The following is a 144179-nucleotide window of genomic DNA, read 5'->3' on the forward strand; positions in this document are numbered from 1 at the left end:
TAAAATCTAGAGGGCCAGAATATGGGATGTAACCTCTGAAAGGACTCTCATTGTTATGAGGTATAGTGCTCATTTCCCAAGGGTCTGTCCTGATTCCCTACCCTGAAGAGAAATGACCTGAGGGGTAGGAGAGCCCCTTCCCCCAGAAGGCAGACAAAGATTAAAGCAGGAAAAGGCCAGCTTTGTTCTGAACCATCTTCTCACGTTCATTAAACTTTTTAAGTAAACAGCAATTCAATCTTATTTTACATTTAAAAATAAATTTTTGTTTTTCTTTAAAATAATTAGCAGGAAAGTTTATTTCTATGAATATGTCTCCCATTTAAGGGAAAGAATACACCTTTTACATAACAACCGTTAAATGAAAATCCTTTGAAATTGTTATTTACTCTAGAATTGATGAGTCCCCATTTAGTATGTAAATGATGTTAAATATATGTGCAATTCCCTAATTTTGGGAAGATACTTTCGCAAATTTTTATTTTTATTTTTTGGAAGCATAACACATCAAAGTGATACCATTGGCTGGAAATAGTTGCTGGAGGGAAAAACTGACATAAAGCAAATGGCATGTTATCAGCACTGCAGAACAGCACAATTAGCAACAACATTTTATTCTACTCAACACAGTTGCAATGCTTGGTGTATCTAAAAACAAACCTAGAGGGTATTATGCTAAGTGAGATAAGTCAGACTGAGAAAGGCAAATACCATACGATTCCACTCATAAGTGGAATCTTAAAAAAGAAACAACAACAAAACACTGAACAAACAAATGAATAAACAAAAAGCAGAATCAGACCTAAAAATACAGAGAACAAATGGATGGTTGCCAGAGGGGAGGGGGGGATGAGGTTGGGCCAAATGGGTGAAGGGGAGAGGGAGATACAGGCTTCCAGTTTTGTAATGCATAAGTCATGAAAATAAAAGACACAGCCTAAGGAATACAGTCAATGAAAGTGTAATAGCGACTTAACGGACAGATGGTAGATTCACTGGAGGTGACCATTAGCATAAGGTATAAACTCATCATTGGGGCGCCTGGGTGGCTCAGTGGGTTAAGGCCTCTGCCTTCTGCTTGGGTCATGGTCCCGGGGTCCTGGGATCGAGCCCTGCGTCGGGCTCTCTGCTCTGCGGGGAGCCTGCTTCCTCCTCTCTCTCTGCCGGCGTGCCTCTCTGCCTTGTTGTGATTTCTCTCTGTCAAATTAAAAAAAAAAAAAAATCACTAAGTTGTACACCTGAAACTAATATAACATTGTGTTATACCATTGTGTTAACCATACTCAAATGAAAAAAATGTAAAGGGAATTTAGAACAAGAAAAATATTTTCCCCTATTAGTATAATAAGTCACAAAGCTAAAGGGATTTGTTTTAAGTAGGACTTACAAGTAGTAGGAGCAATTTTGATAAGGGAGGATAAAGATGAAATTCATAATACAAGTTGTTGATATGTTTATACCTTCATTAATGTAATCCATAAATCCATCTAAAACAGTTTTTATTCTTTTTTAAAATTTTTATTTAAATTCCAGTTAGTAAACATATAGTGTAATACTAGTTTCAGGTGTACAATATAGTGAGTCAATACTTCCCTACAATACCTGGTACTCATCACAGCAAGTGCCCTCCTTAATCCCCACCCCGTTTTACCCAACCCCTCGCCCAACTAAAACAGTTTTTAAAAATCATCCTCCAATTTAAATAATCTCTCCCCAAATCCCCCCAGTGACTTTAATGGCTGGCTTTTCTTGAAACTCGAGGACATTTTTTTCAAGAGTTCTCCAACTTGCTAAGAGTAAGAGGGCAATCTGTGATTTAAGGAATTAAAAGTTTGCCAAGTTCTTTCCACGGATAACGAGCTGAATGAGACAGGATAGCGCAGTGCCCAATCTTCAATGCCAGTGGGAACAGTAATTTGGTCCTCACCACCCCATTCAGATGGAGAGCCTCCAGCTGTGGGTGGTTCTGCATTGTTTGAATTCCTCCTGGAGACTCAGGGTTGAGAGCCACTGTTCTGGGAGCCACCGCTGACAGAAGAGGCTTTTGTCGCATGCTAGATTTTACACCTGGCCCTAGCGAGGATAAAATCATAGAGACTAAAGGCAGGCAGAGGTGATTCCAGGGACTGCCAGTTGGTTCCCCATAAGTTCACCTGGACTGTTCATCTCTTTCCTTTATGCTCTCTCCTTTGTGGCTCCAGTGAAGTAACTAGAAACTTGAAGGGACAAAGCTGAGTTGCAGATGAATGCAGAAGGGTGAAGTAACTTCCTGAGAGCTTTGGGCATTACTCCTTTAGCCTGATCAATTTAAAACACAGGCAGATTTAAGCTGTTGGAGTGGAAGGGTGTCATCAAGCAATGCCCTGTTGGTACTTTGTTGCCAGATGACCTCATGTAAATTTCTAGAATTATTCTTAAATAGATTATTTAAATAATCTATTTAAATAGATTATTTAAATAATCTATTTAAATAGATTATTTAAATAATCTATTTAAATAGATTAATAGATTACCTACTGAAAATAGGGCTGAGGATTTTGTTCCCAGACCTTTCTGTCCCATATACAAATCTGGGTTTGAAGCAGTCTGAGTGGGTACATATCTTGGGTACTTCTTGAAGTCTCCTGATACTACAGCTTGCTGTCTGAAAATCAGACCCTCTGATAAAAAGGTGGACACTGGGGAGCCTGGGTGGCTCAGTCGGTTAAGCCTCTGCCTTTAGCTAAGGTCATGATCCCAGAGTCCTGGGCTTGAGCCCCGCCTCAGGCTCCCAGCTCAGCTGGGGATCTGCTTCCTTCCCATTCCTTCACCCCTCCCCTTGCTTGTGCTCTCCCTCTCTCTCAAATAAATGAATAAAAATCTTGAAAAAAGAAAAAAGAAAGGTGGACAGTGTAGTGTTCGATTTTAAAAATTTTATAAAATCAAGGTGTTTCCATTTTCATGTGACTTTTTCTATTTCTTTTTTTTTTTTTTAATTATTTAGAAACTCCAATACTAATGGGCTACTTAAATTTAGGGAAATTATCTGTGCCCTGATTTCCTTACTTGTAAAATAGAAACTGTGATGGTACATATCTCATTGGGTGGCTGTTACGATTAGAGCATAAACTTAACATTTGGCACAATACCTAAAACACTGTAAAGGATCAATAAACACTCACCTGTCATTATTTTAAATACATGGCATTCCTGTAAACTAGTCTTCTGAAGCTACTTGTCATTCATAGAACAAAACAGTATCTATCCACGCAACCTTCTATTTATCAGTGACTTGTCCCCTTCCAAAGTCCTGAGTTGAGTCAGTGTTGTGGGGATGAAACATGTCCACGTTTATTAGGCAGCATCAAAAAGAGGAAAACTCTGAAATGGGAAGAACTAGAAATTGGGATGCTTATATATCCTGTTCAGTCCACATTCCGTTTTCTCAGAGCTGTCCTTCAGCGTATTTACTGGCAATGTTATTTAAGACTGTGATTCATTTGTACGCTATTAGATTGATGTGGAAGTTTCTGGGGACTAGATGCAATTAGGTTATTCAGTAAGACTGGTAGGCTCTATTGCTTTATCTTGAGTTGAATGGCTTCTTATGGACCAAATTAAAAATCACAGTTTTAGTTACTCCATTCACATCACAAAGAATCAGAAAAAGAGAACCTTTCCCTAATTCGAATTGGATGCACTGACATCACTGTCATTATTATGATTAAAGATTAAACACATCTTAACATATTTTCCTTCCCCCTCCCCTCCCACCTAATTTTATTCATTGGAAGGGGTTGGGAGAGTTACAATACCTGAAGCATTTGTGGGTATCAAACATCTTTACATCTTTATTAAAGATACTTTACCAAAGTGTCTTTAATCTGGCCTCTTCATGTAAATCTTACTTTAGCATAAGCATGAATAATGCAACTACACACAAGGTCACAAATGGGTGTCAGAACTCTTTGCAGTTTGTTGCCATTATATTAATTTGAGATTCCCAGCCTTGCCACCCAATTCTTACACGGGTTCTGATACATTTACAGGTTTGGAAACAACAGTCTAAAATAAATCAGCTAATAAGTCTAAGTGGCAATATTTGAAAATGTGTTTAATGATGTACTTTTTATAGCTATTCTTGGGTTTTGCTTTCCTGAGAATTTGAATGTATTTGAATACATACATATACATTCTTTATTATAAATGCTAGTGATATGAAGAATAATGGAAGCAAGTATAGAGATAGGAAATGGCTTTAAGCAATAGGAATGTGAAGAGTGTAATTCATGCAAATCATTTTTAATAATCCTAGTGATCCTTTCAAAATTTATTTCTATATATTTGGCAGTAGTTCTTTGTTCAAAACATACGTGGTTTATTATATGCATTTCTACTTAAAAATAAAATTTAGCAGATTATTTAGTTATAATTACTCACTATAAGGGCGAATAACTGATCAGGTCTGGTTAAATTATAAATTTTATTAAAAGGTCTTTAACACTAATTTTAGTTCAAAAGTTGATTCTTCATTGATAGAAGTGAAAAGAATGTTTCCAGCTTTTTTCTTCTTTGACCTATCATTTAATTTGGATTGAGATCAATCTTGCTATGCCTCTGTTGACAAACAGAATGGTGTTCTGGCCACATTAGAAATTTTATAGCCAGAGGTAGAAATTATACTTATGTAAAAAAAAAAAAATTGCTTTGTCAGACACAGGGATTATACAATTTACTTTCCTCCCTCGAAGTCATCACACACTAACTAGGGATACAAGAAGAAATAAAACGTGTATCAGGTGTCTTGGGGCTAAGAGCAAGATCCAGGTAGAGTTAGGGAGAGGAGATGGAGAAACTCAGCCCAAATACCTTACTCTATAGGTCCCAAAATGATTCTTCCCCTCTAGTAACTCTTCAACAGACCTTCAGCAGGCTCAGCCAGCACCCCCAAAGGCACCTGTCCCTCAAACCCAACTTACAGGGTAGCTAAATGCTCCAGTCAACTTCACCCTTTAGATCCATGGTTCTCAACCAGGGGCAGTAGTTCTGTTGTGAGATGCCCTGCATTATTGGATGCTTAGTAGCAGCTGTAACCTCTGTCCACTAGACACTCCTCCCAACCCCGAGTTGCGACAACCAAGCACATCTCCAGACACTGCCAAATGTTCTTCGGGGACAAAATCACCCTCCAGCGGAGAACCACTAGGTTAAAAGTGGCAAAATACAAGTTTAAAAAGTGGCTTGTCTCACAAATATCTATCCCCCCCGCCCTTGCAAATGCTGAAACTCTTTTTAATAAGATTGTATCTTTCTTTTCAGTCATAGATTACAAGGCTTAAGCCACAAGAACCAGTTTGAGGTCTCTTTGGTGGGAATATATTTCACCTAAAGTGCAACTAGTCAGTCAGTAATGGCTAAGGGTTAGTTTTCCAAACCTCAGAACTGCTGACAAAAGGTATGAGCTGGAGGCCCACCTAAAGTCGGCTACTTTTCAGAAAGAGGACTAAAGACAAACCTCCAAACTAAGATACTTTACCTGAAATCATTCATCCCTCTGTCAGCAATGCACCTGTCAGGGTCAATGCTAGGTAGTGTGAAATGTCCAGTGATTTCTTTCAATGCAAAGAATGGTCTAGGAGCTTGCCAGACGTTGAATACTCAAGAGGGAGAGTGCCTAATTAGCTAATCTCCCAGGTTGGAAGATTAGGCCTTGTTTACTTCTGTCCCCAACACCTGGTACACAACAGGCACTTAATATGTTATTTGCTAAATGAATAAACAAATGATGGAGAAGGCCCCTGAGCAGCTAGGAGGGCTTGGGATATGGGGCTTTGCTAGGGGATTGACGGAGGAGGGTTAGGAGGGAATGGCGTCAGAGGAAGACACACAGAACTTTGGAGGTGGAGGGAACTAAATCCCTAAGGAGAAAAGCCTAGACTTAGCTCTGCAGCAGAAGCAAGGCAGTTTAGGGAGAGCGTATATGAGCTTTGAGACAGATGTCCTGAGTTCAGATCCAACACTTACTTTCTTTAACATCTTAGGCATCCGTAAACCAGGGATAATGAGTGTGCCTCCCTCAAAGGGCTGTTGTGAGGATTCAATGAGGTAATACTTATAAGCCTTTCAGACCCGTGGCCAGACCAGGAGATGGGCTAGGTTGAGCCTTGAGTGTGGCAGGGTTATAGACTCGGATGACAAACTTGAAGAAAGCCATAAAAATCTGAACACTGTGGGGCACCCGGGTGGTGCAGTTGGTGAAGTGTCCGACTCTTGGTTTCGGCTAAGGTCGTGATCTCAGGGTCATGAGACAGAGCCCCGCATCCGACTCTGCGCTCAGCATCGAGTTTACTTAAGACTCTCTCTTCCTCTCTGTCTTCTCAGATAAATATACAAATCCTTAAAAAAAAAAAAAATCTGAACACTGTGGTGAAAGGGAAAGGGAGCCAACCGGGAATGAATAAAAAATTGACCAAGCATCTGTAAGTGTTCCACTGCTCAAATGTTGTCTTGGTCACTAATCAACACAGTCACTAATCAACACAGTCATTATATTTTCTTTGGTCTTCCTTGGTGACTTGGTAAAACAAAATGCAAGGAATGGGTGACTGAGTTCTCCTGATAATTAGGGTTGTTAGGAAAGCTGTATTAGAAGGTCAAGGAGAGATGGCGTATAGACTATAGGGGAGAATAAATTCAGAATGGTGAGTCTAGGCATTTAATTCAAAAGGAAAGAAGTGAGGCCAAAAATGGCCAATAAACTGGAAGAACTGGGTAGGTTTTGGTGACTGAAAGTTAAACGGCATCTCTGGTGGGAGAGGTCGAAGGGCAGGCTCTGGTGGACAGAGAGGTTTCCGGTGTTCAGAGGAGGAGCAGCTCCAGATGACACAAGGAAAACTTGACATGGATATGGGGCATGAGCAAATGGAAGCAAGTCCACCAATTCTTCCCTTGCTCAACTCAGACCACTCCGTTCCCAAGTGTATCTCATCAAAATGTTTTGCTGGCAAGGAATTCAATGATGGATCAACTGCTCTAGTATAATCCTCTAACATTCTTCTTAATATTTCAAAAGTCTGTAGGGCGAGTAAAGGTAGAGGGCAAGCTGCAAACAGAAATAAAACACACATTAAGAATATCAATAGATGTAGAATATTGATGATTATATATTTAAACTTTAAATATAAACATTACATGAACTGGCTAATATATGTTATTCCTTTCAAATCAACCAAAAATCTTTTTAAGGGATAGAGCCTTTCTCAGGTTACCTGGGATATCTGTCCAAGAAGTTTCTCAAAAAATGTTAAATTTTTCCCATTCTCACCTCAGTGACTTCTCTTTTTTTCATCCACTCTTAACATGCATGCCTGTATATACACACACACATACACACACACACACACACCAGACACTGTTCTAGATGTTGGGGCCACAGCAGTTAGTGAGATTAGGTCTGTGTTCATATGAGGCTTAAATTCTAAGGGGAGAGACAGTGACAAACAGGCGAACATACTCATAAACAATTTCAGATAGGGGCACCTGGGTGGCTCAGTGGGTTAAGCCTCTGCCTTCCGCTCAGGTCATGATCTCAGGGTCCTAGGATCAAGCCCCACATCAGGCTCTCTTCTCAGCGGGGAGCCTGCTTCCCCCTCTTTCTCTGCCTGCCTCTCTGCCTACTTGTGATACCTGTCTGTCAAATAAATAAATAAAATCTTTAAAAAAAATAATAATAATAATTTCAGATGAGAAGAGTGCTAAAAAAAGTGATGTGATCGAGTATTTTATATTGATTTGTATATTATATGAATTATATATATACATATATATATATAAAGTTATAGGTTGAGTATATATCCCCCTATCTCTTAAGAAATTGGGGTGTAAGGGACAAAAACAATTATCCAACTTGGAACTATGGGCAGAACAGAAAATCACTGATTTTCTGATTCTATTTTTCTGCCCAAGAAATCACATAAAATGTTTAATCATATGTGAATCATAAATATATAATAAACTTTTTAAAGGAAAGCATGTTTCAGGCAGCCTAGCCCTACCTCTTCACCCCAGAAGTCTTACAAAGCCAGATCCAGTTAAGAGTGCTATCGCCCAGCATTTTCTTCTCCAGACCTGACAAACCAAGTATCTGGATTAGGGGCCATTGGAGAACAAGTTCACAATCCTTGGTTTCTAACTCAAGCTCCATGCTGAATTACCAGTGTTCTTTCTTCAAGGAACTATAGCATAAGAATTCTGTTTAGGTGAACAGAGTAACACATTAGGCTACCCTCGAAAAAGAAAAATAGACCCAGTACCCTGCGTATGAAGAATTTAAGATTTTTTTGGCATTTGGTTCCAAAGCCACACCAAACAAGGGTGAGTGTAGATTTTGTTTCTAACCTAGGATCAGGTGAGAGGAAAACAGGGATCCAACGTGGGTGTTCATAAATGATTTTTTCCCTTGTATACAGCTGGGCAATAGAACCAGCATATGAGGACCCTGAGTTACAACCCGTACCCCACGCGCCATGGACGGATAGGGTGTTCCTTGGAGGCCCTGCCGGCAGACACCTTTAGTTTCAGTGAACTTCTGGAGAAATTCCAGAGCTAGCACATCTTACCTGTACTTTGATTCATCATTCTTTTTCAAGCAGATAAAAAGAAGCGAAAAGGCACATTTGTTATGCTTAAATTCTACACAAGGTGGCCAAATTAAAACTGAATGGGTAGATTTCATAAAGCCTCTTCATAAATGAAACACCGGTTGGTATTCACAAGAAAGCCAGTATTGGCCTGGCTGTAAGCCTGTGTTCTGGAAGAGGGATGTTCCCATCTCCTCCTGTTCCAGTTCAGCATGTCTTAGGCACAAATTGATAAGATGTCATAAAATACTGAAGAGAATTTCAATGACATCTGTAATGTTATCCTTGGGTTTGAAAGTGACTCCTCCAGGAACAGCCCATCCGATATAGATAATCAGTGGGTGCCTGGGGCAAAATTTGGAGAAACCAGTCTGTCACCAGATTCCTACTTCCTTTCAGTGCGCGTCTATCGCCCACAATGGGGAGTGGAGGGAGCTGCCTTCCCTCTCTGGGGGTGGGAAGGTTTTCTTTCAGCTTTTCAGAGAGTAATCAAGGAATGAGAGCTGAAGCACTGCTCTTGGACCTTTGGGGCCCACTGTATGAACACAAATGGTATGCGTCCTGAAGCTTTATCCTCTAGGGAGCCTACCCCTTTTCTTTTTTTTTTTTTTTTTTTTTTTTTTAAGATTTTATTTATTTATTTGACAGACACAGATCACAAGTAGGCAGAGAGGCAGGCAGAGAGAGAGAGGGAAGCAGGCTCCCTGCTGAGCAGAGAGCCCGATGCGGGACTCGATCCCAGGACCCCGAGATCATGACCTGAGCCGAAGGCAGCGGCTTAACCCACTGAGCCACCCAGGCGCCCCCCCCTTTTCTGTACCTGTCCTCAGCCTCCTCTAGAATGTAAAGCCTCATGCGTGACACAGAAATGCTATTTGCACACTTAATTTCTCACTGTATTTTAGTTAACAGCAGTATCCCTCAAACAAGCATGGCCTCCCTACACCACGCCTGTTACCTCCAAGACCCCAGGGCTGGGGTATCCTATCTTTTGCCGCTAACACCTTTACTGCCCCCACTTAAAACTGCCTCTCCTCAAGAGTGAAGGGCCTGGCTTGGCCCACCCAGTCTTATCAAACTTTTTGTCTGGAGTATTCAAGTATTTAAGCCCTCAAGGAACAGTAATGCGATGTTTTGGTGAAACTAACATCATAATAGAATGGAAAGAAAGGTGGCTCTTCGAATACATCTCCTGTAAAGTTTTATATGTTGTATTAAAACCAAACTTTGTCCCAGGATAATCAAATTATCCTCTTTTTAAAATGTTTTCTCAAAATTTGATAGCCGTAAGAATTCAATTAATTTAATTTTTTCAACTTTGTGTCTCTAAGTTGGGTAGAAGTAAAATCTTTCTGCATTAGATTGCTCCATAATATATTAAGCCTTGTGCTGGTCTGCCTGTGCAGAATAATTATTTGTCCTGGTTAGGGGCTCCTGGTGCATAATAATGAGATATTATTTGGTAATCTATTTTCCTGACTTGAGTATTAGAATTTCTTTTGGTGTTTTTGTTTAAGAGAATACAATGATATACCACTGAGAATAAGAAGATCATTTTAAATGTTAGGCAGTGCGAATCAGGACTACATCACTGTAAAGTTTCCACATCTGATTAGTTTGTCTTTCAAAGTAATATACATGAGCTAAATGGACATTTAAGACCATAGAGTAGGACTTATTTAAATGAATTTTGATTGCTTTCAAATGTATTTTGTTTTGCTTTAAAATGGAACTTCTGAAGTTACCAAAAAGAAAAATGAACTAAGTTTTTTTACTGTGAACTTCACCCAGAATGAAGAATAGTATTTAATTTTGGAAAGGTCTTCTTTAAAAGTCAGTATGTCAAATTACTGACTTCTTTCTCTGTCTAGAACTTCTATTTCAGGGCTGACTGGGTGGCTCAGTGGGTTAAGCGTCTGCCTTCAGCTCTGGTCATGATCCCTGGGTCCTGGGATTGAGCCCCGTTTCAGCCTCCTAACTCCGTGGAGAGCGGACTTCTTCCTCTCTCTCTGCCTGCTGCTCTACATACTTGTGCTCTCTCTCTATTTCTCTGTTAAATAAATAAAATCTTAAAAAAAAGAACTTCTATTTCAGCATTAAAACATACTCTGAGTCTCAAATTACCCTGAATTATATATGGAAGATAAAGAAGTAAATCTTTATCTTTTTAAAAAACCTAGCTGATATTATTTCTCATAATACTATTTGTATAATGTTTGGAAAATATTTGGAAAGGAATGTGAATTATAACAGCTCACATCTCTTTGCTTTCAATATAAATGTGTTCTTTACACCAAAAAATGTATAAATATCGACCACCAAAGCTTAAGCCTCTTCAATTACAAAACGGGGCTCTGGCCATCATGCTTTAAACACACACCCCAGTGCACATGCTCACTCTGTGCCCTCTACCAGGGATGCCATGAGGCAAGGTTCCCACATGTGTCTCCACTTAGAATAATCTGGAGATTTTAAAACATACCCCAGGCCATGTCCCAGACCAATTAAATCACATGCTTGGAACAAAGTTTTTGAAAGTCCCCATGTGATTCCAACGTGCTGCCAAGTTTGAGAACCACCACCTCAAACAACTTGTTCCTAGGCAAACTGTTCATCCTTCCCATCTCAGTTCATCCTTCTCATCCAGACAGAGGATGTCTGATGTCCTCTCTGCAGGTCCTAAGCCTTCCCACTATTCCTCCTGCTTGGCCCTATGCTGGCAAGCAGTAAAGTGTATTGTAACCGCTTACTCACACACCTGCTCCCTCAAACTACTATAAAATTCAGGAATATTTTTACCTTCGAATCCCAGAGTCTAATCCTGTACCTGGCATTTGGAAGTACTTAATAAACTCATGGAATGAATAACTTCTTCCTTAAAAAAAAATAAAGCAAAAATATAGAGTTATGTTAGTATTTACATGCTATGGAAAAAGTAGTAATTTAAGATGTGCTTAAGGCAATGTTTCACTGATGGGCAGTCTCATGTTTAGGAAAACATCTCATCATATCGATGAAAACAGAACTATATCTCAACATAAAAAAGAATCATAAAATATAACTTTACCTATGAATTTGTATTTATTACTATAATAAGTACAGGAAAATATTTCCAGTGATAAGAAATATCTAAAACAACCCATCCTCTCTCAGCTCCATTTCCATCTTGAGTGGATTACTTGTTTTCCAAAGCAATGCTTTTAGAGTTTTATGATGTTTCAGGGGGTTATAAAACGGTTTTTAAGAGTTTTAAAGTACTCGGTTTACAAAATGTATTATGTAAGAGTCCATATTTTTTTGTGGTACTCCCTATTAATATGACCATTGTGATTCAAACAATATTCACATAGTAAATTTTGCTACAATCTAATTCTAGACCATAAACCCAATCTTAAACATATGTTTTTTTTAAGTTGTTTAAAATATTTTGCTCCTTGAGTTACCTAATTATTTTATATTGTAGCAATGTTTCACAATCTAACAATATGTTGTTCTTGATCTGCTAGATGGAGAAAGCCTAAAAAGAAATCAGATTTAGGAACTGTTTTCCAAGATGCTAAAGTATTACTCATTTATCTTTATATATGAAATGCTGGACTATTTCATTAGACATCAAATTAATTTAAGACCTTACCAATTTGTGTTCACCGTGCACTCATTCTGAATGCATGTAAAAGATAAAAATGAGAGAAAAGTGTAATTCTCCACTTTTAAATGCCTACATTGTCATCAACTACCATAAGCCATTTTTAAATTTTTGTCTATTAATTAAATACAACTAATTTAGAAGGCAGTTGTTGAAATGTAGCTCTTCTTCTCTTTTCCATAACGAAGTCATGACTTTAAATTGTAAGTGCCATATCCTTAGACACTGCTGCTTTATCAGAAATAAACTCTGAATGTATTATCAATTGTGAAAAAAGACCACAGCTTCTAATACTCAGTTCCAGTGTCATGGTTCCCAAATTGTAAAAGCTGTGAATGAGGCAACTATTCCAAGTTAGCTTCAGCCCTAATGAACACAAAACTGAATTTCTTCGCCAAGTAAAAGGAGGCACACAAACAGGCACACTGTCAAGCAGTCACAGCCAGCCTAACATACTGATGTTTGGATTAAAAGAGCAGAGCCGTTAAGTTGGCTTCTGCAAGCATAAATCTGATTTTGGGTAATGTCCTTTCTCAGGTCCTCCTGTGTTTGTCTCCTCACCCATTTGTCATACCCGGAAAACATACACCCTATTCCTCCTTTAGTGAGGGGCTCTGTGGGGCCAGGGGTCACAGGGTCGGCAGTCAGCATAAGGCCTCGGAGGGCAGAAGCCCACCAGGTGGGAGTTCAGTGTGTCCAGGGCCTGGGGACCAGGGGAGGCTGGGTCCCCCCCAGTGTCTCCACTTCCCAGGAGCAGGTCCTAGAGGGCACAGGCTGACCAAAGAGTGGTAGCTCTTCCCCAGACCCAGCAACTAAAGGAGACAAATCTCAATCTCCTGATTCGATTCTTGGTGCCATAAAAACAACTTCCAGCGGCCCTTGGCATCTCCCGCCAAGCTCTCCAGCCACCTTCGGGGGCGGACAAAAAGAATTTCTGAGGGGTCACATTCGCTACAACCACAGCAAATAGAGGCTGTGTCTACCTTTACAACTGCAGAAACAAGAGTTAGCTGGGGAGGCTTGGCTTCCTGGCGGCGCCCCCTCCATCCAATATAAAAACCCACAAGGGCGCGGCGTCCCGAGTGGTGGGTGGGCCGGTGGGTGCAGGACAGGAGGACGGGGGAGAAGCTAGGAGTCACGAAGCCTCCTCCGCTGGGATCGCCTCCTCTTTGAGTGGCCTCCACTCCGTCGTTCCGAATTAGTAAGGCGATCCCCAGGCCAAACAGCCACCCCCGCCCAGCCTGACTGGGCTCGGAGAGAGCGTTCCAGGGGAGCGGAGGCCGATCGTCGGAGAGGGCCATTCGACCAGAAGGGGGAAGCTGACCGCGTCCCCTCCCGCCTCCGTCGCGTGGGGAAAGGCCTAGATCGCAGTGGTCCACGCACAGCGCCCTTCTGCCACTCTCCTCCTTTCTCAGGACGCGGGAGGTGTGGTGCCCTGCGCTCTCTCCCACCCCCGAATGGCTGCACCCCTCCGCGGGACGCTTGGTTGGGTCCGGGGCGGGGCCGGCAGGCGCTCCACGTGCGGCCGCAAGCTAGGCTCTCGGATCGCGCGGCTCCACGGCCACCCCCGCCACCTCGGGGCGGGCGTGTGGGCGGAGCCTCTGGGGGCGGGGCAGGAGGCGTGGGCGGGGGGCGGGGCGGACACGGAGCGCTAGTCTGGCTGCCTGGACAGAGGGGCTGAGACGAGCCGGGCTGGCGCGGTGCAAGCAGGAGGGGCTGGGGTGCTGACGAGAGTCCGACGCCGGGTGCTCCGGGCTTTCTGCGAGGTACGAGCGGGAACTCGGCGCCTGGGGGCCTCCCAGGGGTCCCCTAACCCGGCCACCGCGCCCCGGCTGCCCACTGTGCCCCCTGCCGGCCGGGCGGCGGCGGCGGCGGCTGGACGGGACTTTGGGAGGGTTTCTGAGAGTGGAGAGCCCCAGCCAAAGCGGTGTCCCCTTCTCTGCGTCTTTCTTCGCCTTCTTCTTGCTTCCTCGGCTCTGGGCGTCGGGAACCGGGCTGGAAGGTCGCCGCTCCACCGGCAAAGCTCGCCCACACCGGGGCGGGAGGACAGGGCCCCGGGGCAGCCGAGCCAGGCAGCCGGGGAGGCGCGGAGCTCCGGGGCCGCCTGTGCGGCGAGGGCGGGAGGCCGACCCGGGCTGCGGGCTGCGCCGCGGGCTCACGGTGCCGCGCTCGGTTCCCCGGTGGTCTCCGGCGCCCTGTTCTGGGGGCGCCTGTCGGTTGCGCCCCATCGGTCGCGCCTTTGACGGGGCGCCGGGGCCAGCCCCTAAACCCTGGATTCCTGGGTGCCGTGCCGCCTGTTGTGCGCGCGCCGGGGCCGGGCAACCGGGCTGCGGGCAGTGACCCGAGCGCGGCGTCTGCCCCACCGTCCCTGAAGTGTCTGGTCTGGGAGCCGGAGATTGAGCTGGGGCTCGGCGGCGCCAGAAGGGGGCCTCGGTGGGATGCGAGTGGGGGGCGCGGCCTGCAGAATTTGGGTTCCTGGAGGTGCTTGCGGCGTGAAGGCCGGGCCCCGGGCAGAGGAGACCACCATCCTGTGCTCGAGGAGGGCCAGGAACTGTCAGGTATGGACCGCTGGGGGCCACCCTTGTGAGATCCACAGGGCATTTAACAGCACCTCGAGTCCCGGGACAGCATAATCTAATAGGGAGGGCGTTTTCTTTAAGGGCACGAATAAATGGAAAGCTGTCAAAACAAGCGTAGTTTTAAAGTTGAATTGAAAGCTGGCAGATTTTCAGGCTGTGCAGTTGTGTAGTTAGTGTCCAAAGAAATATTAGCTCTTTTACATCCTTTTCGTTTTCATTTTTTGGCAAAATCTGTGTTGTCAGAATTTCCCTCTGGAGCTTTGCATTGCCCACAGCGGGGAAGGAAAACTTTCAGCAAGCGTTCTCAGGTTGCTTTTGACTTCAAGCCTGTGCTCTCTCAAGCTTTTTTTTTTTTTTTTTTTTTGAGTGTGCAGAAAAAGTATTTGATTCTGTCCCTTTTTCTCTGAAATCCCACAATGTTTGTTTATTGGTTTTATAAGCATCTATTTAAATTTAGCTTTTGCACGAAATACTCCCTGTTGCCACAGGGTGTAGTTTAGGGATTAGAAAATACTGTTGGAGAAAGCTGCTAGTGGCTTCATTTTCCAAGAATGTAAGTCATTTCCTTTCTGTGATTTCAGGGAGTTGATATTTCACAGCATCAAAACTTTGTGGGGAAAATTTTCCGTAATACATCTGTCATTAAAAAGGCTTTTGACTTTTGGATTTTTTTCTTCTTAGAGCAGCACATAAATTCTGGCTCAGCAATGTTAAAGGATAAGAAGTTTTTCAGAATTTACAGCATTAATGAGAGTATTGTAGAAAGTAATTTTAACAACCACCAAGACTTACAAACAGCTCACTCCATAGAGAGTGGGGGAGGGGAGAAGACTAGAGGAGAGAGACAGGAAAACAGATGCTTTTGCTGTTGTCCTTTGTAGTATAAAACTTGTAGCACTTAATCATTTTCCTTGGGTGTGGTTTTGAGAAATAAAAGTATTAAAAATGAAATTACTCCACAGTATGAGACAGCTGGCATTTAAATGCTCTTTCAGTATGTTTGTAAACATATTGGATTTATATTTCATATTAAAATGGACCTTCGGGATTATTAGAGGAGAAGGGTCCCCCAGAGGATATCTCCTATCAAGTAAGTTATCTGCAGAATGTCTTCTCCAGAAAACAGACTGACTGTAATATGAACTAATTTTCTCCCTTTTGAATTGTTTGTAAAAATACCCGAGATCTGACACTGATGGACCACAGTAATCAGCAATTCTTACAGAACTCAAAACATCTTAAGGGAAAGGAAATCTTTCTCTATTTCCATTCCCTTTTTTGGGAGGCAACCTGGGTAAGCTACCAGCTTCAAGTATGTAATTTGAACTTGCTGGTTTAAGATGCTCCTGGCTCTCCAGGAAAACAATAGGGGCTAGGATGGAGACACTGTGGTTGAAAGCAAAGAGTCCATGTGCTAGGTAATCATTTCTGGCATCCCGTCCTGTAAAAACTCATTCAGTTGGGCTAGCTGAATCCAGGGAAGTGGGGGTTGTAGAGCTTTTCTAGTTTCTGGACTTTGTTTCCACTTTTAACTACAGTTATAAAGCCTTTGGCTTTCAGAACTTATGACATAATAGACTTGTGTAGCCTTTTTGTGGCAGATGCTTGAAATGAAAGTTTTCAAACAGAATTGTTTTTGACTGAATTGTCAAGTTCAGAGTTTAGTGTAAATGAGTCCCGTCTCTCAGCTTTTTTGATAAAGGAATTCTTTGTAGTTTTCAGCTTGGATGCTGCACATTCTGATCTTGAGACTGAGGGTTTAAAAAAAAAATAAAACCTGCAAACAATTATTTTATTACATGAAAGCCAGTACTAAGAAAAGATTAATTCAGTCCAGATGTAAAAATGTATGTGAATTTTAGATTCAGATGATCTCAACAAGTTTTCCCTTTTGTTGATGAAACTGCCTGGATCCCAGATGGCATTCACAAATTATCCCTTAGGTGGTTTTCTGAGTTCAGAACTAGATTCCAGGGACCTTCTCTGAAGTCCTTTTAATACTGTTTTAAGTGTTCTAAAGGACAGAAAGTTTTCTGTTTTTATGCAGAGATGGGTTTTTCCTATTCCACATTAATACAAACCTTATAAATACCCTGGTTTGGTAAATGAAGTCTCTGTAGGAAAACCAGAAGTATTTAGTATTGTGTATTCTTATGGGCAAAGCATAGAATCTTTGGCTCTCATTTAGGAAATTCCAACGTTGTTTTAAAGAAAATAAAGAGTTTTGTGTGTTTGCAATCTTCAGTAGAATCCTGTTGTAACACAGTTTCTGGTTTTCTATAAAGCAGTTAGTCCTTATATGATGATTCTTCTACCCTGCTCCCTCACCATTAAGAAACAGCAAACACAACCTCTAAGAAAAATCTGTTGTTCCAGTACGGAAGTTATAAAGGGTGTGTGTTGCACACTTAAAATTATATACTTTTAAGGAGTTTTTGATTATATAATTACACATTTGGGAGTTTAATTACATTGTGATTGTATATTAAACAATTGAGTGTAGGCGGGGGAATAGAAAAGATACAATGATGGAATTTTATGAGTGGTGAAATTTTAGTTAAAATGTATCTCTCCTAGGGGCACCTGGGTGACTCAGTTGGTCACATCCTGGGGCTCCCTGCTCAGTGGGGAGTCTGCTTCTTTTTCCTCCCTCTCCACCTAACCCTGCTTTTGCTATCTCTGTCTCTCTCAGGTAGGTAAATAAAATCTTTTTTTAAAAATGTATCTTTCCTAAACCCAAACAGGAAAAAATAGTACTTGTTGACCTTTACAGTTAAACTTTGACATGGGGGATAGTAGAAAAGACTTTCAGAATTGCATGTTATCTGGAAAAAAAGGCTTTGCGGGCCTATAAATTTAAGTAGAAACAAGTCAAAGGAATAATTTGAGAAGAAGGAGGAAGTGGAGTACTGAGCATTGAGTTGCAAGGGAAATCTGAACTTGGGAGGATGAATATTTAAAACAAGGCTGAAGTAGGGAAAAATTTCTATTTAAAAGTGGAAATTACAAAGTAAGATCTTTTTAGCTGAGGAGGAAAAGGATTAGTATTAAGATCCCCAGCACAGTCTATAGACAACGTGACCTAGGTACTGTTGAGTGGTATTTAATTATCCCAAACATTTGTGAGCCCTAGAGTCTGCCTGCCATGCTGTGGGACCAGAGGGTTTCTACGGTAGTAATGGCCATAGTGTTCCTAAAATTTTGAGTGAAAATAAACTACCTATGCTTCCAGGTTATATGATATGATTTGGTGATGTAATTACCTCCGATGCACGTTTGTATAACATCACTTTTTATCTGTATGTAGTGCCACAGTCATGTAGTATACCATGCTGATCGAGAAGAGATTCTAGAACACTGGGAAGGGGAAAGAAATCACTCATCTGACAGGAAGAATTTTCTCAGGAGGAGAAAAATGGAGTGCTGCACCAAATTCACATGAACCAGTTATAGGCCAAAGAAGGCAGTGTTTACTGGAGCTTCCTTGGAGCTGCCTGAGAGCATAACGTTTTCTTGAATGTCTTTCCCCACCTGTGTGGACTTACCTAACAGTTTAACCTGTACGGGAAGAAAACTAAGTAGCGATTTGGGCATTATCCAGTGTATTTCATTAATGTGATAACTGGGATAATTCTGACCAAAAATAACTATTTAGAACCTTCAGCATTCCTAATTGATCATCCAGGAATATTTTTAGAGATTTTCTAATAACCCTGCCTTTATACATATTTATTATAAAGCATTGAGCAGTAATGTTTTTCAGGCATATGAACACAGAAAAGCAATTATTTTATACTAACTTATAGCCACAGTTTCCTATGAAGGAGGAAATAAAAATCCACACAAGTTCTAGATGAAGATTTTAGGAAATTAGGTAGTTCTTTATGTGGTTTACATTAAATGAGTAGCTATTTTTCTCCCCACAAGTAGCAACACTTGTACTGTCCAGTTTCAGTAGATGGTTTGGGGAGTGGTGTCCCTGAGGCTTTATTTCTTTGAACTTGTTACTGAATAATTACATACAACCAGAAAAATGCACAGATCAGAAATGTATACCATGAAGTGATTATATCCAGGCAGCCAGCATCCAAATCAGAAAAGCAGATCATTACCTCATTCCCCGCTCCCAACCTTCCCCCAACCAAGCCTCTCCTTATATTCGTAATCCCTGCCCCAGGGATAACCGCTATTCTGATGTTCATTGCCATAGGTTAGTTTTAACCTGTTCTCAGACTGCATTTAAGTGCAATCAAATGTAAGTTTTCTTTTGTGTCTTCTTCAGCTCAACATAGTGTCATGTCCAAATTGATGCAGATAGCAGTGCTTTTTTCTTTTATTTCTGTGGATGAATGTACCCAGTTTTTTTATCCATTCTGTTAGTGGACATTTGGGGAGTTTGGGGCTGGTATGTGGGGTATGACCTTTTGATTGCTCAAGAAAATTTGAGCACTTTGGAGTTGAAAGGAGAGTGTAGTCTTAAGATGAAAAGAGGAAAGTACTTCAGAAATGTGAGAGAAAAAAATGCAGCATTACAAAAACATGGAGGTCTCAACTCTGTCCACAGAATCCTAGTGTTTCAGGGACACAGGAATATACGAGCTGGATATTGCCAGATTTTAACTGAAGACTGAGAAGAGGGAGGAGACCTTAGGTGGCAGCTAGCCTTACCATTTTTTAGAAGTGGAGGGACTGAGGCCCAGTCTAGCCTACATTAGTGCCATCTAAGCACTAAAACCTAGCCCCCAACTCTGCAGCCCAAGCAGAGAGTCCACTGGCATAAGGATGGGGTGCCCTTTTCTGATTGACACCAGGGTCTCCTGTGGCTCTGTTGAGATAGACTCAGACCTGCCCAGAGTAAACAGAGGAATAGCACAGTGAGGCAGAATTTAACCTCCTCAAGGCTGTTCTACTTCTGCTCCCATACAGAAGTCTCTTGGAACATCTCTTTTTCCCTTTTTTCCTTCTCCCTGTGTTGTAGGCCTTTGCAGTGAGATGTTGGGTATTGAATGATGGGTGACATCTCAAGGTCCCTCCTGATTCAGTATTTCATAACAAGGATCCATAAATGATCTGGGCTGGACCCCAATTTCAAAGGACTGCTTTCTAAATATTTTCAGAATAGTTCACTCTTAAGAAGATAGTGTGAAAAATCCTTTTTTGTTTTTTGTTTGCTTCTTCCTGCCATTATATCCCCACCTTTTACACACTTTTCTCCTCCCCTGGAAACCCTTCCGCCTCCTTCAAGTTATCTTTTTGTAAACATCCCCGGAAACATCCTGTCTCTACCTACAACAACAGTGAAATTCAGTTGCTGAAGTCTACTGCAGTATCCAGGAAGCATTTACTGTAAAACATAGGATTATAAGAAACCTAATAGATAAAACAAAGTGCTTACAAAAGGAAACAAATGAGATATATACGCATCTTTCCTTTGTGTTTCCCTGAAGAGAAAAAGGGCATTCTTTTCTTTTTTAATTTGTGGTTTAAGAAAAGACTTAGAATTTTGACTTAGGCTCATTAGGAAGGTGAAAAACAGAGTAACAGAAGTTTTACAAATGGCTAGTATATACATTTTGCTCAGATGAGATACTGCTTAGAACAGCAAAAGCTTAGCATGTATGATCTTAGGAAATAAAAAATGTGCTTACCATAGGGTCACAACTCTGACAAGTTGCTTGCTGAAATTACTGCAGAAAGAGCAGTGTGTTTTGGAGGCAGCATGGAAGAGAAGCAGGAAAGTACAATGATAAGAGTGAGGTCTTTGAAATCAATCCTCTAGGATGGAGATCCAGGCTCCACTATCTTCCAGTGTGTAGGAAGTTCCTTACTTTTCTGAACCTCCTTTTCCTTATCTGTAAAACGAGGATAATGATAGTAACTATACCACCCTGTTGTTTTGATTATTAAATGAAATAGTATATATAAAGCAATGGCATGGTCTGACACACTAAATTGCCAAGTAATGTTAGCTCTTATTACTGAGGACAAAAGAAATGATGCTGTAGGATTTTTAGTTTTCTTGGAAGTGCCTGAACCTTTAATTTACAATCAACTTGAGATTTTATTATGTTTTGTTTTTGATGACATTCAGCAGGCAACAAAACCTACTATTTCTCAGTTACAGATATCGGGCAGTCTATGTTGCTGCACTAAGAGTAGCTGCTGGCCTGTTCATTGATCACTAATTGATTGATCCTTCCTAATTCTTGTCTAATTTCCAGTAGTCTCACTCAGTCTCTCAGCTTCTGCTTGCTAGATAATTATTTCTTTTTTTTTTTTAAGGATTTTGTTTATTTATTTGACAGATAGAGATCACAAGTAGGCAGAGAGGCAGGCAGAGAGATAGAGGAGGAAGCAGGCTCCCCGCTGAGCAGAGAGTCCGATGTGGGGCTCGATCCCAGGACTCTGGGATCATGACCTGAGCCGAAGGCAGAGGCTTTAACCCACTGAGCCACCCAGCGCCCCTAGATAATTATTTCTTTCCAGATGCCAAAAGATAAATCTGCAGATTAAAAAATATTCCCTTTATGATAATTAAGTTTGTGCAAAGTATTTTTAAATGTAAAGAGTACCAAATGGCTGATGTCTTTTGCTCTACACAGATTTTATGTACTTTTAGAGAAAACCATGATTATTGGTATAAAGCAATTGTTTATTTCTCTCATCCTCACCCCCCCACCATTGGCACCATTTATATAATGTGCGCTAGACCCCTTTATAATTTTCTCTCATGAGGCCCAAAGCTTACGGTTTTAAACCATTCATTCAATGGAAATTAATAGTCTGAAAGTTTGAAAGTTTCAAAAAGACCATTTAAGAAAAACAAACTTAAGCACATTAGAAAGACACATTTACATCTAAACAGCATAATTATAAGTCCAGTGAAAATAGGCCCAGACTCCACCAGAATAACCATGCTATATCATTCTACTGTGTTCATTAAAACAGGACATACTCTGTGTAACCCCATGCCATGTTACACATTGTGTAGTATCTTTTTTTTTTTTTTTTTTTTTGGTTGTGTAGTATCTTGAACTCAGCAGGCATTTTTTAAAAGCATTCAGTTTACTGGGCGCCTGGGTGGCTCAGTGGGTCATGATCTCAGGGTCCTGGGATCGAGTCCCGCATCGGGCTCTCTGCTCCGCGGGCAGCCTGCTCCCCCCCCCCCCCGCCGCCTCACTTTCTGCCTACTTGTGATCTCTGTCCGTCAAATAAATAAATAAAATCTTAAAAAAATAAATAAAGCATTCAGTTTACTAAGACCATCGAAAAATGGATTTTACACCTCTATGAGATATCCAGGACTGTGTTGAATACTTTGTGCGAGTCCTGCCATGTATGTGGAAAGGAATTAGATATTTCCAGATAGTTTTAGGGAGAATCACTAATGGCCAAAGGGAGGATGTCCCTTGCTTCCCTGGGGCTTCTGAATTTGTGTTGGGCCCTGAGGTCAGGCTGGGATCTTTGTCTTCTTCAGGCACAAAGGAGCTTTTCTGGGAGCAACAACAAACAATAAGGTTAGGATCTAGTAAAAGGCTCAAATATTAAGAGAAAACTATGAAATTAAAATTATTAAATGTGGGACGCCTGGGTGGCTCAGTGGGTTAAGCCGCTGCCTTCGGCTCAGGTCATGATCCTGGGGTCCTGGGATCGAGTCCCGCATCGGGCTCCTTGCGCAGCAGAGAGCCTGCTTCCTCCGCTCTGCCTGCCTCTCTGCCTGCTTGTATGTACTCTCTCTCTCTGACAAATAAAATCTTTTAAAAAAAAATTATTAAATGTTTATCTAACTTTATTCATTTAATATAATGTGTGCCTACTGTGTGCCAGGCACTGTTCTAGACCCTAGAGATATGTCAGTGAACAAAATAAAGACAAAAGCCCTACCTTTATGGAGCTTATATCCTATTAGAAGACAAACAATAAACACAACAAAGCAAATTTATAGTATTTTAGAAAGTACTAGCTGTAGTTGGAAAAAGAAAACTAGAACAGGGTAACGGATGTTGGTAGTGCTGGAGGTGGGTACTGGCGCCCTTGGCAATTTAAAATATTATGGTCAAGGTAGGACTCACTGTGAAGAAGACTTGAAGGAGGAAGTTGGCCATACAGAGATACTTGGGGTAAAGAACATTCCATCAGAAATTAACAAAGGCCTCAGGCAGAAGTGTGCTTGGTGTGTTACAGGAACAGTGAGGTCACAGAATAGTAGTAGATGAGGTCAGAGAGGTTTAGGTGACAATCCTATAGGGTCTGACTGGTGACCCATTTTAAGAACTTCAGCATTTACTGAGTGAAATGGGGAATCATTGGAGACCCTTGAGCAGGAGAGCAAGGAGATTTGATTTGCATTTTTTTTTAAAGATTTTATTTATTTATTTGACAGAGAGAGATCACAAGTAGGCAGAGAGGCAGACAGAGAGAGTGAGAGGGAAGCAGGCTCCCTGCTGAGCAGAGAGCCTGATGTGGGACTTGATCCTAGGACCCTGAGATCATGACCGGAGCCGAAGGCAGCAGCTTAAACCACTGAGCCACCCAGGCACCCCCCTGATTTGCATTGTAATAGAATCATTGGCTGCTATGTTGAGACAAAAATGGAGTGGGGTGGTCAAGGGCAGAAGCCAGGATACAAGTTAGCAGCTGCTGATAATGATCCAAACTGAGAAATGTCAATAGCAGGAGAGGAAGTGGTGAGAAATGACCAGAGTTTATTTTGTAGATCAAACCACTGAGATTGCCTGGCCAACTGTTAGAGGAGTTTGAGAGAGATTGGAATAAGGATAACCTCAAGATTTTTGCATAATTGTTGAGTTGCTATGAACCAGGATAGGGATCTGCTGGAGGAGACAACTATGAGCTGCTTTAAACATGTAATGTTTGACTTCCAAGTGGGGAGGCTGAGTAGGTTGTTGGATATAGGAATCTGGAGTTAAAGACATCCAGGCTGGAGATTCAAATTTGGAAGATGCCAACAGAATTTGGATGAGCTCCTTTAAGGAATGTTTGTAGACAGAGAAAGCAATCCATGGACCAAGCCTTGGGTTATACCAGTATTTACAGTTTGTTGAAGAGGAGAAGAAATCTCCTAAGAAATTATCTTACAACATAAGAATTCTGTACATATTTCCAACATAGTGGACCTAAGTGTCTGCATTCCCTAAGTAAGTGTTGTTATTAGAAGATGCTGCTATTTCTGTTGACTCACAAGGTGGGAAGAATGAACTGTGAGTTGTTTTTCTGTGATGAGGCACTTGGGCTGAGCCTGAGGTGTTTCAGTCTGCAGAGATTGAGTTGGTAAGAAGCAACCAGTAAAGGAGTAAAGGAGACTGAGGAGGAACAGCCAGAATGATAGGGGGGAAATTGGAAGAATATCCTTGAAGTCAAGTAAAGAAAGTGTCTGAAGGAAGAGAGAGTGAATCAGTGGTGTCATAGGTTGAGAGGTGTGAGAGGTCGAGTAAGGTGAGGACTGAGTTGCTCATTGGATTTAGCAAGAGAAGTCACTGGGACCTTGATCAGAGCTGTGTTGGTGGAGGGGTGGGGAAAAAACCCGATTGGAGTGGGTTCAAGAGGGAATAAAACACTTTTGGAAGAGAATTCTTATTTTCAGTTCAGGGATATTTCTTATAAATATCCAATATTGAATGTGAGTACTCTTTAATATGTCTGATAGACTGTAGGGTGGGACTTCAGAATACTAGAGGCCATGAAGGTCTTCAGCAGGTTCTGACAGGGATGGGGGGAACCTTTGAGCTTCCTTCGAGTTATTATTGTATTGGTAGAGCTCCTAGTGTTTAGACTGTAGTCAGTTTCTTTAGAAATAGAAAAAACAGTTCTAATGCAGTTTCTTTATTCTAAATTGCATCCCTTTGGTAAAAACTATATCCTGGAAGCACTGTCGCTTGTGTTGAGACTTTGTTTTGTTCTGTTTCTAGTAAAGACGTGTTCTTTACTTCAACTCGTTGATCCTTTCTATGAAAAGGCTACAACAGAGCCCCAGGGAGACCTGTGCTTCCAGTTGGCTTCTTTTTCAGCAATCGTGATAGGTTTCAGCTTGACCAGCCACATATCCTGGTGCCCCACGGACCTGGAAGCCTTCGTTCACGGAATGGATGGTTCGGGTTAGGGGTTCCCAAGAGCCAGAAAAAATTAAGTAATAGAAACATTGCTCGTTTAATGTTTCTTTTATACCTTGCTGGTATCTTCCGTTGTGGATATTATTTCAAAGCATGTGATTATGCAATTTTCATAGTTCTGTATTGTGTCTCATAATTATGCACCAAGAATTTTCTCTTCTGGGAATTACCTTTCAATTATAATGCTAACTTTCTGTAATACTATCATCAAAATGAATCTGCAAGTCTCTGATACTAATTATCTTTTCTTTCCCTGAGCTTATTAAAATGTTAACACATAGGCCTTTAATGCTTAAAATATTGGTTTTGCGTATTTAAAGGCTTACAGTGAATGGTAGAATTAAAACTTTGTTACATGTGTTTAAGTGTTGTTTGGTAATAAAAGAAAAGTATAGCGATAGTCTTTAGAAAGTTGCTAATTATGGGAAAATGCTGGAAAGAACAAGGGCTTTTATTTTGCAGTGGATTGTGGTGCATGTTTTTTGAGAAGTGGAGCTCCAGGGGCTGTATGTGTTTCCAGTGGGCTGTGGTATACACATAATGTCAGCATTCTCTTAGGTACTGCGCTGTCAACACTGCTTTATTAGTATCATTTTGAATGTTTTTTCAGCTGAAACTTATAAGTCACTCCACAGTTAGTTAAATGAGCGTAATTGGCTTGTAACAGAAATTCTGACACAAGGCCAACGTGAAATAATTTGGCAGCCCTAGGTGTTTTACATGGTAAATACTGGAGTGTGCAGAGGTATAAAACTAAGCAAATTTTGAAATAAATGTTAAGTCTTTTAAGTCAGTGACTACAGGATGAAGTCCAGAGCTCTTAAGCATGGAACTCAACCTGCCAAACCAGAGCCGTGCCCTGCGGCCTCCTGGGAAGACTGGATGCAGACATGTTTGGGTTTCTCACATAGTATTAGAACATTCTTTTACCAACATTTAAAAGCTGACATTTTTTTAATTAAAGAAGTTTTTTTGAACCCTGCGCCGCCTTTTGAAAAACCGGAAGCGTGGCAATGCTTCTTTGCGGGCAACATAACAGCGTCCCCTTTTATATGGGGTTTGTACCGTGCAGGCCACCGTTGACCCCAGAAGAGATCGTCTTGCCCCCAACACTGAGACCAAGTGGCTGTCGGCATTTTCATCATGCAGGCTTCCCTCCTTTCTTGCCTGCCGAGGTAGGCACATGAAATGACTGTCCTTATATTATAGACCCTTGGATTATTTTCCAGTGTCATCTCACAGATCCTTAAGTCTAAACAAACTGTGCTCCTCATTGTGCCCCGTTGTCTCCATTATCAGACTAATACTTAGTCTGGGTCCTCCTTGCTCTTCTGCTTGTACTGACCAGTGCTGCGGAACGTCTGTATCACTTCACTGGAACTTGGTACATCCTACTTTATGTAATCCCCTTTTTATCTGTAGTTTATAGCTCCCCAGAATGTACGTTTCTTAAGGGCAACAACCATATCTTATAATTTACTAGTCCTAGCAAATTTATTTTAGATGTACTAGGTTAGTTATTGTTTAGATTTATCTCCCAGTGGATGATAATATATGATTATGGTGATGCTTTAGAAGAATTAGAAAATACAAAAATTGGGACACGGGTGGCTTAGATGGTTAAGCACCTACCTTTGGCTCAGATCATGATCTCAGGGTCCCGCAGTCAAGCCCCATGTCGGGCTTCCTGCTTGGCTGGGATCCTGCTTCTCCCTCTCCTTCTACTGCTCCCCATGCTTGTGCTCTCTTACTCTTTCAAATAAATAAAATCTTAGAAAAAAAAAAACGGTGAAAGAAAAAAATACCAAAAATTTATATAAAATGTATTTCCTCAAATAGAGCTTTCTTAATTTACTATGCCATTTCTTTGTAGCAGGATTTGTGTAATTTATTTGAGTATTAATTCACTAAACACCTCTTTTATTACCAGTTCTGATTCTGTTATGTAGATGGATGAATTTTCCAAATAAGTGGATCATTATTACATAGCATTTTATTATTTTAGACATGCTTCCTTCTAAGGCTAATACTCTTTTAAATGTCTTATTTTTTCATTCTTTTGACAACTATGTACCTGTACAACTAGTATGCACCAGAAGGCCCTGGTGGTAGTGTGAGTTCAACAGGCATTGTGGTTCTTGCTCTCCCGAAGCTTTAACCTGTTGGCTGGAAAGGCAGATATGAAATAACAGAGTATCTAATTGTTCAATTTTGTTAAGTGTTTTTTTTAAAGAGTCTATTTATTTATTTGACAAAGAGAGAGAGATCACAAGTAGGCAGAGAGGCAGGCAGAGAGAGGGGAGGAAGCAGGCTCCCTGCTGAGCAGAGAGCCCAACACAGGGCTCTATCCCACGACCCTGAGACCATGACCTGAGCCGAAGGCAGAGGCCCAACCCACTGAGCCACCCAGGTATCCCAGTTTTGATAAGTACTACCAAGATGTAGGGTGTTCTGAGATCTTATAAGAGAGCACTCTGGTAAGGGTGGGGATAACTTTATAGTTTGTTTTGTTTGATGCCTAAGTTCAACTCGATTTAAATAAGTAAATGAGAGACAAAAAGGAAATTGGACTTTAAATTTCAGATATAGCTAACTTGGAAACCAACTTAAATTTTATGAAACCATAATTATTTTAAAGATGTTTGAAGTAAGAACTTTTCTTACAGCTTCCAAAAATAGGATATAAAAAAAACAACAACTGATTTTTCCCCCTCAGGTGGTTAGTGCCTTTATTTTCTATTTCCGAGCCCATGACAGAAAAATATTAATAGTTTATTGGTCTGATCTTGGAGTGATGTAATAGCAGTGTTATGAAAAACCTTAGCAGTAAAGTTAGTGGCATATGTGAGCCAAAAAATAGAGTGGAATTTTGTGTGGTGCATATATTTTATCACAGCAATCAGAAATGTCTTGGGCTTTTTTTTCCCAAAGAAAATAGAATTCTATACTTAACTAAACCCATCTAAATATAGTGGGAAAGTTAATTTTTTGCATAGTTTAGTGTCACCCTGAAACAAAGGTCAGCTGCTGTGGTGCCATTTCTGAAATTTCTGTTGAGAAACTCATGTTACTGGTAATTATAGAAGGAGATTCAGAAAATTAACATATTTAAGGAAGTTTTAGTTCAAATAAACCCAGGCTTTTCAAATGTGAGCTTAAGGAAATTTAAGGAAATCAAATCAGGGCATAATTTTTAAGAAATGTCAAATGTCATGTATAATTTAAAGTAAATGCCAGATAAATCTTTTTAATCCCAAATATGCATTAACTGAGCCCACCTTAATTTTAAGTTACCAAGAGAATGTTTAACTGATTATTTGTAATTTGCTAAATTACTTGCTTTTCCTGGTGCCTACAGAAATTAAAGAGATTGTCATGAATTTTAGTTGTAGAGTAAAAACCAACAGGGAAAGCTAATGAAAGTTACCTAACTTACAAAGTTTCCTTTAATAATTTTTTTTTTTTTTTTTTTTTTTTTTGGCTTATGTATTCTGGAACTAGACTTGTATTTCTGACCAATAAGTTTTCAGGGTACTTGTAAGCAGCATTTCATAGACACAGGATCTAAGTGAATGCATTTTAATTTATAAATTATTTTCAGTTGAGGAGACTGAAATAAATAATTGCCAAGGGGATGGGAAAGGCTTTGAAATGTGTTCAGGGGCCTGGTAGGCTGGTAGTGGTCAGTTGAATTCCATTTTCTAGAGATTGAATCCTAACCAGACCTAACCCTAACCCTAGGGTTAGGTCCTAACCAGACCTAATCCTAACCCTAACCAGTTGTGGTGGTGATTTGTGTTTGTGTTATCTTTTTCTTGATGTTATTGTCTGTGCTATGGATGTTAGTCATGTCTTTTCAGGTAGGCAATAAGATGTTTTGAGGACACACGAGATGCTATATTTACTCTCTTGAATTCTTCCATAGCTCCTGGAAAACTATTGGCTGTTGATGTAAGCCAGTATTATGGTTTTATTCTCTGTGATATGGATGATGTGAGAGAACTGTCATCTAGATTTAAACCTTCAGCAAGTCAGGGAAGCAAGCATTTGATCCATTTAAAAAAAAAAAAAGGTAACAGAATTGTGTTTATGCGTACCTCCTAAGTCTGACGTGTAAATGATATGTATGTGTAAATCGTACAATAGTGATACGTATTCATATTTCAGGTTGGCATTGGAAATACACATTTTGTTGCTTAAATACTCAAAAGACTATGAAAAATACAAACTTTGTTCCATAAACTTTCAAAAGACCATAAGTAAATATTGGGTATAAAAAACCATCAATAGGGGCACCTGGGTGGCTCAGTGGGTTAAAGCCTCTGCCTTCGGCTCAGGTCATGATCCCAGGGTCCTGGGATCGAGCTCCGCATCGGGCTCTCTGCTCGGCAGGGAGCCTGCTTCCTCCTCTCTCTCTCTGCCTGCCTCTCTGCCTGCTTGTGATCTCTGTCAAATAAATAAATAAAATCTTTAAAAAAAAAAAACCATCAATAGACTGCAGTGATAGAAATTATTTCTAATTTCTCAGTGCAAGAAGACGAGGTCTTTTTAGAAGTACCTGAGTTTGGTGTTTCTTCCCAGCCTGCATCAGAGCAGGTTTCTTGTTTCCTCATGCCATGAGTTTTCTCGAAGTGACAGTACAGTATGTATAGCGTTCCTCTGCTTTCCTGGGGCTGACCCGAGACACAAAGCTTAATCCATTGGAAATACCCATTTAACTGTTCCTGCAGTTTTTTTCTCCTTGGTTTGACAAGTGGTGTTGTCCACTCTTGTTCTGGTGATCAAGTTTTCTGTGAGGAAAGTAGTCTTAAAAAGTTTTCTGTGAGGAAGTAGTCTTAAAAATGACATGGGCCTCTGACCATTTGAGTTGTTGTGCTTGGCCCAGTGGTCTAGGAGTGAGAGGATAATGGCGGTTATTTTTAAGTATCTTTATGACTCTGAACCTTCCACAGGCCAGGAGCAGTTGACTCATAACACAAACTATAAACTCTGTTTATGAAAATCCATATAATATATTTCCAAGTCTGACATATGAATAAAATACAACATTCATAACAGTAATATGTAGTTAGATTTTATTATCATTGAAAAATATAAATTTAAGTTTTCAAAAACTGTAAAGATTGTGTTTTGATTACCCATAGACTATAGCTATACAATAGAACATTTTCTTCAAAGAAACAAATGAAGATGTCATTGATTTGCTTCCTATAGTAATTAAAAAATAATATATATATATATTTTAATGTTTGGTTATGGGAATAATTATGTAATTGTAAGAATAATTCCAAATGGTGTTCTTTCAATTCTCTGAGATGCCAAAATGTAAAATAAAATAATAGGTCTTTAGAATGGTATATGTAGCTTAATTAATGAGGTTTTTCTACCTAAATGCAGATAGAAATAAAGCCATATGGTATGACTGAGAGTTCTATCATTAGAGTTTGATATTATAATAGATGACTATTCAGAAGTTGAATTACATCTGATTTTGAGAAGTCCCAGATCTTAAAGTGTTGTTAGATAAGGGAAGATTCTACTAAGATAAAACACACATTTGTAAGTGCTTTGTAAACATGATACCGTGTCATCTCAGGGTCTTAGATAGTTGTCTGGATGGTCATGTGCTACCGATAGGTATTGACAAGAGAAAGAAGAGTGTAGAAAGTGCTACAGTGTTTACCCTGGGCTGCAGATCATGAGAAGGAGACTGTGACACTCTCAGATGAAGCACAGATGTTGTATGTGTGTGCATGGATATATTCTTGTAGGGTAAGGATGCAGAGTATTCATCAGAGTAAGAACCATGAGTCACATATGTTACCTCTTTCTTAAAAATTGGAGGTGAGCATGTATTTCCTTCAACTAGGTAGTCTGGCATTATCATAATTATATCATAAATATGTGACATTTTGTAGTTTTATTTATTTATTTTTTAAAGGTTTTATTTATTTATTTGACAGACAGAGATCACAAGTAGGCAGAGAGGCAGGCAGAGGGAGAGGAGGAAGCAGGCTTCCCGCTGAGCATAGAGCCTTATGTGGGGCTCGATCCCAGGACCCTGGGATCATGACCTGAGCTGAAGACAGAGGCTTTAACCCACTGAGCCACCCAGGTGCCCCAACATTTTGTCGTTTTAAAAGGGGTTTTTACCTTACTTTTGATTACTTTGATCTTCAGAGTAGTAGTCCCTTTATTTTACAGATGAAGAGGTTAAATAATTTGTATGATTTGACAGCTTTACCTGAGACAGTTTGTGACAAAACCAGCACATGGTACTGTTTCTAACTCTGTCGCCTGTGCTTTTTTTCCCTGTTACCAGTCACAGTCATCCTGCTGATAAAACATTTCTAGAGTATTTGCAAAAAAAGGTGTGACATTTTGATTTCTTTTCTTTTTTCAGTACCTTTTTAAGTCAATTTTAGTTTCTGCCAGATACTAAATCAAGTTGTGTTCCTTAAGTAGCTTACATTGATTTTGCCATAGAGAATTTTCGTGTCAGGCTGAACTAGATAGGGTAGTTTTTTCAAACATACTGCACTTCCTGCGATAATGCATTTAACATGGCACGGAATTCATGATCATTGGATTTTATTAGAAGACAGCAAGTTTACATAAAATTTCACACTATTAATCCTTTGTTCAGAGCAGCTGTTACCTTGAAAAAAATCTCTAGTAATTTGTAGGATTGGTTAGTAAAGGAAAATTAGAATAAAGATGTTTTGAAATGATTGCACGTTGTACACTTAAAGGTGAAACACTAAATACATTTTGCTTGATTTATCTTTAGAACATTGTAATCTTTAAGTGCTAATGTTTTATGGACACATACCACAGGCCTTTCTGTAAGAAGTTTAACTTACATGTGGACTTTGCAAATGAACCCAAATTTAGCATGAGAACATCTGCAGTTCTTTCTGTCATTCAGCTATCCATTTATATGCCAAGCATTTTGTTGGAAATTCAGTGATGCACAAGGCATGGACCTATCCTCTGGAAGTTAGAGACTGGATGATGAGGAGAGACAGACGAACAAGTGAACACTTATCCCAGGTGACAAATGAAATGCTACCTGTTTAAAACTCTGTTGTGCAGCTTTTGTTTAACAAGAAATTTCTTTTATCTCTCCAAAACTCTTACTAGGTGATACCATTGGTATACCTAAAAGGCCAACCTCTGTTTTTACTTAGTAAAACATTTAAAATTATACTCTTTTTCCAAATCACATGAAGCCTGTGTTTTAATTTTTAAGGTCTGGTTTAAACTTTCTGAAGCCATGGGTTTAACCAGGTTAGCTAATATTGTATGATATCACTTTTGTTTATACCCTGTGTCATGCAGCAGGGGTTTGAGGTAATGTGGTGTTACTTAACAAACATGGCACTTTAATGAACATGTAGATTCATGAAATTTTTAAAAATCAGCCTTTTTTATTATAGATTTTATTTTTTTATTCAACAGAGAGAGAGACGATAAGTATGCAGAGGATGACAGAGAGAGGGGGAAGCAGGCTCCCTGCTGCGCAGAGAGCCCAATGTGGGGCTTGATCTCAGGACCCTGAGATCATGACCTGGGCAGAAGGCAGAGGCTTAACCTCCTGAGCCACCCAGATGCCCCTAAAAATCAGCTTTTTTATGATATAAATTATGTACAGTAAAGATAAAGTTCACACATTTTAAGTAAATAATTTGGTGACTTTTGAGAAATGTATATAATCACATAACTAATGTCACAATCAAGATATAGAACATTTTGTCATGCCAAAAGTTTTCCACACATCCGTTTTTTTCCACCACTTCTTCCTTTTCCTCCTTTCTCCCTCACCCTCATTATCCACAACAATTGCTGGTTTTTAGTTTCATCTTTTATAGAATTTCATGTAAATTGAATCATCTGACTTGTAGATTTTGTGGCTTGCTTTTGTATCTGGCTTATGTCACTTAGCATAATAATGTGTTTTTTTAATTCATTTTGCTACATATATCTATAGTTCTTTTTTATTATTGGGTGGTATTCACTTGTCACAATTTGTTTATTCATTCACCTGTTAATTAATAGATATTTGGATTGTTTCTAGTAGGGAATGGAACTTCATTATGAATGAAGGTCCGTGTGTAATTTTTTTTTTAATCTGAGGCACACCAGTCAATGCATTTATATTTTTTAAATTTTTATTCAAGTATAGTTAACATACAGTGTTATATTAGTTTCAGGTGTACGATATAATGATACAACCGTTCTGTTTCTCAGTGCTCATCATGATAAGTGCACCCTTAATCCCCTTTATGTATTTCACCCACCCCCCACCCCCCACCTCCCCTCTGGCAACTACCACTTTGTTTTCTGTATTTAAAAGTCTGGTTCCTTTGTTTTGTTTCTTAAATTCCATATGAATGAAATTCTGTATGGGTGAAATCATACAGTTTTGTCTTCCTCCGTCTGACTTATTTCATTCAGCATTATTATCCTCTAGGTCTTTTTTTGTTAAAAAAGTTTTTTCCTTCACTAAATTACCTTAGCACCTTTACCAAAAATCATATGACTTTTTAGGATGCCTCTATTTCTGGACTCTATTCCATTGACCAAAATCTCTTTAGGCCAATATTATACTGCTTTGATTAATGTGTATATTCTTTATAGTAAATCTGAAAATCAGATTGTAAGCCTTCCAACTTTGACTATGAGTAGTAAGAGCAGACATACTTGTTTTATTCCCATCCTAGGGGAAAACCATTCAGTTTTTCGCTATTAAGTACATTTTAGCTATAGATTTCTCATAAACTGTCATTACTTCTACTCTTAGAGCATGTAATTTCCAAATTCTAGACAAATTAATGCAATTGGAAGATATTTTTGAAAGACTCTTTAGAGGGGATTTCAGGACTTGTCTCTTCATTATCGAGAACTATATCATAGGTTACCAGTATATAACTTACAACTTTCCAAGTCTTATCTGAAAAAGAATTTTCATCCAGCTTTCCCTGGAAAGCCCGTGATTAGTACTAACACCATGTTCTCTTAATTCACTTTTCCAAATGTGAGGGTCATGAAGGAAAATAGGCACTCCTCTGTTAATGAGTATTTTTTGAACACTTGAATAGTTATGCCCCTGGATCTGAGATGAAAAGATTTCAAGGCATCTGTTGGCATTATACAACATTTTCTTGGATATGATTAAGGGAGTAAGATGACAGTGATGCACCATTGGTATTGGGCAGTGATCCTGCCTTAAGGAATGGTTGACTTCGGAATAGGCTGTTTATCTGGTTTTTTCAGGGTCAGAGTCTATATAGGTTGACCTAAGGACTCATTTCCTTTTCAGGATGATGAGAGCCGTATAGAAAAAGCATGCAAGTGCTGAACAGACATAGGTTGGTTTCTGTTTTTTGTTTGTTTGCATTGTTTGTCTCTAAGTCCGAGGTTGAGTTATGGTTCCATTTTTCATGGAGGATTAACCCTGTCATTGTAGGGTAAAGTGTAATTCTGATTTCCTTCCTCCACACCCTTTAAAAACCAGACTTTTAAGTCTCTCTCAAAGTATTAGCGGATGATTGCTGTAAGAAGGAATGTTGTCTTTTGGCGGTGCACCAGAGGGATGCACATCACAGAGCCAGAAAAAAATGAGCAGGTAGGTCAAATGGAGACAACTTGACTGGGCTATTCAGTGACACACTGTTGGACTTTGAAAACTTTACACACCTGGGAGCCCAGAGGTTCACTGACAAATGGCTTTTACTTCTACTGTCTTCGGAATATATGGCTGTTAATTGAGTTGGCTTTGGTTTTTTTTAATCTTATTTCAAAACCCCAGTTTAGAAGAGTTCTAGAAACCAGGCCTGTGAGCTGTTATAGGGGAAATGGAATATTGCTATATAGGTAAATACTACTTGGAAATGAGATTTCACACTTGATGGAACTGGCATATTTATGGTAGTTATCTTCTAAAAGTAAGCTAAGGGAATTTATTGCTGGATGACAGGTAGAAGAGAGCAGCTTCTGACTGAAGATTACCTTGGGGGACCTAAGGGATGCAGTCTCTGCTCCCCAGTTCCCTACGGCCGCCTTCACAGTCTTGGATTTGTGTTTCTCCAGAATAACACAAATCACCTCAGTCTTCCTAGAGTAGATTGGCTAATGATTGGATGATGCTCCTGGGTAATGGGGTAGCCATAAGTAACAGGGAAGCCCTATATAAAATAAACATTCTTATCAGTTTTCTTAAGTAAGGGCTTTTAAAACTGTAAATCAGAATTTCAGCCTTTTTTTTTTAAATGATTAAAAAGAATCATTGTTTTCTCTGACTTTTGGAATCAATATTTTCAGATGTGTTTTTAAGATTATGTGACAGCTTTGTCTCTAACTTACTTACTCACTGCCAAACCCCCAATGGGGTGTTAAGAAGACCTTTTGTAACAGTACAAAGCCTTGTTAGAATGTCCAGAAGAATCTTTTACTTTGAAGTCTGTAGGTTGTGATTTTGATCTTTTTCAACTGTAAAGAGTACCTGGACCCGTGAGTTTTACTTCACACCATTCCGCACATACGGCAGGTGCATAGTATGTGTACATGCACGAGGGTGTGTCCTGCTGCAGATGCTACTTTCGGGTGTGTCGGGTTAACAAAATAATTGCAGCCCATAATTTATATGTAGAAGGGTAAAATTTGGATTCCTAACATCTCACACTCTTTTTCTGGCTTCATAAACTATTTTGCATATAATTCTACAGCTTTATTAGCATTTGCATACTTTCACTTTAGTAAATCATTTTATCATGTTTCTTAACTTTGTATAAAAAACGAAATTTTGAAGAGACTGAATTAAATTAAATTGTCCCCAACTCATGGGAGCTTTTGGACAGACTTCAGAGAACAAAAATCCTGAAAAGAAAAGCACCTAAGACTAACTGGTATTATCTTGGCCCGTAAGTGTCTCACAGCATCAGCTTCATTACCAATAAAATTATGGAGTTGGAGTAGATCATCTGTAAAATCAGATACAGTGGTGAAGTTTTCATTTGGTGGTTATTTTGTTGCATTATTTTCCCACTTAGTAGTAGATAGAATCCCAGAAATTAATACATATGCATACTACCAGATTATAAATACTCCTATAGGGATTCATTAACAACACTAGAATATCTAAGGCTTTTCCCTATTTCTGGGCCATGGAAACAATTATGTAGTAAGCACAATAATATTTTACAAAGATTATTTTAGTTTGCTGTTGTCTAAGTGTTTGTATAGGATCCTCAGTGGATGTATTTTATGTTAAAAATAGCAGGCTATTATAACAAGATTGCATACTTGTCCTACCTTATGTATCTTTTTCAAGTCTAATCACCAGTATGTATTCACAGCATTTTCAACAACACCTCTGATAAATTTTATTTTTTTAATTATGAAATACACAGAAAAGTGCCTATAATGTCTACTTTTTGTGTTTTCTATTTTTTAAAAAATAAAGATTTTATTTATTTGAGAGAGCTAGAGAGAGCATAAGTAGGCAGAGTAGCAGGCAGAGGGAGAGGGAGAAAAGCAGGCTCTCTGCTGAGCAGAGAGCCTGGTCTGACTCAATCCCAGGACCCTGGGATCACGACCTGAGCTGAAGGCAGATGCTTAACCGACTGAGCCACCCACGCACCCCAATATATGTACATTTTAAACAATAATAGTAATCAACATCATTGTATCCACTACAGTGTAGCTTTGTAGCTACATTGTAGCTCCCGTCCCTTTCTGAAGACATCCGCTATTCCCAGACTGTCCCATCCAGCGCCATTTTGAGGTTAATCATTACATTGCCTTTCTTTGTTGTCTTACCAATATATATTATGTAACTCTGAATGATTTATTGGTTAGTCACCTGTTTATTTTTTTTAAGATTTCATTTATTTATTTGTCAGAGATCACAAGTAGGCAGAGAGGCAGGCAGAGAGAGAGAGAGCGCGGAAACAGACTCCCTGCTGAGCAGGGAGCGGGATGCAGGGCTGGATCCCAGGACCGTGGGACCATGACCTGAGCCGAAGGCAGAGGCTTTAAACCACCGAGCCACCCAGGTGCCCCTAGTTACCTATTTTTGAACTTTGTATTCATAGGAAGGTATTGTATATATTCGTCTATAACTTTTTTTTTTTGCTAACTGTCTGAGATTCATAGCTGTTATCATCGTATGGCTGTGGATCATTAATGTTTACTGAATTGTTTCACATGCCATGTTTTATTTCTTCTACTATTAGTGGGCCTTTGCCTTTCCAGTTTTTACATTTATCTTGTTGTTGTTAATAATCTAGAAAATCCTTCTGCAGTGTTAAAATAAAGTTAGCAACTTCCCAAATGCTTTATTCAATCTTCCTTATAAGCATTATACTCTCTTAGGAAAAAAAAAATATTTCAGGGGAAAAAATAAGTAAAGTTAGTGTTAAAATTCCTATGTGATATAAGAATTTCTATATTACTACCACATAATGAGAATTATTACAAAATCATTATCTAGAAAGCTGCAGTTCCAATGTCAGAGGGAATTGTGTGCAAGTCCCATGAATGAAGGAATCAAAGATTTCATTGTGGAAATTAGAAGCAGATGCTTCTAAGTTGGAGGATTTTCCGTGAGAACAGCACTTTTTGTTGGCGATGTCATGCTAGAAATTCATCTTGGTTGAAAGGAATTTTTGTGCCTGGTTGCTAAACCTGATATGAATTCTGAATACAGATGGCTATGAAATACTAAAGTTTCTCTGGTTGAAAATTCATGAATTTTACCATTGCCTTTGTTCTTTTTGTTGGTTGCCTATCTAACATCTTCCCTCATCTCCCAGCTTCCCAAAGGTACTCAGATTTTTTTGTTTTGATATCCATGTAGTTCAGGGGAAGTTGATCCTGCCTCTAGCTCTAGAGGTGGGCCTCGGGTGACCTCAACTAGGCTTGTTCCTTGTCCCTGCCCTATGGTGGGGGTGCTGGTGACCTAAGACTTCCAATTCGGCCGAGTATCATTACTCTTGTTTACTTCCTCATTCTGGTTTATTTGATCACTCTGAGAGATGCAAGCCTTAAAACACAGTGGTTCCAAGTTAACAGGGAAAAGCTAGATTTTGCATGACATCTCAAACTACCACATCGAATTACCCACAAACCCTTTTAGCCTACTTGTAGTTTTCAAGTTACTTTGGTTTTTATAAATTTCCCTTATAGTATTTAACTAGTTTACTAATAGTTCACATTTCTGTAGTATCTACCATATGCCTTATGTCATCCTTTAAAGTAGATGCTGTTGTTATTTCCATTTTACAGACATAGAAGCAGAGATATAGAGAGGTGATAGGACTTGATCAAGGTCATATAGCTAGGAAATAGCTGACTAATAGTCAAACCAGATAGTTTGACTAACGGAGTTCAAGTTTGAGTTGGATAATTTTGGCACTTGTGATTTAATCCCTCCCAACCAATATATCTTTTTTTTTTTTAAAGATTTTATTTATTTATTTATTCAACAGGGAGAGAGAGAGAGAGAGCTCACAAGTAGGCAGAGAGGCAGGTGAGGGGGGTGGGGACCGGGCTCCCTGCTGAGCAGAGATCTGGATGCAGGGCTCTATTCCAGGACCTGAGATCATGACCTGAGCCGAAGGCAGAGGCTTAACCCTCTGAGCCACCCAGGTGCCCCCAATATATGTTTTTATATATTTGCTTTCACATAAGCTGGGAGATGAGGGGAGATGTTAGATAGGCATAAGCAGGGAGATGAGGGGAGATGTTAGATAGGCAACCAACAAAAAGAACAAAGCTGGCTTAGCTTGATACATAGGGAAACTTTCCTAGAAAGTGTATTTTTGTTGACAGTTTGGAGATTAGTATTTTTTCATGTTTGTATTCTACATTTAAAGACAAGGAACAATATGCACCTTTCCCTTGTAATTAACATGCAGAAAATATTTAAGAAGCTGTGACCAGTACTGACTCCCATTTCTGGAGTTGGGACAGGAGAGTGCTTCTTTAAAAATATAATTTTAATCTTTTTTTTTTTTTAAACAACTTACTTATTTATTTGTCAGAGAGACAGAGAGAGAGAGAGAACACAAGCAGAGGTAGTGGCAGGGCAGAGGGAGAAGCCAGCTCCCAGTGAGCAGGGAGCCTGATGCAGAACTCTATCCCGGGACCCCGGGATCATGACCTGAGCTGAAGGCAGACACTTGACTGACTAGGTGTCCTTGTAGTTTTAATCTTAATTGCTAGAGAATTTGCATGTTTGGTGATTTTATAAATAATTTACTCCTCACATCCTACTGTGTGCCTATTATAGACCCAGTACTACTGCAGACATTAGAGACATTAGATGCTGATGGATCCTGTCCTGGAGGAGATTCCAGTTCTCCGTGGGGAGACAGACTTGCCAACAGCTACAGGGGGTGATATGAGCACAAGGGAAATGACCCTCCATTGCCTACCTATGTGGAAGCATGCTTCCCAGACAAGTGTCTTGAATTTTGGGGGGAGGAGGAAGATATTTTGTTTTTATTCTTTTGAAGGTGGGTGGATAATATGCAAGGAAGGATATCTAGGCAGAGGGAACAACATAGTCAAGCACAGACATATGAGGGCAAGACTTGTTCAGAGGACTACGAGGAAAACAATTGTAGTAAATGTAAGATATGAGTCAGAATGGCCACACAGAGGCTGGATGGAAGCCGATGGTGAAAGATTCTGCCTTAGAGTTGAGGTGTTCTCCATGAAAGTGCTGTAGCATGAAAGAGTGTGTGAGCTGGGATGTGCGAGATGGGTGTGCAGTGTAGTGGGGTTACCCTGGCAGCATTGGGGGAGGGGTGGCAGACTTCAAGAGTGAGAGAAGACAGAACATCTAGAAATCCAGGTGAGAATACACTGAAGATGTATGGTGGAGGAGAAAGGCACTAGAAGGATAGACTAGACAGAAGGAAGGATTTTGTTTGTTTGTTTTTGTTTTTTTTTACTAAGATTTTTTTTTTTTAAGTGTATGGATAGCAACGAAATCCCAACCTTCTGACCACCGAGGTTCACTTTTGCTGTCCTTCTTCTCCCCCATCTTCCTCGGGCCTCATGTTTGAAAAGATTGTCTATTAAAATAAATTGTTTTCATTTTTTAAATCAGGCACGTAAAACTGTGTTATCAAAATAAGCACTTGAAAAGCAGTATTAAAATTGTTTACGTGAACACTCTCAGTTTTCCTTGAAATATTACCAAGGATAAATGTGCCAGGTTTTTTTTTTTTTTTTAAAGATTTTATTTATTTATTTGACAGATAGAGATCACAAGTAGGGAGAGAGGCAGGCAGAGAGAGGAGGAGGAAGCAGGCTCCCTGCCAAGCAGAGAGCCCGATGCGGGGCTCGATCCCAGGACGCTGGGATCATGACCTGAGTGAAAGGCAGAGGCTTGAACCCACTGAGCCACCCAGGCGCCCCACCAGGTTTTTTTTTTTAATACACCAGTTTTATCAGCGTATTTGAAATATTAAAAATAATTGTAAAGCTCTCATTACCTTTTTTTAAAAGTTAAAGTACGGTTGACACGAAGTGGTACATTAGTTTCAGGTGTACAGCATCGTGGTTTAACAAGGGTCTGTGTTATGTCATATGCTCACCACCAGTGTAGCTGTCATCTCTCACTATACAATGCTATTCCAGTGTCCTTGACTATTCCTTATGTTGTACCTTTTCATACCCGTGACCTCTTTATTCCATAACTAGCAGCCTGTCTGCCCCACTCTCTTCACCCATTTTGCCTAGCCCTTTCCTCTAGCAACCACCAATTCTTTGTATTTTTGGATCGCTTTCTGCTTTTCGTTTGTTTCTTAGATTCTACATACAAGTGAATTCATATGGTATTTGTCTTTCTCTGTCTGACTTCACTTAGTGTAATACCCTCTAGGTCCATCCATTTTGTTTGCAAATGGCAAGATCTCGTCCTTCTCTGTGGCTGAGTGACATCCCATTGTATGTATATGCACCACATCTTCTTTATCCATTCATCTTATTGATAGACACTTGGGTTGCTTCCATATCTTGGCCGTTGTAAATAATGTTGCAATAAGCATAGGGGTGCATATATCTTTCTGAATTAGTGTTTTTGTTTTCTTTGGGTAAATACCTAGTAGTGGAATTGGTGGGTCATATGGTAATTCTATTTTTAATTTTTTGAGGAACCTCCATACTGTTTTCCACAGTTGGCTGAACTAGTTTGCATTCCCACCAACAGCGCATGAGAATTCCTTTTTCTCCACTCCTTGCCAACACTTGTTATCTCTTGTCTTTCTGAGTTTACCTATTCTGGCAGGTGTAAGGTGATAGCTCACTATGGTTTTGATTTGTATTTCCCTGATAATTAGCACTGTATGTCTTCTTTGGGAAAATATCTATTCAGGCCCTCTGCCTATTTTTTTATTGGGTTATTTGGGTTTTTTTGGTGGTGAGTTGTGTAAATTCTTTGTATATGATATTAGCCCCTTACTGAATATATCATTTGCAAGTATCTTCTCCCATTCATTAGGTTGCCTGTCATTGCAAATGGCAAGATTTCATTCTTTCTATGGCTGAATTATACTCCATTGTATATTTATATCACATCTTCTTTATCCATTCATCTATCAGTGGACACTGGCGCTACTTCCATTTCTTGACTACTGTAAATAATGCTGCAATAAGCAGAGGGGTGCATGTATCCCTTTGGATTAGTGTTTTTGTATTTTGGGGGTAGATACCCAGTAGTGCTATTACTGCATCATTTAGTGTAGTTCTGTTTTTCACATTTTGAGGAACCTTCATGCTGTTTTCCAGAATGGCTGCACAAGTTTGCATTTTCACCAACAGTGCAAGAGGGCTTTCCCTTTCTCCACATCCTCACCAACACCTGTTGTTTCTTGTGTTGTTGATTATCTTATTGTAGTTTTAATTTATATTTACCAAAAAAATGATGTACTTTGGTTGAATTATTTCCTTTTTATACATTCCCTGGAAATCAGACTGTTGGGTCAAAGGGCACAAACATTTGTAGGACCAGCAACGTAATTTTATTCCTTAGAGTATGATAAGCGTTAGTTGGCACCAATTCAAATCCATTTTGATTGGAAGGTGCTTTGCCATTCCCAGCTCCAAGGTGTCTGTAGCAAATCTCATTAATAAATAGAGAAACAAAATAATCTATTAGCTACAAACAAGAGAAAAGCACTATTTCTTTTAGAATTCAAGAGATGATTGACAGAATAGATTGATTTAACCACCATATACTACCAAATAGCAGTTCTTCCCCTTACTTTCTATAACACAACATCAATAATGGTACTTGATAGTAAAGAGTAGCTAATTTAATACTCTTCACAACAGTTTGATTTCAGAGGTGAGAAAAATGGACACAAAGAAGTGGAGAGCCTTGCCCAAGGGCACCCAGTTTCCCAGGCTTTCAGCTTGGATCCAAACCCAGGCAGTCTGAATCCAGGCTCTTAAGCTGTACATTGTATTGTCTCTCACTATGTTCCCACTTTCCAAACTTAACATTTCTCTTGATTCAATAACTGCATTTCAAGTGTAGTTATTACTTGTATTATATGTAGGTGCTTGCATGCACATGTCATATATGTAAAATTTATAAATATACTCATAGATAAAATATGTATATTTGCGTACTACTTTACATATGCTAACAATATATTGCTGCTGCATTTCAAGTAACATACACAGCCACTTACAGTGTGTAGTGTAAAAATGCTAGAGTCAGGTTATAACATGTACTAGGTTGCATTCGGTAGTTAGCAGATTTTCTCCTTGCCACATTTGTAAAATGGACCCCAAATTAAAGATATTTTTACTAAAAAAAATAAAATAAATGCTTTTACTAAAGTTGCTCTGACTGTACTGTAAACTGATCCCTTCTCAAATTGCTATGTGTAGTACTCATCCAGAATAGTGGTGTCAGAACTGCAACTCAACCACCTAAACTTTTCAGTTACTCAGATTTTTTTTTTTTTTGGCCTTCCAGGTCTTCTTTGCTAATGATGAGAGTGTTATCCTTTGTCCAGGGAGAGGAGTAGCTCTCTCCACCCCAGCATTTGTATAACAAATTTCATGGAGGAATTCTGGCTTCACTTGGTTATACATTCACCCTTCAGACCAAGCACTGGGACTGGAGAATGGGGCACCCCATTTGGCCGGCTTTGGTCACATTTATACCCTAGGTTATCTCTTCACTCTTCCAAAGTAGAGAATACACTGATTGATAGCCCCACTGGAAACATGTGAGATTGGAGAGGGGCACTCCTGGTGGATAGCAGGTGCCAAACAGAATCACACAGATGTCTTCGACATTGCGTCTTTTGGTCAACCAGCATACATCGGAACCTATGCATTCATATACACTTTCTCTTTTTCAATACATAAAATTTCTTTTTTTTTTTTAATTTAATTTTATTTATTTATTTTTAAAGATTTTATTTATCTATTTGACAGAGATCACAAGCAGACAGAGAGACAGGCAGAGAAAGAGGAGGAAGCAGGCTCCCCGCTGAGCAGAGAGCCAGGACCTTGGGATCACGACCTGAGCTGAAGGCAGAGGCTTTAACCCACTGAGCCACCCAGGTGCCCCCAATACATAAAATTTCAAAGGAGTCACCACCTAGTATAATGTAACTGCCCCGTGTATAATCAACACTACACTTACCTTCCCCACCACAAAGTAGACCTCCCAAAGTTCAGCCCAGTTGTTGCATCTGGCTCTAAATTCCAGATCTCTAGGTGATATATATTTTTGTTGATCAGTTGTAGATGTGCCTTTTTATGACCTGGCAGTGCATGACTGTTGTTTCAATGAACCATCTACCCAGTAACCTGATACCTAATTCTTTATATTCATTATCTCAATTTCACCTTTTTAATAGTTCTAGAAGGCCCAAATTACATATTTTACAGGGGAAGAATCAAGCTCACAGATTAGGTTACTTGCCTGTGGCCATTGTAGAATCCGTATTAGGATTCAGGTTTGACCCTTTGGAGAGGTTAAGTCCATCTTTTTAATCAGTATTCTTTCCCTGTTGTCTCTAAACAGCTGAGGTTCAACTATATGAAAGGTGATGTTAAGCTTTTCACAGTCCTTCATTTATCTGGGAGAGCAATGGTTGGAACGTGGCAAAGAGCAACGAAGAGTGATGTTCTTTCTAGAGGGTTTGGCTCCAGGTAGTTGATAGATAGCAACTACTTTCCTTCTCAGATAAAACAGTAACTGGAAAAAAAAGGACATGAAATGAAAAGTGTTCAATTTACTTATCTTCAAATTAAGTGAGGAAAATATTTCTATAGTCCCAAAATGACTCTTACATGCAAATTACCCTCACTTAAGAAAAAAATAACTTCATAATGCAGAGTATACAAACTGAAACTCAGGGGGTGCCTGGGTGGCTCAGTGGGTTAAAGCCTCTGCCTTTCGCTCAGGTCATGATCCCAGAGTCCTGGGATCGAGCCCCGCATCGGGCTCTCTGCTTGGCAGGGAGCCTGCTTCCTCCTCTCTCTCTCTGCCTGCCTCTCTCCCTACTTGTGATCTCTATCTGTCAAATAAATAAATAAAATCTTTAAAAAAAAAAAAAAAACTGAAACTCAGGTATTACTGTTTCCATGTTTGTTTCTATATTTCCAGGTATAAAGTCAAAATGTAGGACTCTCAAGGAATAAGTACCTGATAATAATGGAAGTGTACTTATGTGACAAGTTTGGCAGTACACTCCATTAAAAATTTAAGTTTCAAGAAGGCTAAACATCAAAGCAGCCTCTGAAGCCAGAGGCTAGTAAGACATTCAAAAAGTTGAAAAAGTAAACTTCAAGATTCAAGCCAGGTTTCTGAGTTCTGACTCAGTTGCTGACCTTTAGTTGGACAGTATGTGTTTAGTAAATGTTGTACTATTACAGACATAACTCGAGACACTGCTAGTTGGTTTCAGATCACGGCAGAGAAATAAATATTGTAATAAAGCTAGTCAAATGAACTTTTTGCTTTCCCAGTGCATATAAAGGTAGTATTTGTACTGTACTGTCATCTTTTTTTTTTTAAAGCTTTTATTTATTTATTTGACAGACAGAGATCACAAGTAGGCAGAGAGGCAGGCAGAGAGAGAGAGGAAGGGAAGCAGGCTCCCCGCTGAGCAGAGAGCCCAATGCGGGGCTCAGTCCCAGGACCCTGAGATCATGACCTGAACCGAAGGCAGCGGCTTAATCCACTGAGCCACCCAGGCGCCCCTATACTGTCATCTTTTAAGTACACTATAGTATTATGTGTAAAAAAAAGTATGTACCTTAATTCAAAATACTATATTGCTAAAAAAAAATGCTAACCATCATCTCATTTTTTATCAGGTCATAATTCTTTCACTGGAAGGTCTTGCCTCTGCAGTGATGGCTGCTGACTGATCAGGGTGGTGGTTGCTGAAGGTTGGGGTGGCTGTGGCAATTTCTTAAAATAAGACAGTAATGAAGTTTCCCATATCAGTTGACTCTTCCTTTCATGAACAATTTCTCTGTCTCATGTGATGCTGTTTGATAGCATTTTACCTGCAGTAGAACTCACGTCAAAAGTGGCTTCAATACTCAAACCCTTCTGCTGCTTGTCAGCTAAACTTATGTTGTATTCTACATACTTTGTTGTCATTTCCACAGTCTTCAGAGCATCTTCATCAGTAGTGGGTTACATTTCAAGAAGTCACTTTCTTTGCTCATCTATAATAAAAGCAACTCCTCATTCATTCAGGTTTTATCTTGAGATTGTAGCAATTCAGTCCCGTCTTCAGGCTCCACTTTTAATTCTGGTTCTCACTGTTTCTACCACATCTACAGTTACTCCCTCCACTGAAGTCTTGAATCCCTCAAAGTCATCCATGAGGGTTGGAATCCATGATTTCCAAACTCCTGTTCATGTTTATATTTTGACCTTTTCCCATGAATCATGATGTTCTTAATGGCATCTAGAATGGTGACTGTAGGTTTTCAATTGATTTTGCCTAGATCCATCAGAGGAATGGCTACCCATGGCAGCTATAGCCTTATGGAAAGTATTTCTTAAATAATAAAACTAGAAAGTCGGGATGACTCCTTGATCCATTGGCTTCAGAAAGGATGTTGTATTAGCAGGCTTGAAAACAACATTAATCTCGCTGTATGTCTCCATCAGAGCTCTTGGGTGACCAGGTACATGAGCAATGAGCAGTAATATTTTGAAAAGAATCTTTTCTGAGTGGTAAGTCTCCACAGTGGACCTAAAATATCCAGTAAACCATGTTGTAAAGAGATGAGCTGTCGTCCAGGCTTTGTTGTGCCATTTACAGAGCACAGGCAGAGTAGAGCTAACATTATTCCTAAGGGCCCTGGGATTCTCAGATTGGTAAATGAGTGTTAGCTTCAACTTCAAGTCACTAGCTGCATTAGCCCCTAGCAAGGGAGTCAGCCTGTCCTTTGAAGCTTTGAAGCCAGGCATTGACTTCTTGTCTCTAGTTATGAATTTTTTAGATGGCATCTTCTGACAGAAGGCTGTTTCACATACATTGAAAATCTGTTGTTGAGTGTAGCACCCTCATTTATTATCAGAGCTACATCTTCTGGGTAACTTGCAGCTTCTACATCAGCACTTGAGGCTTCACCTTGCACTTGTATGTTATTGGGATGGCTTTTTTTTTTTTTTAAACTTCATGCTAGCTTCGTACATTTTCTGTAGCTTCCTCAACTCTTTCAGCCTTCCTTGTCTCTTGGCATCTGTTTGTTCACTGACATGGCACGTTCCTTCAAGAATTTTTCCTTTGCATTCACAGTTTGGCTAAATGGTGCAAGAGGCCTAGCTTTCAGCCTGTCTTGGCTTTTGCATTGCCTTCCTTACTAAGCTTAATCATTTCTAGCTTTTGATTTTAAGTAGAAGACATGCAACTCTTCCTTTAACATGAATGCTTAGAGACCATTGTAGAGTCTCTTATTCCAGTATCATTGTTTTGCAGAGAATAGGGAAGCAAGGGAGATAGGAAACGGGTGGTTGGCAGAGCAGTCAGAGCACCCACATTTATTTATTAAGTTCACTGTTTTATATGGGCACCCCACACAATTCCAATGGTAACATTAAAGATTACTGATCACACATCACCATTACAAATATAATAATGCAAAAGTTGAAATGTTGTGAGGATTACCAAATGAAACAGACACAAAGTTAGCAAATGCTGTTGGGAAAATGTTGCCAGCATGCTTTCTACAAACCTTAAATTTGTTTAAAAAAACAAAACATATAACCCCTCCTCCCCGCCAAACACATTATCTGTAAAATGCAATAAAACAAAGTTCAATAAAACAAGATATGCCTATATTAAAAAAAACAAAAACAAAACAGCTGATGGTGAAGAGTAATGACTTTAAGGAAACTTACTCTCAGTAGTTGGTTCTCAACAGTGGGTGATTTTGCCCCAAGGGGGCATTCAACAATATCCAAAGAAATTTTGGGTTGTCACAACTGGGAGGTGGGGGATTCTCCTGACATCTAGTGGGTAGAGGCCAGGAATGCTGCTGAACATCCCACAATGCCCCGGTTGTCCCACACTACAAAGGATATTTGACCCATAAGGTCAGTAATGCCAAGGTTAAGAAACCCTGCTGTAGGATCTTCCCTGTCCAAAGACATTGTGTAGTAAGTGAAACAACCCACACTTAGTGAGCAAGCCTGCTGTCAGAGATGAAAAGAAATCTGGGTTAGGGTTAAGAAGGATAACTACAAGCTACTGAACTGTTAGTGTAAAGATAGAGATTAGAAGTAACATACCAAGAGCATTTACACAAATGAATTATGCATGATGCAGAACTTCTAACCGAACATGAGTTAGCCCAGATTCAAGGGAAGGGGAAGTAGATCCCATCTCTTAATGGGAAGCATGGCAAAGAGTTTACAGTTTTCTTTAATATATCATAAGTGCTTAACAGTAGCACCTGGCACATACTAAGTATGTACGAAATGTTAGCTATAATTGGTGCTATTATTCTGCCTTTTCTGAAGAGTAGGTGAGCCTGGCATTTACTGTTCCCTTTTGGAACACTTCCCCTGGGATGGATGGACCAATGAAAGGAAGGAAGGAAGGAGAGAAGGAAATGATATCCCTCTCTTAATTCTGTTACCAGCTCAAATATCAACTTATAAAAGATGCTTCCCTGATTACCCTGTATGAAATAGCATCTACGCTACCACCTTATCTCCATCAACTCTCTCATCTACTGGGTTTATTCTTCACAGTACATATCACCACCTACATTTTATGTTTATTCTCTCTCTCCATCAGAGCAGGATATTTGTTTTGTTCAGTATTATATGCTCTGCGCCTATGACAACACTTAGAACATTGTAGGTGTTTAATGTGTATACATGGAATGAATGAATAAATCAATGAGGGAAAAAAACCAAGCCGTTTTACCAGTGGTATTTGTATATCACTTTTAGGAATACCAGACACTAAAAAGGCTATATACTATTTATCCCAAAATGATACAGACCACAGTACTCATATATTTCATGCTGTCAGATGTCTTCCCATGAGAGTCGCCCATCAGAATACACGTGCTCTTGGGAAGCAAAGACAGTATCATTATCTTAAATTTCTCGGCAAGAGGTATGTCCCTAACGAGATTCTGAGCTCAAAGGTGTAGGAGCACATCTTCTATTGCTATTGTGTTCTGCTTATTAGCAAATAAATATCATGGTACTGTGTGTATGACATCAGCTTCCTAAATGTATAATAATTAAATTAAAAGGGCTCTCTGTGATCCAGTTTTCCAAGGTAAAAAGTTTTCCAAGGTAAAAAAAAACAAAAAACACCTTGTTGACTGTTGAAATGTGGCTACTCACCATGCTTGCCTTATAGAAGTCATCATATCACAGTACCACCTGTTCATTGTTTTTTAGGGTGACAATCTCAGAATTGAGATTCCTCCTTTGCCTCCATTCAGAGTGAGATTGTATCATGTGTTGGAGATATCTGGCAACCTGGTTCTTTTTTGTTAGGATACTTTATTGTTTTAGAATACTTTTAGATATATAGGACTTGCAAAGAGCACAGGAGTTCATAGAAACCCACATGCACCCACTTTCGCCTATTGTTAACATCTTACATGAGGGTGCTACATTTGTCACAACAGATAACCAGTATTGATACATTATAATAAACTAAAGTTCCTACTTTTATGAACCAGTTTAAAGATTAATTCCTATAATTTCTATATAATATTCTTATATATATTCCATATAATACTGTATTATTATATATATTATATATAATTAATTCCTATATAATTCCTATAATTTCTAAAAAATGAAAACTGGTATTCAGTGTACACACATCAGGTGGTGGCTTCCTGATTCTTAAAAGAAACAAAGTAACTTTGAACCAATGGGGCTTATCAGGAAATAAGGGACTTATAAAAATGTGGGTTTAAAATTCAAGTGGGGGAATCTTATAGCTTAACATATTTTATTTGTAAGTTAGATATTAATAAAGATGACAGGAGGGGGTTTGATCATTATTAAAGCTGTTTTGTTGTTGCCTGAAAAATATAACACTACAACATGAAGTGTTCTTCATAAATATCTATCCTAAAAGCAATAATCCACCCTGAGATCCCTGGACAGAAAAGGGCTGCATGGAGTAGGAAATTTGCTCTCCTGGGGCTGAGTTGGGACTCAGCTGAGAACAGAACATAGGTAGCCAGTGGCTCCGAGGCTAATTTCTGCAATTCAAATTGGTATAAATTGAGTCTGATTCTTTTCCCCAGGACTGTCCAATGTATGATTAAATTTTATACTGGAGCATATTAGAGATATAGGCCTTTTACTGTTTCATTGGAACCTTTTAACCAGCTTTCATGCAGTCCTGGATGAAGTAAAAATTTCATCCTATCTCTCTTTTAGGACTTTTTAGTTTGATGTCCTCAAAGCAGAAAAGGCAGCCAAGGGGGCAGTACTGCTTCTTAAGGACTGCTTTTTATGAAATTTTCTTTAATAATCCCCCTCCAATCTTTTTTTTTTACTGCATTATTTGAATCATAAAATAAGTAAAAATTGTACTCAAATGAAATTTGAGAATTATCTTAATGAAGCTCTGGAAACATCTCAAACCTCAGAAAATATTTTTTCTTTAGTTTATTTTTTTAATTCTAGAAAGTAGGTCAAGAGAAATAATCCCCCTTCAGTTGGTTTAATTAGGGATAGAAAATTATAGGAGTAACTCAATTTGAGGTGTAGATTTAAATAAGAAGAATTACACTGGGATTAATATCATTTAAGATTTTGAATTTAAGATGCATTTAATGATAGCCTGTAATTTCTTCTTGAAAAGATTTTAATAGAGAGGAAACCTAAGTGTTAGAATAGATCAGTACGTAGGAAAAAATCTGCCATTTTAGGATGTGACAGGGGAATAGCTTTACAGCCATACTTCTCAAATGGTATGTTTAAGAATTTATTCTACAGGACCTTAATAGATAGGACTTAGAGGAGAGAGAAAGTATTCAGTGACCAAGTAAATTAAACAAATTTAAGAAATTGCCTGCAGGGGGCGCCTGGGTGGCTCAGTGGATTAAGCCGCTGCCTTCAGCTCAGGTCATGATCTCAGGGTCCTGGGATCGAGCCCCGCACCAGGCTCTCTGCTCCGCGGGGAGCCTGCTTCCTCCTCTCTCTCTGCCTGCCTCTCTGCCTACTTGTGATCTCTCTCTCTGTCAAATAAATAAATAAAATCTTAAAAAAAAAAAAAAAAGAAATTGCCTGCAGGGCTCCTCAGAGCCTTTAATATTGAGGATTTTTTTTTTAAGATTTTATTTTCTTTATTTGACAGAGAGAGATCACAAGTAGGCAGAGAGGCAGGCAGAGAGAGAGTAGGAAGCAGGCTCCCTGCGGAGCAGAGAACCCGACGCCGGGCTCGATCCCAGGACCCTGAGATCATGACCTGAGCCGAAGGCAGTGGCTTAATCCACTGAGCCACCCAGGCACCCCGGGTTTTTTTTTCCAGTTACAGTGATGATGTCTTTACATATGTTGCTTATTCCCCATTCTATACCTCATGATGTTTTCCCAGTGTATACTGTGAAGGTATTACAACCAACAATCTGCTCAGTACCTTCCTTCTGTTCATTCAAGTGTGGTTTTTATACCTATGTGTCAGAAATACCTGGGAGCTTTTTTAAAAGATTAAGATTCCTGAACCCTGACCTGGGAGATTCTAAGTGAGTAGAAATGTCCCTGTGCTCAGGATTCTGTATTCATTACACACACCCAGGTGATTCTGAGGCAATCAACCCAGTCTTACAATTGGTGTTTTGAAACTGTTGAACTAAAAGTGGATTGGACTTGGGGTGCACTTAATTCATGCTTGTAGAAACATGGGCTAACCATCCCATACTGGAGATAAACTGTAATGCTGAACTGCAGTGATCCTATAGGGTAAGGTCCTGGCTACAACTTAATGTGAAACAATTGCTATTGACCCTTTAAGAAAAGCAGAATACTTCTGGGGCGCCTGGGTGGCTCAGTGGGTTAAGGCCTCTGCCTTTGGCTCGGCTCATGATCCCAGTATCCTGGGATCGAGCCCAGCATCGGGCTCTCTGCTGGGCGGGGAGCCTGCTTCCTCCTCTCTCTCTGCCTGCTTCTCTGCCTACTTGTGATCTCCATCTGTCAAATAAATATTTTTTTAAAAAGGCAGAATACTTCTAAGGGGGCTTCTTGTCGCCTTTCTAATAAGGAAATACTATATATAAGATTACCATTTGTTTTTACTCAGTTTGAATAGCTACCTTGTGGATGATATTTTTATTCATACTTTAAAAATAAGTAATAGTTTATGTTTACTCCTAATGCCATATAAGATCATATTCTCTCCCATCTTCCTGCTGATAACAAGTGGACATTTAACCTTAAGCAAATAGACCAGATTATATCTCGTTTATGCTTTGATTTATGTGAGCTTTTCTGTTAAAACTGTGTGCTTATACTCTGGTTGGTAAAACAGTTCTTTATTCCTGGAAATTCTCTTCTCCTACAGCTGGAAAGAGACAATATAAATACTGTTGGAGAAAAATAATTCCTGTTGGCTTGAGGGGCAACTAGCCTTAACATATCTTGGTTGAATAGTGTTATATTAGCAATAATATCTGAAACAGTGTAGACACTCATTTAAAAGTAGAAATTATTCCCCATTGTTTTAAAATTATTCTCCAAAGTTTTGCAAGTGCAATAAGACATGAAACAAAGAAACGGTGTGAGTATTGAAGATTGGAGGTAAATCTTCATTACTTGCAAAAAAAAAAATTGTATACATTGAAACCTGAGAGAAGTTAAAAAATAATGTGTTTAATAAACTGATAAGATATCCACAGTTCTTTTGTATACAAACATGGCCGATATATACAGTTTTATTTCTACATGTTAGTTGGTTGGTGAAGTACATAGAGGTTTGTTTGTGTCGTCAGGTTAAAGGATCAGGAGAGAGAGCAATGCGGTAAAAACTCAGGGAGAAAAAAGTTTTAAGTAGGGCTTAACCTTGTTAAGGGAGAGAGATCAACTGAAGTGAATCCTAGAGATTCTGCTGATGGTCTGGAGATCCTGACTGCCTTTGGCAGAACCACATTGGCGAAGCAAAGGAGTAAAAGCCAGACCACAGTGGTTGTAGAAGGAATGTAATGTAAATGCCAAGACACTTAACTTGAGTTGGTAATGGAAAAAAAGAGCAAGATTGAGAATTTTGTTGTTGCGGCTATTTTGTCATTGTGTTTGTTTATTTCTGGAAGACTTCGTTTATCTCCCACGTGAGCTTGGAAGCTCCTCAAAGGCAGGTTCTCTGCCTCTGCGAGCCTTTGCAGCACATAATACTGCTTTGAATGTATGAGGCACTCACTGGCTTTATGTTTAATTCATGACTATGAATGAAAGTTTTAAAGCAGTTGATAGTGGGCAAAATACAGAACACATTTCAGGGAGTTCTCATTTATTAAGCCAGGCAACCCCAGCTCTGAGACGTGCTGTCCCAGTGCCAAGAGCAGTCGTGCGGCTGCTCATCTCCCTGGATCTCTCCTCGCCAGTCTCGCTGCCGTTATTTATGGCTGACTTTGGGGCTTTTCCTACAACTATGAAACCTACGCAGTGGAACATCACTCTGCTTCTCCTGCAGGGCGTGTGATGAGGAGCGGATTCTGGCTTTGGAGTGCTCGGAACCAGAGGAATTGCCGAGGACTCGGAGCCCAGCCCTGACCACTAGAGAGCCCACAACACAATGAACAAATTGAACTTCCATAACAACAGAGTCATGCAAGACCGCCGGAGTGTGTGTATTTTCCTCCCCAATGATGAATCTCTCAACATCATCATAAATGTAAGTAGATCCAACTTTAGAAATGTTTGAATATTCTGTTCCCAGCGGTGGCCACATTCAAGTTACTACCTGGTGAAGGACGAAAGCCTTACAGAATGAGACCGTGAGTAATGGAGCAGAACTGGGATGTTAAAGTTGTCTATACAAGGATAAACTGAATTAATGGCTTAAGAGCAGCTGCTTTCAATGTTCTTTCACCTGGGGGCAAAATTGCAGGATTTTGGTGACCGTATTATAGAAAAACTAGCACTTTACTATGTTACAACTTTTTACTGAAATACAGATTTTTATTAACATATAATGTGAGTTTGCTTTTTAAATGCTTTTGAGTTGACACACACATGAAATGGTAGTAATTGCTAGCTTCTTACTATGCGTCTTGATCATTAATAGTAGACTGAGTCTAGCCAATTTCAGGAAAGGCTATGCACTTGGGCACTAAGCTCTGGCTTTCAGTTTTTGAGTCAGAGTTAACTGTCTTAGTTAACCTGGACATTGAGGAATAGAGTTATAATCTACAGCAAAATAGAGTTATATCTACAGCAAAGTGTAGGGATCTTAAGTGTGCAGCTCAGAGAATTTTTACAAGTGTATATACATGTGTAATCATCATCCAGGTTGAGATATGCTCTATTTTCAGCACCCCAGAAAGATCTTTTGTGACTCCACTTGGACAATAATCTCTACCCAAAGGGTAGTAACTGTTTCCTCCTCTGTAATTTGTTTCTGAACTTCACGTGGCTGAAATTATGTGGTGTGTTCTTTTTTTGTATCTGACTCCTTTCAGTCAACATTTGGCCTGTGAAATTCATTTACACTATTGCACGTGACACTAATTCCTTTTCACTGTTGTGTAATATTCCATTGTGTGAATATGCCCAATTTGTTTATCCATTTATTGTTGATGAATATTAGGTTGTTGTAATTATTGGGCTATTATGAATAAAACTGTTACGAGCATTTTATATGTATACCCATATGTATACTTTTCTGGGGTTTATTCAAGAGTAGACTTGGGAATCTAAGTATGTCTGTGTTAAGCTTTGGCAGAGGCTGCCAAACAGGTTTATAATAATCAGAATCATGCCTAGCATTTTTCAACCCCTCTCCCTGTTATCGACTTTCATATTCTTCCTTTCACTGATTGTATTCGGATGGAATTAGGGAGAAACTTGCCTCAGTGCATGCCTTGAATTGGTTTTCTTTGCTATATGCTACTATATTTTTAACTCAATTGCTATATAAAAGAATATCTTTAAGTGTTATACTGAATATATATGACATTTAAGTAGCTTCATTAAAAAATTTAGACAGGAAAAGTTCTACTTATTGCCATAATTATTTTGGTTTTATTCTGACAATCACCATAGCTTCTCAGTTTTAGTTTCTTGATTTACTAATGTAACCTCATTTTTGCTCATAGGGATTGTCCGAGCATCCAACCTACCTGTTGGATGAATTTTATCATCTGTTGGACAGATTTCTTTTGATTAACCACATCGTTATTCAGAGTACCTGAAGTTGTTTTTGAGTATGTGATGTGATAGGTTATTATTCTTACATTTCGTTTTTAAAAATCTGATAAAACTCAGCAGCTTATCTTTTTCAGTTTGGCCATGGGCAAAATACATTAAAATGTAATTCTACTAATATAGGTGAATATGCTATTTCAGTTTTATATAGTTATTTTATAAAAAGATACCCACTGAATTTTTTTAAAAATTCAAAATGAAGGCATACAGGCTAAGCACATAAGAAACTTCTCTCAGTTCTGTTTATGTCTTTAAACATAATCCACTGGTTGCATTGTATATCCGTTGTGTTCGTGTAAACACTTATCTACACATATAGGATATAGAATGAAACTTTCCTGACCTCAGGTAAGTAAGTGGAAGGCAGATTAATCTGTCTTCATGAGGAATTTTATTCATGAGAAATTTATAATTTTCAAAGAAAATAATTTGTACTAAAATCTCAGCTGAGGAAGATAGTTAGGCATAACACTTCTGTTACAACTATACTATGTGATTGTGAGAATTGAGGGTTAGCACATAGCATCATTCCTGACACAACATAGTAGCTGCTATTATTACTTTAATTCCTCATCGGAGATTAATTTGATGTGTCTTCACTTCCCTTATTTTGCATAATTAGTGTAATATCCCCACAGGATGGTCAGGACGATGATCATGGATTGTATAGCCGTCTGTCATCATGATTGAGGAGGGTTTTAGAGTCACAGGGACCTCACTTGAAATCCCTACTCTTTGACATACTCTGTAGCCTTGGGCAAGTTAGTTGGTTTTTTGTTTGTTTGTTTGTTTGATTGTTTGTTTTGTCTTTTTTTTTTTTTTTTTTTTGCTTCTGTTTCCTCATCTATAAAGTAGAGATAATCTTCCTCTCCTCAGCAGGGTCATTGTGAGGATTTAAAGATATAACATGAATAAACCGCTAATTGTAGTGCCTGGCAGCTGGGAATTGCTCAGTAAGTGAGCACTTAATAGAGTAGCACTTGTTTTAATTTCTTTGAGCTGTTTGTTCATTTCATTAGGGAGCTCTGTTAATGAAGCTCAAATGGAAAATCTGGACTCCCTCTAGGCCTATAAGATTTTCTTATTCCAGGGCACGTAGACTCCCCTGCCATGTCCAGACTCCTCTCTAGCAAGCTGTTGAACAAAGGAGGGAGGAGGGACCGAGTTAAGTAGTGTGGAGGCCCCTCATTGCTAGAAAACCAATTCAGGGCTGCCAAAGGTCTGTCTTTTTCCACAGTGTTATCTTTGTATTCATACAACTGCAGTTGATATTTGTAGGGTTGTTGTCTAACAAATTAACTGTAGCAAAAACAGTTTTATTAATGGTTTCATTTTGTCCTCATTTCTAAATATTTTTTAAACAAAGATAGTTTATTCCTTGACATGTGTAGTTGATATGATAGAATGTTGTCTTTCTGCATGTGGGGTAAACTTTGTTTTGATTATTCTAGTTTCTCCATGAGTTTGAACTAGTAGGGGATGTTTTAAATGATTTTAATCATCAAGTAAATGTTAAATATGGAAACTTGGTAAATTTTGACAATAAAATTATGGTAAATGTACAAAAAATTTTTGAGTAATATAAACAGTGGCCAAGAGTTTATACCTGTTCACTAAGACTAAAGGAACAAGTCGTTATTTTGGGGAGGGGGGGATATATTTTAAACATGCTTGCTCAGTAACAGTGACATTTATTTATTTATTTATTTCAAATATATATTTATTTTAGAGAGAGCATGAGCAGGGGAAAGGGCAGAAGGAGAAGGAGAGAATCTCAGGCAGACTCCCCACTGAGTGTGGAGCCTAACACAGGGCTCGATCTCAGGACCCGGGATCATGATGTGAGCTGAAACCAAGAGTCAGACCCTAAACCAACTGAGCCAGCCAGGCTCCCAAGCCATTGACATTTAGAACCAAATGCTGCTTTTATTACCAAGTTACATATGGAGTGTATTTTTAGATAATACTTTAATTCTTAATAGCTCATACTCTATATAGCACTTTTTAAAGCTCCATTGCCCCTGAAGATTAAAGAACTTGAAAAATTTCACAATCAGCTAAAATGTAGCCTTAAAGACTCATAATATGCAAATACAAAATAACTCAAGCTTGTTTTCACAGCAGGTAAGACTTCAGAGCCACAGCCCTACTTAATTACAGTTTTAAACAAGAATACTACTTACTTGATAGTTGTTAGAGGTTTATCAGTAGGCTCCAAATACTTGATTTAAACTCAGCAGAGCAATAATAAGTATGTGGGATATATATATATATATATACACATATATACACACATATATATATGGAGGAAATGTACAGCATTATTTGAATAGCAGTTACACAGAGTTGCAGCATGGTTTGTTTGTGTATATAGTTTGTGGTTTGTAATTTTTCAGTTAACTTTTTATCATGTTTTATCCTACGAGCTTTGTTTATGACATTTAAAAATACAGTCAAAATTAAGGATTAAAGTTTCCTTGGATGGTATGACATTTTAAGTCTCAAATTTGTAGTATATTATCAAGAAGAAAAGCTTCCTTGTAAAGATACTTGTCTGACTCAGCTTTTGATAATCTGAGTAGCCTGTTTTGGATACCTTCTGAAATATTTATCGTGCACCATGGTTTTAGAATAAGGCCTTGTCCATGTGTCCTGAGATTTATGAGTCTTGTACAAGACAGTATTGTTACCTTACTACCATTTCGTAAACATTTGTATTGTGATAATCATTACTGAAACACAATACAGATGAAAGCAATTTCCATGAACCAACGGTTGTTTCACTAGTGTTGCTTGTAGTTTTAAGACGTATATTTAGGATGCATTAAATTGCCTGTTTGTGGGGGTGCCTGAGTGGCTTAGTCGGTTAAACATCTGATTCTTAGTTTCCACTCTGGTCATGATCTCAGGGTCATGGGATCAAGCCGGCATCAGACTCCCAAGTTCAGCGTGAAGTCTGCTGGAGATTCTTTCCCCCTGCCTCTCCCTCCCACTCGCTACTCCTCCCACTTGAAAGCTTGATCTCTCTCTCTCTCTAAAATAAAATCTTTAAAAAAAAATTTTAAAAATAAATTACCTGATTGTGGCTCAGCGATTAGGCTTGGTTTACTTGCTATCTCAAGTTGTGTTGTGTTGTTTTGTTTTGTTTTTTTCTCTACAGGTTAAAATTCTGTGTCACCAATTGCTGGTTCAGGTGTGTGACCTACTCAGGCTAAAGGACTGTCACCTGTTTGGACTCAGTGTCATACAAAGTAGGTCTTAGTCCCATCTCTGATAGAATTTAGCCAACTATCCCTGAGGACATGATGTTTTATAGCTGTAACTTAATTTAGGCACATTGTGATAAGATTGTGATTATCAAAATACCCATAAGCTGGTCATTATTTTTAGTCTAGTATTCATTTTTTAAATCTTAACTGATCTATTTCTTTTAAGATTTAGTATTTTAGGCCATGTATTATAGTTTGAACTTAAAAATGGGTTCCTTTGTAGGAATCTAGATTTTGTGTTTGTTCTTTTGTGTTTTAATGAACCAAACTTGGTTTTTGTTTCCTTGCACTCAGGGAGCAGCTGGAGCTAGTAGGCAATTTCTTGAGTGTTTTTATATTTTCTTTTATGATTTTTGACATTAAAGCATTTAGGCATAAGAAAAATAACTCTAGTCAAGTTCTCTTACTGTTGACTATATAGTATAACAAAGTGATCTACTAATTTGCTCCAGTTTTCTGTTTTTCCCTCTTCACACCTTCTCTTTTTTCCATTTAGACTATATGACATGGAGATAAGGGATCAGTTTCTTCTGTATATTTTCTGTGAAGGTTTTCTCCACATAAAGGGCTCAATACAAGCCTCTTCCCCCCACCCCCATAATATCTTGAGTTAAGTTACTAGGATTTACCTGCAACCATTCCTTATGAGCTTTTTTTTTGAATCACGTTTTTAAATTTCTCTAGTCTTATGTCAAAAGACATATCTTTTATATCTTTGTTCAGTTTTTCAAGAATACTTTTTTATGAAATGTATTTGATTATATTTTATACTTCTTTATGGATCATATTCTCCTGGAATTGGTTTAAATTTAAAGGTTTATGACATGTTGAGAAGCTGGTTAGTACCATAAAATGCTTAGATCTGCCATGTGGCAAAGTGTGTCATGATCAGCTGATAAACAAGGCCCTTCTCCACCAAAATGTGAACCATTTTCACTTGTCTTTTTAGAAGAGGCCAGAGAACCTGGAGCAGGGTGCACCTCAAGAACCAGTGAATCCACCATTTGCTCTTCAGCTTCTTCCTGTAATAGTTAAAGCGATAAAACCACAAATGGTTAGCCTCATCCTTCTATCAGTGCATCCTCCTAACAGTGTATCCCTCAGTCACTCTTTTGAGGAAGGGCCCAGGAGAAATAAGATGCCCTATAGATTCTAAAAAATTTTCCTTTTATTCTAAACTCAAAGTTGATTCTTTTTTTTTTTTAAAGATTTTATTTATTTATTTGACAGAGATGACAAGTAGGCAGAGAGGCAGGCAGAGAGAGAGAGAGGGGGAAGCAGGCTCCCTGCCGAGTAGAGAGCCCGATGCGGGGCTTGATCCCAGAACCCTGGGATCATGACCTGAGCTGGAGGCAGAGGCTTTAAACCACTGAGCCACCCAGGTGCCCCAAAGTTGATTCTTTTAATTGTACGACAACAGCCAGACTGTTGGTCTGTGTCGTTCAACAAGTCAGTCTAATAAAACCAGTTTACAGCTTCTGTAGATTTCAAAACGAGAGTCTTTAAGATACCTTTTCTGAAAGAGAGACTGTAGTGTGGTGAAAGAACATTGGAAAAGGAATCGGATGACCTGGTTCTAGTTCTGGTTCTACCGCTAGCTAGCTGTGTGGCCTTAGAAATATCACTTGACTTCTCTCGACTTCACTTTTCTCAATGTCAACTGGATATTACTGCTTCACCTGCTTTGTCAGATTTTGATATGTGCTCTTGAATTCTTAAAATATAAGGCCACGCTCAAACTGTCAGATGGTAGAGATGTGGTGGTAGTTTAAAAGTATGTGCTATTACACAGTGAACAGTCTCAGTTCTGTTTATTATATTGCTTCCTCAGATGGCAACTCAAGCCAAACTCAAATCCTATTTAATAGGAAGGTTGTCTGGTCTTGTTCATTTCATGTTAATTGGTGGCATATGAGAGATGGGAGATAATATTTAGTTGATCTGATAAGTAGATTTAAGTAGCACCCTTTTTTGTCCCTGGGACCTTTTCCCTATCCCTTTCATTCAAATTGATTGGATTAATATGTCATTTATAAACAGTAGCTCTACCCTTCCTATTGTCTTAGGGCTCTTTTTCAATCAACCCCCACCCCCACCCCCAGCATTCAGTCAGGAGTGACAGGCTTGTTATCCTGGGAGTAGTCAAAGAGACACACTACATTTTTATGCAGTGCTTTTCCATGAGTATATTCCCTTAGTGGTGGTTAGAGAAAAAGGAATAAACTTTAAAAAAAAAAAAAAGCTTAAAACTTTGGGGGCCTAGGTGGCTCAGTCAGTTAAGCTGCTGATTCTTAGTTTTGGCTCAGGTCATGATCTCATGGTTGTGGGATCAAGCTCAGCAGGGAGTCCGCTTCAGATTCTCTCTCCTCCCTTCCCCCTCTGCCCCTCTCCCTGCACACACGTCTGCTCTCTCTCTAAAATAAATAAATAAAACCTTTTTTTTTTTTTTAAGATTTTTTAATTTATTTATGACACAGAGAGAGATAGCGAGAGAGGGAACATAAGCACAGAGGAGCTGGAGAGGGAGAAGCAGACTCCCCTCTGAGCACAGAATCTGATATGGGGCTTGATCCCAGAACGCCAGGATCATGACCCTACCCAAAGGCAGACACGTAATGACTGTGCCACCCAGGTGCCCCAATAAATTAAATCTTTAAAAAAGAAGACTTAAAACTTTGTATGAGATAGGAATGCTGCAGGGTTTTGTTGTGAAATATCTCTTTTAAAAGATTTTCTTTGGGAAATCTGAAAATTTTAATATTTTTACCAGCTTGTCTTCAATGTTTAGATCATTTTTACATGGGTTTTCAACAACAGAGTTTCTGCTCATCTTGAGAACATCATCCCCTTGAGGAAACACTTTGGCATTCTTTTTTTGCATGAGATTCTTCTCATTCCACAGGATCAATCCCAAAGGCAGTGAGAGCAATGGCTTGCCATTTTATCAGGCTGTGTTATAATGGAGAACAGAGAAGCCATAGTCTTAAAGGCTGTTGTTCACAAATTGTGGGTCAGGCCCCCTCACTTGGAAATAGGTACTTATCCTCAGTGTCCCCTAATTTCTTAAATAGCAATTAGGATGGTGTTTCTGCCCTGTTTCATTATTCTGCATCTGTGATGATAATACTCTGTGAACTCAACAAAAGCATGTTTCTTTAAGAGCAAGGAAGCCCACAGGGCTGGAAGCTTGTGCATTAGGATGACCATAGAAACTAAGTAAAAACAGGAGGTGGAAGCTAATGTTTCTTCTAAATATTACAGATTTTTAATAGTATGTGTTCTGTATTGAAAATGCAAAATAATTCATTAAAAAGCTCATTAATATCTAGCCAACCTTTTGTCTTTAAGTATCTTGTTGAGTTTTTGTGGTACTGTGTGACTTCAGAACACATTTACAAATCTTGAGGCTTTTTTTAAAAAAAAAAAAACAACAAAACAAAACCTGTCTTTGTGTATATTCTTTTCTTTTAAATCTTTTCTTTGTCATCTTGTCTCCTTTTTTAATGTGCAGATAATGAACATGTCTATATGGAGTTGTCACAAAAGCTGTATAAGTATTGTCCAAAAGAATGGAAGAAAGAGGCCAGCAAGGTACGACAATACGAAGTCACTTGGGTGAGATTACATTTATAAGCAAAATTATTTTGATTTTTTTAAAGGGTTTATTTTAGCTGTTATACATTGGAAAAATATTACATTTAAAATTTTAATTCATAAAAATATTATGAAGTAGAGAATAGGAAAAGGAAATGAGTAATTCAGTTCCACAATGTCATGTTAAGTAAGTGTTAGGAGCTTATAGCATATAACAGTAGATTTTAGATCTCTGCTTATATATGAGTGCCTGGGTGGCTCAGCTACTTAAGTGTCTGCCTTAGGCTCAGGTGGTGATCCCAGAGTCCAAGGAGACCCAGCTTGGGCTTCTTGCTCAGCTGGGAGTCTGCTTCTCCCTCTCCCTCTTCCTGTCACTCCCCCTGCTTGTGCACACGCTTTCTCTCTCTCTCTCTCTCTCTCTCTCTCAAATAAATAAATAAAATCTTTTTTTTTTAAAGATATCTCTTAAATAATGTTGGATAATAACTTTGTAGTAATTTTGGGATAATGCTTTTAAATGAAAACCATAGGAAAAATGCTTACTCCTCTTTTGTGACTCTATTAGCTGTCAAAACTGATGTTCTAGAAGTTATTCATAATTTTTTAATCTACTTTTACTAACCTTTGATACTATGTTACTTTTTGTTCTGGTGGTGTCTTTTATTTAGTAAACATCAATTCCATTTACATGGGAGATCATTTACCGGGAGTTTACCTAGTGTTTCCAGGATCATCCTAGTAAATCAGGAATAAATCCCTAGTGTCTAATCCTAGATCCTCCAATTTGTATTTTAAGAATTCTTGGGATAAACGGGAAGGCTTCTTGAAAGCCAACTACAAAGTAAAGCACATTAAAGCCTAAATAAACAAACAGCATATTAGAATTTGGTATGTGGAATGTCAGAGGAACAAGAGGACATTTGTAATGAGAAGCAAATGGTCACCACAGGGGATAGTGCTGGGAGAGAAGCTGGATCTCAACTAGAAATTTCCACTGGTATTTATTTTTATCTTCCCTTATGTTGTCATTGGCATTACGGTGAATGAGTATCAGATACATGATGATGCTTTATAACTTCCCAGGTTTGTATGAACTTGGTATCCATCCATATGAGACAATTGTCTGCCCTCTGCCAGCCTCCACTGCCCTCCCCCACATTAGAAGTAGATAAAACCTTTCAAGACTTAAAAACTGTCTTGTAAATAATGGTATTTTGTTGATTTGGAAACCCCTTGTAGTAATTAAAAATATCTTGCTTTTTATATGTGTCTTTGTTTTAGGGTATTGACCAATTTGGGCCTCCCATGATCATTCACTTCCGTGTACAGTACTATGTGGAAAATGGCAGATTGATCAGGTATGAGGACAGGAATTCCATACCTTTACTCTCCTGCAACAATCACCTTCTAACATACTGAATAAAGTCCCTGTGTGTGTATTTCTCCAGCTGCTATGATAAAAATTCCAAAGGTGGGGGGGTGCCTGGGTGGCTCAGTGGGTTAAGCCCCTGCCTTCGGCTCAGATCGTGATCTCAGGGTCCTGAAATCGAGCCCCGCATGGGGCTCTCTGCTCAGCAGGGAGCTTGCTTACCCCTCTCTCTCTGCCTACTTGTGATCTCTCTCTATGTCAAATAAACAAATAAAATCTTAAAAAAAAAAAAAATTCCAAAGGGGAGGAATTAAAAAAAAAAAAATCTTTTTGTACGCTCATGTATCCTCAATTCCTAGAACAGAGGTTCAGTAGACACTGAATAAATATTTGTTGAATGAATGAATGATAAACTATCGATAAAAATGTTAATAATACCACTGCCGCACATTTTCTATACTCCACGTTTTTGATAAATCAGTCAGCAAAAAGATACTTCATTCGAGAAGGAACTAGCATTTTTGTGAAGAATAGAAAAACTAAAGGATTATATTCTTTTCTGGGGTAGGGTGGGGAGTAGTAGGGCAAGCAAGCAAGAACTCTCTCCTATAAAAATGCACGGTGTTTATACAGCCTGGTTATCTTTTCACTTTGGGGATCTTGCTTCTGTTGTTGGCAGTAGCTTTAAAGCTAAGATTACACCCACTGGAGCTCTCCTGTGAGAATCCTAGATCCAGTCTGGCAAAGGCAGGTGACTGATTCTTTTTCCGGAAGTGGCTGCATGAACAATACTACGCTCACGATACAGACCCAGAATTTACCATCTCAGAAGCTCAGTTTATCACTTGTATAGAAGGGTTCAGTGCCAGAAGCTTTCAGAGGTGGTGGTTTTGTTGGCCCATAGAAAATACTGGAAATGTGGACTCTGTTTTACTTATTTACTTTTAAACTCTGAGAAATGCCATGTAAAAGAGACAGATACACTTGGCCAATGAGTTATATGTGAAGTTCACTCTTAATATTTGTATTTTGTAATACCAATATTGTAAATTTAGCAGTAAAAAATATTAACCTGTAAATAATTTTTTAAAAGGCTAAGAAACTTTTTTAGTTATTCCAAGTTTATGTAAAATTTTTACTCATTTTACCTACTAAGTGTGGAATGTGCTGAAAAGAAGCAAAATACATTATGTAGCCACTAATTAACCCTCTGGGACTAATGAATGTTTAATTCTCCATGTACTTCTGTCCTTTTCCCCAGGGATGAACTAGTCCAAACACTGTGTGGTCAGCATTATAAAAAGAAGTGCTCTGAAAAGTATTCTGTCCCGAGGAGGGAAAAAGTTACAAAAATGCCTTATTTTTAAACTTTTCATACTTAAACACCATCTTAGTTTAAATCAACCCATGTTTTTATTATCATCAGCTAATGAGCTATGAATCTCAGGTAAACATTTGACCTAAAATAGTAGGAAGGCAAATAAACTCCTTAAACACACACACACGCACACACACACACTTTTTTTTCCCTTGCATTTTTACTTTGATCACAAAGGCGTCCCATTTGCCTGTGACATTTTTTGGAGCTTGACCATGTTTTCCCCCAGTCAGCACTTCTTACTCAGTGTATTTAATGGGAACTATATTTATTTCTGACCTCAACAGATTGTAATGAGTGCACTATTAGTATTTCCATTTGTGAGGAGCATCATGATTGTCATAACATGTGCTTATAAAACCACACCCATAAAGTAACATCCGCTTTAAAAAAAAGATTTAAGGCAAGCTTTTTTTTTCCGGTTCATTCATTCTGAGAAAGAAAAAAAAAAAAAAATTGTAGAGTTAATTTTTTTTTAAATGGGCAAATAAACAGAAGTATTTTTAAAAGGGCCTTAGAGTACTTGTAAACCAAACCAAAACAGAACAGCAAAACATTAGAGCCAGGATTGTCTCTTCAGATTTGTCCTTGTTTATGACATATGTGTAGCATTATTACAGCAAAATAATTTTAATGTGGACAACAAATGCCTAGGCTTCTATACTAATGCTTGTTCAATGAAATGTTTACCATATTGGAGTGGAATGGTTCAGACCTTGTTTCCATTCTCTGAATGAATCAAATGTTATAGACCTCTGAAGTGGTATGTTTGCCATTGGGTAGTCTCACTTGGAGTTCTGCCTCCCTGTGACCTGGGTGAGGCAGCAATCAGGTATTAGCTATAACCCTCCCCCCTTTTTTTCAAGGAGTTGATTGGGGGGAGGGAAGAAGAGGGAGCAGAAACAGAAGAGCTCTTGTCACCAGATGGATAGCAGGATTTGGGTTCTGTTTACATGCCATCAGATTGTTCCATCAAATGTGAGTTCTGTTTTCTTTTATTTTCCCAGTGACAGAGCAGCAAGATACTATTATTACTGGCACCTGAGAAAACAAGTGCTTCATTCTCAGTGTGTGCTCCGAGAAGAGGCCTATTTCCTGCTGGCAGCCTTTGCCCTGCAGGCTGATCTTGGGAACTTCAAAAGGAATAAGCACTATGGAAAATACTTTGAGCCAGAGGCTTACTTCCCGTCTTGGGTAGGCACTGTTTTCAAATTTTAAAGTGTTTTCTCTAGCACATTTCTAGTTCATTATGCTGCTACTCGTGTGGCTTCAAGAAATGGGAACCCAGATGTTTGTGGCCAGGAAAACCTTTCATGACGCCCAAATATAAATTTAACACTTGAGAGCACTGTACACATGATCTCTCGATATAGCTCATCTGCTCCTTAGAGTGAACAGGCAAGAAGATTGCTATCCATCCTGAATAGGGTGCAACTTGGAAGTGGCTGGCCTGCTTTTGGCATTTGCATTGTCTTTACTTTCTTTCTTCTTATTCAAGCTTCCATCTTCTTCCCTTTGGAGGGAGAAAAACATTACTCTGTAAAAAGTTAGATCATGGGGGCGCCTGGGTGGCTCAGTGGATTAAGCCGCTGCCTTCAGCTCAGTTCATGATCTCAGGGTCCTGGGATCGAGCCCCGCATCTGGCTCTCTGCTCCGCAGGGAGCCTGCTTCCTCCTCTCTCTCTGCCTGCCTCTCTGCCTACTTGTGATCTCTCTCTCTGTCAAATAAATAAATAAAATCTTTAAAAAAAAAAAAAAAAAGTTAGATCATGCACACCCCCCCTCCCACCACCCCCACCCCGCACCTCTGGGCTCTGTAAGACTCTCAACAGAACTTTTTGCATCTCCTTTTCAAATGATCTGTTTATCTTTTGCCTCAAGTAAATTGTTGTTTAGTATCTTCTAAAGGACAGACACAAATGTCACCTTTCCTGTTTCTTCAGCATTTCAGAGTGAGGTGCTCCATGTAAGTTTTTGTGGACAGACTAACAGTGCTCCAGTTGTTGAAGAGAAACCACAAAAGGTGTCAAGCTTTTAAATATCAGTGTCTCTGATTAGCCCATATTTTCATTGCCTGGTTGTTGTCAGGTACTCACTGAATCTTGGTCCTTTAAATCCCAGCTCCTGGTCAGGGCGCCACAGCCTCCAGGGTGCTGAGATCCGAGTTCCTTCAATCTTTGGGATCACCAAAGCCACCTACTTCAGTGCCCTTACAAATACTATTTTCTGTGTGTTCTTTGACCGGAGAAAGTTTGACAAATGCTCACTTAGGTGATATCCATGTAAAAGGAGTCTAGAAGGAAAAAATCTGTAACTCTGAGTTCTCAGCAAAACCTCTTAAATGGCCCAGATCATGTATAATTCAGCAGGAAGAAACACAATGTCAGTGTCTATAAAAACATTTTCAATGTAAACATTATTTAATTTTCTTATTCTGATGATTTTAAGCACTAATCTTTTTGCTGTCTTCACATAATTCTTTCCATATTTTATAATCCTCATTGAACTAATCAGCACCTTTCTCTTAGTCTGTAGCTGCTGGCTACTATATTTTTGGGGCATTTAAAGGCTCAGGCTACTGTCCCATGAAAACCTGAGCCATGGTGAATTGTAATGAATGCTTGAATGAAATTGTTTTCTCACAAGTATTCAAATTGAGCGTTCATATCAGCGTTTTATGCAAAAACCAGAAATGTTTCGGAGAATTCCTCTCAGTCCCCTGCCTTCTTTGGATTAACATTTAGAACCTCCCACTCTGTGGCTGTAATTTTAGAAGAGTTAAGTAGGATCCAGAACCTGAAGATATGTTGACAGTCAATGTATTTCATGGTACCAGTCATTTTGCAAGTATAAACAGTGATGTGTACAAGATTTCGCAAGTTTGCATGTTTTTTTTTTCTTGGTGAGTTTAATGCCAAGAGAACATATTTTTCTCATTTCTTGTGATTTTTCTTCTCAGATATGCAGTATTACAGCTAAATCAACTTTGTAGCTTCTAGTATTAGCTGATTCAGCCTAGTAACATAACAGATGGTGAAAATGGAATGAAAGTGGGAAATTTCCTCCTGGAAATTAGCCAGTTTACATGGCCTATTTTAGGTTCTGTCCTTTCATCATTTTGGGGGTGAGGGTAGGACTTCCATCCTTCCAACAAATGTTGCATTGCATACCCATTGTATTCCAACAGGTTGTTTCCAAGAGAGGGAAGGACTACATCCTGAAGCACATTCCAAACATGCACAAAGATCAGTTTGCGCTGACAGCCTCCGAGGCTCATCTTAAATACATCAAAGAGGCCGTCCGACTGGATGATGTTGCCGTGCATTACTACAGATTGTATAAGGTACGGAACTGTAGTGTGTCTACAGCTTCTGAGCAAAAAATACCTTCTCAATTAGAAGAAGCTTTTATTAAAATTTGTCATTTCTTTTTTTTTTTTTTAAGATTTTATTTATTTGACAGATAGAGATCACAAGTAGGGAGAGAGGCAGGCAGAGAGAGAGAGAGAGGAGGAAGCAGGCTCCCTGCCAAGCAGAGAGCCCGATGCGGGGCTCGATCCCAGGACCCTGGGATCATGACCTGAGCGAAAGGCAGAGGCTTTAACCCACTGAGCCACCCAGGCGCCCCTGTCATTTCATTTTTTAATGGCCTTTTTATATGTAATTTTTAAAAAAATTTATTTGAGAGAGAGACAGCGCACAGGCCCACAGGCAAGGGTGGGGTAGGGACACCCTACACAGGGCTCCATCTCCTGACCCTTAGATCACAACCTGAGCTGAAACCAACAGTTGGACACTTAATCAACTGTGCCACCCACATGCCCCATTAAAGGGCTTTAAAAAAAAAAAGTTTCAGGTGAACTGTTGTCATAGGTCAGTCTCGGAGTTAATGATGCTTTTTCTCGGGCCTGGAAGCACAATGGAATCTCTATTCAGTGGTTCTAATACTGAGATGACAAATGGCTTCAGATCATGAATCTGGCTTTTCAGTGATTATGAAATAGTTATTTTTCTCTTTTCCAAATCTGCATGTCTGCCTTGGGGACTAACATTTGCAACTTATTTGATTAGTAATTTTTAATATTCCTCAGAGTGAAGCCATACTCGCATTGTATCCACGAATAAGAACCACCACAATAGCTAATGTTTATTGAGTATTGTTTCCTTGGGGCACACTTTATTTTATTTATTTTTAATTCTCACAACTCTGTAAGATAGAAACTGTGATATTCATTTTGCAGAAGAGGAAACAGACCAACGAGCACGAAGCTAGCAAGTGGCAGAGCCAGGATTCAACCCAGGTCTGCCCAACTAGAAGAATTTATGGATAAAAATTGTTGAAAAACAGTGCCCAGCACTTGTTAAGCCTGATGTTCAGCTGTTAGCATCATCACTGTTACTGTCAGGCTTTTTCTTACTACTGTACCCTTTGTGGTAAGATTACATATCCGGACCAATGGTGGCTGGACTGTAGTTTGGCTGTGTTACTGAATAATCTTCCTGGCTGGGTCAGAAAACTTAATACGGTACCAAAGAATTTTTTTTTTCTTGCTTCCATGCCCAAGAGATGCATCGTTAATGTCCTGTCACCCTTGAGAGGCATAATTGAGTTCCATAAGATCTCTTTGGCCAAATTCCTGAAGGACTGTGTTGTTATTTCTTTTTTTTCCTTAAGAGATTTCATTTGTGACACCTCAGTGTGTATGAGAAAATGACATTTGATGATCGGTTTGTATTTTAGAATGTACTGGAAGCATGAATGGTGTATAAGGAAAAATGTGGCTTTAGAGTCAGATATCAGAAACCCTACTCACCACCATTATGGGATCCTAGGCAAATATAACGCTAATCCTCGACCATCTAGGGTTCTATACAATTCACAAGGTTGGGGAAATTCTGTGAGATAGTGACTCTGAAATGACCAGGTGGAATGGGTGGCACATTAATCAGTGCTCAGGAAATACCAACTGCTGCTTCTTTGATAGGGGAACTTAGTATTTTAAAGAATCCTGTTAAGAATCCTTCAGTGAATATCCCCAACTTATTTTTTGTGTAAAAATTCATCTTTTTGCCTCTGCCTTCGGCTCAGGCCATGATCCCAGGGTCCTGGGATCGAGCCCCGCATCGGGCTCTCTGCTCAGCAGGGAGCCTGCTTCTTCCTCTCTCTGCCTGCCTCTCTGCCTGCTTAGGATCTCTCCCTCTGTCAAATAAATAAATAAAATCTTAAAAAAAAAAAAATTAATCTTTTTTACTGGCGTACAGTGTGGTACTTCCGTATGGCATGGAAAATGACCCTCTCACCTGCTTAAAACAAGATAATTAATAATAATATAACTGAATGAGGTGGGGAAATATATTGGGCAGAATTCTCATTCTTTAGAGAAATCAAGTGGCTATTAAAACTGCTTCATTTTTAAGACCCATAAAGTGGAAATTATATAAAGTAGAGAGAGGACAGGCAACATTCTGGGAAAAGAAATTCCCGAGTCCCTTTCACAGTAACACACACCTTGTGCCTGCCCGGCCAGAGTTTTTATGAGCACAGTCTTATTGCAGGAAGCAATCAGAGTAGCCTTGAAGAGGAAATTGACCTAAACTCACAGTAATAGATTGGTTTCTCCTGTTAAACCTATACTGTATGTGCCTCTCTTGATGTAAAAATATATGAGATGGAAAAAACAGCCCAAATAGTGAAAATAGGCCACGTCTTGTCTTTACTATGCCAGACAAGGATGCATTTTCTAAACACATTTCTTCCCATGTTCATGGGAAAACAGGCCCTAAACAGACTCATTTATTTTTATTGAAGAATCTCATATGAAAATATTTTGGTTACTGAGTAATTTTATTTATATTCTGTTTGGAACTTCATACCTTATATCCTATTACAGATGAGCACTTAAAAGACGTGGCCCAATTTCAGAATACATTTAAAATTCAGAGACCATTTTAAGAATTTTTTCCCATATCTCATTGTAGCTTATATTTTATAGTTTATGGTTTAGCTAATAGGATGGATATCTTCTTATATGCAAGTGATGAATCACTGAACTCTGCCTCTGAAACTAATAATACAATATATATTAATTAAATGAATTTAAATAAAGCTAAAAAAATAATGTATATTGTATTGGCAAGTGATAATTGAGTTTCTTAGAAATAAGTATTTTCTTTCCAAACTAAATATAAAGCCTTTACGTACAGCCTTTTCTCCTCATGAAATGACAGCCTTAAGTATTAGGCTGCCTCTGATTTTGGCTTCAGAGCTGGATGGTTACATAGTTTGAAACCTATAAAATCTAGTTCATCTCAGAATATAGTTATAACGTTGTATTCAATATTCTAATATCTGAGAAAAGGTAGAAAACTTAAAAAAAAGATAAGGGGCAAAAATAGTCTTGTTTATCAGAGTTTCAATAATGTAAATATTTAGAATATTATCAGATATGAGAGTGTTAATATGATATAGTGACAATACTAATATTCTGAAATCTCAATGGCTTAAAAAGTAGAATATATCATTATTGATTTAATATGTACTCAAGACTTTCTTAAATCCTATAGTAAAGTAGGGATGCAGAAAAATGAGCAAAGTTATTTTAAGTCAAAAACTTTCTAATCCTGGGATTTCTCCTTCTGTTTCTCTTCTTTGGTGCTTAGTTGTCCATTATACAAGAAAAACATACTTTTTCATGTGATCTTATTTCTATAGGATAAAAGGGAAATTGAAGCTTCTCTGACCCTTGGATTGACCATGCGGGGAATACAGATTTTTCAGGTTCGTAAATGAGAAATAAGTGTCATACGGTATCTACTATGTCTTGTGTGGACAGTGCTCTTGTCTGGTCGTTTGATAGGTTCACTGGTTCATTTCTGGCCATTGCTTCCTATTTTTCTCCCAGATGTGGATGAGGTAGGATAGATAAAGGGATACAATCCAAACCTCGACAGTAGTAAGTCCTCCAGAACAGAAAAGAATAAGCCAAAGATTGACCCAATTTCATCACTAATAGGTCATTAATATCCAGACATTCTTCTTTGTGGTTATGGATTTCAAATATTCTCTTTTATCCTCTGGAGCATTATAATTGTGTAAAGAAAAAAATGACATTTTAATACAGTGCCAGACCAGACATTTTAATTTCCATTGCACTTTTCTGTTAAAGCCTGTCGCTTGAATAAGTAATACCTGTCACGTTCTTGCAAGTGGGGTAGTGTTATACTGCAGCCATCAGCAGGGGAGAGAGAATGCCTCTTTCTGTGAGACCAAGGAGAATATAAGGTTCTCTTATCTTTGATTTAGACAAATATCCAGTTATGAAAGTCTAAGTACCTTATCTCATCTCTTGAATGCCTGAGTCTTGGACTTTTTATTTAAATTTAGGGATAGGCTCAAAGGGAAAAGATTGCCTTAAAAGGCTAGATAATGCACTCACTCGGGAACCCAGAGCTACAGTTTTGTGTCACTAATCTTTTCATTATTATCTGAACATCTCCAAAGAGAGTTGAGGACCCCTATCAGAGTTTAATTACTGTATTTTAGTTTTCCAGGAGAGAAGTTAGAGCCATTGTAGAGTGTCTGGCATCTTCCTCCATAACTCTGTGTGCATTATAATTTTCCCACAGAATTTAGATGAAGAGAAGCAATTGCTTTATGATTTCCCCTGGACAAATGTTGGAAAGTTGGTGTTTGTGGTAAGTTTAAAATAACTGAGTAAAGGAAAATTGCCCAGTTGTTTGTTTTTGTGGATTTTTGTTGTTCTGTTTTTGAAAATAATACTGTTCCAGGCAAAAAAGTTTATATTTTTAAAAAATTGTCAAAGAAGACAACTAGCTTTCTTATATTCTTCTTGTATGTGCTTTAATCCTTGCCACTCACCAAGAGTGAACCTAAAATTAAAGAATCTTATAGCAAAGGAATTACTAATTTGTGGGTCTGGTCCCCACTACGCTATCCTAGGTTACTCTAGTCACAGAAGAAATGTAGTGGGGGAATGTACAAGATGAGTTTATCAAACAGAATTGTTTTTTAAAAGCAAAGGGATCAGAAAACAGAAAGCCATAATCACAGGATGAATTACTCATAGCATGGGGGTTCACCAGTTCTTTTGGAAGTTGCTTCTTTTGAGCAGAAAATAAAGAATGATAACAAGATGTTTTTATTCATATCTATCTCTTTGAAGCTCATCATTACAAAGAAAGGTCTACAGTTCTTAATAGGAGAAATGCTGCTATTTTTAGAATATTGAGAATAGTATTCTTTTTTTGTTGCAAGAGCAAATTCATGAATTTCCCAGCTGTTTCTCTACCTTGCCAGCTATATCTGGTTTTTGGTAGGGTTCAAAGAATTACAGTTAATAATATGTATGTCTAGTGGTCATTAAAATCCATATTTTTTTCTTTGTTCAGAAGAACAAATTTTTGTTGGAAAAAATGCCCAAAGAAAGTAGGACAATAAGATTTGTACACGTGTGCTTCTCTCCCATAAGGAAGATGGCCTATATAAATAAAGGGCTGTATTGCCAAATAGCATTTGGGCACTGACTCCACACTGCCTTGTGAAGTCAAAAGATCTGTTCCTGACTCTACATTATTTTAATTACTTGGGCATACTTCAATCTGATTCCACTTTACTCATACATTGAATGGGGCCTGACCTCCTCCTCACTTGGTCTCTCTCATCCAGGCCCTTTGTGAAAGGATCTGAGCAATATGAAAATGAGAAAATTATTACCCCAGTTGTCCCTGTTATGTCCCAGATTGAGTAGTAATAAAATTCATTTATGAAATTGAGTGCTTTAAGGGTCCTGGACTCCGTGGTTCCTGAATTGAATTGTGCATCAGTGTTATGTGAGGAGCTTAAGATAAAGATTCTGGGTCTCGTCCTCTTCCTCTGAGATTTTTTGATTCAGTGGATGTGGGTTGGGAACAAGGCATCTATTCTGATGAATTTCCCAGATGATTCTTATTCTTCTCAAGGCTAGCCTATTCCTGCTCAACTTACCTTGAGTAAGTTACTTAACGTGTGTGCCTTGATTTCTTTGTTCCCAACTGGGGATAATTTTCCTCCCATAGGCTTATTGTGAGGATTAAATGAGTTAATACCTGCCTAGTGCTCATTAAGTGACTGTTACTACCATCCTAGCATTGGGATCCACCGGTGGTTCCTTTAAAATGAAAAGTTGAGGGGTGAAAACTCCATCCCCAACTGAGAGACCCAAAACCATATTGTTTTGTATTAACTTGAAGTGTATAGTTGGAAGATGCCTCCCACTTTGCTTTACTTCCCCCTCTGGCTGAGAATTGTTTGGAATATTCCTTTGCAGGCCTGCGGCCGTATTCATTAATAGGAAAGGTGAAGGAATTTATAATATCCAATGACTATAAGAAACTTTGCCAAACTCTCCTCCTCAACTTAATGTTAATGAACTTTATGTTAATGATCCCAGGCTTAAAGAACGAGAGATTCCTTATATCTTTGATAGAGATACTTACGCTACTTCTGTCTCTTCTTTTCTCATCCCTCTAACTGTCCCTCTAGCTTCCAGCTCCCTCTTTTTTTTTTTTTTTCCAGACTCTGTATGCCCAATGGGGCTTGGGGCTTGAACTCACAATCCTGAGTTCAGGCGTTCCATGGTCTACTGACTGAGTCAGCCAGGTGCTCCCCCGCACTCCCCACCCCAGCCTCCCTCTTTGATCCAACTAAAGAAGTTTTTCCATTTTTTTTTCTTAACCCTAAATAGGAATTTGTAGTGTTTGCTCTCATAACTCCTTATTTCCTCCCCAGAGTTTATGACAAACTATAGTTATTTTATGTGTTTATGTACCGTCTTTCCCACCAGAACATATCTCTATGAAGGTAGGCACCTTGTCTGTCCTACCCACTGTCATTTTCTCAGTGACTAGCACAGTATTTGGTACATAGTGTTTAACAAATATGTGAATGCATTATGCTTCTAGAATTTGTCAACTTGTTTGCTGAATTAGGGTGTTGGAATTGCATTAGAAGATGCTTCCATGATGGGCCCCTCTTTTCTCCATCATATAAATGGCCCCATTAGCCAGAGAAACCAAAGATACTCCTTGACTATCATTCCCAGTCAGTGTTTACCAAAAGACCCTGGCTAGACACTTCACTGAATTTTTGGTAAACGTAGTCCTGTGGCATATTTGAATAGAAAAACAATAATTTGTCTCTGAGTGAATTTTGGATGGAGCTTTCTACATGTATTTCTGAGTCTTCCTTAGTAAGGAGACAATGAAGGGGACCTTGGCAAATGAGAGACTTCTCTTCCCAAATCCGATGTGTGCTTTCGCTCCACAGGGTAAGAAATTTGAGATCTTGCCGGATGGCCTCCCCTCAGCCAGGAAGCTCATCTACTACACGGGATGCCCCATGCGCTCCCGACACCTGCTGCAGCTCCTGAGCAACAGCCACCGTCTTTACATGAATCTGCAGCCCGTGTTGCGCCACATCCGGAAGCTGGAGGAAAATGAAGGTATGGCGGGGTCTTGGGCAGGGCAGCCAGTGGTGCCTTTGCAGCCTGGGGCCCTTTACTATCTAGAGCCGTGAAGAATAGGATGTAAGGGTTGGGCCTCTCAGATTCAGAGCAACATTCCTGTTCGCCTCTCCTCACTGTCTCCTCACTGTCCTTGAAGACCAGGGGTAGCCTTGAGGCCCACCAGCCGCAGCACCTGTCCAGAAGACCTGAGGCTGTTCCTGTCATTCAGCTGTCCCTGGGTACAGTCTCTCAAGTTTCCCCACACTTGCCTTGAAGATGGTTACAGAAAGCCATGTCATGAAGGTGCAGGCCAAGGTTTATTGGCAGCTCGGAGCACCTTGGGATCTGGAATTTTTTCCAGTGCAATTATTCCTTAGATTAGAGTGACAATAAAGGTGGGCTACAGAATGTCTCCAGTCTCTCTCATAGACTGCCAGGAGGCCCCCAGTCTAGGTGAGCAGGAATGACAAAGGAGAAAGCATTTCTCACTGGAGGATTTTATCAGCCAGTCCTGCAGGGGCTTTGCTGAGACACAGATGAGAGCAAATCATTTAGGGCCCCTTAAACAGGGGACCAGTCATGGTAAGGAAGAGCTCTACAATATTAACTGGATGGTTAACCCCTCCTCTTGAGCTCTGGCACCCCAGGGTGTCTCCACTTAACACACTCCAGCTTCTAATCCCCCCAAAAGTTAGTTTGCATATTTGCCTATTTTAATGTCTTCCATTTGTTCTGCAAATTCACATTGTGGTAATTCTTACAATTCAATTAGATTAGATCTAGGATATCTGCATGAACATTTGGATACAGATTCATATTTGGGGCCGGGTTGGAAATAAAGTTTGACCTCTCCGACCCCACCTTTCCCACAGAAACCCGACAAATACTTGTCCTCTTAATAAAAAAACCTTATAGCGTTTGCACATCTGAGCGATTTCTCCCAAAAGCTATCTCTAACTGAATGAGACGCAGTTTGGAGATGCCATTGCTTTGTAAGCAGCCATTAGAACATGAATCACTCCCCGCCGTCTGCCACCGAACTGCTTCTGTCTTTGGAGAGAACTGGCGTCACTGCCAGGTGTCCCGGCTTCCACCGCGGCGACACAGCCAGTTCCTCCCCACCATGACTCATCGGTAGAACAGATCACATCTCTCCAATGCTGACATGAATCTCAGGAGGAAGGAAGATGGGACAGAAGCATCAAGGAAACTTGTAAGAGTAGGTGACCTCCGTGTGGAGCCCATCATTTGTCAAAATGGCCACATTCCTAAATGGCCAGCTTGTAGGGCATTGAGAGTTATTCTGTGAGCTTTGCCATCAGCGTTTTAGTACAGTCTTGTTTAGATGACCTTAAGGGGAGCCCTTGAGATCCTGAGAATTCGTGAACCTGCCTTATAGGTTCTAAGGTAAAATTACAAAGAATTTTCAGTTCCTAGAGGGCAGGGTTTCTTTCTTACCATACATAGTACCAAGTGCCTATTTGGGGGCTTACATGAGGAGGGCAGTGAAGAAATGATAAAGGTGTAAATTGGATTTTTTATTTGGATAAATGCAGATAGATTTGGGGGGACATCTCTTTTTATTTTTCTAAACCAGATTTAGTTTCTTAGTTTCTTCTACTTAGAGATTCTTCTAGGTCTAAAGAAAGTCTGAACTAAGTTTCTCTGGGCCAGCCTTGGCCTGACTCCATCCACGCTATCTCATCCACACTTAAGGGCTTCATCATTTTTACAAGAAAGCTCTTTTCCCAGTCTTAGTTTAGCAAAAGAAACTAACGAAAAGCTCAACACAAAAAGATACTGTGTTTTTCTTTAGAGTCACCTTGTCTGAAACACTGTTTTAGCATTTTATAATGGGAAATGATCACAAGAATTCTTCCGTAGCATTAAAAGAGAAGTAAAAAAAAAAGAAATGCTTTTGTCATGAAAAAGATTTTTTAACCCAACTTTATTCGGCAGTTAGAGCTTAGTTTTTAGGTCTTATGTCAAGAGGTCACAATGACTGCATTCTGTTCAAAAATCATGTATCAAAAGCTTTATGGCCTCTGGGCTTTTACAACAAAGCGAATACAAAGAATGCCAACACATTGATGATCTGTGCTGTTGACACCATTGATTACTAGGAAGGCGAGAGGTTGCATTTTGCAATAAATACATTTCAGAATTATGTAAGCGTATCCTTCAGTTAGTAAGCGAGTAGTATGGTACTTCTTAAATGTCTGCACTGGGTCTAATGCCTCAGCCCTAAGAAGGGAATACTGGCCAGCCACATAGAACACCGAGGCTGCTCCAATAAGTTGACAGGAAGTAGATTAACGCTAGGCTCCTATGAGGTGGAGGACAGGTTGGCAAGAGCTTATCTTCTAGTATACTAAGGAATATAGAGTAACTAATTGACTCTGAACGTGCTGGGAAGTGTCGAGAGTAAAAGGGCTTTTTATAATAAGCAGAAAAGCTTTTAAGTTATTAGAACCATAGTTCCCAATTGTCTTAGAACTCCAGCACCCTAAAGAAGTTTTTAGAAAGCTATTTTCTCTTTGCTTTCCACCTTCCCAGTGCCCCGGGGTTATGATTTTGAAACTACTGCGAACGGAAATTGTATGAGAATTTTGTACACCCCTTTAGCTCTCCATCTTCCTCTCAACCGTGGTTGCCTTCAGGAAATAGGAATTTTTGGAACCCGGTCTAGCTCTAGAAGATGGGTTGTAGATGATGCATGTGAGACTTGTCTCAGATGTATGTGTGTGTTGGGCTCTGGTCTCCAGCCCCAGTCTGCTTCCTATATGGCTACACGTACTCCCTGTTGTGGTGTAGCTGGACTCCTTAGAATTGATATGAATGGCCGGAGCACAAAAATATACACATAGCCTTCTGCAAGCATTTTTGCACTTTGCTTCCTGGAAAGAACATATTCTCTTTCTGCTGATGCTCCTTCCTCTCTGGGGAGCCCATGGTGATTATACTTCAGAGTTGAATTTAGACATCAGGAGTACAAGTATTTTCACTTACCAAGAAGCAAGACAATTAAATCCATCAGTAGGCCCCCTGAGAACCCAGTTAGTCTACAAGTTACCAATTTCTGAAATAATACCAATTTAACATTCCCCACGTGCATTTGCCATCTTTAACATTGTTCTGATGTGTTATTTCTCATCTGTATTAAGAAGGCAAAGAATCTGATCTACTTCCCTGTTTTAAAATTCTGACCTGTAACACAAGGGTATAATTGTATACCTGCAACTCAGTTGTGATTTGGTGCTTTAATGTAATGGTTAGTTAAGCATTTGACAAAAGGGACTTTCTAATACGTCTTTGTGTTAAAGAATGGCACTGACCTATGAAAGAACAGTTTTATCAGTCAGAGGTCACCCCGGTATAAATCACCAAACCAGTAGCGATTCCTGTATTTTCCAAATAGATAATAAAGCCTCCCTAGTTCACCCAAAATGGAGAAAAGGAGTCTTCATTAACGAGAAACTAAATTTTAGAACTCTTTGGAAGAAATTTGCAGAAGAGTATTTTTATTTTAAATTATATTCAGCAGTCAGAGTTAAACTAATAATAATGGGCCAAACTGAATAAATAAAATTAATGGCAATTAGTATAATTACATTTCTTAAACAGTCTTCTATAGCAGTGCTTCTGAAATTATCTTAAAATGTCTAATCCATTGTGGAATTGATACTTCTGCACAATACAAAATCACGATGGTGGCTGTCCTGGTGATGTCCCACGGCTCTAAACACCTCTGAGTATTTATTCGCACTTACTGAACCCATGTCACTGTGGACCCATAGCGGTTTGCGGAGCAGAGGTGGCCTGGCGACTCTCTTCGGAAGAGCACTTTTCCAGTTTTAAAGCCTTAAAACTCTCGGGGTGGTGTGAATACTCCTTCAGGTCTGTTGTCCTGGTTTCTGTTCGTTTGCAGTCTTCTTAAGTTGTGCTCCTGTCACAACCCTCAGCAGCCTCCAGCCCCTCCATTCTGGGTGCGCAGTCGCCCTGGTTCTTAGCCTCACGTAAGCCAACCGGCCATTCCGTCTTGGTTGCCTGTAACGACGCGCTGTGTTCCTCCCCACGCAGAGAAGAAGCAGTACCGGGAGTCTTACATCAGCGACAGCCTGGACCTCGACGTGGACCAGCTGGAGAAGCGGTCCCGGGCTAGCGGGAGCAGCGCGGGCAGTGTCCGGCACAAGCGCCTATCCCGCCACTCCACCGCCAGCCACAGCAGTTCCCACACCTCGGGCATCGAGGCGGACACCAAGCCCCGAGACACAGGGCCGGAGGACAGCTACTCCGGCAGCGCCATCCACCGCAAGCTGAAAACCTGCAGCTCCATGACCAGCCACGGCAGCTCGCACACCTCCGGAGTGGAGAGCAGCGGCAAGGACCGGCTGGAGGAGGACTCGCAGGATGACGGTAAGGGCTCCCCGGGGCTCTCCCCACTCGTGGTGCTGCCCCGCCAGCTCTGGCTCCCTCCTTCCTCCTGCCTGGTATTGTTTTCAAGTACCACTTCTGGAGACGTGCTGTGCGGAGCGCCACTCGAGAGTACCGGTAGAGAAGAGGGGTCTTACGTGCCCCCTCCCTGCCCCGTGATTTGGTGGACTTGCTTGTGTGGTAAAGAAAGCATTCCTCCGGTGGTGATCCGTTGTGGCCACAGGCTGGGGTGCTAGTGGCTTCTGAGTCCTAGCGGTTTCTATGAAGTAGAGCAGAAGTCAGCCTGCAGTGCTCAGGTCTGCGTTCCTGATTCCCAGATTAAATAGACATTGACTCGGACAGCAGAGTAGATGCAACAATGGTGACAGAAATGTCTTCAACTTTTTGCAGGGAAAAAAAAAAAAGATTTGAACCCAGGCCATTGGTTATTTAGTAAGTATTACTTAAATTCCTCCTATGCAACTGGAATTCTGGGAATATAATAGAAAGTTAGCGCCTGGCTGCTTAACTCTGTGTTAAGGAGAGAAAACCAGGGGCCTGTATCAGACAAACTTAGCCTATGTGTGCATCTTTCTTTCTTTCTTTTTTTTTTGTTTGTTTGTTTGTTTTTAAGATTTTACTTAGTTATTCATGAGAGACAGAGAGGGGAGGGGGAAACAGAGATAGAGGGAGAAACAGGCTCCCCTCAGAGCAGGAAGCCTAATGTAGGGCTCGATCCCAGGACCTACAATTATGACCTGAGCGAAAGGCAGAGGCTTAACCGGCTGAGCCACCCAGGCACCCTTGTGTGCTTCTCTTTTTTTATTTTTCTGCCTCAAGTGCTGTACCATTCAGGTTTGGGAAAAAGATACTGACTTCATTAAGGAAAACTGCAGCACATTTGCTCGGTTTGGTTTCTGTAGAATTCATGTGGATCGCAAATGAAGTCCCTTCAATGCCTTGTGAGTAGGCAGCTATGGGAAATGGGGACCCTCGTGAACAACTCATTGTGCTCTGGCCTCAGGCAAACAGCCCATCAGTCTTAGTTTTCCCTCTGTCATCTCAGCAAGGTGGTAGAGCTCTTTCCTTCTTTCTTTATTTTCAAGAGTTTATTTATTATTTATTTTAGAGTGTGCAAGCGTGAGCATGTGTAAAGGGTGGGGCAGAGGGAGAGCGACAAGCAGGCTCTGTGCTGAGTGAGGATCTTGATGCAGGCTCGATCTCACAGCCCCGAGTTCATGACCTGAGCAGAAATCAAGAGTCAGACAGTTAACCGACTGAGCCCCGCAGGCACCCCTTTCTCTTTCCTGCTTTCTTAAAGAGTCGAGAATAACTGACAAATCATGGCACGAGAAGACATGTCGATAACACACCAATCCTGTGAAAAAAGAGAATAAATCTAGCTGCGAATTGTCCCTAGAATTTCCTAGTGTAGATTATCATCAGCAAATCTATTTTAAAATATGGGGAATCACATAGCCTCCCTCACAGTACGGCTGTGCATTCTGGTGTCCATTTCCCTTCGTATCCCCAAATGCCTTTTCCTTCTTCTGTGTCAGAGATAGAGATGCTGGTCGACGACCCCCGGGACCTGGAGCGGATGAACGAAGAGTCCCTGGAAGTCAGCCCAGACATGTGCATCTATATCACCGAGGACATGCTCCTGTCGCGGAAGCTGAATGGACACTCTGGTGAGCTCTTACGGGAAGTTCTCCTTCAGGAGTGCACTGTCCCAGGCTGAGAAGCAGGGGTCTCAGAAAACAAGAAGTTTGGGGTGGGGCTCTAGGTCCGACTGGACTGGAATCAGAACTTTCCAGGTCAGCACCACAGACTGCCGGCTTGAGGATCTTCCCAGGGAGAATGGGAAAGGAAGGGAAAGAAGCACCCTCCACCCCAAGCTCTGGGCGAAGCACAGTTTCTTCTTTGATGTTGCTGATTTGTTTTGCTATTTTAAATGATTGAATCAGAGACTCCTGTAATAGTTCTAGAAGGGGCCTCAGAGACCTTTCTACAGATGGGAAACCCTGTCCATGAGGGAGACAAATGCTGTGCAGCTAAATACAGAGGGTCTCTGGGTTTGTTTTGTATTGTTTTCCCCCACTAGATCATCCTGGGTGTAGGAGTCTGGAGGAAAAAGTGTCAAAAAAGGTAGACATAAAAAGACACTAAATTCCGTATTCAGTTAACTCTGTTAGAGGACACACATTCACTGGAACCCTAGTCTAGGATTATATATATAGTTATTATGCTATATATATACCTATATATATAGTTATTATGCTATATATATATATATATCTATATAGTTATTATATAACTATTTCTATGAAATAAAAGATGTTACCCTAAAAAAAAACAGCACTGTGGGTTTTGTTTTTAAGCATCAGTCCATCCTCATGGCTCTTGTCACATTTCATGCCTTGGTTTCCGATCCATACAAAAACACGCGTTCGGAGTCAGCAGCGTGGACACAGCACAGGGACTTATGACTCAGCCATGTCAAGCTTTGAGTGAAAGACCCTGTTGACAACAGGGATGACCTGCGATTGCTCGGTCAAGACCCATGGTCCCCGATAGTGGGTCTCCCTGCTGCAACAGGTGCTGGGAATCAGAGATGAACAAGGCCAGCATGCAGGGTCCCCTCATCCTGGCATTTAATCTGTAATAGCATGAGGCTCCTTTATTGCAGAATTTTACCTGCTGACCTAGTGGAACTGTGGCCCCCTGATGCTCCACCAGGAGAAGGCCTGACAGTGGTTACAGAGAATCCCTCTGCCGAACCAACACAGATTCATCAGGCTGCTTGCCCTGGTTGTGTAATTAGACTTCTTGTGCCAGACTTGGCCCTTTTTGGCTTTTTTGCCCATTTGCTTTATTAAATAGACATTTTTCCTTATAAAGACATTTTAATATATATTAAATATAAACTTAAAATTATATGCACATTATAGGTGCGTGCTCTCGGTGTGTGCATGTGTGTTTGTGTGGAAAGAAAACTGTCTAAACAATACACACCAAAGTGTCGGTGGGAAGAGGCAGTGCGAGGGAAACAGATTTTTGCTTTTTATTTATATATTTCTACGTTTAACTTTTATGATAATGTTTTTAATTATTTTATTTTTTTGAAGATTTTATTTATTTATTCATGAGAGACACAGAGAGATGGAGAGGCAGAGGGAGAAGCAGGTTCCCTGTGGAGCAGGGAGCCCGATGCAGGACTCGATCCCAGGACTCCGGGTTTATGACCTGAGCCGAAGGCAGACACTTAACTGACTGAGCCACCCGGGCACCCAGGTTTTATCATTGTAAATAGAAATAAAGTATAGATAAAATAGTTGTTTAAAAAGGTTTATATATGAAAGCACTTCTCGAAATATTATTTATAATAGCAAAGAAAAGGAAAAAACCTCAACAGGTCACAATGAAAAGTTTATTCTGTCCATATGGTGGAATATTGTATGACTATTAACTAATGAGATTTTCAAAGGATATTTAATAATGTGAGTAAGATAGGCAAGAAAAACAATATAAATTTATATTAACAGTAGGATCTAAAATTATAAAAAAAATTATAAAAAATGTATATGAAAAAATACATAAAAATATTAATAGCCTTTTCTCTGGATGATGGGGTTATAGATGATCTTATTTTCTTTCTTGCATCATCCTACTTTTCCAAATTCTCTACAATTTGAGCATTTAAACATTGTTTTTAAAATACGGAACTCAGATTGAGTAGTGGTGGAAGTCTGGGCGATGTCAGTTTAGTGTTCTGAGCCCCGGACTTGATGCTGATTTATCTAATGCAGAGTCTGGGTTTGGAAGCAGATTTTTTACAGGCATAAGGGCCAAGAACACATTTACCAGGAAATCCAGAAGGACCCATTCCAGGTCCTAGTGCACCAGTCTACACCTTTCTGTGAGGACTTGTTAAAAGTTTAAAGCTGTCGGGCGCCTGGGTGGCTCAGCTGGTTGAGCGTCTGCCTTTGGCTCAGGTCATGATCTCCAGGTGCTGGGACCAAGCCCCACTTCGGTGCCCAGCGCATCAAGGAGTGTGCTTCTGCCTCTGTCTCCGCTTGTGCTCTCTCTCTCTCTCAAATGAATAAATAAAATGTTTTTTTAAAAAGTTAAAGCTTTTTAAAATATAAGGATATTCTAGAGAAAGACCCCCTACTAAAGCAGTCTGTATCACCCCCAAGATATAAGTATCCACCTGAGAGTTTCTGTCTACATGTAAACCAAGAATGTCTTCCTTTCATGTTTCAGTTGAACTAATTATCAAATACTTAATATATGCAAGGCCTATACTAGTCACTTATGAGTCATTTCCAAAGAATTAAGAGATAGAACACAAAAGGCCATTTCTGAGGTAATTAACAGTAGCTAAATAAAAATCACATGACTCAAGGTTCTTTTTTTATAAGGTGAAAACATACTTTACCTAAGAAACCATTCACCCTTGAGGACCTGGGGTTTGAGTGACTTGCTTCATTGATCTGCAAGGAAAATGTCAGTGATCATCTTCACTCCCATCTCCAGTTCTTGTTAGCAGCTTTATCTTCTGAAACATTAATTTCTGACGCTTCACTCACATACCACAGCCACAGAGGGAAGTTTCAGCCCTGAATTTCTGCTTCCAAAATATTCTCAGATTGTCCTTGAGCGCTGGGGCGATTAGGAGCCCTATTGCTCTCAGAGATCCAGGACCGAGTGTTCAGGATGACCTCCCGTTTGTGCCCTCTGCGCAGTTGGATCTGCTGCAGGAAGCAAGTGCCACAGGGCCCCTATCAGCCCGAGAAGGTCCTGTGAGTTGAGTGTGTCCCGCAGGCAGGTCCAGCCCTTTGCCCTTTCCATGCATTTGCTCTTCAGTCATCGTTAAACCCTGTGGGTTAAATGCTGCTTTCAGCCCCACTTTACAGGAGGAGACTTACAACACAGGGAGGCCATGTCACTGGCCAGCAGACACAGTAATCACAGTAATGACTCATCTGGGCCCAGTTCCATCCCAGATCCGTGTGGTCAGAGCCCCCACAAAACTGCCGCACATCTAAGGGGAAGCAAACGTAGAAGGCCATGTTGTGGTTCAGCTGGGGTTAAGTTCAGACTTCGTACTCTATGGAACGTGAGGGAACTTTAGGCAATAAACCGCCTTTTCACCCACAGTCTTTCTTTTTGTCACTGACTTCATAAATACCTTAATTAGAAGTTGTTGTTTAGAAAATTCAGGCTCTTGTGGTGCCTGGGTGGCTTAGTTGTTAAGCATCTGCCTTCGGCTCAGGTCATGATCCCAGGGTCCTGGCATCGAGCCCCGCATCAGGCTCCCTGCTTGCTTCCCTCTCTCACACTCCCTCTGCTTGTGTTCCCTCTCTCCCTGCGTCTCTCTCTGTCCAATAAATAAATAAAATATTTAAAAAAAAAAAAGAAAAATTCAGGCTCTAAACTCCTCCCTGTCCTCTAACCCCACATTTACCCTTCTCCTCCCTATTTACTGTAAGACAAGAGACGGAATGTGTTCCGTCTGGGTCGCCCACCACGGAAGAGTAACAGATTTTTCAGTCACAGCTAATATTTGACCTTTTCATCTTGGTGGTCGTATATGTCAGATATGTGGCAAGAGGTATGACTAATAGGAAGTCTCATTGGTTTTACTATTTTTTACCCTGTGTTTTACTTTAGGGTTGATTGTGAAAGAAATCGGTTCTTCCACCTCCAGCTCCTCAGAAACCGTCGTCAAGCTTCGCGGCCAGAGCACTGATTCTCTTCCGCAGGTACAGAAGGAATTGGAAAATTTAAATTGGGTACTGAAGTTATAGAAAACTTGAAATAGAACTCACAGTTCTATTTATATAAATGAGCAAAAATTAAAAACCCTCAGGAAAGGATTCTTACTAGGGATATTCCAGTTTTGTTGAGAACATATGTCCATTTTTATTTGCTAGTTTCATTCATCTTTGAGTTGATTTTTATTTGGATAAATTATGTACTTTGTTTCACACTTTTTGTAGCTGGGAAGCCTCTACAGACTTCAGGTTAACGCTGTTAACCTGTGTGTGTGTGTGTGTGTGTGTGTGTGTGTGTGTGTGTGTGTTTGTATTTATTGACCTCAACAACTGGGAGAAGGATTTTCTCGTGAGGTGTGTTGTGGCAGAAGTGTTTCCACACCCTGATTTTTCTATCCAGATTGGATTTTCAAAGTATGCTGAGTGAGGCTGCTTGATACCCTGTGGTCACTGGCTACACTGTTAACATATAAGAAGATAAAGCACTCTGAAACTCGTGGTTGCAGTATCTGGGTTTATTCTATAACTGATCCTCACATCTTCTTCCTGAGCAATCTCTTGTTCTCCCGTTTATGCCTCTCTCTCTTGGACTGTCTCCGTCTTTTTTAAAATTCTTTTTTTTTTTTTTTTTTTTTTTGTCTTCTGTGTATGGTTCTCTCCTCCCTTTTCTCCATCTGTCTCATTTAAGTAGCCTTAATGCGCACCTGCTGTCTTATTAAATGTTTTTGAGTCATTTCTAAAGCAGTATGTGTAGCATGATGATTATGAGCTCCAGGGTCACACCACCTGGGTTCACCCCCTAGTTCTGTCCCCGGTGTTAGATCTGACAGTACAGAAATGTCCGTGGGGCCCAGCTTGGGCTCCACAGCCGCAAGGCAGGAGCACCCCCTGTGTGCCTGCCACGAGGACCTAACGTGTTCCGTGTGGGAGACCCTGGCGGCCCCCAGGAGGCCTGCCTGAGTACAGCCGATTGGCATTTTCAGAGGGTTCCCAGGGGTGGTAGTTCCTAATAAAATGTTTTTGGGCTCAGACCCTGTTCTCTCTCCCGGCACTTTAGCCTTTAGTAAAACGTGAGCACTTATTCTGACAAGGTTGGTTTGTGCAGTTTCAAGCAGCTCGAGTTGAGAGGGGCGATGCCTTATTTCCTTCTATCACCCATTAAGCATCTTTCATTCATGTAATTATCTGAACCACTTTTTAACCTATTTATATTTTCAGCCAGTAGCACTTCTTAGGATAATGAGTTCTAGAAGTCTGCTGCCTGCTGTATGAAGTATTTGGCAGAACACTGCTTACAGTGTTCGGGACCCAACTCTTGCCTCGCAGCCTTCTCTGGACTTTGTATTATTTTTCTACCCAAGAATTCTAGTTTTTTAAAAAAACACTTCTTGAAGTTGTGTTTCTTGAATAATAATTGGTTCGTTTCCCCACTTCTTACTAAAATAATAACAGACCTCAGCACGAAAATGTTACCGTGCTGAATTGTCATATTCTAGTGGGAAAAAAAAAATTGGGCCCTATCTTTACCTTTCCAGCCCTATTTCAAGACCATTTCTTGACTTCTGAGATGCTAGAGACAGTTGGTTCCTGTTGGATTTACTTCCTTTGCCTTAGATTATTCGTCTGTAAACAGGGAGAATAATGGCACTGACCTCACAGGGCTGATGGGAAGACTGAATGGTCAGGGCCTTGCACCTAAGGACTCGGTGAATGTTTGTTGCTGTTACTGGTGGCTGTGACATTTTCCCCACAGGGCCTCAGCAGCCCTGAAACCTCAGACTGGAAATCACTTTCCAACATACAAAGATTCCATAACCTTCTAAGATTTTGCAGCTCTCTCTTTATAAGGGCAAATATTGCTAACCTTTCACTTTGGTCTATACTCTTAAAGTTGTTCTTACCTTCCCTTATTCTGCAGACTATATGTCGGAAACCAAAGACCTCCACTGATCGACATAGCTTGAGCCTGGATGACATCCGACTTTATCAGAAAGACTTCTTGCACATTGCAGGTCTATGTCAAGACACTGCTCAGAGCTACACTTTTGGGTGCGGCCATGAACTGGATGAGGAAGGCCTGTACTGCAATAGCTGCTTGGCTCAGCAGTGTGTCAACATCCAAGATGCTTTTCCAGTCAAAAGAACCAGCAAGTACTTTTCTCTGGATCTCACTCATGATGAAGTTCCAGAGTTCGTTGTATAGAGTACGTCTGCACGCAGCTGGCTCCGCGGGCAGCCTGCTGTTTGCTGGAGGCTGGAAAGCCATGGAATTGTGCCAGATTTTCTTCACCCCTCAACATATAGCTCTTTCTTGATGATACTTGCGATGGAAATAAAAGCCTTGGGACAACTGCACTTTAAGTATCACACAGAGATAAAAGAACTACAGAGAATGTACACCAAGACCAGTGCCCAGAAGTTCATGATCCTTTGGAAGGAAATGTACTTTACTGGTTACCAGGCCTTCAGAACATTGAGTCTTGGTGTTTGTTCCTCGTTTTTGTTTTTTCGTTTGATTACACGACATCACATTTTTTTAAATCATGTGAAAGATGTTGTTAGGTTTATTTGTTTGCTTGTTTTTTTGTCTGTTTGTTTGTTTGTTTTTTTGGTCAGTCCCTCACACAAGTGGTTTGAGAGAGGAGAGAAGAGTCTGTCCTTTTAACGGAGAGACTGTTGCCTAGTACGTAGCCATTGCCGCCTCTCCGGGGCTGTCCCAAAGTGAACACTAACAAAGTGGTCAAAATCCTGTAGTTCTAGCAAGCCAAAGACATGGACATAACAGAAGCACAGCCCAGGTCCACAAGACGGGAATGAAGCAATAACCAGAAGGCTCTGTGTGCTTTGATGCCTTGTGACCCCTTCATGCCTGCTCGGTGCCATTGTCCTCTTCCTGCTCTCCCGGAAAGCTCTAGGACCCAGCAGAGTTTCTCCTCAGAATAACTGATCAGTGGTGTTCATGTCTGTGTGCATTTTGTGGCATTTGCAAAACGAGTTTCTGTTAAAACTATGGAAATGTCTTAGAAAATGTTTGTGCTTGGTGTTTTGTTTGCTTTGTTTTAATCAAGAACCAATTATGGTAATGCTAGTTTCTGCTTAACCAAAATACCATAACTGTACGTATATGTTATACATATATAAATACTGGAGATTGGGTGTGTTTATATGTGTTTAAAGCTTACTAACTCTTCTTCTTGGCTTCCAGGACTGTTTTTGTGTATATGGTCTTTCTCGTTGAACTTGGAGAATGTGTTGCTGAATGAATGATACCTACAGACAATCATTTAATATATGTCGAGTTAAGAATGACTGTTTTCTCACGGGTCTTTTGCTGTGATCCTCAGCCCTGGTTGCACAATAGAATTATTTGGGGAGCTTTAAAAAAAAGTGACAATGTCTTGGTCCCACTTCAGGCCAATAAACTCAGTCTCTTGCGGCAAGGTCGACGTGCCCTTGCCTTTTCCTTTAAAGCTCTCCAAATGGAGCTAATATGCATTGGGGTTTAAAACCACGGCTGCAGAGGGTGTCTTCTGTTAATTTCGAAGTTAGAGTGTACAGAAAATTTTAGCGTTTTAGAGCGGGCCATTTCTAAGACAGTTACTGCCACTGCTGTTAAGATATAGAATGAAACCAGGTCCAGGAGAGTGAATCTGTTAACCTTTAGATGTATAGTAACAATGTTGTTCGCACTTCGGGAGAGAACTTTAGCACAACGTGTCTTTCTATGAGATGTTTGTAATGATTTCGTATTTTACAACATTTGTTTACCATATTTTGATATACCATTTTTTCTATCTGCCAGGTTTTCTTAAAAAAAAAAAAAAACTATATTATTTTCTAAAGAAACAGTCATATTTTTATACAAGATTACGTTTTCAGGTAACAAAGAAATAGATTTCGGGTACAGCAGAAAATGCGGTGTTCCGCATGGGAGTCAGTATGATGAGCATGTGGAGAACACGGGCCGGCCCTGCCTTTATGCCGCCCCTTGCACGCCCCCCGTGCGTGTGCACCCACTGGGCAGTGTGTGCCCTCCAAGCCCAGGCAGATCAGTTTTACCCAACACTGAGAAAGGAACACAAGTTCTGTAGAGTTCTATAGTCATGAAATTATTTTGCTTTTATCAAAAGTTCTAAAAGAACCAAAGTTTCATATATCCGAATGTACAAAAGGATCTCAGTCTTCTGTACGAAAGGGTAGAAGGATCAGCTACTGACTGCTTCACTCACAAGTAAGTCGTTGAATAATCCACCGTTTCGTATAGATGCGTCAGAGACACATCCTGGGAGGTTTAACTGAAAAGAGCCCAGATCATAATGTGGTGCATTTCCTTAGCTCATAGCGTTTCTTGCAAACATCAAGACAAAAGCATCTTTAATTAAGTATGTAGTGCTTTCTTTTTTCTCTGTACTTCAAACATCAAGACAAAAGCATCTTTAATTAAGTATGTAGTGCTTTCTTTTTTCTCTGTACTTCAACCAGAATCAGGTCTTCAGGGTTTTGCCAGCATCGTTGGTGGTTTTGCACACCCTCTTTCTAATTGGGTTTATGAATAATCTTGTGGGTTTTCAAAAATGAAACATGCTAAGGAAGGTTTTTGCTTTTTGATCCACTGTTTGCAGCAGAATTATATATATGTATATGAAAATCCATTTTGGTTACTGACATTTTGTATTTGGAAATTGTTTTAAACAATAAAAAAAGGAAAAGAAATGTATGAAGCTGTAATTTATTCTACATTTGTTAATAGTATTGCTGGTTGGTATACCTGTTTGGTACATACGGCCTCTCTACGTCTACATTTGTATTTGCAACAATGAGCTTTATATCTACATAAACTGTATATAATCCTTTCTGTGAAAGGATCATCATATCAGGATGATACCAAAAGTGTGTAAAAGAAAACTGCAGTATTTTGTAATGATTTCTTATAGGCATTTCATGGTAAGATTAGCAGTCAATAAAGTTACTTTTTATTTGTCTTTAAAGTGCCTTTTTTTTTTTTTTTTTTTTTAGAGAGTTCTCAAGTGAACCAAGAGGCATTAAGAAGTGAATGTTTTCTTTGTGTTCTTCTTTCCTGTAACAGAGCACCTGGAGGCACCTCCTAAAGGCCCGGTGTGGTAGGGCTCCGAGCCGGCCAGCCCCCGTGGCGGAGATGCTCGTGAGGACAGAGGCTGAGCCCCGCCATACGCTGTGCCCATCCCATGCACGCTAGGAGTTCACGGATCAACTCCTTTAATCCTCATATGCACATAAGGCAGGTGCCAGTCTTATTCCCAAGTTAGAGATGAGGGAACCAAGGTTCCAAGAGGCCATGGCAGCCAGCCACTAGGCACGCCCACGCTGAGGGCCTGAAAGCACTCAGTAAAGAATGGTTTTCATTTTTTAAATGAAAATAACCACCTTAGTTTCGCCCACAAAATAATCATCTTTGGAGTGTTGAATTTCCAGTTGTAGAAAGTAAGGGGTTAAATTTCAAAGCAGGCATCCCCCAGGCTGAAGGAGAGGGCCATGTGGAATCAAGACAAGGTTCAAGCCTGGACCTGCACTTTGGGTCAGTAGACAGGGCTCTGAAGAGCCCGGGCAGCCTCGTGAAAGGATGGCTGTGATCTTCCCATTACTCTGGTTTTCTTGCCTGCAGTGGGATTAATAATTCCGAGGGCCATTTTGGGGGGATTCAATAAGGTAATAGTTACAATATACCCCTGAGGACGAAGGTGGGAGAGAGGAGTGTTTTCAAATCTTCTAGCCAACATGTTACTTGCATAGAATCGTGACCATCTGGAAGCATGCAATCCAAAAGACAAGCTTTCTAGTGAGGTGTTACTTATGGATTTTGCAGTGCACCTGGTAAATTGTGAGTTAAGTTTCTGGTCACCTGCTGTGTAGCTGACACGACACCCGCCATGTCTAATCTTCACAACCCTTCAGGGAGTCAACTCATTTTATAGCCAAGGAAACAGACTTCCCCAACACCCTACTGCTCTTAAATCTCGGGCAGCATTTGCAACCCAAATCCACCTCCAAAAGCTTTGCTTTCTCTGCTATATATACCGTGTTACCCACCGCACTTAGAGAAAGCTCACAATCTAATACAGAAGACAGACTTGCAATTTTGCTACTGCAAGAAATGAAATTTATTCGCTTACACACTGTTTTTTTGAGCTCCCCCTATACCAGATCTGTGGCAGGATTATTTGGGTATTGCTCTGGTGCAAAAACAGTGGAGAGCTGGGGGTGGGTAGGAAGTGGAAGGTGGAAAGAACAAAGGTTTTACTCAGAGGAAGAACCTTGAGAGGGAACTTCCGGCAGGTCGGGGTGAGGTACAAACCGACCGCTCAAAGATGAGAAGCCAGAGACAACAATGCTCACTCAGGGACCTTTGGGCTTAAGGAACGACTCTCTCCAGACTAGTCATGAAAAGCCCTTGGTGCCCAGGGGAGGATGCTGAGTTTTCCTATGGACCGGATGCCAGTCTGGGGTTCCATGAGGAGTGCTTCTAGGGTTTTCCCAAGTACCGGCCCAGGCCCCAGTCCAGAGCTGTCCATCCCTGCTCTACCATCATGAAAGAGTCAGCTGGAATGAAGCCAACCCCAAGGGGATGATCAAAGGAGGGACACGTTTGAGAGGAAGAATGGGATCAGTGCTGCTAGAAGGTAGGGAGAGGGGAACAGGACTAGAGAGATGATGACCTGAGAAAGGATATGGCCACAGGGAGAAGAAAAATTCAGACATTATGGAGCTGTGCCACTCTCCCTGTCTCTCTCATTCTCTCTCCCCTCTCCTCCCTCTCTCTGTCCTTCCCTCTCTGCCTCATACACAAACACATCACCCTCTAAGCTAAATATGAGAGAAAGAGGCAAGTTTTCCATACTTGGCAACATCCTTGGGAAGACCAAAAAGTTCACTACCGCTTTATATAATGAATTAAAATCTACTCTGCATGAATGCTTCAAATATTAACTATTGGCTCCATGGCCACCACCACTCTCATGTGGAGGCAGCGGCTCTCGAGCTGGGCTTCACATAAGGGTGACCAGCAGAACTTCAAACAGCAGCGTCCGAGGCCCAGACCACAGCTCCTGGTTTACTCGGTCTGAGTGGGCATGGTGCTATGAGAAGCTCGGCCAGTGGTGCCAGTGTGCATCAGGGTGCCGACCCGTCGTTCTGCAGGTGGCCTGAGCAGTTGAGCAGGCATCCACACTTGGGCTGAGTTGCCTTGCCAGAGTGTCTTGGTTTATTGCGTTTTATGAGAGTGACATTATTTTTACCAGTACAGAGAGGTCAGAGCGTGGACCAGTGTTCAAGTCCAAGGAACTCACCGTTTCGGGAAGTCTGAATACACCCACATTCTAGAAAGCTGGGTGGTACATACGTATAATTGTTTTGCCAAGTATGAGAGTGGAAGTGATGTGAGTTGAGTGAAATACTCGAAGATCTCCTCCCTGTCACCTTTATTTGCTTTGTCATTTCTCTGATGCTTTATATAAGGTGATCGCAACCTTATATAAAGGTTGTGATTGCTACCTTATATAAAGAGGAGGAGGGTGAATAAAAGTTAACTAACTTCCGCCTAGCCCTTTGATTTTAAGACATTAGTTTGAGTTAATGGAGGAGTCTGACCTCTGAAAAGTCCTGCTCGGATGCCATGAGACATTGTGGGTGATGGAGTTATATACTCTCAAGAGATTAATCGAAGGTCAATAAACAGGGCACAGCCATAATTAGCCAGCTCATTACATAGGATGGGTGTTTACCCATCTAGTGTCAACCGTAGTCAGTTAAGGTCTCCTCATTTTATTACTATCATTATGACAAGAGATGGATTTCATAAAAACAGGTAGTTCTCATTTTAGAAAGGAATTATATTCCAAGTTTGCTTCTAAATTACTTGCTGGTGTTTACAACACAACATCCCCAACTTCCCTAACTAGCTCACAAATGCATGTTTATCCCAGAGATATTATTGGAGGTGATTTTTCCTGCATATTAGTAACCATCAACAAAGAGGCCCAGAGCACAAAGAAGGTAGAGTGACCCCACAACCAGATACAGAAAGACGTATAATTCAATCTTTAGGTTTTACTTCTCAGCGCACATCCATGCCCAAGTGTAGATGAAAGTAGAAAAAAGCAGGTAGTCCGGGTGGCTCAGTCTGTTAAGTGTCTGATGATTGTTTTCAGCTCAGGTCTTGATCTCAGGGTCACGAGTTCAAGCCCCACATTGGACTATGCACTGGGTGTGGAACCTACTTAAAAAAAGAAAAAAAAAGTGGAACCTACTTAAAAAAAGAAGAAAAAAAGTAGAAAAAAGCTTCAGCCAAGCCATGCCAAAATGAACCCGCTCTAAGTCATTTTCTTTTTTTAGAGATTTAAAAAATTTATTTAATTATTTATTTATTTATGTGTTGACAGAGACAGCGAGAGAAGGAACACAAGCAGGGGGTGTAGGAAAGGGAGAAGCAGGCTCCCCAGAGAGCAGGAAGCCCAATGTGGGGCTAAATCCCAGGACCCTGGCATCATGACCTGAGCCAAAGGCAGACACTTAACAACTGAGCTGCCCAGGTACCCTTCTAACTCAGTTTCTACCTTGGGGTTCCATGAGGAGTGCTTCTAGGGTTTTCCCAAGTACCGGCCCAGGCCCCAGTCCAGAGCTGTCCATCCCTGCTCTACCATCATGAAAGAGTCAGCTGGAATGAAGCCAACCCCAAAGGTCAAGTCACAGGCCCTCTACTGATCTGCAGGTAGGGGGAAGAGGATGCGTCTAGGAGATACTTGTAGAAGCAGAAACCCCAGGGTCTTATTTAGATTCTATCTCTACATTGCTACAGGGTCTAAATAAGATGCTAAGAAAAAAATGAAGGAGCCTCTGTAAGGGCCTTTATATGCGACAGCTAAGTGAATGTGGAAGACCACAAAGGCACTGGAGAAATTAAAAGAACGTCTCAATTAATACCCCGTGTTGTTAAAAGGAAAGACTCAATAATAGGAGATCAATTTTTCCCATCAGTTAAATCCCAACAATGAAACATCTTAACCAGGACGGAGTAATAGGACCAGTTTTACCCTCTCACCTTAAACAAATTTAGAAAAGGAAAACATATCTAAGAAATAATTTTTGAAACTTCAACAGTAGACAGTGTAGTAGAGTCAGCCCCGAGAGGAGAAAAACAGGGCGAGCCTTGTCATTGTACCAGTTTACTGCCTGGAGTGAGTTTCCAGGCCACCAAGGGAGGAGGGACCCAAGCAGATCCCAGGGGTCTCCCAGAATTGAGAAAGCAGAATTGGGGAAGCCAACATAGCTAGAGTTCACAGGGCTGAGTACCAGAAAAGAGCACTGCACAGAGCGGAAAGACTCGGGAGAGGGCAAGCGATGGAGAGCACGCCTGCCTTCTGGAGGTCTGCATGAGTTTCTCCCCGCTCTTGGGATGAATGCTCAGTACACACACTGCTCAATCTTTTACCTATCATCTGGGCTGCTTTCCAGCTGTGGGGGTGGCATGAAGTAGCTACAACAAAACCATAGGGCCTGCAAAGCCCAACACACTTACTCTTTGGCCCTTTATAGAAAAAAAATCACCAATTCTTCACTGCTATCATTTCCCCCCCACCATTTTTTAAATTAACATATAATGTATTTGTTTCAGGGGTACAGGTCTGTGATTCATCAGTCTTACACAATTTATAGCACTTACCACAACATATTCCCTCCCCAGTGTCTGTCACCCAGCCCCCATCCTTCCCATCCCCCCCCCCCCCTTAACTCTAGCAACCCTCAGTTTGTTTCCTTAGATTAAGACTCTTATCTTTTGTCTCTCTCTCTGGTTTCATCTTATTTCATTTTTTCCTCTCCTCCCTTACATCCTCTGTGTTGTTTCTCAAATTCCACAAATCAGTGAGATCGTATGACAATTGTCTTTCTCTGATTGACTTATTTTGCTTAACATAATACCCTCTAGTTCCAGCTACATCTTTGCAAATGGCAAGACGTCGGGGGGTTCGATGGCTGTATAGTATTCCATTGTGTCTATATACCACATCTTCTTTAACCATTCATCTGTAGTTGGACATCTGGGCTCTTTCCATAGTTTGACTATTATGGACACTGCTGCTATAAACATTCCGGTGTACATGCCCCTTTGGATCACTACATTTGTATCTCTGGGGCAGATACCCAGTAGTGCAATTCCTGGGTTGTAGGGTATCTCTATTCCCAACTTTTTGAGGAACCTCCACACTGCTTTCCAGAGTGGCTGCACCAGCTTGCATTCCCACCAATACTGTAGGAGGGTTCCCCTTTCCCCGCATCCTCACCAATATCTGTCTTTTCTTGACCTGTTAATTTTACCCATTTGAGTGGTGTGAGGTGGTATCTCATTGTGGTTTTGATTTGTACTTCCCTCATGTGGAGGAATGTTGAGCACTTTTTCATGTGTCTGTTGGCTATTTGGATATCTTCTTCGAAGAAATGTCTGTTCGTGTCTTCTGTGCATTTCTTGATTGGATTATTTATTCTTTGGGTATTGAGTTTGATACATTCTTTATAGAGTTTGGATACTAGCCCTTTATCTGATATGTCATTTACAAATATCTTTTCTCAATCTATCAGTTGTCTTTTGGTTTTGTTGACTGTTTCCTCTGCTGTGCAAAAGCTTTTGATCTTGATGAAATCCCAATAGTTCATTTTTGCCCTTGCTTCCCTTGCCTTTGGCAATTTCTAGGAAGAAGTTGCTGCAGCTGCGGTTGAAGAGGTTGCTGCCTGTGTTCTCCTCAAGGGTTCTGATGGATTCCTGTCTCACATTGAGGTCGTTCATCCATTTTGAGTCTATTTTTGTGTATGGTGTAAGGGAATAGTCCAGTTTCATTCTTCTGCATGTGGTTGTCCAATTTTCCCAACATCATTTCTTGAAGAGACTATCTTTTTTCCATTGGACATTCTTTCCTGCTTTGTTGAAGATTAGTTGACCATAGAGTTAAGGGTCCATTTCTGGGCTCTCTATTTTGTTCCATCGATCTATGTGTCTGTTTTTGTGCCAGCACCATTCTGTCTTCATGATTACAGCTTTGTAATAGAGCTTGAAGTGCGGAATGGGGATATCACCAGCTTTGCTTTTCTTTTTCAACATTCCTCTGGCTATTCAGGGTCTTTTCTGGTTCCACATAAATTTAGGGATTATTTGTTCCATTTCTTTGAAAAAACTTGATGGTATTTTGATAGGGATTGCATTAAATATGTAGATTTCTCTAGGTAGAAGAGACACTCTCACAATATTTGTTCTTCTAATCCATGAGCATGGAATGTTTTTCCATTTCTTTGTGTCTTCCTCAGTTTCTTTCATTCTATAGTTTCCTGAGTACAGATTCTTTGCCTCTTTGGTTAGATTTATTCCTAGGTATCTTATGGTTTTGGGTGCAATTGTAAAGGGGATTGATTCCTTAATTTTTATTTCTTCTGTCTTATTGTTGGTGTATAGAAATGCAACTGATTTCCATGCATTGATTTTACATCCTGATACTTCACTGAATTCCTGTATGAGTTCTAGCAGTTTTGGAGTGGAGTCTTTTACATTTTCCACATAAAGTATCATATCATCTGCAAAGAGTGAGAGTATAACTTCTTTACTGAGTTGATTCAGATGCCTTTGATTTCATTTTGTTGTCTGATTGCTGAGGCTAGGACTTCTAGTACTATGTTGAATAGCAGTGGTGATAGTGGATAGTCCTGCCATGTTCCTGACTTAGGGAAAAAGTTCTCGGTTTTTCCCCATGAAGAATTCGCTCTGGGTTTTTCATCAGTGACTTTTATGATATTGTGGTATGTACCCTCTATCCCTACACTGTGAAGAATTTTAATCAAGAAAGGATGCTATACTTTGTCAAATGCTTTTTCTGCATCTATTGAGACTATCAAATGGTTCTTATTCTTTCTTTTATTAATGTAGTGTATCACATTGATTGATTTGTGGATGTTGAACCAACCCTGCAGCCCAGGAATAAATCCAACTTGGTCATGGTGAATAATGTACTGTTGGGTCCTGTTGGCTAGTATTTTGGTGAGAATTTCTGCATCTGCATTCACCAAAGATATTGGTCCATAATTCTCCTTTTTGATGGGGTCTGTGTCCGGTTTTGGGATCAAGGTAATGGTAGCCTCATAAAATGAGTTTGGAAGTTTTCCTTCCATTTCTATTTTTTGGAACAGTTTCAGGAGAATAGGTATTAATTCTTCTTTAAATGTTTGGTAGAATTCCCCTGGAAAGCCATCTAGTCCAGGAATCTTGTTTGTTGGGAGAGTTTTGATTACTGCTTCAATCTCCTTACTGGTTATGGGTTTGTTTGTGTTTTCTATTTCTTCCTGGTTCAGTTTTGGTAGTTCATGCATCTCTAGGAATGCATCCATTTTTTCAAGATTATCAAATTTGCTAGTGTATTGTTGTTCATAATATGTTCTTATGATTGTTTGTATTTCCTTGGTGTTGGCTGTGATCTCTCCTCTTTGATTCATGATTTTAGTAATTTGGGTCCTTCCTCTTTTCTTTTTGATAAGTCTGGCCCAGGGGTTATCAATCTTATTAATTTTTTCAAAGACCCAGCTCCTAGTTTCATTGATCAGTTCTACTATTCTTTTGGCTTCTATTTCATTGGTTTTCTGCTCTGATCTTTATTATTTCTCTTCTCCTGCTGGAGTGGGCTTTATTTGCTGTTCTTTCTCCAGCTCTTTTAGGCCCTTGAGACCTTTCCTATTTTTTGAGAAAGGCTTGTATTGCTATATACTTTCCTCTCGGGACCGCCTTTGCTGTGTCCCAAAGATTTTGAACAGTTGTGTTTTCATTTTCATTTGTTTCCATGAAGTTTTTAAATTCTTCTTTAATTTCCTGGTTGACCCATTCATTCTTTAATAGGATGCTCTTTAGCCTCCATGTATTTGAATTCTTTCCAACTTTCCTCTTGTGGTTGAGTTTGAGTTTCAATGCATTGTGGTCTGAGAATATACAGGGAATGGTCCCAGTCTTTTGGTACTGGTTGAGACCTGATTTGTGACCCAGGATGTCATCTATCCTGGAGAATGTTCCATTTTCACTAGAGAAAAATGTGTATTCTGTTGCTTTGGGATGGGATGTTCTGAATATATCTGTGATGTCCATCTGATCCAGTGTGTCATTTAAAGCCTTTATTTCCTTGTTGATCTTTTGCTTAGATGATCTGTCCATTTTAGTAAGGGGGGTGTTAAAGCCCCCTACTATTATTGCACTATTGTCAATATGTTTCTTTGGTTTTGTTATTAATTGGCTTATATAATTGGCTGTTCCCATGTTAGGGGCATAGATATTTAAAATTGTTAGATCTTCTTGTTGGACAGACTCTTTATGATGTAATGTCCTTCATCATCTCTTACTATAGTCTTTGGTTTAAAATCTAATTTGTTTGATATTAGGATTGCCATTCCAGCTTTCTTTTGATTTCCATTAGCATGGTAAATTTTTTTCCACCCCCTCACTTTAAATCTGGAGGTGTCTTTGGGTCTAAAATGAGTCTTTTGCAGACAGTATATTGATGGGTCTTCTTTTTTTTGTTTTTTGGTTTTTTTTTAATGTTTTATTTATTTATTTGACAGAGAGAGAGGGAGATATCACAAGTTGGCAGAGAGGCAGGCAGAGAGAGAGGGGGAAACAGGCTCCCTGCTGAGCAGAGAGCCCGATGTGGGGCTTGATCCCAGGACCCTGGGATCATGACCTGAGCCGAAGGCAGAGGCTTAACCCACTGAGCCACCCAGGTGTCCCGATGGGTTTTTTTTATCCACTCCGATACCTTCTGTCTTTTGATTGGGGCATTTAAGCCCATTTACATTCAGGGTAACTCTTGAAAGATATGAATTTAGTGCCATTGTATTGTCTGTAAGGTAACTGTTACTGTATATTGTCTCTGTTCCTTTCTGGTCTATGTTACTTTTAGGCTCTCTCTTTGTTTAGTGGACGCCTTTCAATATTTTCTATAGGGCTAGTTTGGTGTTTGCAAATTCTTTTAATTTCTGTTTGTCCTGGAAGCTTTTTATCTCTCCTTCTATTTTCAATAGCTGGATATAGTATTCTTGGCTGCATGTTTTTCTCATTTAGTGTTCTGAATATATCATGCCTGTCCTTTCTGGCCTGTCAGGTCTCTGTGAGTAGGTCTGCTGCCAATCTAATGTTTCTCCCATTGTGAGTTATAGACCTCTTTTACCTTGCTGCCTTCAGGATTTTCTCTTTGTCTCTGAGATTTGTAACTTTTACTATTGGATGTCGGGGTGTTGACCTATTTTATTGATTTTGAGGTGGGTTCTCTGTGCCTCCTGGATCTTTATGGCTGTTTCTTTCCCCAAATTAGGAAGTTCTCCACTATAATTTGTTCCAATATAGCTTCTGCCCCTCTCTCTTTCTTCTTCTTCTGGGATCCCAGTTATTCAAATATTGTTTTATCTTATGGTATTACTTATCTCTCAAATTCTCCCCTCATGATCCAGTAGTTGTTTGTCTTTTTCTCAACTTCTTATTCGCTATCATGTGGTCTTCTATATCACTAATTCTCTCTTCTGCCTCATTTATCCTAGTAGTTAGAGCCTCCATTTTTTTATTGAACCTCATTAATAGCCTTTTTGATGTTTACTTGGTTAGACTTTATTTCTCCAGAAAGGAATTATCTGGCATCTCCTATGCTTTTTTCAAGCCCAGCTACTATCTTTATAATCGTTATTCTGAACTCTAGTTCCAACATCTTACTAATGTTCATATTGATTAGGTCCCTGGCAGTTGGTACTGCCTCTTGTTCTTCTTTTTTTTTTTTTTTTTTTTTTGAGGTGAATTTTTCTGTTTTGTCATTTTGTCCAGAGAAGAATAGATGGATGAGAGAACAAAACGTTAAAAGGGTAGCAATGACTCCAGAAAAAAATACACTAAACAAATCAGAAGGACCTGAAAATTCCAGAAAGTGGTCACTTTTCCATTCATAGAGTTGCTGCTATTCTTTTCTTCAATCTCCTGTTGAGTTCATGGGTGTTCAGAGTGGTTTGAGAACTATCTAGCTGAATTCCTGGGACCAAATGAAATTTAGTCTCCTACTCCTCTGCCATCTTGCTAGCCTTCATCACTCCCATTAATAACAGGAATTCTATGGTGTTTTTTTTTGCCTCTGGAAAAAATTGTTCTTATTGTGTCTGTGTTTCAAAAAGTTCTGGGCTATTCCTTGTAAATAAATGTCTTCAGTGACTTCTGCATTTAACTGGTTATTGGTATGATTGGGTTTAAATGTACCAACATTCTATTTGTTTTTATTCGTCCTCTTCTTTTTTCCTTTTTTCCTCTTTGCCTTCTTTGGCCTTAAAGATTTTTATTTCATTTTCTCTCTTATGCTTCTTGTTTTGTTTTATAGTGGTTGCTTTAAAGTTCATAGTATGCATCTTAGACTCTCATAATCCACCTGCAAATAATATTACACCACTTCAAATATAGTATAAGAAACTTACAACAGAATACTTGCTTCCTTTTCTTGGTCCTTTGCAGTTGTGGCACATTTGACTTTTTACATATGTTATAAACTTCAAAGCATTGTTTTTATTTTTGCTTTAAATGGTCAGTTATTTTTAAAAGGAGACTTAAAATATGAAAAATATGTGTTTTATATTTACCCACATGTTTCCCACTTCTGGTATTTCTCATTTTTTGTGCAAATAAATTTTTTCATCTGGCATTTTCTTTTTGCCTGAAAGATTTCCATTGACATTTCTTACACACATCTATTGGTGTTGAATTCTTTCAGCTTTTGTAAGACTACAAAAGGTTTTATTTCAGTTCTGATGCTGAAACCAAGTTTTGGGAAGAAATGCAAATGTGTAATTTACATGTCAAAACATAGGTATGTATGGTTATCTGTTAAATTGCATTTCTACCACAGGAATATTCCAGTGTCCATAAATCTAAAAATAAAATTATTGCCAAACCTTTAAAAAAAAGTTTTTATTTCATGTTTGTTTTTGAAAGAGATCTTTGCTGGGTATGGTACTGAAGAGCACTTCTCTTTCAATATTTAAAAGACTTGCTTTTTAAGCTCTCTTAGGTCCAGAGAACCTTCAGTCTTAGAAGAGAGAGAGTGACTGGGTGTACTAAGTGGTATCTTATCTTCCATATTAGGAAGCTGGCAGATAAAATCCCAAATTGAAAAAAAAACCACAAAAAAACAGTATAAAAGTATTGTGAGAATGTTACTTGAAAATATGGAGGCAAATACTTTTCTTCTAGAACCACCTCAAGAACTCAAAGTGTTAGCATCTGGGGAGGGAAGAGGAAACTGCTCTTTTTTGTTAGAGGCTTTACCGATCTATTACTTTAAAAATTCTTTTTATCAAGAACTCAAAGTGTTAGCATCTGGGGAGGGAAGAGGAAACTGCTCTTTTTTGTTAGAGGCTTTACCGATCTATTACTTTAAAAATTCTTTTTAAGAAAATAAAACTGATTTCAGTCACTAGCAAAGAACCCTGGGTTCCCAGAGACCATAAAGAGAAAAGGATCAGCACATTGAAGCAAGAAGGGTGGGGAGTCAGGCTTTGTTTTGAGGAGTGGGCTGTTAAGTTGATCTCCAATGAACAGAACACAATGTGGGCACCAACCCAAGAGGTGGAAGGGAAGAGGGAGGCCATTCCTCTGGGCTTGGACTCTTTCTGACAACACCTGCAGGCTATTCTGGGAGGTGTTGGGCTATTAATGAAAAAGACTTCCAGCAACCACATGGGAGTTGTTTGTAGTGAAAGCACCAGAAGGCCGGGATGAATCTCCCTTTCTCCCTGCACATTGGGACATGTGGGGTGGATGCCCAGTGAAAGTGATCTGGCTCCCGTTTCCTTGGGGAGAACAGCCAGCAGATGGGTGTCTGGTAACTTAAAGCCTTTATTGAAATGGCTCAAGTCAATTGCTCCACCTGGCATGGGATTGGGGCCGACTCAGGTTTCAGCCCCCAGCCTCCAGGGGCTAAGACAAAAAGTGGGGCAGAAGAAGGAACCTGAGGCCTTGCATGTGGAGGGAGTGGGTGGAGACACAGACGATGTCAGCATGGGAGATGACTGTAAGTAGAAGACTGTTGATGGGTCTACAAGAAAGCACTCTCTACTCGGAATATTCCACCTTAGGTCCTTCTCTTCTTTCCAACCTCAATTCCATGACCCGTCCTCAGAAAGTTCGTCCCTAAACACCCAACTGAAATTGGCCCCTCCGTTGCGTCTCTGCCATATCACCCTATTTCTTTCTTTCCTAGCAGCAGTCACAATCTCCAACTCTGTGATTCACTAATTCAATTATTATGCTCTCATCTCTTGCCTCCTACACCATGGTAGCAGCACCATGAGGGTGACATTAGGAACCTAGCTCACCCCTCCCAACAGGCTCTTGGCACAGAAGGTTCTCTATGAATTTGAGTTGAATGAATAAAGTAACATTCGATCTTGAGAAAAAGAAACCTTTCTCAATTCTCAAACACATTTTGTATTGGTCTGGGACTGGACCCATGAGCATATTTGATGCCCTATCTCACTCCCACTTCTCCCTGAAGAGCTGTTATTCCATCAAGAGGCTCATGTGGTACATTGTGTCTTAGCACCAATGAAGGACAGCAAGCATTATCCCGAGCAGAGGGCTTAGCGGTCTCTAATCCAGGATGCTTTTTCTGAGCAATGAGGAGGAGGGAGGCACATCAAAGAGGATGACAAAGGAAACCAGTGCCCAAAAGTGACCAGAAGGAACAGAGGGCATGAAGGGCATCAGGACAGGGCTGGGCGAGCAGCAGTATTCTTCATCCGGGACCAGTAGTAAGAATTTCCCTTCATCCCCAGCCTCCTTCAGCCCGGTGTTGGGCGTTCTTTCACGTGGCCAGAGACCACGCATCTGACGCCTCATCCCATTGGCCTGCTTAAGTCCTGGGCTAGATACAAAGCCAAATCCCTCCATGGACGGATTGTCCTGGTTTGAACCGCTTAAGGCACTGCCTTGTCAAAGTGTGTTCCTGCACCACCTGTCTCAGAACCCTCAAAAAGGTTGCATACAATGCAGATTCTTGGGCCCAAACCCCCCACCCAGAGAGTCAGCCTCCAGAATCAGGACCCCGAATAAACGCCGCCTCCCCCACCCCCACGTAATTCTTAGGTGCGTGGTTCTCAAATTCAAATGGAAATGAGGGAATGAGTCCCTCGAGGGCCCAGCTCAACTCCCGGGCAGCCTCTGTGACAAATGGGGAAGGAATCCCACAGGCCAGTGCGGGAAGCGCTGAGCCGAGTCTGGGGACGCTCTCCACCCGGCCGGCGAGGCGGGGCGGGAGGGAGAGCGGGGCGCCAAGCTCAGCCTTGGGGTGTCCCAGCCCGTTCTTGGCCGCAGCCTGCCCCCTGACGGTCAGAGCGAGTGGCTCGGCAGGAGGGACCCAGGGCTTGGGACTCGTGGAGGTTCCGGGAAATGTTGGACTCCACCTGTGCTTGCAGAGGCGCAATTGCCAAGACTGGAAGGATTTGAGGCGGGGGCGGGAGGTGGTATGCAGTTCACGGATTTTCCAAATTCCCGTGTTGCCTCCGTGGCTCACTCATCTTGCTGGAGCCGCTCCCCCTGGAACGTCTGCAGGCCCCGTGTTAGTTAGCCCCATATCTTATCCGAGCGAGGGAGGAGAGAGAGAAGAGGTGGACAGGAAGCTCGGTGTTTTTACAATCATTTTTTTAAAGGTTGGGGCGAAGACCAAGGTTTAAAAAACGCGACCAGACTCAGGTGTGCTGTGGCCGCCGCTCTTCTGGCCGCTGCCCTTCCCTGGTGAGCCTGGCTGGCGCTGGGCCCCTCCCCCACACTGCGCACCTGAACCCACTGAGCGAGCAGCCAGCTGGCCCCACTGCCACTCCGCCACCCCCCAACTCCGCCCTCTCGAGCTCCCGGCCCTCTACTCAGCCCTCCGCCTCTGCACCTGTTGAACTAGCTGAAGTTTGGTCCCTCCCAGGACGCGAGATGGTCCTAAAAACAGGTAATTCAAAGAAATCTCTCTGACAATCGATCTTTCTCTCCTTTTCCTTTTTTTAAAAAAAAGGTTTTATTTATTTATTTATTTGAAAGAGAGAGAGCAGAAGGTAGGGTGGGGCAGAGGGAGGGGCAGAGGGAGAAGCAGCCCCCTCCCCACCCCCGCGCTAAGCAAGGGAACCCGATGCGATGTGGGGCTCGAACCCATCACCCCGGAATCATGACTTGAGCCCAAGGCAGACATTTAATGGAGTGAGCCACCCGGGCGCCCCTCTGCTTTAGCTTTTTAAATTCTCGGTAATTTGTAACCAACAGAAATAGATCACTTGACTTTAATCGTGAGTAATATGCTTTTGCATTTTCAGAACTGAATTATAGAGCCCAATTCGAGGAATCATTATTCTTTTGTCTGGTGGTCCCAGAGAAAGATTGGTGTAGCAAGCACAGAAGTGAGAGCCTCTCTCCCCCTGCCCCCCACCCCCCACCCAGGGATAGTGTGCTGAAGGGGAAGGCAGCCTGAGGGTCAAGGAGTCTGAGCTGTTTTCAGTTGACTACAACTCATTTATTCAGTCAATTTCACAAATTTTACTGAGAGCCCTCTAGGAGGAAGGCATGGCACTTGATGCTAGGAAGACAAAGAAAATTACCCTCAAGTTATTTTCAGCCTTGTGGAAGGTAGTAGAAAGACATATAAACCAAAAATTATCGAACAGTTGGACCATGAATTTCCCTGGCATATTTAATTCTTTGATTTGCTGTGTGACCATCTTCATTGCCACTCTCCATTCATAGCACGCATAGAACCTTACACGAGTCTCACGATAACCCTATGAGGGAGGGCCTATTATCATTTTATAAATGAGGACACGGAGTATTTGGGGGGATCAGATAGCGTGCCCCAGGTCACGTAGCTGGTGAGGGGGTTGGGCAGCCCGAGTACCAGCATCCAGAGCCCAGGCTCTTCCCCAGGTGATAATGATCCCCAGGGCCTTCCACTTCTCATCTTGCTTCTGCTGCTGTGTTGCTTAGAGTCAACTTCTTAACCTCTCACTGACAGCTTCGCTCTACACACTTAGCCATCCTGACATTCCTTCCTCCAGGGTCAGAGAATAAGGCACACATCTTGCTGCCAAAGCTCATTCCACCCCCATCTTCCTTCCTTCTCCTCCAGACCACGTTCACTCGTCTCCTTTCTCCTAGACCCTCAATTCATTCTCTCAGCTCATTCCTTCCCTTCAGCCCATGAACTTGTCAGAGGCTCACCTTTTGCCAGCAAACCTGCAAACAAATACAACACAACACAATAAAAGCATCCTATGTCTTGTACCCATTAGAAATGCTAAAATAAAAAATACCGACAATACCAAATGCTGGTGAGAATATGGAACAATTGGATCGCTCAAAAATTGCTAGTGGGAATGCAAAATGGTACACTCTTCTGGAAAGCAATTGGTAGTTTCTTATAAAAGTAGACATACACTTACCATATGATACAAAAATGGCAAATATGCCAGAAGAATGTAAATGAACATCCCCCAAACCTCTGCCCTACTACTATACAATGTCCACAGCACCTTTCCGTGTAAGAGGCCCAAACTGAAAACAACACAAATGTCTTTCAAAGAAGTGAATGGCTGAACTGAGTGGTATTTCCATCTAACGGCATACTATCCAGTAATTAAAAACGAACTCTCGATATTTACAACAACACTGATGGTCTCAAGGACGTTCGGCTGAGTGAACAAAAGCTGGTCTCTAAATGTTACATACTCTATTGTGCCATTTCTATCATATCTTCGAAATGACGGTTATAATGACTCGTGGTCTCTGGGGTTGGGGCACTATGATGGAGTTCTTCGTGTGACAGAACATTTCTCTATTCGATGGTGGGGTGACACAAATCCAGGCCGATGATGAAGTTGCACAGAACTAGTCAGACACACTAAGTGCCTGTAAAAACTGTTAACATTTGAGTAAGGTCTATTTGTGTGTCAATTTCCTGGTTTGGAGACTCTCAACTTCGGCAATCTAAGATGTTCCTTGTGGGTGAAGCTGGGTGATGGATACCTAGAACTTCTCTGCCCTGTATTTGCAACTTTCTGGGAATCTATAATGATTTAAAAATAAAAAGTAAAAAATAAAAAATGCACGTACTTTAAAATCAAGCGAATAACAGAAGGTTCTTTTCCTATATTCAGTTCAGCCCAGCCAGCAGCTCACCCCACAGTCACCACCCCATCACCCACCTCTCTTTCCCTTTCTCAGCCTATGCCACCCAAAATGCTATCTGCTCTCATTGTCTTCACTTTCTCAGCTTCTCTTGGCTCTCCAGTCCAGCCCCTCAGCCTTCTGCAACCTCCCTGTCACCAAGCAGTGTGGAGAGGCCACAGTCCTGATCTTGCTGGGCCTCTCGGCTGCACTAAAACCACTGACTCCTTCCTTCTAATCATTTGGAGTCAAAGCCCTTTCCTGCTTCGACTTACACCTCCCTGCCATTCCTTTTCTGACTCCTGGATGGATTTCTCTTTCTGTTAGCTTCTCTTTTGCTTCTTATCCCTTCACGGTTAATGTTAAAAGAAATCGGCTGTAACCCACTGCTTTCCTTCCTCTTCGCTCGATTCCAGGACCGTCTCATCCTCCGTCCTGGTTTTAACCACACGTGTCTGTTGCCATCTCCCAGTAAATACCACTGCTCCAGGCCCTTGACCAGGTTTTGGCTATCACTACCTGCCTGCTGGTCATCTCCAGCTCGATGTCCCCTGACCACTCCAGACTCAACAAGCCCAAACCCAATTTTGTCCCCTTCCTTTCAAATCAGCTCTTCCTCCTGAAGCCACAGCTCCTTACTCTTGTAAGCCAGACACTTGGAAGTTGCCCGATCCCTCACGCGCAGTTGGTTGACGGAGTCCTCCTGCAGGAGCCTTCTCAGTGCTCCTCTCTAGGCTTTCACCACCGACCTGGCTCAGGCCACATCATCTCCTGCCTGAATTAACGCAAAGGCTTCCCAACCAGTTTCCCAGGATTTGGGGATATCTTTCCTTAATCTGTCCTTCACGTCAGGGGTAGAACGATTTATTTAAATCATACACTGTCTTCGTCAAACTCGTCAGGGGTTCAGTCCATCCCTCAGAGCCAGGGGCCCAGCCGTTAACTACGGAACATCAGGCCCCTGTGTCTAGCAACCAACCACCTGTCACAGGGGCGGCTTCCTCAGTGACTCTCTGCATTTCAGTCTCTAGCACCACAGAACAACCTGGACACATTGCTCGCGTCTGCTGTTCCTCACCTCAGGCCTACATGCGGTCATGTCTGTGGAGAATGTTTTCCCTCCTGCCAGCCCCACACTTCTGCCCACGTAGGACCAGCTAACTTCCACTCAGCCTTTAGAGATCATCTCAAACTCGCCCTTCCCACCCCCTTGGGTTTACGTTACAATGATTTGTCTATGTCTAAACCACATTTCCTCAAGATTTCCTAGGAATAATGATAACATGGGATTGAAGTGCCAGGCTTCTCTTACTTTAGGCCATGGGAACACTCTCCTCTCTTCGAGTGAAATGTATGAGCTCCTCGGGAGGCATTACAAATGACTTTCGGCTCCATAATATGACTTTTGCTAGCTGATGGATCTCAGCAAGGAGGAAGGATCTGGAAGGATGATGGTGCCTGTCAGCAGAGGGCTGTGTGGAGCCGCAGCTTGGAGGAGGGGCAGGGCTGCCTCCCAGGCCTGGCTGAATTCCAGGTGAGATGCAGAATAACATCGACTCCCTGTCCCAGGGCTGGCATCCCAACAGCAGCAAGTAATGTCGAAAGTAGATGGTCAGCAGCAGAGAACAAGGAGGGAAACATGAAAAACATGTCCTCGTCATTATGAGAAAAGAGATCAGGAACACGGGTCTCTATGGGAGTAGAAGAGGAATTCAGGAACGTGAAGGTCTGGTTAAGGCCCTAGGAGACCCTCAGTCGCAGCCTCCTTTCTCCCATCACCTCTCCGGCAAGCAGAATCTCCTTCTGTGCTCGTCGTTTTGTCCCAGCCATTTTTCAGAGTGAAGGGGGCAATTTCTAAAAATAAGTGCAGGGCACCTGGGTGGCTCAATTGTTGAGTGTCTGCCTTGGGCTCAGTTCGTGATGCCATGGTATTGGGATCGAGTCCCACATTGGGCTCCCTGCTCAGCGGGAAGCCTGCTTCTCCCCCGCCCCCCCCCCCGCCACTTCCCTTGCTGTGCTCCCTCTCTCAATGTCTCTCACTCTGTCAAATAAATAAATAAATTCTTTAAAAAAAAAAAGAAAGAAAGTCAGTTTTAAAAATAAATGCATCTTCCTCGGATTTGAAATATGCCTGGTTTCAGACTTGGCTGCGGCGCTGACTGTTCGGCCGGAAAGAAGAGAGTTCTGTGCCATCTTGTGGTGGAAGGGCGCCATGACCGCGGTGATGCACCAGGGAGGCCTTCCCAGTCCAGCCCTGCAGTTAACCCGCTATAAAGCTCTAAACTGGGTTCTGGTTCAGGGGCAGTAGCAATCCGGGGATGCATCTCTAGAGAGACACTAGGGATTGAACTGGGAATGCCTTGGCATGGGAGTACAGTCCACAGGGATTTTTCCTGCAACCAGTATGATTTTATCTCTAGGTGTCCTTCTCCCTAATTAATAAGTTAATTCCAATTCATGGTGGTTTAAAAAAAAAATGACCTTGCACCGTGGCAGGAGCACCAGACTGAGAGCTAAGACACCCAGTATCTAATTGCTTCTCTGCCACAGTCTAGCCAAGGCAACCAGCAGCAGAGATAGTGTGGAAAAGGAGTACTGAACTGGGGCCAGGAGCTTGGTCCTCAAGACCTACCACAATCTAGTGTGTTCACTTTGAGCACGTTTTGCCCATTTTTAAAAATTGGGTTGTTTGTTTTTTGAGTTTGAAGAGTTCTTTATATATTTTGGACATGAGTATTTATCAGATAGGTGATTTTTTCAAATACTTTTCTCATTCTGTAGATTGTCTTTTCCTTCTATTAATGTCTTTGGAAGAGTGGATGTTTTAAATTTTGGTGAGGTCAAATTTATAAAATTTGTCTTTTACAGATCATGGTTTGGGTGCCGTATCTAAGACGTCTTTGCCTAACCCTATGTCACAGAGATTTTTTTCTATGTGTTCTAGAAGTTCTGTGATTTGGGGTTTTATTTTTGGTCTCGATCCATTTTGGTTGATTTTTACATGATGTGAGAGTGTACTGAATTTCTTATTTGTTTGTTTGCAAATGGATATCCAGTCGTTCCTGCATCATTTATTGAAAAAGCTGTCCTTTCTCCATTGGATTTTCTTTGCATCTTTTTTGAATATCAATTGGCCAGATATATGTAACCGTATTTCTAGAATCTCTGTTCTGTTCCGCTATTTGTTTATCTTTTTGTCAATACCAGACTGTCTGATTACTATAGCTTTATGATGAGTCTTGAAATAAGGTAGTATAAGCCCTCCAAATTTGCTCTTCATTTTCAAACTTGTTTTGAATATTCTTGGTTTTTTGTTTTGTTTGTTTGCATTTCCATATGAATTTCAGAAGCATCTTTTCAATTTCTACAGAAAAAGTTTTTGAGATTTTGTTTACGAATCCATTGACTTTACACAGATTGTAAGACTCACCTCATTTAAAAAAAAAAATCATGTTGGGGTGCCTGGGTGGCTCAGTGGGTTAAAGCCTCTGCCTTCAGCTTAGGTCATGATCTCAGGGTCCTGGGATTGAGCCCCGCATCAGGCTCTCTGCTCAGCAGGGAGCCTGCTTACCTTCCTCTCTCTCTCTCTGCCTGCCTCTCTGCCTACTTGTGATCTCTGTCTGTCAAAATAAACAAAACGTAAAATAAAATAAAATAAAATAAAAATCATGTCTCAGGAGTCACAGTCCTTTGTTTTCTAATATCCATATTTTTTAAAACCATTGTTTCTCTCTTTCTTTCTGTCAGTGGTTTTAGGTGAGAATTATAAATCTCTTCCCTGTTACTCCATCTTAACTGGAAATGGCAGATGAGCAAAATAAGGTCTTTGACCCCAAATCCTGTGCTCTTTCCTTAAGAAGCCTGATGGAAGAGAAGGTGAGTATAGTCTCACTTTCAAACAAACAAACAAAAAAGATTTTATAAGAAGTTAAATTTCACTCCTATTCCTACCTTCAGTAAATGTTTAAAACTCTGTCCCCCACTCCCTGATATAACTGGGTTACTACACATCAATTTTTAAATTCCCAAATTTTGATTCTCATACATTAAATCTCTTCTTTTTGTTTGATTCTTTGTATGAAAAGTCACAGAAAAACCAATACTGGAGCAAATTTACAGACATGGAGGAGACACTGTTTCCTCTGTAATTCTGATAGTTTAATGGTCTCCTCATACACAGGACATAGCCATTTAGTATGAAAAGTGGGACTGGTTTTTCTGATAAATCTCATCTTGTCACAAAACAGCAGAACCCAGGACCATGGGATCTTGGTGGTTCTAGGCAGAAACCCTAATGATCTACTATATGTACTTAGCTTTTGACTTCATTAACTTGGAAATGAAACTGTTGGGAAAGCTAATCTAATGTCGTCCATTAAATAAGAAAAATAGAGTGGCGCCTGGGTGGCTCAGTGGGTTAAAGCCTCTGCCTTCGGCTCAGGTCATGATCCCAGGGTCCTGGGATCGAGCCCCGCATCGGGCTCTCTGCTCGGCAGGGAGACTGCTTCCTCCTCTCTCTCTCTGCCTGCCTCTCTGCCTACTTGTAATTTCTGTCTTTCAAATAAATAAATAAAATCTTTAAAAAAATAAGAAAAATAGAAATTAGATCATTAAAGTGACGGTGGCTGGTGCCAAGGTGAACATAATGAAAAATATTTTATTACTCTCCCTTATTTCAGAGCAGTCCCTTAATTAAGATTTCTTCCACCAGCGAAACTAATTTCATAAGTTCATACAGCCAGCAAATTTCAATTTGCACCTCCCCAAAGTAACCCTTTTGCATTATAGGGAATCTGTGTTTATTCTCCAGGAAGGAAACGAGGCTGGAAGGCGAGAGAGACACCTCCATGTAGCCGGCGATGACTCTCCGTCCAGCCTCCGCCAACAGTTGCATTTCCAATTCCTCAGACTCAATTTGGACTTATCTACTTTGCACATCAACAGCTAGTCCAAGAACTATGGCTGGAGATAGCAGGCTGGCTCTGGATTTTATCCCTCCTTGAATTTGTTGATGAAAGTAGAAGCCTGAATAGCGCTATCGTTCCCGTTGCTGGTTTCCATGAAGATGGGGCAGCATAAATTCAATAACCGTTCAGAATATTAATTTAAGCTTCAGCCTGACAGCCAATGATCACTGGAACATACAGTACTGACCCAGCTGCTCAGCTCTTTCAGAAATGACTTAATTACACAGTCGGAACAGCTGCCAGCGCCCGCCAAAGACAAGTGGGGAAAAAACCAGTTAAAGGAGAAACAAGACAGGATTAATTTGTGGTCTAACTCATTAAGACCTCCAGCTGCCACCCTTTGCCAAGCCACTGAGCCTTCACTTCTTTTTTTTTTTTTTTTTAAAGATTTTATTTATTTATTTGACAGAGAGATCACAAGTAGGCAGAGAGGCAGGCAGAGAGAGAGGAGAATTCAGGCTCCCTGCTATGCAGGGAGCCCGATGCGGGGCTTGATCCCAGGACCCTGAGATCATGACCTGAGCCGAAGGCAGAGGCTTAACCCACTGAGCCACCCAGGCGCCCCGAGCCTTCACTTCTTAGGAAATGATCCCATACCTCCAGTCACTTAGTAGTTCCCTTGATTTTTCAGAAATCATAGCAACACCCAGGAGTCAGTAAAAGCACCTGGAGCATGTAATCTGTTCTGAATGGGAAAAGCCTCCCCCGGGGGGACCAGGGATGGTCCACAGAGCCTCTGTTGGGGGGGGGGGATCTCCCTCTAGATGTAGCCACGCAAGCCCAGGGTGCCTCTCTCTTTTCTTCCATCCCCTCCCACCCCTTCTCTCATCTTTCTTCTTCCCTTTTTCCATTTTTCTTTCTCCCTTTCTTTGTCACTCTCTGGCTGCAGGATGGAGGGAGAGGAATTGAGGTTAAGAGAGCTTCTGTCATTCCTGTAAGGCTATTGCACTGCTTAGTAAGCGATTTCTTTCTGCTTCTGAACCAATCTTTTCTGTGATGCTGAGGCCGGACTCTGCAAGTCACATTTCTGCTTCATCACTGGCTCCTCGTTGGCAGGCCAGCAGGAGACTGTCGGGCTGGGCAAAGGAGAAGGGACTGCTGCTTCCTGTTTGCTTCCCGGGAGGGTCAGCAGTTTTCACCACTTCCCACATCCTCAGACCGGCCCCTCAGAAATACCAGTGTCAGTCAACCCAGAGCTCTGAGTCCCAGTTATAAAGGGTTCTGCTCCGAGCATTAAGGTTCTAATACCCTCGTCCTCTTCTTTCTGCCCCGCTAACCCTGCAGCAGTCGCTGCCTCCTAAAGTCACCATCCCTCTGTGCCTCCGTGGCCTCCTTTTTTTTTTTTCATGCTGCATCTCCACTATCCATTTAACCAATTCTTCTGGTTAAATCCTTTTCTGTTAAAGTTACTGGCTTGGTTTCTGTTTTCCTAATACACAGAGCATTAGGATTCAAAACCAAGTATGTTTGACTCCAAATCCAGGCCCTTGATCCCTGCTCTGTGCTCTTCCCTCTCACTCCCTTTTGCTACCTGTGGCAAAGATGCATTGATCTACTCAACCTCCTAAGTTCTTCTGCTAGGCCCATCCATGCACCACATTATAAAAATCTACTTTTGTCAAGAACCCACTAAGTCAGTTTAACCAGAACCTTCCACCCTCGGTATCTGATCTGGCTGCCCATCCTCCAGCACCCCCCAGGTGATGTCTGGTCACCCTGACTTGTCTTCAGCAGGAATTCAGTTTGGTCGGTTTAGCCAGACCAACCTCCCCTTACCCCGCATGCTTCTTCTCAGTAATTCTCTATCTACTGCCCCTCACCATGTTCCTTGGCAATAAATTCCCACTTGCCCATCCTGTATTCCGAGTTGAGTCCCGTCTCTCTCTCCCACCATGAAATCCCGTTGCAGTGCTCCCCATACATTCATAATGGTCCTCGATACAGTCTGTCTCACCACCTTCAACAAATATCATAAAAAAATTTTTTTATTAACAGTGTCATTCAAAAACCACTTTGAGTCAAGTATCATTAGGAACTCAAGTTACAGTCTTTGGGTGCATTCCTTGCGGGAACGTCCAAAACATTGTCATATTGGTGGTGGAAGGTTCTGTCCCCTGTTAATGGTTTGGAAAGCACCTAGCATAACATAAGTGAATATAAAGCTCAGATAAATAAGACTGAGCTCTGATTAATATATTCCTAAAAAGATCACAGAATTGACACATTTGCAAGTCATAGCAGTAATGGGAAATTACCAGCCCTCTGAGTTTCAACTGGAAATCTCATTTCTCTAAAAGCAGAACATACGGTATACTTTTGACCTTGTCTTGCTGATAATTTCATTTTGCAGAGGAAGAGAAAGAAACACAAGGAACTTTCCTCCTAGATTTAATTCTGACCTTGAAGGAAGAACTAAAAACTGATTATTGAAGCAGAAGTGTAGGAAGCTGGGGGGCTGGGAATCTTCCACATAGGGGTTAAAATCTCCAAGAAAAACCATCCAGGGAGGCTTTTACATAGATCCTAAAGTCAGCACACAGCTCTCAGAAATTCAGAGGAAAGGGCAGTCTGATCCCATAGCTAGATGATCTGAAAGAGAAAACAGTATATGAGGGGTAACCGGATCTCAAAAATGGAAATCTGGGGATGGAAGAGGACGGCTCTTGACAAGGAGTGAAAGAGATCGGCCTCCAGAAATGCCAGTATGCCTGCACAGAGAGTAGTCTACTGAGCTTAATTTATCAAAGTGTTTGGCAAAAGATGGGAGAGGTGTACAGCAGATGGTGATGAGTCCATGCCCCTTTGTTACAGGTGCCGTCTAGAAGTGAGCTCTCTAGGTCACTGCCGTCAAGATATTTACCTCCCAGGAAAGAGACAAATAAGCCAAAAAATAAGCAATAAAACCATAAATACTTAAAGGATGACAGGTAAGTATGATAATGTTGTCTGTGTGTGTTGAACCAATGGAAACTGATACTATTCTACCATTTTTGACCTACAAAGATGGCCATTTCATAGGGTGCGACCCACCGTATTGTTGGGGGTTGGGGGTGACTTTCCGCATAATGTCATGAGCCAAGGCCTCTCAGAGGAGGTGGCAGATGAGCAGAGACCTGAATACAAGAACGGAACGAGCCATGTCAAAACAGAAGAGCGGTCCAGATGTAGGGGAAAGCCAGGCTCAAGATGTTGAGGTAGGAGTACTGAGTGCGTGTGAACAATGTCTGAAGTCCGGTGGAGATTTATGGAGGAAGAGGAGAAAGAGCAGGATGAGATGAGCAGGATGAGATAAGAGGGAAGGGGCAACCAGAAACAGATCCTATAGGGCCTTCTGGGGCCCCCAGGTCATGACAAAGACTCGGAGTTTGGTTCTGGGAATAAAATGAGAAGCCCTTAAAGGTCTGAGCACAGAGGTGATGTGAAGAATGGGCAATCTTGGGAACCCTGTGAAGGAGCAAGCATGGAAGCAGGGTGTCTGCCTGGGAGACAGAGAAGGAGGTGAGAATGGATAGATGTTAGGATGCAAACGTGGCAGGATTTGCAGATTGGATTGGATGTACGGTTGAGAATGAAAAGCTCAAGATGAAAGACTGTTGGCCTGAGCTACTGGCTAAGGAGGCATTTACAGTGTGAGGAAAGAAGAAGGTGAAAATTGACTTGGGTGGAAAAAATGAAGCGTTTGCTCTTCAATACCTTGAATTCAGCATTCTTCTCAGATATCCGATTTGAGATAACAAGTTGGAAGTTGGATAAACAAATGCAGGGTTTTAAGAATAGGACAAAAGGGGGCACCTGGGTGGCTCAGTGGGTTAAGCCGCTGCCTTCAGCTCAGGTCATTATCTCAGGATCCTGGGATCGAGTCCCACATCGGGCTCTCTGCTCCGTGGAGAGCCTGCTTCCCTTCCTCTCTCTCTGCCTGCCTCTCTTGTGATTTCTCTCTGTCAAATAAATAAATAAAATCTTAAAAAAAAAAAAAAGAATAGGACAAAAGGGGAGTTACCAGCATAATGATCTGTTTAATGCAAGGGAAGGAGAGAAATCCCCTAGGGAATGACTGTAGATAGAACAGAAAAGAGCTCTAAGATCAGAGGTCTGGGCACTTCCGCACTTAGAGGCTGTGAGGAAAGGGATCCGGCAGAGGGACTCAGCAGTGTCAGTGAGGACAGAGGACAGACACACACACACGCGCACTCACACACATGGTCACTCTAAGTCCCAGTCCTTGCCACAGCCCTGTTTGGAAGAGGGACCTTTCAGAAGGCACGAGGGAAGCTAGAGAAGGATCCACGGAGAACCCTCAGGCATCATCAGTTCACAGAACTGTGAGGGCGACCCTCCAGAGACTCTCCATCCCATGAGAATGAACCTCTGTGTCACCCCCTCCTCTTCTGCCACCTCTTCCAAACCCTACGTGACAAAAGTCGGGTCCGTATATTTCAGGTATTAAAAACCTCTCTTGTCTTGCCAATGGTCACAACAATTACAACTCACAATCCTCATCAAAAGGTCATCACTTGCTAGAAGTCCATCCAAAAGCAACTTCCACCTAGGATGTGAACGATCCGGGTCCAAGGAAACCCAGAGGGATTCCCAGACACGTATAGGCAAAAATACAAAAAGGCTTAAGATTCAATTACTTAGAAGACTAGACACAGGAAATCAGAGGAGAATCCAACAAGATGATCAAAGATAAAGTAAATTGGAAACAGAATCCCTCTAGGCGGTGCTGTTTGGAGGCAACCTGGAGAACACAGTCACAAATCTGCCAAAAAGAATTCTGAAAGAGGCTGGGTCTCAGTTCTGAAGACAGCTGGCTTACCGGGGCTTGCCCAGCAGGGCTCATCTGCCCCTCTGGCTACAGAGCGAGGGAGAGATACCTGCCCACATCCACCTCCCTCCGTAGTCAGTCAGAAGAATGAGAGACCCCCAGCGAGAAAGGAGTCCTCCTGGCCGGTGCATATACTGATAAGAACAACCTCCAGATTCAGGGCGCCTCCACCAGCTGCAAAGTAAATACTTTATTCTAAATATTTCTGTAAATAAGTCAACAGACAAATGCAGGTCTTGAGAGCACAAGACTTTTACAAAAGGTATTCAGAAGCTATGAGTTTAAAAAGCATTGATCCCCTTGTACATGGCTGTGGGGATAAAATGATGTGGCCACAGAGGAAACCACCCGGCAGTGTCTCATCGAAATGAAACCCAGACTCGCCGCATGACCCAGGATTGCCGCTCCTGGCATTCTTTCACCGCTCTCAAAAAAGTGAAGACAGGGCTCCAATAGGTATCTGTACACTCATGTTCATAGCAACGTCATTCACGATAGGTGGAAGGCCGAAGTCATCTGAGAGTCTGTCAACAGAGGGATGAATAAAAAAATTCCCCTGCATACAGGGGAATATTATTCAGTCTAAAAAAGGAGGAAGGGGCACTTGGGTGGCTCAGTGGGTTAAGCCTCTGCCTTCGGCTTGGGTCATGATCTCAGGGTCTTGGGATCGAGCCCCGCATTGGGCTTTCTGCTCTGCGGGGAGCCTGCTTCCCTGCTCCCCTTTCTGCCTGCCTCTCTGCCTATTTGTCATCTCTGTCTGTCAAATAAATAAATAAAATTTAAAAAAGAAAAAAGGAGGAAATTCTGACACAAGCAACAAAATGGATGAAACTTGAAGACATACTGCTGAGTGAATTAAGTCAGTCAAGAAAAGACAAAATCCTAGGCTTTTGGGGGATACCTAGAGTGATCAAATTTGTAGATAGGAAATAGAAAACTGGCTGCCAGGTGGAGGGGGGAGGTCATGGGAGCTATTGTTTAAGGGCAACAGAGTTTCAGCTTAGGACAATGAAAAAGTTCTGGAGGTGGATGCTGCGAATATACTTACTATCATCGAGTTGTATACTTAAAAATGGGTAAAATGGTAAAAACAAGATTGTAAGGTTCAAAGAGTATAAGGTTAAAAAGTGACTGTTCATTAGGCAAATGTGTCCCAAAAGATGTCCTGACATTGCTTAGAACAAAAATCTCATTGTTAAAGAACCCATCTTTTAAAATAAGTGTGTGGGGGGGGGGGGGCGCTGGTGGTTCAGTGGGTTAAAGCCTCTGCCTTCAGCTCAGGTCATGAACCCAGGGTCCTGGGATGGAGCCCTGCATCAGGCTCTCTGCTCAGCGGGGAGCCTGCTTCCCTCTCTCTCTCTGCCTGCCTCTCTGCCTATTTGTGATCTCTCTCTCTGTCAAATAAGTAAATAAAATCTTTAAAAATAAAATAATGTAAGTGGGAAGTGTGGCATGCAAAACTTGGTGTATGTGTGACTGCAGGTAATGAATTTGTGTGGCTCGCCTTTAAGATTCTTTCTTTCTCTTCTCTCCATGTATGTGAGAGCTATAAATTCATCATTGAAAAATTACAGATCTCAGTATAATTCTGGTAGCTGGGGGGATAGTGTATTGTCAGGTGTGCTGGAGAAAAAAGAACTGGACTTTAAATAATTAAGCCAAATTGATTGCATTAATTAACTTATGTCCTTAATCACTAATTTCATTTTTTATATTTCCCCTGACTTTTGGGGGAGGAATAGTCTTTGTCTCAAAAGCAGACTTTAGTGACCTAACAGTTTGAAAACCAACCAGAGATAACAAAGCAAATATATTTAAATGGACGCATGCCAGCAATTATTAGTTAATGGAAAGCTTTTATGATTTTGGCCTGAGGTCATTGCTTTGCCTGCTAAGCTATACTGTGGGCAGAGGAGGGTAACAACTTTATTTTGTTTTGTTTTTTTAATGAAAGTACTGATAAGTAATTTTGAAGTTTTTATTAAATTAAAAATTAAAAGATGGTAAAATAGTCTAACAATTTGAAAACTGTTATAACTCAGTTGAGGGATTTCCTTTTTAAAATATTTTTAAAATTGAGATATAATTGACATAGAATATTGTGTCAGGGTCAGGTCTACAACATGGTGATCAGCATATGGAACTGCAGTGAGATGATCACCACAAGAAGTTTAATTAACCTCCATCACCACACATAATTACAAATTTGTATCAAATTTCTTTTGATTACAACTTTGGAGCTCCCCCCCCCCACTGCCGCTTGGCAACTTTCAAATATATAATACAGCATTATTACCTATTGTTACCATGCTGTACATTACAACCCCAAGACTTATTTGTTTTATAATTGGAAGTTTGTAACTTTTGACCTCCTTCACCTATTTCTCCCCTCACCCCCTGTATCTATGAGTTTGGCTTTTTTTTTTTTTTTTTTAGATTCCATGTTATCAGTGAGCTCATACAGTACTTGTCTTTCTCTGCCTGACTTATTTCATTTATGTTCATCTTGTGTTGTCTCAAATGGCAGGATTTCCTTCCTTTTTATGGCTGAATAATATTATATTGTGTGTGTATATATATATATACATCACATCTTCTTGATCCATTCATCCATTGGTGAGCATTAAGATTGTTTCCATGTCTTGGCTATTGTTGATAATGCTCCAATGAGCACAGGGTGCAGATAATCTCTTTAGGATAGTGACTTCATTTCCTTTGGATATATACCCAGAAGTGGAATTTCTGAACCATATGTTACTTCTATTCTATGGTACTTCCTCAAAATTTTAGAGGACCTCCATACTGTTTTCCACAGTGGCTGCACCAGTTTGCATTCTAACCAATATTGCCGACGCGTTCCCTTTTTTCCACATTCTCACCAACACTTGTTATATCTTGTCTTTTTTTTTTTTTTAATAATCGTTATCCTAACAGGTATGCGGTAGTATCTCATTGTGGTTTTGAACTGCATTTCGCTGCTCATTAGGGATGTTGAGCATATTTCCATATATCTGTTAGCCATCTGTATGTCTTCTTTGGAGAAATGTTTATTCATGTTCTTTGCCTATTTTAAAATCAAATTGTCTGTTTTCTATTGACTTATATGAGCTCTTTATATATCTTGGAAATTAACCCCTTATCAGGTATACCTTTTGCAAATATTTACTCCCATTCCATAGGTTGCCCTTTCATGTTTTGCTGATGGTTTCCATTGCTATAAAGAAGTTGTTCAGATCAATATAATCCCACTTGTTTGTTTTTGCTTTCAGTGCCAAATCCAAAAAGTTGTTCCCAAGACTCAGATCAAGGGGCTTTCCCCCTATGTTTTCTTTATGGAGATTTATGGTTTCAGGTCTTATGTTCAAGTCTTTAATCCATTTTGAGTTGATTTTTGTGTATCGTGTAGACAATGGTCCAGTTTCTTAATTTTGCATGTAGCTGTCCAGTTTTTCCAATGTTATTGACAAGACCATTCTTTCCCCATCATAAATTATTGGTTCCTTTGTCATAAATTAATTGACCATATAGTGCAAGTTTATTTCTGGGTTCACTATGGGGGATAATAAAAGATAAGTCCATGTGAAATTGGGAATAAATTTCTACTGGCAAACTTTATCGGTAGTAGCTATACAATTCCCACAGAATGTATAATTGAGGGGAGAGTTCCAGGCACAGTAATTATTAAGATGAAAAAATGTAGATACTTAACATCAAAACAATACAACCTTTCTCTGTTAAACTTTATACAAAATATCTGAGACTATTATAAAATATGGGTGAAAATTGAGCTAATGTAATAATGAAGGTAGAATTTTAACTGAAATATGCTTTTAATTTAACTACATAAGTATTTCAAAAAGATTTTATTTATTTATTCATTTACTTATTTGAGAGTGAGAGTAAGCAGGAGGAAGGGAAGAGGGAGGGAGAGGGAGAGAATCTCAAGCAAACTCCTTGCTGAGTACAGAGCCCAATGTAGGGCTCAATCTCATGACCTCAAGACCATGATGTGAGCCAAAATCAAGATCAGATGCTTAACTGACTGAGCCACCCAGGTGCCCCTACATATGTATTTTTCATAATCAGTATTGATGAATCAGACCACCTTGTGAGTAAGAATATAACCTTGTATTCTGTAATCTTATATGTATTTTACTAAAAAAAATTGATATGCATTTTAACCACATTTTAAATTACTCAAATTAAAGATTTAGCAGAAAGCCCTCAATATGATAGATTTCTCTGGCACCGGTTTGGTCTAGAGTTAAAACATCTGCCAAAAAGCCAACCTCGTGAGCAGGACTTGCTTTGCTGAGGAGGTTATACTTCTACATTTTAAGTTTCTGAAGAAATGAGGTCCTTTATTTTATATCTTTAGTATATTAACAACTGATCATTAAAATAAAATACTATGCTCCTCATTAAGAGAAACAAAGAGTGAATTAGCACAGGCTCAAAAATAAGTTGAAAGAATGTTATCTTAGGGGCGCCTGGGTGGCTCAGTGGGTTAAGCCTCTGCCTTCAGCCCAGGTCATGATCTCAGGGTCCTGGGATCGAGTCCCGCATTGGGCTCTCTGCTCAGCGGGGAGTCTGCTTCCCCCTCTCTCTCTGCCTGCCTCTCTGCCTACTTGTGATCTATCTCTCTGTCAAATAAATAAATAAATTCTTTAAAAAAAAAAAAAAAGAATGTTACCTTAAAAAATTCAGATGTTGGGGCACCTGGGTAGCTCAGTGGGTTAAAGCCTCTGCCTTCGGCTCAGGCCATGATCCCAGGGTCCTGGGATCGAGCCCCGCATCAGGCTCTCTGCTCAGCAGGGAGCCTGCTTCTTCCTCTCTCTGCCTACCTCTCTGCCTGCTTGTGATCTCTGCCTCTGTCAAATAAATAAATAAAATCTTTAAAAAAAAAAAATTCAGATGTTATAATGACTCCCCAGGGTAAGTGTTGGGAGAAAGTCTTTACACAGCAAGAGAAAATAGAACAGGGAAGGCAATACCGTAAGATTTTAAAAATAAAGAATAAGGAAGTGACTTGTCACAAAATGCCACTCCTAGAACCAAGAGCAATGCATATGTGTGTCACATAGGTTCACCAAAAGATATTGACAAGAATGTTTAGAACAGCACTATTTCAAATAGCCCATAAATGAAAGCTGCACAAATGTTCGCCAACAGTCAGATGGGTAAAGTGTGGTATGTTCACACACTGCAATGCTATACATTAGTAAAAACGAGGGATTGGCTAACTAACTCTCAACAGTGTCCATGGGTCTCACAAACACACTGTTGGGTGGCAGAAACCGGACACAAATGAGTACATAGTGTATGATTTCATTTGTTTACATTATAAAATTGGTAAAATTTGTCTATGCTGTTAGAAGCTTAAAGAATGACTTGGTTGGGAGGTGCGGTAGTAACTGAAAGGAAATGCAAGGGGATTTCTGGTTACTGGTCATCATTAATGTCTCACTCTAGGTGCTAGTATATGGGTGTGATCAGATTTTTTTAAAATTCATCAAGTTGCACACTTTCTAGTATGTATGCTATATTTCAAAAATTGTTTAAAAATAAGGAGGGAATGAGGAACATCTGGCTGGTTCAGTCTGTAGAGTGTGTGACTCTTGATCTCAGGTTGTGATTTGGGTGCAGAGACTAGTTAAAAAATTTTTTTTAATATTTAAAAATATATATATATAAATAAATAAGGAGGAAATGAAAATGACACTATTAATAGGAAAATATAAAAATGGATTCCACAACAGGGCCTCTCCTTGTCATACTAGGGGCTGCATGCCTTTGAGATTGCCTTGAGGGATGGTCCTCTTGAGGGATGTTGGATTTTGCTTTTCTTTTCTGACAGCTGGTGCTCCTCTCTGATAGGACCAACCAACAGATCATAGACTCTGCATTGTTTGGAACAAGTTCCCAGGTTTTGAACTAAGAGTTGAGAAGGAAGGAAAAAAGAAATAAAAAACAAAACTAAACATGGCCACCACACTTTCCCATGACATTTCTACTTATGTGTTGTTTGTAAATCACTTTAGTCACCCTAAGACCTAAAATGCAGCTACTAGAGGATCATAAATGCTCTTTCATGGGGAGTGGAGGTAATATGTGCTCTTCTGGGCAGCCCTTTAATTCAAATACAGAATTTTATGTGATAATATATAATACAAAATGTCAAATTTGATAGGGATATATATATTTTATATACATATATAAAATGCATATGTATGTGTATGGTACAAATGTGTGTGTGTGTGTGTAAGTATGTACAAAAGGCCTGGAAACTTACCTATTATATTTAATAAGAAAGTTCAAAAACAAAGGGAGGAAACTAGAGCAGGTGATTGAATGTATCAACATGAACTAATGCTTTATGGCAAGGTTTCTAACGTCAACACTATTGACCTTGGAGCCAGATAATGCTTTAGGGTGGTGGCTGTCCTGCATATTGTCGGATGTTTAGTACCCATGGACATCTAGTGTGTAGATACCAGATGCCAAAAGCAAGTCTCCTCTCCCCAGTCCTGACAAGTAAAAGTGTCTCCCAACTTTGTCAAATGTCTTATAGGGGATAAATTTGCCCAGACTGAGAACCATTGTGTACATTGTGTACATTGTGCCTTTGGCTCTGTCATTCCTGCAGGCAAAAGTCACAGTCAAGTCTGGAGTGTAACAGACTCCACGTTCTGACCTGTCTCACTATTTGCCATGAAAAGGAGCCAGAGTACCTTGGCGGATATAGGAACCAGTCTCAGAGAAAAAACAAGATAGGCTGAAAACATTCTAATACCATCAAAAAGTAAGAATACTTTTAGAAAGTTCTGACTAGTGTTAAAAGAAAAGCAGATTCCTACTCTTAAGATAGAAAAAACCTAAACAAATTTATAAAAATTAATAGTAATAATAGTAGTATAGAGTCCATTAGAATAAGTTGTGTCTATCAAAAGCATTGTGCTGTAAAAATAGGTCATATAAAATATATATACAAGGAAGTTTGTAGGACACACAACAGTTTACAATACTGTAACCAATTCTCCCACGCCCCCCCATAAAGTTGTTAATTAATTCATTTAAACTAATACCATTTCCATTCTTGTTTTAGACAACTCCTATTATACTGGCCATCACTGATAAATAGAGATAGGGAGGAAACCATTTTTAGGATTGCTAATACAAATCTTACAATTTGAGAGTTGCTTGTAAGTCTTAACTAGGCAGGTCCTAGGACGTATGTTGAAGCTGTTTTGTTTTGGTACGATTCTGCCCAGCATCAGCATGGGAGTAGGAGACCCCTGGATTTCCTAATGGATGACATTAAGGAAGAACCAGTCCTAACAAAAGGTGGCCAGGAGGTTGTCTGGAGGAGCTAAATGGGACTATAAGGCTAATCCTTAACGTCCCAGCATTGTCCTCCTAACCCTGCCACCACAGCAAGCACAGTTAATAATGAGGCTACTCCACAATGTATGGCTGTAAAGGATCCTGGCTGTTAAGGAAGCTAACCTAACCTCACAGCTTCAGAAAGAGGTGAAGGCCTATTAATTGGGAAATAAAATTTAGCCAATCCATTTCCAAGTTGGAGGAAGGAAAGCTGGACAGAAGAGGAAGTGTGCACTCCAAACCAAACAGCCCTCACTTCCAAGATTCCCCAAGCTTCTGCCCCTAAGCATACTCTCCATTACCTTGCTGCTAAGATAAGAGGAAAGAAGATAATAAAACAAACATTGAAAGGACATTTTGGGGTTTAGACTTGAACTCTCTGAGACAACCTGTCTGGACCAGAAGGCTGTAACGTGCTTTCTTGAAACAGGTTTTTGATAACTATAGAGTGTAGACTCTATAGTTCCATAGTAAATGGTAATAAGGATTAGTCATGATTTACTCTGTGGAGAACATTCATTTAACTTTCCTTCAGGAAATTCACTCACATTTGTAATCACATATTTTGGTAAAAAAGACCTAGTCTTCAGAGCTAATGGACAGGTTTAAGCCAATCAAGGATGAGTGTGTAACCCAATTCAGACCAGTGAGATGGAGAAAATGCCACAATCTGTAGAGTGGACCAGTGGCAAAGTGTGTGTGTAGGTGAAATTCTGGGGCTAGAAACAGCTGCCTCCCTGTTGCTGCCACGAAGAGAATGGCCTGATGATGAAGGGCCAGCTAAGAGGTGTAAAAATCTGACTTCCTGAAGCCAGGACTAGCTCTGAACTATTCAGTTCTGGAAATCAGTTATCCCCACATTCTTTTTAAAATTGAAGCCTGGGCATGAAGAGTCTTCAATGACTTGCGACATGAAGTATCTTAACAAATATAGTATGTTCCAAAAAATTTTTAAATACATGCAAAACATGAAACTCAACAGTACAGTTACCTCTGTGGAGGGGCACTGGGAGTCTAGGTTAGGAGAAGGCTTCCTTTCCACTGCATAGGCAAATGGACTGCTTTAATTTTCCCTTTGCTTCTTACTGTGTGTATCTTTCAGTGGAAAAAGGTAACTAAAATTTTCGTAAACATGTCTTAAATCTGTCAAATTTAAGGCTCGTTGCATCCAGATCATTCCAGGAGCTAGTTCAAACCACAGGTTTTCCCTTGAAGAATCTGATTCAGCAGGCCTGGGATAGGACCCAAGAACCTCTGTCTTCTACAGTTCTCCCACTGATTGCAATAGCCAGCCAAGTAAGGACATCATTCAAATTCGTGGTTCTCAGCCCTGACTGCACATTGGAAGAACCTGGGAGAACTTCCAAAAGTGCTGATGTGTGACTGCTGCTCGAGAAGAATTATATAAGTCTCTGGGAAGATGGTCACTTATAAAGCTCCCTAGGCAGAACTTGGAAAAATCGAGTCATATTAGCTGTTGGAGAAGACATAAAGCACCTGGAATTCTCACATATTGCTGGTAGGAGTATAAATTAAGACAACTTGGGCACCTGGGTGGCTCAGCTGGTTAAGCATCCAACTCTTTTGGCTCAAGTCATGATCTCAGGGTGGTGAGGTTGAGCCCCACCTTGGGCTCCGTGCTTGGTGTGGAGCCTACTTAAGGTTCTCTCTCTCCCTCTGCCTCTGCCCCTCCCCACCTGCTTTCTCATGCTCTTTCTCTCTCTCTCTCTCAGAAAAAAAAAAAAACATTTAATTAATACAATATCTTAGAAAATGCTTGACAGTGTCTACCAAGGCTAAACATATGCCTTCCTTACAACCTAGGAATTCCAGTCCTAGGTATATGCCCAAGAGAATTTGATGTCTGTGGCACCAAAGGACAGGTACAAGATTAGTCCCAGAAGCTCTATTCGTAATCACCAAAAACTGGGAACAATCCAAATGTCCATCTACAGTAGAATGAATTTCCAGACTTGAAACATAAGATTTACTTTTAAATGAAATGTTTAATTACTTAAATTTATGTATCATCTATAGCAGATACACTGCACAGAATCAAAAGCTACAGAGAGAGAGAGAGAGAGCTGAGTGTGGAAAGTAAACTTCAGCCTCATCCCTGCCCTGTAGTCACTCAGTTTCCTTTCCCAGAGCAATTGTTAACAGTTTCTCCTAGAATATTTCATGCACACAAAGACAGATCCATTTGCTTCACCCTGAAAAGAAAAGCAAACAGTAGAATGAAGAAACTGATATATTCATATGCTGGAATATGACATAGCATATAATATATATATTATATATATGACATATAATATAAAAGAGCAAACTATGCAAGCAACAACATAGACGAATCACACAGACATTCTATTCAGTGAAGAAAAAACCCCCATGGGCTCCTGCGTGGCTCAGTGGGTTAAGCCTCTGCCTTCGGCTCAGGTCATGATCCCGGGGTCCTGGGATCAAGTCCCACATCAGGCTCGCTGCTCAGCAGGGGGCCTGCTTCCCTCTCTCTCTCTCTCTGTCTGCCTCTCTGCCTACTTGTGATCTCTCTCTGTCAAATAAATAAATAAAATCTTAAAAAAAAAAAGAAAAGAAAAAATCCCCAGATGCATAAGAATGCAGATTGTATGATCTTATGTATATGAAGTTTAAGAGCAGACAAAATTTGTTCGTGGTGATAGGAGTCAGAAGAGTGGTTGCCTCTGGGGAGGCTTCTGGGGTCCTAGAAATATTTGATCTGATGGTATATACAGGTAGATGCCCTTGTAAAAATTCATCAAGCTGCACACTTAAGATTAGTATACTTCACTGTAAACATGTGTCATATTTTGATAAAAAGCACACACACAAAAAAAACAAGCAGGGAAAAAAATATAATGACTCTAATGGGCAGCCAGGGTTGAAAGCCACTGTTCTGTAGCCCCCAGCCTCAAACTGACATTGAACAGATAGGTCACACTCTGTTTTGTTAGTGAGGTTTACCTAGTTCCTCTTATTTCCCTAAAACACTTCTTCCAGTTGATTCCACTGAAATTTGCCTTCTCATTGTTAATCCCCACTGGCATGAGTGTTAGTGGGAAGGAGTGAACTAAATGCTGTGAATGTTATACTATTTCTCTAAACCTCTATTTTTGAGTTATAAAGAATTTCTTATATAATAATAACACTGGAAAGGATAACTGAAATTCAAAATTTATCTGGATATTTTCCTCTCCTGTGATATTTTCTAAACTGTATTATGGATTATGAGTTGTTTTTTAAATACTGTACACAAAAGAGGTTTCTTGGCATCATGGGCTGAAAATGCAACTGATCTGAAAATATCTTCCCCTGCCTTCAAACTCTGCTCACAGCTATCTGACTAGTAAACCAATCACATTAACAGCATTACAGCCCCAGCTCTGGCACATTCTTAATAAAGTGGTATACCTCGGGAGGAAACCAGGGCTGGCTGAGGCTTCTCGAATCTGCCCAATAACGGCATCTGAAATGAAAACAAGTAGTCACATTTTTTACTTCAAATTAAAGGTGCCAATTCAGTTTCTGGAATGAATAGAAATCCTATTCAAGATTAGGATTATAAAATCCTTAGGACTTCTACTATTTAAGATTAGAACCTTCTATTCCAAGTAGAGGACTTATCACTCACCCTAGAAAATACTCTTTTTCTTATTTCAGCAGTAATGATGAGAAGCTACTCTGTGCAAGGGACTGTGGTCAGAATACAAAGCAAATAAGACCTAGCCTTAACCCCAGTGAGGTTTATCAGAGGCGTATCACACATGCAAAAGGAAACATACCCGGTTTCAGATAGAGCAAGAGTTAATGAACCTAGTTCAGACAGAGTGGCCCAAGGATTCAGATGTGGCTAAGATTACTTCAGATTAAGAGGATATAACCAGAAGCCCGTCTTGACCGTCTCCACCCCGTGTCTCCTTTGAAGAAAGAGCAGTTAGGGCAAGAAACATTGAAAAGCAATTCAAACCCCACCAGAGCCTCTTGAAGAATGTCAAAGGACACACAAGGGATCACACAAGAGTAAATCTTGTGTCCCCCTCCATTTCTCTCTGTCACACACTGTGGCTCTGGGAGCCAAGTGAGCAAAACACTTTGTGGAACATGGGAGAGACTGTGACAATGCCCTGCTAATTATTTTTGTCCAGTAACAGATGGCTTACCTCATCTTCTTCCATAAGCCTTTGATGTTGCTCCTCCATGCCCTTCAGAACAATAAGAAACTATACATCTAACTCTTGAGTGACACTAGTGATGTGGTTAGCCTAAGTATCTTTTCTTCACTTAATGTTTACAACTACCCTCTGAAGTAGGTCTCACTCATGTCCATTTTACAGATGAAGAAACCAAGGCACAGAGGAGTCAAGTAGCTTGCCAGATTCACACAGATTCACACGCGAGAGCCAGAACCTGAATCTGGACTCCGCGCCCATGCTCCTTAGCCTCTCGATGATATGCACATTCTAGGGCGCTGCTCCTTGAGGAAGTGTTCCGTGACAGCAGGAGCTCACACTTACAATCCAAACTCTCATTTAGCCTCAAGGTATTTCTTAATGTTGATATGTGGCCTTCAGCTAAAGCAATCCTGAGGGAGAAGAACAAAGCTGGAGACATTATACTGCCTGATTCAAAATGTAGTACAGAGCTGTAGTGATCAAAACAGTATGATACTGACATAAAACAGACATTTAGAACAATGGGACCGAACAGAGGACAGTGAAATAAACATATGCATGTATAGTCAACTGATCTTTGACAAGGTGCCGCAAACAATTGGGAAAGGATGATCTTTTCAACAAATGGTACTGGGGAAACTGAATAGCCATAGGCAGAGGAGTGAAATTGAACCCTTATCTCATGCTATATACAAAAACCAACTCAAAATGGACTAAAGACTTAAACACAGGACCTAAAATTTAAAAACTACTAGGAGAAAACATAAGGGAACAGCTTCTTGACATTGGTGTGAGCAGTAATATTTTGGCTGACTCCAAAAGGGTTCAACAAAACAAAAATAGATAGGACCGTATCAAACTAAAAAGTTTCTGCACAGCAAAGGAAACAATCAACAGAGTGAAGACAACCTAGAGAATGGGAGGAGATATCTGCAAACCATACATCGTACTACAGGTTAATATCTAAAACATTATGAGCAACTCAACTCAAAGCCGGGAAACAACCTGATTTTTCAAAAATGGTTAAAGTATCTGAATAGACATTTCCCTAAGGAAGATGTACAAATGGACAAGTATGTGAAAGGTGTGCAACATGACTCATCATCAAGGAAATACAAACTAAACTACAGCGAGATATTACCTCAGACTTGTTAGGGTGGCTATTATCAGAAAGACAAAAGATAAGCACTGAGAACAGGGAAAAAAGGGAACCAACAGTGTATGGTACAGTCATTAGGGAAAGAAGTGTAGAGGTTCCTCAAAATTTAAAAATAGAACTATATGTTCAAAAGAAATTAAATCACAGTGCTGAGGAGATATCCACACTCTCATATTAATTGCAACATTATTCACAACAGCCAAGATGTTGGAACAACCCAAGCATCCACTGATGGATGAACGGATAAAGAAAATGTAATACATGTACCCACACACACAGTGGAATATTATTCAGCCTTCAAAAGGAAGGAAATCTTACCATTTGCAACAACACGGATGAGCCTGGAGGACATTATGCTAAGTTAAAGAGGCTAGACACAGAAAGATATTACATGATGTCACCTGTGTGTAGAATCTAAAGAAGTCAAACTCTCAGAAGCAGAGAGTTGAATGGTGGTTGCCAGGGGCTAAGGGGTGAGGGAAATGAATAAATATTCATCAAAGGGTACAAAGTTTCAGATACGCCAATGAACACATTCTGAAAAGCTAGTGTGCTGTGGGGTAACTATAGTTAATAACACTGTATGGTACACCTGAAACTTGCCAAGAGAAAAGATTTTAATTGTTCCTACAAAGAAATAGTAATAGTGGGGTTGGGTGCCTGGGTGGCTCAGTGGGTTAAGCTGCTGCCTTTGGCTCAGGTCATGATCTCAAGGTCCTGGGATCAAGTCCTGCATCAGGCTCTCTGCTCAGCAGGGAGCCTGCTTCCCTTTCTCTCTCTCTGCCTGCCTCTCTGCCTACTTGTGATCTCTCTCTGTCAAATAAATAAATAAAATCTTAAAAAAAAAAAAGAAATAGAATAGTGAGGTGATGGATATGTCAATTAGCTTGTTTAAACATTTCAAGGTTTATACATTTTAAGTATATATAATTAAAATGTATCATACATTTTAAGTATATATAATTTTTATTTGTCAATTATACCTTAATAAACCCGGAAAAAAATATGTTACCCATTTTTGTCTGTTTATGCCATCTCCACATCTACATTATAAGCTGTGACTCCCAGGACCCATTAGAAATCCCATATTATCAGGCTCAGTAACCAGAGTGTGGGCTCGGTAATATCTGATTCTCTTTTCCTGCATCTCATCCCATTGCTAGTGTCTAGCACAATGCTGTAGCCACACTAGGTAATCTCACAATATTGCTTGAACTGAAGACAATAAAGACACTAGCTAAATTTATTTCAAAAATTTAGCATATGCTCTACACAGCACTTTCATCTCTCAGACTACACTTGGCATATTTGGGGCTATAAAAAAAAAAAATAATTGCAGGAAAGCTTATTACAGAAGTTTCAGATGAATTATGGCAAACTAATAGCAATCTTGCCCCAAAATAACAACTGAACTAATGCATTAGTATGATGACTCTCAGCCTCTGAGTGAATTTCAATCATTTTCTTCTTCCTCTCTCTCTTAGAAAGAGCAATGATTAATCTGTTTGTGAAAGATCAGAACTGGAAAAATAAGGCTTACCGCCACTGAGCATGACTAATGGTCAGAGAGGGGGACTAGCAATACCCACAGAGGTCTGCCCTCGGCTCCCAGTCTGTTCTCGTAGCTCGGCCCCACTCCTCTTGCCACATGGTCTGTGTGCTTTGGGCTCTGCATTCTGTCAGGTGTCGTGAGGGCTGCTGGCTTTCCTGCCCAGACTCTCCTGCTGTAAATCACGGCTGCCCGGGGCTCCGTGTGCTGTGCGCCAACACTGGAACTGCCAAAATTTAGAATCCCGCAGACAGGCTTCCCCTGCAGGCTTCTCCTTCGGGGCTAAAAAGTGCCCCTGTGAAAAAAAGGCATTGAAATACTGGGAGTTTAAGTCTTAAATAGAATGAGGTTTGACACTCTATTAAATTAGGAAACGTGAACTTCGTTGATTTTGAGATTACCTTCTAGGGCAGAGGATGTGTGTTTCCAGCTTCATAAAAATAGGGGTTTTATCTAAGGGGGAGGATTTTGAGAAGGTAAGAAAGACACATTAAGCACCTTCCCCTAAAATACCCGTCCTGTAATCTTGACTAAGTCAAGGCATTTTGAGTAAGGATGACTCCTTAGGGATTACTCCCTTCCTCTAGCACCCTCTGCCCTGGAGCCTAAACCCCAGGCCTAGCCTGATTCCTTTGTGTTCTGTACCAGCTAAGAAGTACTAGATCCACCAAACACCGACGACAGATCCCATTATGAAGGCTTGCTAAAGCCAGGCGCTGTTCCAATGCGTTGTATTCACTCACTTAATTTTCACAACAACCCAATAATGTAGGCTTTTTCTCCACCTTCTACATCATTTATGATTGAACAAACTGAAGCACAGAGAGATCTTGTAATTCATTCAAGCTCATGTTGCAGGTCAGGGGCAGAGCTGGGATTCAGACACAGTGTCCCCCACCCCAAGCACTGTGAAGTGGCTCTTCTAAGAAGGAACATTGGGTAGTGATGGTGAGAATAAGGGGAGGAGGATGTAGAAGAAATGAGATGGCACAGGAAATCAAAGAAGGCCACAGGTTCTCTGCCACGTCTCCCTTCAGGAGACAGAGTCTATCTGGCCTGGCCCTGTGATTGCTTTGACCAGTAGAATGTGGCACAAGGGACGTTGTATAGGATACAGGTCTGAGTTTTAAGAGGCCCAGCAGTTTCTGCCTTTCTTCTGTTGGAAGCCAAATGTCAGGAAGCCCAGGGCACGCTGCTGGAAAGAGAGGCCACATGAGGAAGACTGGAGAATGCGACATCTCATGGAAGAAGACTAGGAAGAGGAGGAAGGCACCCCAGCTGATAGCACCAAGCCCCCCAGGCCTGTGAGAAAGGCCTTCACGGACTTCGAGTCCAGCCCTGCTGCCAGCCAGCTGGAGTCTTGTGAGAGGCCCTGACTAGGACTGACAGAAAAACCACCCAATCAACCCACGAAAGAGTAAGAAATGATAATCTTGTTTTTGTTTTTTTTTTAATATTTTATTTATTTATTTGACAGAGAGAGAGGTCACAAGTAGGCAGAGAGGCAGGGAGAAACAGGCTCCCCACTGAGCAGAGAGCCCGACGCGGGGCTCGATCCCAGGACCCTGAGATCATGACCTGAGCTGAAGGCAGAGCCTTAAACCACTGAGCCACCCAGGCACCCCGATAATCTTGTTTTAAGACACAACAGTTTTAGGATGGTTTGTCACATAACAATAGTTAATGGATATAGATGGTTACTGAATTACTTGAAGTTCCTTCTTGCCCTGAAAGTTGATGGCTCATGAAGTGGGATGAGCATATTTGGGGGGCACAGAGTGCTAATGTAGGAAAAGATTGGAAGGTAAGTTAGGCACCAGATGAGGTGGGCCTTTAGGGCCAAGCTTAGGAATTTCAACCTTAGCTGGTAGATTCTGGAGATTTCTGAGGAGGGAGGTGCCATGAGAAGATTGTTTTTTGGGAAGACTAACACAGCAGCAGCATATAGAACAGACATAAGCATACAGAAAACAGGTGAGAGGGAAGAAGGCAGAAAGACCTGATTGCTGAACCAAAGACTCACGTAGAAATGACTGAGCAGGAAGTCACAAAATGCAGAATCAAACATTCTGTCTTTAAAGCACAGAAGTTTTCTGCCTTAACTACAGACTCAAGTAACTCTTTATCTTTTCCAGCTATGTGTGCTTTTTTTCAAAAATCCATGGAAGGGTGCCTGAGTGGCTCAGTGGGTTAAAGCCTCTGCCTTCAGCTCAGGTCATGATCCCAGGGTCCTGGGATCGAGCCCCGCATCGGGCTCTCTGCTCAGCGGGAGCTGCTTCTCCCTCTCTCTCTGCCTGCCTCTCTGCCTACTTGTGATCTCTGTCTGTCAAATAAATAAATAAAATCTTTTTTAAAAAAACTCCATGGAAAGATACATGGTGTGTGATTAAGAGCTTGGGTTTTAAAATAAGAAAACTTTGGTTTTACCCCTGTTCTCCGCCACCTTCTAGCGGTGTGACTCTGAGCAAGTCGCAGAACCCTGCCACGTCTTATCTTCCTCATCTGCAAAGTGGACATAATGAAAATGCCTCACATGCTCCGATGATTGTTTCTCTTCCACAGAACAGCCCACGATGGAAGTTTCAGACTGGTGGGTGGCTCTTTTTTTGTTTTTTGTTTTAAGTTTTGTTTTTCCCTTTCACCTATTTCACCATCCCCACACCACCTCTCCGCTGGTAACCGTCTATTGTTCTCGAGAGTTAAGGTTGTTCTGGTCATGCCCATTCCCAGTAGGAGGGAGGAGAGAGCGTATAGAGGAGCACACCTAGGAAATTTATGGGGCTGACCCAGAAGTGGTGCACACTTCTTCCTCTTCCATAGGCAAGGACTTGGGTGTATAGCTGCAAAGAGGCCTGGAAAAATCCCAGCTATAGTTCCATTCAGTGGGAGACAGAAGGGGAGAGAAGATCTGGGTATTAATTAACATGACGGAACTACTAAACCCGCCGCAACATATCTGCCACCAAACTGCACCCATCCCTTGGGTTGCAGCTTGAACATCAGAATTTTAATTTTTTAATTTATTTTTTATAATGTTTAAAATTGTGTTATGTTAATCACCATGCAGTACATCATTTGTTTTTGATGTAGTGTTCCATGAATCATTGTTCAACAGGATTTTAAAAATCTCCTCAAGTGACTCTAATGTACAACAAAATTTGAGAATCACTGGCGTAAGCCACCAGCACCCGGGTTTGCTATCCCTTGCAGCTGAAAGCATTTCTAACTCGTAGGTCTTCTGGGGCAGTGTTTCTCCACCTTTTGTGAAATTAGAATTACCCTGGGGGTGGGGGGACTTTAAAATTTTTCAGGGCCTAGGGTGCATTCCAGACCAGTCATATCTGATTTCTGGGAGTGGGCCTCAGCCATTGGTAGTGTTGAAAGCTCTCCAGGTGATTCCAGTGTGCAGGCAAGTTGGAGAACCACACTCAGAAGAGGAAAAGTATTACAGATTTGTCTCTTGGGCACTTTTCTGTCTCATGGGCTAAGCCCACTCTTCTCAAACTTTCATGAGCATAGGTATCACCTGGGGTCCTTGCTAAAATGCAGACTCTGGGTCAGTGGGTCTGGGGTAGGGCCCAAGAGTCTGTATTTCTAACAAGTTCTGAGGGTGAGGCTGACCTACTCGTTCATGGACAATGCTTCAGGCAGCAAAGGGTTAAGCAACCATATGGAGTCCTGGAACTTACAATTTAGCAGTTCATTCTAGGAATAAAGATTTGTGATAATTAGTGAAGACCAGTACATAGGTTATTATTCTTTCCTTCAAGGGAACTATCATCCTACAGTTAAAAAAAAAATGAATACTGTCATATTTCAAAGTTGCTAGAGGGCTGTTTCAAATTATCCCATGAGACATTCCAAAAAGGGAATATTCGATAGATATCCTCTCTTTGAGAAGAAAATGATTTGACCTTTTGTCCAAGGAAGTTAGAAAACTGTGGGAAGAGAAAGTTTGAATGTCACCATCTTTTATTTTAAAATAAGGTTTTCATTTTAACAAATTTAAGGTAATAAGAAAGCTTGAACAATAATTTTAGAGGAGCATTAGGAATGCTCTCTTAAAGAGGACACAAAATAAATACAGACCACAAAGGAAATGGGTAAGTTTGTCCTGGAATTAAAACTTCTATACATCAAAGCCCACTGAAACAGTGAACACACAAGCCATCTCTGTCTCCCCCTCCTCCCATTCTTTCTCGAACTTCCTCTATTCAGGCTCCCCCACGACTACCATTCCGCCAAACTTTGATCACCTGTCCTTGGAGAAACCCAATGTTCAATGCTCATACCTCCACTAACTCAACTTTATTCCCCAGAAATTGTGTTCACTTGATTACAGAATACCTATTCTTTATTCTTTTAAAGTTAATGTTTTAAAATAAATATTATGTGTACATACTTAATAATTATATTGTACTTAAAGCTTTATAAGTAAAAAACCAAAACCCATCATTCTACTCCTTGCCTCTCTTGCTTTCTGTTCCCCAATGGCAACCGCTTTTACCTCTTCAGCTCTATCAATATTTAGGTGAATAATATTCTTTTTTTTTTAAGATTTTATTTATTTATTTGACAGACAGAGATCACAACTAGGCAGAGAGGCAGGCAGAGAGAGAGGAGGAAGCAGGCTTCCTGCAGAGCAGAGAGCCCGATGTGGGGCTCGATCCCAGGACCCTGGGATCATGACCTGAGCCGAAGGCAGAGGCTTTACCCCACTGAGCCCCCCAGGCGCCCCTAGGTGAATAATATTCTTAAATTGATATCTTGAATTATCAATTTTAGCTCTTACCTATTGACTTTCCACCATTTCTTCTGCTTCCTGCTCCCTACTTCCCTTCCAAACACACACACACTCACACACACACACACTCACTCACTCATGTATGCACACATCCATTTTCAAGTATATCAGATAACTGTTGATCCATTTCCCCCCAGAGAGAGTATCCTTCTCCCTGAGATTTCTGTCTTCTCCCTTCAGCATCATCCTAGGAATGCCCTCTGCCTCTCTTCCATGATGGACTTCCTGTTTACTAGGTTTCATGTTTTCCTCTTCAGCTGTGAACTCCCTTGCTGATCATCCTCCCAGTGACTGACACATTGCCAGATGGAGAATTCCAGTTTGAAAATGATTTCCCTGGGACATTTTCAGGTACTGCTCCATTGCCTTTTAGTGCAGAACACTATTTCGTTCTTTTCCTACTTCACCAGCTCTAGCTGGTTTTCGTTTGTGTTGTTTTGTTCTTGTTTTGTATTACTCTTTTTAGTTGTTTGACAGTTTCTCTTCTTCCTGATGATGTCTACATGTTGACATGTCTCAAGGTTGAGTTCTCCAGAAATCTTTTCACCTTCATCTGCACTTATTGTTTAGATGATCTCAATCAGTTTCAACATGCTTGATACTGTCTCTTTGTTGCTGATTTGCAGATTTCTATCTCCAGCCTGGAGGTCTCCCCTGATGTCATGCTCAGATAAGCAACTGCCTACTAATAACATATCAGACTTCACATACCCAGAACTAACATTTGGATTCTTCACCCCGCAAATGTGCTCTTCTCACAGCCTTTTCATTTTAAGAAATAGTAAATCCTGTCCTTTCAGTTGCCCAGGCCAAAAAGTCATTCCTGATCCCTCTTTTTCTCTCACATTCCACATACAATCTGTCTATAAATCCTGATTTTTTTTTTTTTTTTAAAGTTTCCTGATGCTAGTCACTTCTCACTGTTTCCTCTGATTACCGTCCATCATCTCATTCCTGGACATTAGCAAGAGCCCCCTAACTAGTCTCTCTATTTCCACCCTGGTCCCCCATGGTCTCTTCTGGACACAGCACCCAGAAAAAGAGTCTAACATAAGTCAGATCATGTCACTTCTCTACTCAAGAGAAGTGCCTTCCTGTCTGTAAGGTCTGGCAACAACTTCTGTCCTTTGTCTTCAGCTCTCTGATTTCATCTATTTCTCTTTTCTTACTGTAGCATTCACACTGCCCTCTTCGCTATTCCTTTAATACTCCAAGCAAGGGCCTCCCTGGACATTTTCTGTTCTCTCCATCCAGAATGTGTTCTCCCCAGATAACCCTGTGGCTCACTCCCTTGCTTTCTTGTTCTTTTCTCAAGTACCAGTGTATGAAATGTGACCTGCTTCACTGACTGGATTGGTTTCCTGTGACCCCTGTGACGAATTAGCACAACTGGATGGCTAAAATCAACAGAACATTATTGGCTCATTAATCTGGAGACCATAAACGTGAAATCAGTATCACTAGGCCAAAATCAAGATGTCACCAGCACTGTGCATCATCTAGGGGTTTTAGGGATGAATTGATTCCTTGCCCTTGACAGCTTCTGGTACTACCAGTATTCCTGGACTTGGAGCCACATCACTGCAATCTCTGCTTTTGTGCTTACACTGCTTCTTCCTCTTCTCTATGTAATCATCTTTCCCTCTCTCTCATAGAGACACTTGTAATTGGATATAGAGCCCACTAGACAATTCAAGATATTCCCCGTATGCTAAGGTATTTAATCACATCTGGAAAAACTTTGTTTTTTTTCAAATAAGGTAAAATTAACCAGTTCCAATAATTAGCATGTGAATCTTTGGGGTGGAGGACGCATTTTTTAGTCTATAACACTTTGCCCTCTGACCCCAAAGATTCATCTGTCTCCCACATGCAAAATGTATTCACCCAATTCCTATATTTACAAATCTCGACCCATTAAAGCATCAATTCAAGACCAAAATCTCATCTAAATTTTCTCAGCTCCCAAGGCCCATATCACATTATCTAAATTACCTAAGACAGGGATGGGGGATACTCTGGGTATGATCTATACTGGTACAGAGTTCCTTTCCATGTGACCCATGAAACTAGAAAAGATATCTGCTTCCAGAATACAACGATGGGACAATTATAGACATTACTGTTACAAAAGAGAGAAAATGGAAGGTAGAAGGGAGCCACAGGTCCTAAGCAATATCAAAATCCCATTACTTTTTTTTTTTTTAAATCCCATTACTCTTAAAATGTAAGTTCACTGAAGGCAAAGACTGTTTTGTTACTGTGTTTTCAGTACCGAGGATAGTACCTAGTATAACGTAGTTACTCATAAAGACTTGTTGACTGAAAAAAATAAATGAGAGAGTGAATGATGGAAAAGAAATAGGAACTTTCATTTGTTTCATCTCATGGAGATAAAATTAGCTCCCTACAGAGAATCTTTTGGTAATATCTAGTAAGTCTGAAGATGTACATACCTTTCATCCAGTAACGCAACTCTTAGGAATAATACATTAGAAAAACTCTTGCACAAATGCCTATGAATATATGTGCAGGAACTTTCATTGCTACATTATTTTGTAATAGCAAATAATTGGAAACAACCAACTACCCACTAATATACTGACTGAGGGCACTAATCACAGGCATCTGAGTCATGCTAAGTGAGGAACCGTATTGACTTAGAGTTACAGTGAGGAATAAAGCTAATGATTCTGAACTACTCTTTTGGGTAGAACTACCCAAAAGAGACTTTGTAGCAAAGGCAGGCAAATTCTTTAATATTTAAGGGCTAAATGTCAAACAGATACAAAAGCTTAATTATAGTAATACCTGTATATTTTTCTATTTTCAGAAATAGTACTATTATCATATTCTCTTTCTCTCAGCCATCCTTAAAATCCACACATACATACACATACATACGTGTTGTAACACTTGCAAATAAATACATTATGATACTTAATGTCTAAATATTCCAGCTGTACCTCTTAAGAATAAGGATGATTTTAGATTTAACCAAAATACTATGATCATGTCTGAGGAATGACTAATTCCCAAAATATCATCCATTATCCTGTCCATATTAAAATTTCCCAATTATCCCAAGAATGTCCTTTATACCCCTCTTTAAAACAAAACAAAACAAAACTTTGGATTTAATGTAAGTTCATGTGTTACTACATAGGATCACTTTTCAGAGTAATCCCAGTTTAAACTCGTATTGCTAGATGAAAGAAACCAGTTTGAAAAGGCTACATGGTGTATGATTCCAACTCTGTGACATTCTGGAGAAGGCAAAAGTATGGAGACAGTAAAAAGGCAAAAGTATGGAGACGGTTTCCAAGGAGTGAAAGGGCTGGGAGAGGGATGAGTAGATGGAGCACAGAGGATTTTTTGGGCAGTGAATCTTACTCTGTATTATACTATCATGACAGATGCATGACGTTATACACTTGTCAAAACCCATAGGCTGTACCATGCAAATAGTGAACCCTAATGTAAACTATGGACTATTATTTGCTAATAATAGTGTATTAATATTTGTTAATCAATTGCAACAAATAAAAGAACTTAATGCAAGATGTTAATAATAAAGGAAATTTCAGGGGTTGGGAGAGGGTATATGAGAAGTCTGTGCTTCATTTTCAATTTTTCTGTAAGCTTAAAACTGCTCTTAAAAAAACAAAGCATATTAAATATGAAAAAAGCACAATCCTACTCTTTTTATTATACCATTGTTTTGAAGAATCTAAGACAATTGTCTTACAAGGTGTATCATTCTACATTTGTCTTATTGTTTGCTCATGGTACTATTGACTTGTTTCTCTTTCGCCTCAATTCAAGTCTAGAGGCTCGGCTGGATTCAGGTTAAATATTTTTGTCAAGAATACATCAGAGACGTTGTGAACTTCATGTTGTATCATACCAGAAAGCACATGCTATCAAATTGCTCCACTTTTAGTGATATGAAAGTTGATCTTTTGGCTAAATCTCTTCCTTGCTAAAGGACCATCCTTCTCTTTGCAATAAATAAACTGTCTGTACAGTGACATTATCTAGTCCCCTAGCAATCTTTCACCCAATAGTTTTAGCATCTGTTGATCATTCTTGACTTAATCAATTATTACATTGGGGGTTGCAAAATGATTATGTTAGTAAATATCATTATGATAACATTTCTTATCTTGCAAATCTCTTCTCCTTTCTTTTCCCTTTCTCTTTGTTTTTTCTATCACTATTATTCAGTGTGTTGCCATTAGTAAGGCTCATTATTATTTCTGATGCTCTAGTCCTTCTGACTTTGACTAGTGTCAGCCCTTTGATCTGGTTCTTAAAACCTTGTGACACAATCCCATTAGCCTTTGAGCATTTTCTTCCTTTCTGAAACAATATGTCAAGACTCACCTTGTGCTTTTCCTGCCTTCGACATGGACTCAGACATTTCCCTCAGAGTGCCTTGGTTCCCTTTACTGGAGAATGCTTTTGTATTGTTTTCTCATTTTGAAGGCAATGCATGTCATTTTAGAAAATCTGAGGGAAGAAAGTATAAAGAAGAAAATGAAAAAACACTATTCATCTATCATCTAGAGCTAACCACTCTTTACATTTACTGTAGCTATTTCTGGGTTTTTAAAATACGTATCTATAGGAAAATATTTAAAATTTAAATTATGGGTGGATATTATATATTTGGTATTGTATCATGCTTTTATTAACTATATCATGGGCTTATTTCCATGTCATTAGATATTCTTTAAAATCATGATTTTGATTTTTTTTATAGAAACCATGTCTTGAGTTTTTTTATCTTTTCCAGAGCATCACACTACCTATTCTGATAAAAGGAAAACCATTTCACAGCCATTAAGCTGCATTGTAAAGCTCTATTGAGGAATTAGGATATCAAAGTACCAAAAAAAAAAAAAAAAGATGACATAGAATGAACACATGCTGTGAAAACAAAAATTTCCAAAAGGTGGTTTGTTCATGTGAGACTTACTCAACTAGTTACTGTGAGTGGGTACATTTCCTCGAATCTAGGTACTTTAGTGTCCTGAAGACAATCACCTGGAAAGAATACACCAGGGACTATTTTAATTGCCCAAAGTCAAATTGAGTTTTAAAAAAATATGGTTGACCAACAAGTAAAACCAGATTACCCTTCTGCTACTTCCTTGCTCTATGACCATGGGATGTTATGTAATTGCTCTGTGACTTGGTTTTCTCATCAGTTGACTAGCGGTAGATCCTTCTACAGGGCATTGTTGTGGCAGTTGAGTCATCATTAAAGTGTTTATCACAGAGCCTGGCATACAGTAAGGGCTCAGTAAGTGCTAACAGTTGAAATTGTCACTGAAGACTGAAATGGTGAGTAGGCTTGAGCTAACATTAATGGAAGAGCAGGATTTAGGTTAATGGGAGAGGCACCTAGAGCCTCTCTGGAGAAAAAGGAAATGTTAGCATAGAGTTCAAGACCCACAAGTTCTGGAGTGAGCCTGTGGAGCGGGGTGGGTATCACTGTTGCGAATATTCAACAAGATTGCCCTCATGATAGCGCTGTAGTTCGGAGTAAGCATTTACCTCCTGTCCTTCTTCCTTGGCATTTTTCTTCATACACAGGTCTAGTGTTACTGATGACTTGGTTAAAGCATTAGAGGTATTTTTTATACAGAAAGAGTTGAAAATTTCTCATTGAAAGTAGACAAAACATCAGCCAAACCCATGCCAAAACCAAAGATGGGTTTTAGTAGTGCCCAAAGAGTTCTTTACAGCTTTGAAATAGTTTCAGTGTCCACCTGACCCAAAATTCTCTCTGTTCTTGCAGCCTCTTTCAGATCTAATTAGTTTCTTAGAGGTACCCTGGCCCCCCCAGTGGGATTATAAATTGGCCAAGCACGTGCATAGACCACTTCTAGCCATGCTACTATAGGAAAACTGCTTAATCCTCTGGGTCCCTCATCTACAGAACAATTACAACCATAGTGTCTACTAAACAAGGTCATTGTAAGAATAAAATGCAACGTCAAATATATAGCACCCATTGTGATGCCAATAACTCATATCTATAGGATTAACAATAAAAATGTAGTATTTATTTACGATGATATAAGGTGGAAAACCCACTAGTTTCAGGTTTCAGATCCTCCCTTCCATCACATTATTTCTTATCCAGTTTGTTAGCTCTGTCTGCCAGATACATAATAAAAAAATAAATAAATAAAGGACTTGGAGACATTTTAAAATTTTTTAAAATAAATAAATAAGAGAATAAAAGAAATGTGAGGTACTAGGGTGGCTCAGTCGATTCAGCGGCTGGCTTTGGCTCAGGTCATGATCCCAGGGATCATCAGGTTCCCTGTTCAGGGAGGAGCCTGCTTCCCCCTCGCCCTCTGCCTCTGCTCCTGATCTCTCTCTCTCTCTAATAAATAAATAACATCTTCTAAAATATTTTAAAAAATAAGTGTGATGTACTTAGATTTTAGGAAAGCACATCCTATGTCTATTTCCTCTCTTGTTATCCATGAATCTTACTCATTAATTCCACAAATTGTATTGAGGACTGTGTTAGGGCTCACTGTGCATAGATCATGAGCATTCACAGAAGGTATGTGTGGATGGACCAGGTGGAACTATTCAGTCCGCTGTGTTCGGGGTTGAAATTGGGAATATACATCTGGTTATGATGCCTCTTAGTAAGCAAGTGTAATATAGGTATCTCCACTCCTTGAAAGTTCACCTTACTCCTCTTTGCTGGTACTAAAGACCTATGTTAGTTAGTACCTGTTTTCGCTCAGTGAAAGAAATCCAAAGAGGGTTTTCATTTTTTTAAAAAGGGGGGTAAAAAGTGAAAACAGCATGTTCAGTGATTGTTTTCCAGGCCCTGCTAGGGAGGCAGAGGGCCCCTGCCCAGCTAACTTCCTGGAGAACCACACTCAGCATCTCAGCATCTCAGCATCAGGCCACCAGGGCTTTGAACTGGGTCTCTGAACATCTGGGCTTTATCTCAATTTGTTTTGTGAGTCAGTTAGCAAGATGTATCCCAAGGTGTCAGAAATGCTTAAGAGAGGTTCTTTCGAGGTCTGGGAATACTCAAAAAATTTTCATGTAAATTAATGGGAACCGTTTCTTTGCTTTACTCCATTTCTGCTTACGGAAGCTTTCATGGGAATGCTCTACTTTTGGATAGCAGGGGAAACCTGAGTTCGAATAACTGTAAGAGCTAAGTCTTTTAAGAACACATGTCTTCCAAAGAGCCTCAAAAGCAAGGTGGACATTGGATACCTTTGTCTGGGAACAGAGTCTCTGGATTATCACCATGAGTGGATGAGGAACATGGCTATATCCCTGGAACGTTCCAAGTTCATTTTTGAAGTCTTTGCCATGGCCATGGCGACAGACTCACGCAGCCATCCTGTCAGAGGAGCACGACAGGCTGGGGGACTGGAACCAGCAACGTGCATTTAAATCCTGGGTGCCTAAGCAATATTTTGAGAAGGGTTCTCTTCTAGCCCACAGCTTCTAAAAATGTTCTGGGCTTAAAATTTTGGCCCAGGGTTTGAGGCAGTGTGCTATGGAATGCTTCTGGAATAGCTCAGTGACCTCAGACAGGCTATTCCAAGTCTCCCTAAACCACCCTGCATAGTTGAGCTATGTTCGGCAATGAACATCTAAACAAGTAAAAGAGGACAACTTATTGGGCTGATCGGAAGGGGGAGAGGAAACTACGAACGGTCCCACCTGCCTTAGCTTCCCTTGCTCATCCATTTACATGTCATCTCAAGGACCTTTTATGTACCAAGCACTCTGCCAGCTGTATGAACCTTGCAGGTTTCAAGGCATTCCTCTCCTTGGGATGAAATGACTCCAAGACATAGTATTAGTTATAATTACTAATTAATTAATACTAACTGCACCAACCACAGATCCCCCACAGATCACGTCCCCATCTTCATAGTCCTGGAAGGGACTGAAATGTTAGGGGTCAGGGAAAATCCATCTACACCAGCCTCAGCTCCTATGACGAGAGAATCACAGGTCTCTCTTCCTCAAGTCTTATCAGAAGTAAGAGTGTTATTTCTCATTGGCTCATTTCCTCCCCCAAGGCCCCATCAGTGAAGACAGTCTATTATTGGTTCGATTTGTCGACCTTCTTTAGAGACATAAATTTAATAAATCAGAGAGCTCTTCTGGCTGGGTCAGGTTGACCAGGATAAAATTAACGTTTGCTCAGGACACATGTTGATCTCGACCCCTGTCTGCACCGAAAGTTTTTAGCTTCAAGAGGGAGGAAATTAGAACTGTTCAGCTTTGGAAAATGCTAGAACTGTTCAGCATTGGAAAATGCTAGAACTGTTCAGCATTGGAAAATGCTAGAACTGTTCAGCATTGGAAAATGCTAAATATACAAGCTGATTCTTGATGTACCTTTTCTTACAAAAAGCTGGATTGAGATTATCACAAACAAAACTTTAAAAAATACCCTCATTACTTGCAAAGGGGCTTTCAGAGGAAGAAACACACCCCCCCCAACTCAAACTACATGAAAGAATAAAGAAATAAATGTACATTGTGGAAGCACAGGCAGCTCAAGGGTTAGGCAGCCTTCTAAGCCAGTTGATCCAGAGGGGCAACCAAGTCCACAAAGACCCAGGTTATCTTTGTGTCTTCACCCCACAATCTTTTGTGTTGGCATCATCCTCAGGGGAGCAGTAAGGTGCCTGCAATAGTTCAAGGTTATCAAACCTGGACACAGCAATATTCTTCAGAAGGAGAGAGATGGACTCTTCTTACTGATCTGTCCTAGGAGCCTTTCCTTAGAAGCCCCAAACAGATTTCAGCCCTTCCCTCACTGATTCCTTAACACTGGCAAGGGGAATGGGATTACGGTTGGCCGATCAATGCCACCCCCCACCC

At 40.6% G+C, this 144179-nt stretch overlaps 1 protein-coding gene across 3 annotated transcripts; it reads left to right on the forward strand.

Annotated features, from left to right (window-relative positions):
- Positions 1–13913: 13913 nt before the first annotated feature.
- On the forward strand, positions 13914–89572 carry FRMD6 (FERM domain containing 6). 3 transcript variants are annotated; one of them, XM_046010128.1, is made up of 14 exons: positions 13914–14030; positions 53152–53352; positions 58045–58135; positions 61665–61768; positions 63029–63105; positions 65502–65688; positions 67681–67836; positions 71205–71270; positions 72119–72187; positions 74817–74991; positions 79075–79410; positions 80967–81098; positions 85084–85175; positions 87106–89572. In XM_046010128.1, the coding sequence occupies exons 2-14, from the start codon at positions 53254–53256 to the stop codon at positions 87388–87390; spliced, it is 1869 nt and encodes a 622-aa protein (XP_045866084.1). In that variant the 5' UTR covers positions 13914–14030; positions 53152–53253; the 3' UTR covers positions 87391–89572. The 3 variants fall into 3 exon arrangements, with proteins under 3 accessions (XP_045866084.1, XP_045866083.1, XP_045866085.1); XM_046010127.1 differs by lacking the exon at positions 13914–14030 and adding an exon at positions 14543–14822; XM_046010129.1 differs by lacking the exon at positions 13914–14030 and adding an exon at positions 14544–14822 and having other exon boundaries at positions 61665–61744.
- The last annotated feature ends 54607 nt before the right edge of the window (positions 89573–144179 follow it).

This window comes from Meles meles, chromosome 6 (assembly GCF_922984935.1).
Source record: "Meles meles chromosome 6, mMelMel3.1 paternal haplotype, whole genome shotgun sequence".
Lineage (NCBI taxonomy): Eukaryota > Metazoa > Chordata > Mammalia > Carnivora > Mustelidae > Meles > Meles meles.

Bases quoted from the DNA above. Each gene is read 5' to 3' on its own strand.
- FRMD6 (XM_046010128.1), top strand. From the start codon at position 53,254: ATGAACAAATTGAACTTCCATAACAACAGAGTCATGCAAGACCGCCGG. The intron at 63,106-65,501 runs GTATGAGGACAG...TTATTTTCCCAG, and splicing joins GAAAATGGCAGATTGATCAG to TGACAGAGCAGCAAGATACT. The intron at 71,271-72,118 runs GTTCGTAAATGA...ATTTTCCCACAG, and splicing joins GGGGAATACAGATTTTTCAG to AATTTAGATGAAGAGAAGCA.